This window comes from Nilaparvata lugens, chromosome 4 (genome assembly GCF_014356525.2).
Source record: "Nilaparvata lugens isolate BPH chromosome 4, ASM1435652v1, whole genome shotgun sequence".
Classification (NCBI taxonomy): domain Eukaryota; kingdom Metazoa; phylum Arthropoda; class Insecta; order Hemiptera; family Delphacidae; genus Nilaparvata; species Nilaparvata lugens.
In genome coordinates, this window is record NC_052507.1 from 19,444,069 (window position 1) to 19,576,295 (window position 132,227).

Genomic DNA, 132,227 nt, shown 5'->3' on the forward strand with positions numbered 1-132,227 from the left:
TTCCTTTAGCATCAGCATGAGCAGAGAAGGACATGTACTGTACGGACATCTTTACTTCAACTACTTGCCTGTTTTCAAACTCGATCTTTTTAGCACCATTTAAAACTTTATGACCGACCGTCCCACTAACACAGAATCCAGGCATGATTATCATGTTATTTTCATTCGGCGCTAGTTTTTTGAAAATTTGTAGTGAAAGTCCAGCATGCAACATTCCGGGCGTAGCAAATACGACCATAGCGCCTGGATTGTCAATGTACGCTTTATCGAAAGGCTTGATGTGTTTAAAGTCAAACATGTTACGTTGGACAAACGTTTTACGGATTTTTTGATTTGTCCAAGTAATGAACATTTTGTAATAATTGTTGGCTTTTTCAGTCAGGCCGGCAGCAAAATATATTGGTATTTTTAAATTCATCCGTTCCCAATAAGTTTCAAGGAGAATACACAGTTCTTGAGCACGACCAAGAGCAAACACTGGTATAAGAACTTTCCCCCCTCTATCAATACATTCGTGAACTTTTTTCAGAAAGTCTCTTTCTCTGCATCGTTTTGAATCACGGATTGTTGTAGCATATGTGGATTCGGTAATGAGTAGATCGGGCCGACACTTATCTATCCATGCTGCTCCTAAATGTCGATCAGGAGTCATGTTATAATCTCCAGTATACACAACAGATTGTGAACCTACTCGAATAGAAAACATAGCCGCACCCAACACATGACCCGCATAGTAAGCTTTTATCTCCAAATTATTGTCAACCATAACTGACTGATGTAAGGTGACGGCAATAACTTTCTTCATACAGTCTTTAATCATCTGGGATGTGAAAAAATTACTTTCTCCTTTTTTCTCAACAGCTACTTTCCTCATATCTTCTAAGAGTATTGGTGCAATAGCTTTGGTCGGATGAGTCATATAAATAGGACCAGAATACCCAACCATTTCAGTGAAATAAGGTAAAGCACCACAGTGATCCAAATGAAAATGAGATATAATAACACAATCAATAATATAGTAGCCTAAGTAGTCAGTAAATAAACACAAACAGTAAACACCGAGAACCGAACACCGAACACCGCTTTCGTGTTTCATTTGAGGTTAGGTTAAGTCGTGACCGGCCACCGCCTTCACAACATTCTCTCTCAAGGATTGGTTTTACTGCCTACTATTTTTTTATACTTCTTATTATTAGTTGAAATATATATTACACTTCAAATAATTAGAGTAGCTTTGGTACAAAAAATCTTTTTGATATTAATATATTAGGTGATTCCTTGTATCTTTATATAAAGTTTTGTGGGCTAAGCATGATAATGGAGACTTCCCGTTCGAAAAAACTGACGGCCCATTCAACTAACCGAAGTAGGTTTGTAAACGAATTTAAGTAAATTTATCAACGACATGATTTTTATATAAATAATTTAAAAATTCAATGTACTACTAACTCTTTTATATTACGATTGAATATCAACAATTAGCCTAATCTAATGAAGTGAATAGCCTAATCACACTACGGCGTCGAATATGTGCATCGAGCCTACAACTTATCGTGAACCTGATGATTTTCACTCAATAGTCAAGCAATTCTGTTTTTATCAGCATGTAGTCCTTCTCAGAGGAGCTGTTTCTTATCATCGATGGGAATGAGTGATCATGACTAAATACGGTCATGTCTCTTCTTAATGACTACAGGTCTATGATGATTTTTTATATGACATCTATCTCTGTCTCTGTCTAGAAATCGAATCCAAATAGACTGGTTTTAGGTTAAAAAGAGTGTAAAGTAAAGTTGTTCAATTTTGATATAAATAAGTTGCGTGTTATGAAAATTGTTATGACAAGTCAAAAAGTGCTGTTCTTTTAGTAAACTTTGAAAAATTAATAGATATTTGACCAGTTTTTTCAAACTTCAAAACGACTTGTCTTGTAATAATTAGTGACACACACATGCTTGATTTTTATCATTAAATTTGTTTTATATTTTTGAGATAACTTATTCATCACTCTAATCATCACTATGGAGGAGAAAAAGATTCATTTGGACTTTCAAACCTATCAAGAAATTGAAAACCTCACTTCTGTCAAAGAACAATCCGAGAAGGATCTCAAAACACTGCAGTCTTCAATGGAGTATTTGGATATTGCTCAGAAGAAACTCACTGGTTCCCAACATGTCCTGGAAAAGATAACACCAGAAATGAATGGTAAAGAAGTTTTGGTTCCATTGACTGGATCTATGTATGTTTATGGTAACATAGCTGATAGTAATAATGTATTGATTGATGTTGGAGCTGCCTATTATGTTCAAAAGGATGTAAGCAGCGCAGTTGATTACTTCAAACGAAAATCAGTCTTTGTTAATGAACAAATGATGAAGGTGGAGAAGTATTTAGTTTTGGCTGAAACGAAACAGAGGGAAACTGAGCTGAAATTACAAGATATATTTGTGAATAAATTGTCTGTTAAAGAATAAGCATGTAACATAATCCATAATTTTGATTAATATCTTTCTAACCATCTAATTACGTGCTTTAATTTCTATTTTGTCAATAAATATTTTATTGAGTAGCACAGACTGTGGTAAATCATTATTAAGCTTCTAAAACCTACCATTTCTATACAAATTCAAGAGTATCTTAATCTAATTCTTCTGATAAATGAAAACATTGGCCAATCAATTTGGCTCAGTTATTTCAATTGAATTACCTAATTAACAAATATTGCAAGCGGAAAAGTGCATTTTGACATAACATGATCAATAAGTTTTTTGGTACATAATATTCTTTAGATTCGAAACAATTCATTTTCCAAGTCAGATAAAAATCTAAAATTTGCTAGCATCGGACTCAGAATAAAGGCACATTATATGGTAATCAATTTAATTGTAGATGGTTTAGATAGTCACTTGAAAAATGCCAACTAAACCTGTCATAACTAAGCTATAATGAGAAGGCCCTGGTTTTTAAATGGCCTTTTTATGCTTCAGGGTATGATCACATTGAATGTTACCACCCAATGCAAGTATGTGCAAGTAGTCATGCATGGTCTGGCGTGCAGATGAGAAACAAAATCTGGAAATAGCCATAGGAACACGCACACCGAATGCGTGCACTAGCTGGTGGTGGCCCAACCTAGTTGGACCAAATTGTCGGATAGTGAATGGTCTGCTTTTGATTGACTACAAAGAGCGTATGTGCAGTACTCCCATCTTTCACAAAGCTGCAACTTCAACCTTTTCCTTGTGGTTGAAATGTCAAAGTTAAACCTTGGATTACATACTTTCAGCAGTGGAGGTGATAGTGCAACTGTAGTAGATGTTGTATTTACTTTTTACTGTTACACAAGTTCATAAACCCAAGAGGATCACGTATACAGGATTCATAAGAAATTATATAACTAATTTCTTAGTATTTTAACCCTAGAGGAGACGCGCAATAATTATGAACAATTTATTTATCTTGCCTTATTCTAAGATCGATTGTCGAAACATTCTATATCTTAGATAATATCCAAGATATTAGACATATTATGAACTACCATCCTCCTAAGGATATGTGACCAGGCCCACAAAGATAAATTGTTCCTAAAAGACAAATAAGTTGATTTGTTATTTGATCACAAAGAACAAATGATTCGATTTCATAGACAGTTGTTTTGACTTCATATTTGGCTGCTGAATTTACTGGACTTGAAAAAATTTCCAAAAACCTAATCCGCCTCAATCACCAGCATGACAGAGGAATAACATGGCCCAAGTTATAGAAACTTAGAGGTAAACTGAGCAGAAAACTCCACATGTCACCAAAGGTGTTAAATAGAGCGTGCACTAGGTCGGTGGAACGGCGCGGAGAATTTCCGACCTGGAATTAAATACATGTGATCAAGTGCACCTCCGTGCACTAGGTCGAGAACGCGGCGCGACGCGTATTTCGAAAAGTCTGGAATCTCGGGGTCGGAACCGTGTCGTGCCGTGCTCCTAGTGCACGGAGGCAGGTCGTAATTTTTCCGCGCTCGGGTAACCGCGTGACCTAGTGCACGCTCACCTTTAGACAGGGAGATTCATTGTCAGCCTTGCTATTCAATATCTCGCACTACGTGAAATGGTTCAGAGTATCTACTCGAAAGGAAATTATGCCTATGCCGACATATTTGCTGGTGGCTCGAAATGAACACGCACTCTTCCACAACACTCAAGCCACTTTCACAACTCTAGAGAGAGCTGGTCATAAAATAGGTCTGAAGTTGAATAAGGATAAAACAATATACCTCAAGATGAAACCCTCAGTGTTGATTGATATACTTTGGAAACGGTTGATTCTTTTAAGAGATAAATATCAACAATGACATTAGCCAAGGAATTAATCAAAGAATAAGCCACGACTTTTGGACATACCACGTGAATGCAAATGTCTTCAGGTCAAAGCTAGTTTCAAGGAAAACTGAAATGAACTTTGTTGTAGATAATGAAACCAAAATAATAATGAATGTAGTTAGTGAAACCATAGATCAAGGATTTCTTGTCTCTGGTGAAACTGAAACTAATGAATACTAAAATGAAACTCCCGAACACTAATTAGGTCAATAGCTTGTACCATTACTGCCCATAATGCTAATGTCCTAAGTAAGTAAATGAGTATAAAATGAACATGAACTTCCAACCTCAAGTCGACAAGCATGGGCTCTTCTAAGGAAATTGGGCAGTGGAGCACCCATGGAAAGACAAAAAGCAGGTGTCTCTGCAAACTCAATAGCATCTCACATAGTGGAAACATCCAGAGCACAAGTGGACAGAGAACACTCGACCAAAATAAAACATGAGCTGAGCCAACTTAAGAGACAGGCAACAGAGAGTGAATTCAGTCTACCTTTCACCCAGAAGAAATCGCATCAGCTCTCAAGCATGTAGCTTCTGGAAAAGCACCAGGATTTGATAGTGTAAACCCAGAATTTCTAGTTAAATGTGGAAAATATGCAAAGGTATGGCTGGCTAAATTCTTCACTGATGTTATGCAAACTGGCAATGTACCCAAAGAGCTGAGGCAGTCAAAGATTATAGCAATTTTGAAACCAGGAAAACCAGCAAACTCAGCAAAAAACTATAGACCAATTGCATTACTGTCGGTGGTGTATAAACTACTGGAGAGGCTAATCTATAATAGAGTATGCCAGAAAATATTTGAAATCATACCTGTTGAGCAGGCTGGGTTCAGACCAAACAGGAGCTGTGTTGATCAAGTTCTATCACTTACAACATGCATTGAAGCTGGTTTCCAGAAGAAACTGAAAACATCTGCTGCCTTTATCGATCTATCAGCAGCTTATGACACTGTTTGGAGAGAAGGTATGATCTATAAGCTCCTAAAAGTGATCAAGTGTAAAATAACAGCTCGTCTTGTGAATAATATGCTGAGTGATAGAACTTTCAAAGTCATCATTGGATCTGATATAAGCTCACAAAGGAAACTTAAGAATGGTCTGCCTCAGGGCTCAGTTCTTGCCCCTCTCTTGTTCAGTCTGTATATTGCTGACATGCCAGAAACCTTGACTAGAAAACATGGCTATGCTGATGACTGGGTATTATCGACACAGTGTAAATCATTTGAAGAGTCAGAGGAAATTCTTACAGATGACTTGAGAGAGATGGGTAGGTACTTTCGAAGATGGCGTCTCCAACCAAATGCCAGTAAAACAGAAGTTGCATGCTTCCACCTGAACAATAGAGAAGCTAACAGAGAGCTAAGAATTCAATTCGAGAATAGAAGCCTTAAACACAATAAGGCTCCAAAATATTTGGGCGTGATACTTGATAGGACACTTTCATTCAAAGAGCACCTAACAAAGACAGCAGAAAAACTAAAAACCCGAAACCATATTATGCAAAAACTTTGCGGAACATCATGGGGAGCTTCAGCATCTACATTACGCTCTACAGCCCTAAGCCTTGTCTTTCAGCTGCTGAGTACTGTGCTCCAGTCTGGATGAATAGCTCTCATATTCATAGGGTTGATGTTCAGCTAAATAACTCAATGAGAATGATAGGTGGTGTTCTAAAATCTACCCCTGTGGAATGGCTCCCGGTGTTGAGTCACATCCCACCCCCAAATCTTCGACGCATGAATGCCCTTACTAGAGAGTACAAGAAGATACAGGAAAATCGAAGCCTGCCAATACATGAGGATATACAAGATGCCAATCAGAGACGTCTGCAATCTCGTAAGCCACCGGTTAGGACGGCAATTACAGCCTTAGATTCAGGTTTCCGTATAACTGAGGCCTGGCAACAAGCGTGGTCAGCAAAGCAGAACATTGACATCCCATTTGTAACCAAAAGGCCACCAGGCTTCGATTTGCCTCGTAAAACATGGTCGGCATTGAATAGGGTACGAACTCATCATGGTAGATGTGCCTATCTGATGCATAAGTGGGGGAAGGCTGACTCCCCTTTCTGTGAGTGTGGAGCAGTCCAGACTGTGAGACACATAGTGGAGGAATGTCCCAGATCAGCATACACAGGTGCACATGAAGATTTCCTGGTGGCTAAACCAGCATCAATAGCCTACTTAAATACCCTGGAAGCATGCCTCTAATTTCCAGGTCAAAAGTGACTAAGATATTTTCATTCGATTTATATATGAATTTTCTATTGTTTTCTTTTTTTTCGAATTTTGTGATCATAAATGTGTTGTGTATACTGCCATACGCTAAATAATAGTATAAAGTATCCTTGAACAAAGAATTAGGCCTACACAAAAAATATAAGAGCCATCCAATATTGATGGGAACTGGAAAATGCGAAGAAATGGCATGACGAACAATTTATCCAATCTTGCGAGGATCAATAATTAGCTGGCTTGGACATGCCTATCGAATGGACGAGCAGAGAATGCAGATGCAAATGCTCACAGGTAATATGATGGGAACAAAAAGAAGAGGCAGACCAAGGGAACGATGGTTGCAAAATGTTGAGATGGGCCTGGCTGTGGTGGCAATGAGAGGATGGAAACGCAAGGCGGTTGTGCGAGAGGAATGGAGGCAAATTTTAGAGAAGGCCAAGGTTCACCCCGAACTGTAGCGCTTACAGAAGAAGAAAATGAATTTGTTAAAAAATATAGAATAGCCCTAGAAGAAAACGTAACTTACATGATCTTCATGAAATATATTATTTGACGTGCAGCCGGCCTTTATGTGTGCATCCTTATATTGGCTGAAGTGAATTGGATCAGTATCAGTAACTTATTAGAAGAAGCGAACATCTTGTATGCTAATTGAATAAAATAAGGCTAATAGGCCAAGGAGCCTGGCCTCTACCATTGAACAGTGTTCAAAGTTACAAAATAATCCTATGTTGAATTATAGAAACTGACATAAAATGCCAATTCATTGCTTCATGGAAAAGTAAAGATGATAAGAACCCAGCTAAACATTATTTGAGTCAGCAATTCAAGAAGATTTTATTAGGTGCTTAATAATAGGTTTCGTCTTCTTTATTCAAATTAATTTGTGTTTTAACCCTTTATAGGGCATAGGCCTAAGCCCTCAATTGTAGTGATGATCTACAAATTTATTTATATACTGTTTCTGACCTTATAATCGATAATAAAAAATGATAATCTATCACCTACTTTCGAGAAAGTAGGACGTAAATGATTATAACAGAGACCGTTTAGACATTTGATCAGTGACAAGTGGGCATAGGTTCCAAGTGGTAGAATAATTTACCATTGATTTATGATTATTCATTTAATTGGAATGATGCTAATATTGGAAACATAATGAAAAAAGTATCTGAAATTTATGAAAAATGGAATAATAAAATTATAAAAGAATATTCTCACATCATAATCGATTTTTTTTTATCAAAAGAAAAATATTTGGCATTATTTGCATACTCAACCTTTCTTAGTTCTATAATAAAATATGTTTTCATATATAAATGAACTAATACAAATAACTATTGTTTGCACAATAAACTAAAATTCAATAGTAATACTAAATACATAATTTACATAAAAATATGCACATATTATAATTTTTTATCAAAAGAAAAATATTTTACAGGAATAAGTAATTTTGTTTAGTTAAATAAGTTTAAAGTTTCATAAAATAAGTTTGTAAAATAAGATAGTCTATGATAGCAAACGCCATGGCCCAAACTTTGAACCCCTCTTTATGGGCTTTATCGGCATGTAGGTAGCCTATTGCCTAATCGTGGATCTACTTTTGAAGGCAATCATACTCTCATCTATCGACAAATATCGAGATGGTGAGAAAATCTCTTATTTAATAGTAGTTACCTGAGATATTGCTATTATATTATTGCAAAAATAAAGAGATTGAATAGAATCTGAGTAGACTTTGGCCCGCACTATCTTCTACTAGAACTCCCAGGGTCGCCCTGGGCGGGCTAAACTCAGTCAGCGTCTGGGGCGGGCTACAATAGGGGGGGGGGTGTGACTCTTGACATGCCTACCAACCACCCTGGCTCGTTCCGGTGGTTGGAATAAAGAAGTGAGTGCTTTTCTGGAGTTGATTGTCCTCCTCGTCATGGTGTATCAGGTGGCTTCCCGATGTCGTCAAAGCCGGGGTGCCAAGGCCCAATTGTAGAATTAGGAAGAGTTCCTCTTTTAGGAGAAGAGGGGCCGTGCTTTCGCACTACCTGATGGGGTGTTGCATGATAAGACAGGTTCTTGGAACAGTGTAACTGCGGCAGCGCTCTGTCGTAATAGAGAGAGATCTGGCAACCGAGCCACACACGTGGTCGAGGATGAGTTGACCGTTGGACTACGAGATTCGAGCTTTAAAAGTCGCTCGAGAGCTTGAAATCCTAATGCCAAGCTTTCTTCATCAATCATAGATTTACTTCGTTACAAGAAATAAAAAATATTTTGAAGATTCCCTATAACTATCTTAAACAAATAAAATTAATTACTTTTATGGATATTTAAAAATAATTTAGGCTCGATTTCACAAAGAACTGAACGCGACGTTGGAAGTAGTGCGTTAGCCCATAACTGACGATATCGGTTTTCACCATAAGCTGCCGTTAGATCTACTTTTCAACGAAGTGCCGTTAGATTTACGTTTCACTGAAGTGCCGTTAGATTTATCATCACTGAAATGTAGCTAAAGAACAAACTCTGAAATGACCTAACGACTGTATATAGGCATCCGAGATTGACGATTTAAGACTGTTCCGTACACGTTTTATTATTTAAATTGGATAATCTTTTTCAATATAATTGTTAAGATCATTATAAGAGTGAGAAAAACTGGCAACTAAATTTTCAAGTGGTCTAATAAGCGAGCTATGGGTTGTTGAAGTGCTAAACACTTTAGCACTTCAACTAAAGAAAACTCCGTTTTCTTTCATTGTGTCAGTGCTTTATTCAAGCACTGGAGAAAACTCCGTTTTCTTTCCACATCATAAACGGTTTCGAATTTTCCATTGGAGTTTTTCTTAATACATTCAGTATTCCATTGGCTTTGTTCTAATATGCGTTTTTTCGCGATAATTGCCAAAATAAACAAGTTATCGAATTCAAAAAAAGTTAATTTTTTATTCATGAACGATCTTCTTCTTCTTCTTCTTCTTCTTCTTCTTCTTCTTCTTCTTCTTCTTCTTCCTTGCCTTTTTCCCATTATTTTGGGTCGGCTCTGGTGGATCTTAGTCGCCAGTGATTGCGATCTTGGGTCGTCTCTACCGTCAGTTGCAATTGTCTCATATCCCTAAGCACTAGTGCCATCCATGTTAGGCGTGGTCTGCCTCTGCCCCTTGGCCCCTGTCACTATCTCCAGCACTTTTCTAGTCATGTTTTCGGGTGGACGTCTCTTTACATGGCCATACCATCGCAGTCTTCCTTCCATTATTTTTTCAGCAATTGGCACAACTTTGAAACTGCCACGTACATGAGTGTTCTTAATGTGGTCCAGTCTACTTACTCCTCCAGCCCATCTCAGTAGTATGAAGTTTCTCTGCGTGTTGCTTTTTCAGAGGCCAGCACTCTGCACCATATATCATTGCTGGACGCACTGCAGCTTTATGCACTTTGCCCTTAATGTGTATGGGCATTCTATTGTCACAAAGCACTCCCGTCAGCTCTCTCCATTTCATCCAACCCGTACTAATCCTGCTCGAAATATCTGCATCAATGCTTCCATCGTTGATGATCGACCCTAAATACTTGCATTGCTGAACAACCTCCAAAGGAGTACCTTGCAGGTGTGGTGCCCGACTGACATTGCCACTAAAACCACAGTGCATGTAAACTGTTTTCTCCCTACTGATTCTGAGGCCAGCTCCTTCCAGTTTGGCTCGCCACATGTCAAGTGCTTGCTGTATCTCATCTGGCGTTTTTCTGATGAGGACAATGTCATTAGCATATAGGATGTCCCATGGAGGTGCGAGCTGCAATTCTGCAATGAGGTAGTTCATCACAAGGTTGAAGAGGAGTGGACTCAGGGCAGAACCCTGGTGCACCCCCACCTCTACACTGAACTCCCCACTAGTCCCAGCCGAGCTCCTAACCTTTGTTAGGATATGGGGAATAAAATGTTTTAGTTTGGAAAGATACGTTTTTTGAATTCTTAAGAGAAGTTCTAATAATATAGTCGAAACCGTTTATGATCTGGAAAGAAAACGAAATCCGGAAAGTTAGCACTTCAACAACCCATAACTCGCTTATTAGACCACTTAAAAATTTCAGTTGCAACTTTTCTCACTCTTATAATGATCTTAACAATTATATTGAAAAAGATTATCCAATTTTAATAGAAAAAGTGTACCGAACTGCCTTAAAGGAGTAGAAAATGGAAAAATATTTTGGCCGGCCGAGAACATCTGGTCTACAAAGCCAGCGACTTAACCACTCGAATAAGACCACTAAATTTAACTTAGTTGAATAATAATGTTTCACAAATCGACGCCGCATGACTGCTCTGTTACTTTCATCAATATTTATTTGAATACAATATTTATCTTATTACAATATTCCACTTTGTTTGATTCAATAAAAATATGTACGATAAAGATTGAAAAAAGAGTCGAAATAATATCATGATTTCGAATATCAACTAACGATTTTCATTAGACGTTTCAATAGAAAATTATCATATACAAAATATTTTTATTACAATATAATACTGCATGGATAAGGCTCAATTCATACGTAATAAGAATAGAATGGTTGGTGATGGATAGCCTACAATGTGGATAAATTATTTTGAATACTAGAGAAAAAACAACGCAAGCCTACTTTCCACAATCTTTTATTGGATTAGCACTAACAGTTTTATATCCGGTTTCTCAGTCGTTCCATAAACTGTTTATCAATTCAATAACTTTATTGAATCGATAAACATGAGAAATGCGTTTCTAGGATGCTCCATAAACTTATTGAATCGATAAATATCTCGATAAACTACAGTGCCAAAATCCAGCCTATAAAGATTTATGGATAAATGTGTCAAATTTTTGGAAAGGATCAATTTTCAGTTGCAATCGAAAAATTAAATTAAAAATAGTGTAGGTCACCAGTATTTTAAAAATAAAACAGATTGCTTATTAGTCATTATCAATATTTTCAGTTCAATATTTGTATTACAGCATTGAAGTTCACTACTTATCCATTAAATCGTATTTGAAGTATTTTATATCAATTAAATTTCCTATATAGTTTTGATTTTTTAATATCGTATGTTGTTTGGTTTGGATACTTGAAAAGACCATAACTAATTTTTCAAAAACCTCGAATTATTTTGTTCGTTTTTTTCACTTTTTAAGGTGATTTCAGTGATCGGACAGAGAAATCATTCCCCTTTCTTCAAGATAATAAAATTTGGAATTAGATCATTCCGTATCTTCAATGAGTAGTAGTAGCCTACTGAGTTATTTTTCAAAAACTAGTCATATTTTCGAAAAAAAAGAAATTTAAGGGACTGGATGTTCTTATTTGACTCCGATTGTCACTATTCAAATTGTATAATTCGAAATCCCCTTGGGCGTAATTTTGTGCTAAACAACCTGAGACCAGGTAAACCGTTCTATCTCGATAGATTTCAGATGTTTCAGGTGCACCTGATAACATCCTATTTTTAGCTTAAACGATCATAACTAACTTCAGTGTCCTCACATTGAGATTTTGCACAATAATTTCCTGAGTTTTATCACGTTCTATCAGAATCACCCTTTAGATGTACTTCATTTCAGTACCTATTTCCGTGTGGAGAGGCGAGCATAAGGACACCTCAAGGATCAATATTTTGAACACTCATATAACTTTTAAAGTAACATACTATACGGTATACATCAAGAAACTAACATAAAGTAGCCTATATAGCCTATAGGAGAGTCCGGTCTCACAAGGTGTCAAACTATCAAAAGATAAACCGAAAAACTTCAATAAACTATTTACTATGGATATAACAAACTATAGGATATCTCAATTATCGAATGAACTGAAAACATTAGAAACTAACCAAGTAAATAACTGATTATAAATCATTTGCTATAACGCTGTGAAACTTCAATTCAATTTTGAGACTGTATCAAATCACTTTTTGTGTAGTTGAGAAGTTGATATTGTGGTAATTATTCATATTGAATTAAAAATACTAAGAAATTGTCAAAAAACCACAGATTTATTGATACTTAGAAAGACCGGTTTCGGTTATTACACCATTGTCAATCTCTGAGAAACTAAAACTAAATACAAGAGCAGCAGAATCTATACTAGTAGGCGAGTACTGCTATTGGTCAAGGGCATGAACGCCTGCCATTGGCCCAGCTAGACAGTCTCCTCTCACTCAACGGTGTGACAAAATGGTGGCTTAAGCAACATAATCGCCATGATAACAAAATTTACTTTTAGTAGGTACAAAATAAGAACCAAGAAAACAAGTGTTAATAAAACAAATATGTAAATGGAAAAACTATTGAGTAATGTATGCTTACAATTTTATGATAAAACAAAATTCGTAGTGTTGTATTGGTTGAAATGAATCTGGTCATTTAAACTATACTTGGAATTTTCCTTAATTACTCTTGTTATTTCTAAAGCCTCTAGAATATTCAAAGATCTGCCTTTGTTATTAACATGCAGAAACTCAACATTCTCCTTAACTGTGAACTTGTGATTATTTGTTATCAAATGTTCTGCAAAGTTAGATTCCCCATTTTGTTTATTCCAATCTCTGATGTGTTCTTTAATTCTACTTTTGAAACTTCTACCAGTTTGGCCCACATAACAAGCATTACAATCACCACATTTAAGTTTGTACACCCCACTTTAATCAATAATATCAATTTTGTCTTTACTCCAGCTAAATAGACTATTTAGTATTTTGCCATGTAGGCATAGGAGGTAATGAGTGTGCAGATGAGCTTGCTAAGCGGGGTTCTAGTATGCCATTCCTTGGCCCAGAGCCGGGCTGTGGTATAAGTAAAACAACTGCCTTCCACACAATAAATAAATGGTCCAGGGACTTACACCACCAGCAATGGCAGGGTCACCCTGGTCAAGCACTTGGCAAAAGACTGCTGACAGTCTTAGTCGAGCAGCGGTGACGAGCGGACGTGTTTGTGGTGACAAGGAGTGAATTGTACTATTGTTTGCAGCTTATCTATTATTGAGTGTACTGACTTGTTTATCGTGACCGTCTACTCATCAAACTCGTATTCTATTTAGCTCGCATATTATAGATACGTTTGAAATATGAATAACTGCAACGTTTGCCTCGGCAATTTCAGTGATGAAGACTCAATAATTTGTGCTTCGTGTAAACAAAAATGTCATTACATCTGCCACTATTTAACCGAAAAGAACTTCAAAAAACGTTCAAAGGATAATCGGAATAAATGGAAGTGCAGTGCTTGTAAACAGGTGTCTGTGTCACCAGGACAAGAAGAGAGTGAAATGGAAAGTGATGTTTTAATGCGAAAAATGACTGTTTTATTTGAACAGTTTTCAAAATCGTTGAAAAAAGATATTGATCAACAATTAAGGGAACTAACTCACTTAGTAAAATTTGTTTCGGATAGTTTTGATAGTTTCAAATCGGATATCGGAGAAATCAAAAAAGCTAATGAACAATTAATCACTGAAAACCAAAAATTGAAAGAAGAAGTGAAATTTCTTTCTAAGAGAAATGACATATTAGAAGAATATACCAGGAGGGAAAATTTATTATTAACCGGTATACCTGCAACAAAGAACGAAAACATGGACGAAATCCTACAAGGCGTAGCCAGTGCTCTCCAAGTGTCTGATTTTTCATCAAACGAAATCAGCGTCGCTCACAGACTGCCATCCATGAACCGAGAGACTACACCGATGATTATCGTCAGGTTCGTGAGAAGGAGTATGAGGGACAAATGGATGACGGCTTTCCAGACCATAAGCAGAGAAGATAGGAGCAGCCCCGGAATCGACGTGAAAAAAATCAACAGAAACCTGCCGAACGGACACTTCAGGCTAATGAATCAGCTGACTGCCAAGAGTGCTAAAGAACTGAAAGCCGCTCGTGAGTTAGCTAGGGAAAATGATTGGAAATTCGTCTGGTTTCGTGGTTCACAAATGTGCGCTAAGAAGTCGGAGGGTTCACCTGTATTCAAAGTCAAGGGACTGGACCATCTGAAAAAAGTTATCAACGGAGAGGAATAAAGTGTTGCTACAGGTTTGATTAAACATTTATTATGAATGATCTCACGCAATTTGTAGATAGTATTAACAGTGTTAGGGAATGTGAAAGTACCGATGAATACTTGAACTATATCCAGCCCCTTAATTATGAATTGAATATTTTTAGTTTAAATATAAGAAGTTTGAAAAGAAATTTTGATCAAATTCTCATTATTTTGAACAGCATGAGAACAAAATTTGAGGTTCTAATTTTTACTGAAACCTGGACTTCTGAAGAAGAAAAATCACTGTTAAACATTAATGGCTATAATTTATATATAAAAAGTAACTCCTTGAATCGTTCAGATGGAATTGTCATGTATGTAGCTAGTAGTATTTCCTCGAAAAAAATTGATAGTCCAAACGAATATTCTTTCTTAGCTGTTGAGCTGCAAACTAAAAATAATAAATATTTAGTAACATCCGTTTATAGATCTCCTAGTACAAGTATACCTTTATTTATAGAACAACTTGATAATTATATGAATGGTTCATGCTTTAATTTTGATTATTCATTAGTGATAGGTGATGTAAATATTGATTTGTTATGTAACTCTAAAAAAACGCATGATTATTTGTCTATTATGAGTTCGCATGGGTTTGAGTCCTTTGTCAATAGAAAAACTCGTCCTGCTTCAAATACTTGTTTAGACCATATTTTTTCTAAATCCAAACATAATGACTCATTAAAAACTGCTGTATTAGAAATGTCAATTACTGATCATTATGCGACTGCTCTTCACGCATCAATTAAAAAAGATGTTTGTTCTCGATCTAGTAAGCCATGTAAGTTTATTGAAGTGAGGAATGTTAATAAAGAAAAGTTGTTAGAGGAGAGTGCTTTAATGAATTGGGAGATTGACGCGAATAGAAGTATTGAAACATTAGTAAATGAATTTGTAAATAATGTAAAAACGTGCATCAGTAGAGCAACAGTTATTAAAAAGGTTAATTTAACTAAAAAACATTTGAAACCTTGGATGTCCAATGGAATTCTAAAGTCCATAACTATAAGAGATAGATTATATAAAAGATTGAAAAATGAACCATTTAATGTAGAGCTGAGAAGGAAATTCCTGTCTTACAGAAATAGAATAGTAGATCTAATTAGAAAAGCAAAAGATTTATATTATCAATCAGAAATAAATAAAGCTCAAGGTGACCCTAAGAAGATATGGTCTGTGATAAATCAAGCAATTATTGGGGTAAATAAGAATTCACAATTACATGTAAATCAAGATCTTAATGCTTTGAATGACTATTTTGTGAATGTAGGTATAAATCAAGCGCAGGAAATTGATATACATGGACAGAATGAAGATCAATATTTGGAACAAACAATAGATATTGAAAATGCATTTAATTTCAATTTTGTTACTGAAACAGAAATCAAGGAAGTAATCAAAAGTTTGAATGATAATAAGGCACCTGGATGGGATAACATATCCAACAGCGTGCTAAAACTATTAACTGACACAATCTCTAAACCTCTTTCAGAAATTTTCAATTGTTGTTTTTCATCTGGATACTTTCCTTGCATTTCAAGCATGCAAAAGTTATTCCTTTACACAAGGGGGGGAGTAAAGAAATACCTCAAAATTATAGACCAATTAGCTTGCTAAGTTCTATTTCTAAAATTTTCGAAAAATTGGTAAAGAAAAGATTAGTTGAATATCTAGATGTTAATAAAATCCTTGATAAGAGGCAGTTTGGTTTCCAACAGGGTAGAAGCACAGAGGATGCATTGGAGTCCTTAACTGAGACAATATACAATGGTTTCAAAACAAATAAAAAAACCTTGGTAATGTTTCTGGACCTGGCCAAGGCTTTTGACACAGTACCACATGATAAAATGATCCAGAAACTATCTAATATTGGTATTCAAGGAATAGAGTTAGATTTATTTGAAAGTTATCTAAGGGGTAGAAGCCAAATCGTTAGCTGTGGTGGTAGTAATAGTGAGATTAGAGATGTGACATGGGGTCTACCTCAAGGGACTGTATTGGGACCAGTTTTATTTTTGATCTATGTTAATAACCTGCCTAGTGTACTGGACTCAGTTGGGTCTAAGACAATTTGTTTTGCTGATGACACAGCACTTATCTTCCAAGAAGGTTCCTGGGAAGATGTTATCAAGCAAACAAAAGTGGGTTACTATAAGGTTTCTCAGTGGCTAAAATGTAATTATTTGAGACTAAATCTTGGTAAAACAAAATGTATGACCTTCAGTCCAACAACAAGAGGAGATCTAGATATGAACAGGCTTTGTTTGAATAATGCTTGTAACAGGTATCCATGTGATTCTTGCAATGAGGTTATTGAGAGTGTAAACAATTACAAGTATCTTGGTATTTTTGTTGATAAGCATCTACGCTGGTCACCTCAGATTAGCTACCTTTGTAGAAAATTAAGGGTGGTCAATTTAAAAATGTACATGCTTAGAAGTATTTTGAGTCTAAAATTACTAAAATCTGTTTATTTTGCTCTATTCCAATCCTTAGTTCAGTATGGTAATTCTATATGGGGAGGAACTTTTGATTCAACTTTAAAACCTCTATTTGTTTTACAAAAGTTAGTTATCAAAACAATAATGAGGTATCCGAGAGATTTCCCAAGTGTCACATTGTTTCAAAATTCCAATCTGTTCACTATAAGACAATTGTTCATTTTAAAGACTATTAAGAAACATGTGCTCAAATTAAAAAATATTCAAAATTTTCAAAGAGTAACTAGACAAGTCGCTCAAAACTTAATCACAATTGAAAGAGTTGATAGCACCCTATCCCGTAGAAGTATTTCATATTTGAGAAATAAACTCTATAATAAAGTTCCAAGAGGATGGTTGATAAAGAAGCCTAAAATAAAAGATTTCCATACCTGGGTGAAAGAAAATTATTTTTATTCAATTAATGATTTGGTTTAATATTGATTGATGTTGTATGAATCTTAAATTCAGCTTTATGTATATCTTTAATTTTTTGTTATTTCTTAGAATGGAATATTTAGTTGGTTGAATGTTAATTACTGTTAGCCTATATTATAATATTGTAGGATCATTTTATATATTAATATTAATGTATAAGTGAATAAGTTATATTAAGACTCCACGTCGGCGTACAAGTTTTCTTTTGCCGACGAGTAGCACAAAGTTGTCAATTTCCTTTCAGTTGTATTCTGTATATATTTTTGTGCAATAAACAATTTGATTTGAACGATTTGATTTGAGACGCAAGCCCTCGCTTCACCAGGTGGCTGGTGAGTCTGGGAAGAGGTCAGGTCAAGCAGGTGATTGCCCTGATAACTGGACATGGCCACTTCAGGAAACATCTCCACACAATTGGACTCAGAAATGAAAACCAGATGTGTAGGCTTTGTAATCAGTCTGTAGAGACTGCCAAGCATATCATACTGGATTTCGTGCTAGTCTTGGAGCTAGAAGAAGGACTCTGTTTGGCTGTAAGCAACCAGGTGAGGAATGGGATGCTAGTATAGGGAAGAAACTCCTGGATCTTGTAAAGGACACGGGAGTTGGTTTGCCTAACTAACATACTTGGGACACACAATAAGCTTCGGTTGACGTGTGAGGTTCTTTGAACCTTTGGATCTTTGAATCCGTCCCTTCAAAACATAAACATAAATCAATTAAATTACGAATTTTAATTTATTTCTTATATTTATAACTAATTTAATCTTATTTATATCTATCCAGTATACTGGTACATTCCAAATTCAATATTCTCTTATTGGTACGATAGGCCAGAAGGTAACATCCAAGGAATCACATTTCATGTCAAAAGATAACTGAACAGCTGTTTCCATTCCTTGAATTTTATTGGCAGCATCGCCATATAATAACTTCATTTGTTCTGACCTCAATTTTGAGGCAGTTCGGCAATCGGGCTCAGGAACAAACTGTTTGACATCTGAAATCAAAACATAGTGAATCGAACAGGCTATTTCTCAAATCAATGAGCTATATTAATTTTTATAAAATATACTAGTAATTAAATATTTATTTTACGAAACGTTGAAATTCAAGTGGGAGAATCTCAAGGCATATTGAGAAGATGTTGAAGATTCAGGCAAGCAGACAATATTATTTGAAAAAGCAGGACTAAGGCCCGGTTGCACAAAAGCCGGTTAAATTTTAACCGTGATTAATTTCACGAGAACAAATCAGAGAAGGCCTTTTTGATAAGACTGCTATATTTCTCAAATCAATGAGCTATATTTATTTTCATAAAATATCCTAGTAATTAAATAATTATTCTATAAAACCACGTTGAAATTCAAGTAGGAGAATCTCAAGGCATATTGAGAAGATGTTGAATATTCATGCAAGCAGACAATATTATTTGAAAAAGAATATAGCCAAAACTACATTGGAGCCGATTCCAAATGTGACCGTATTTATGATATAAAAAGTCGATTGAAAACTCGCTGAAGGACATGAAAAGGAGAAATTCATCCTTGGCTGAAACAGCTGTGGATAGTCTCGAATTATAATGGGCGTCTCTAAAAAATCATTTCCCAAAAAATTATTCAAAATCGGGATACTAGAGCCAAACATACTACCATCTCCATTCGTGTTGCAATCATTAGTTACTAATTAATGATCTAGTGTTTGTCTTCTTTCACTGGCTTCAATTGAAGGAGAAAAACTATCATCCGAAATTGAAGACAATGATAAATCTATTTCTTTTTCTCTGAAAATAGCTGGTTGAACGCACCCCGTTTCCGATTTAACTAATTTTTTTAACTCATTTGTTAACACTTTTTTGCCTATTACATTCATATGCAATCCATGGGTTGTGCGGAATCTTCTTGGAAAATTGAACAGCTCAACCAATTTCAAAGAGTAAGTTTTCGCAATATTTCTAATCCCCTCATTGTATAATCAAACTAGTCGGTGTATGCAAGAATCCCTGGGTAGATCATGTCTGAAAGGAATTGTACAAAGGACAATATTAGTGTGACTATTCGTGATTATAGTTTCACCAATCCTTTCAATCATCTTCCGCACTGTATCGCAGTCATCAGAGGCACTGATACTGTTAGAGCCAGCCAGGAGAACTATGAAATCGTTGTCTGTGAATGCCTTCACCTCCTGACTAGCACCAACAGCATCCAACACAAAATCCAGAGGAGCCCCCGGATACACATTACCCGACACCAGAAATCCCGATCCCACAGAATTATGTAGCATGGAGGGAACAGACCTTCCATGACTTGCTGAGAACAATAACACCCTCCTCTTCACCGTCCGTGACGATATAGGCGTAACACCCATCTTGATACTGCGTGACAACGCAGAAGACTCATCCCTTCCACTCCGCCTCACCCCATCAATACCCAACACTCGATGCCCACCCTTGAAATTAGACCTATCATTCACCAACTCACTCTCACTCATCCTCCTAGTCAGCCCATGATTCACAATCTTTTTTTTTTTGAGGAGGAATCTCTCATTTTCAAATTCTTACATTCACTTATTTCTGAGATTTCACTGCGCAAGGCTGTATTATCCGCCTCTAAAACCTGTATTGTAGTTTTCATCGAATCAACTTGATCCAGGAGAGTTACATTTTCTAATTTTAGCTTGGCAATGGTATTAGTGAGTTCTCCTTTCTGTTTTTCCAACTTTAGCTTTAGTTCATCTACCTCATTAGTTAAAGATTAGAGATTTAAATCGATAAGGTCGTCCCTTTGTTGAAGAAGTTCGACCGACCTTACTTCGAGAATATCGATGTTCGTCTTAGAACCTCTAAGATTAGGAGTATTCACTGCCATATCGCGAACACCCGTATTAAAAGTAATGTGACTCACATCTCCAGAGCAGGAAGATGATAAAGGAGTGGGAGACTTGGCAGAAGGAGGGGCGGTAAACCCGTCACTGTTAACCAAAGGTGAAGCCGGTGCAGAGGACTGTCCTTCATCATCAGTTATTACTGAATCCTCATTAATCGAGTCATTACAAAGCTGATTTAATTTATTTTCAGGTGGAGAATGGTTATGTAAGTTGTTAACATTGATTTCTTCAATCTTCGTAGCATCTTTGTCGGTTTTCAAGGTAGCCTTACAAGACTTAGATAGACAACGCCATTGAGCTAGACCAGATGTATTAAAACCTGTTAGTCTATACGAAAAATCTCTAAAGGTGAGTTTAGGATTACCCTTATTAGTTTTACTTAAGATGATATCATCCATTTCCATTCAAAGATCGAGTTTAGACGATTAGTTAGTACCGTACGATACTGTCGCTCAGCAGAAAGTGAATCAAAAGAATGAGTGAGAATAAATTAGTAAATTCTGTAAAATTGATAAAAGGATAAAAGTCCTACGTTTCGAACTTGCAATAAACAATAATTACTACCGAGTTAGCCCAATAATAAAATAGAGTCCAATCCAAATAGGAAGAGTGAAACAGATTGACATAGGATGTATCAGCTATCAGAGTTAAAAAATGAATTTAATGAGAGCAATTTAAAGCGCTTAGAACGCTGCTGAGTCAGAAGAATGAAGTAAAAGCAACAAGATATTGGTACCAGGGGGTATCAAGGTGACTAGATTGAATCTTACAGATAAAGTGTAAGAATATATTTTGAGTGATAAGGAAGTCTACTACGTTTATAAAGATAAAATTCGGGAAGTAATACTTTGAGCTAGAAAGGAGACAATTCAAAACAAGAGACTACACTACTCTATCGCACTGAAACCAACGAATAGACTGATTAGATAGTTTGCTTTCTTTTGTATGAAATAAACAGTCAATAATTCAGAAAAATATACTTCCGAGTTACCGTTAAATAGTTTAGCCCTCCTCTCACTCCAAACAAGTAAGAATAGTTTGTTTTAAGCTAACGCGGCGCTTGCGAATCCAAATATATACATTGCGCGTATCCCGTCCAGTTCCGGGACAAGCGCGACAGATATCCTGAGCAAGGCCGCACAGTGTTTACAAAATTATTCACCCGTATACGACGCTTACAGGGACAGACTTGGAACACATTGAATTTGTTTGCCACTTACAAAATAGAAATAATTTATAAAATAAATAATGACCACTTTATAAAATTGTTCTTTATGAGAAGCAGAGCAAGTAAAAAACGATAAGTGAAAAGACTATTGTGAACTATACAAGAACAGTACGATACTAGTAATAAAATTAAAAAAACAAAAATTGAAAAAATATCAGAGAAAATTTATTTACTGTTATGAAACTGTTTGCAAAAGCGAAGAAAAAGAAAAGGCTAATTACGTTGTTTAATTTATTTTGTATTAGAAATTTAAACCTACTTTTTATAACACGAAGATATAATGCACTATTTATCACAAATTAATTTGAATTTGATTTTAGAAGATGAGGATTCTATTCAATTACGGGAAAGATTGAGTATGAAATTGAAAATAGATTTTTTTATCATGAATTTACTCAGAAATACTTTTTAAACTGTTATTACGACTGTATTAAAAAAAATAAAAAATAAAATATAAAAAAATAAATCTGTAACTAAAGTAAGATTAATGGATCCAGTTAAAATAAATTTTAAAATGCGTTTATCAACTAGAGAAATTTACGTTAGTACAAGGTTTGTTAATGATTGATAATAATAATTAATTACGGTATTAGACTAACATTTACTAAATGATGTTATTAAGATTGAAAGTTATTTTAATATTTAATGACGCGAAAAAATTAAGTTATAATATTAAGGTTATAAACACAATATTCTACTTCAATTTCTGAAAGCAAGAAACGAAAGGAAACAGGCTATCTTATCTGAGACGGAGCTGCACCAAAAACACAACCGTCCGCTACCACTGACTTCACTCGATTGTTTTACGATCATTTTAGAGAATTGTGTTCTGTTTATCAATAAATAAAAATAACGAGCGAAGCTCGGTGCCCCGATATTGTTGAATTTGTGTGCAGTGGTTTCAGACAAATACGGAGGATAACAAATTTGAAAACCAATTCATAGTCGAATCTTTTTGTGTAGTTGAGAAGTTGATATTGTGGTAATTGTTCATATTAAATAAGAAGACTAAGAAATTGTCAAAGACCACAGATTTATTGATAGAAAGACCGGTTTCGGTTATCAATCTCTGATAAAAACTAAATACAAGAGCAGCAGCTCTTGCTCTTGTATTATTAGTTGTATTTACTTTCTTGTTTTTAGCTCGTGCTCAGAGCTCTACTGCTCTTGTATTTAGTTTAAGTTTATCAGAGATTGACAATGGTGTAACAACCGAAACCGGTCTTTCTAACTATCAATAAATCTGTGGTCTTTGACAATTTCTTAATTTTCTTATTCAATATTTCATAGTCAAATGGTCAGTTGACTAGTACGTCTTTAGAAAAAAAGTTTTCTTAGCCTCCGTCACATCAGTGTACAATGCATTTATCTAACTGCAATTCACTTTCAACAAAACGCTTTGTCAAACGAATCGCAGCCTTATCAGCCTAAAGCGAATTCAGTCGCATATGATTTGTAATGCTCAAAATTATTCAGGTTGATTCGCAATGGTCAGTATTTTTTCAAATGATTGATAGCCATAATGGTCATATTTCAAGTTCATGGTCATATTTTATTTGATTAAGGCTCATATGCATCAACTTAGTTTAAACGGAGATGAATAAGCTTATCGTAAACCCGGAATGTAAAAATTATAGGTAACGCTGGAGTCGCACACAACAGTGATAATACAATTCCCATAAGTTCACATGGCTTACCAAAAGAATTAAAATCCTGTACAGTAATGTTAGAGGCGTAGTGAGAATAGGAGGTGCTGCATCTAGAGAATTCAAAATAGATAAAGGTGTCAAACAAGGAGACAGTCTAAGCCCACTTCTTTTCATAGTACTGATGGATGAAGCAATAAAAATGTGCAAGAGAAGAACGACTCGAAGCAAGATTGGAAACCGTAACCTCCGTCCAGTATACGTTCAAGCACTGATATATACAGACGATATCTTGCTAATAGCCAACACTCAAAGAGATCTACAAAATGCTGTAACAGAATGGTGTAGTGCGATAAGAGATAAGGGAATGGTTGTCAACATTGAGAAGAGTAAAGTGATGATAGTATCAGAGAATCAGGAGAATGTGGAGTTGGATATAACATGGGATGGTAAACTATTGGAAAGGGTGAACAACTATGAATATCTTGGGACATTAATCTCTGCAGATGGGAAAGTTGATGAAGAGATAAACAATAGAGTAAGGAAAGCCAACCAAGTGTATTACCAGCTTAGCAGAACCATCCTGGGTGAACGAGAAATAAGCCAGGGAACTGAAATAAAATATACGAGTCAATATTCAAGCCAGTCCTAATCTATGGAACAGAATGCCTCACAGTGATAGAAAAGCACAAGAGTAGAATTACCTCCTCAGAAATGAGATACTTAAGGAGGGTGGTTGGAAAAACCAAAAGACAGAGTGAGAAATAGTGTGATCAGAGAAACATTAAAACAAATCATGAAACATTAAAACAACTGATTACCACTGTTCAACGAAAAACTTTAGGATGGTATATGGCCATGTAGCTCGGATGAGTAATGAACAAAAGGCAAGGCTGGTTATGGATGCAAGACCGGAAGGAAGACGAGGCAGGGGACGACCACGACTGCAATGGAATCAGTATGTAGAGAGTATAGCCTAGCTGCTGGAAGAGGAAAGACAATGAATGAAGTAAAGAGAATGGCACAGGATCGTATAAAGTTTAGAGAATGGTTGAAGGAACCCGACGCTTAACGGCAAAAGGGTATGAAAAAGAAGAAGAAGTTCACATGGTATTATTCATATTCACTCGGCCGGGCTGAGTGTAAATTATTCAATTATAACTTGTGGGAATAGTCCAATTACAACTGATGGGAATTATAGTTTTACTGTTCACTATTATCACTGTTGTGTGCGAATCCAGCTTTAAAGAATGCGACTAAATCACCAAATAAATGTGGTCTTGCGTTGAACGTAGTTAGTGCATATGGCCATAAGGTCTAATATTACAATAAGTTATTACTTGTACGCATTGATAACAAGGATTATCAGGAATTATTTCAAGGATTTTAATGAATATGAATAATTTATATCAAGATCGACTCTATTTCGATGCTGGTACGATTGCATTTTCAAACCTAAACTTTCCCAAAACATAATTTGAGTTTTCAAATATTCACATAGTATTTATTTTAGGTTCATTCAGATACGTCTCGACACGACTGTAACGTCATTCAACTTTCAGGCGTGTGATACAAGGTCTCACTTTAAAAGTGAATATGTTATTTGAGACAGGTTTGAAATTGAATCGTACAAGTAAATTTGCATCTAAATCAAGTGATAATGACCAATTAATGAATGAATAACTCAAGTCGAGCGTGTTAGAAAGTGTATCCTCACATTTGAAAGGTTAAGGTTTGCATCTCAGTCATGAGAAAACGGTTTTGTAGAATACTTACAATTCAAATGTTATTTTTAATGATAATACTGATATCCTGTTTTGCTAAGTTACAAACTATAGTGAGGTCCACATTATAATGGCAGTGTACGATTGACAATACTGTTGCTGTCCTTTTCTATCATACAACAAAACAGATAGCACTATCTCTCTCTCGCTTTGCAATGTTGTCTATTTGCCAGAATATTTTATATTTACTTTTGACAGTGACTGTACAAAACTGAACAAAAAATTCTCAGCCACCATTTTTTTCTTCATTCTATCAAAATACTTGAGTACACAAGTCGTATAATTGATTTAAAATGTATTTTTGAAACGATGAAATGATTTTTAAACATTACTGTATGAGAAACACAAATTAAAATACCTGAAATGACATTTTAAAAGTTGATAACTAACCATCCTAGACTTCATCCATGCTTCAGTTAGCCTACCCGTATAGGTTAGACCTACTCGTACCGGTATAAATAACATTGAAAAGTTATTTCAGAATTAATTCATTGAAATTACTTATTTTTAAAAAGGATTTATATTTTTATATTATTAAAAAAAGAAATTGGAATAGAATTCCTACCAAATAACTCAATTTCTGTTGTTTTGAAATTCAGAACGGTGTATCACAGCTTTTTAAATTAGCCGCCATTTCAGGTTTGTATAAAAATAAAAATCTGATCTCAGTTATGGAAGCAAATTTTTGAATCAAATTATGAAAAAATATATTTTCTTGTTTAATTTGACATTAAATTGATTATTTTATCAAGGAAATGATAATTTTTATTGGATTAAATTTAATGGGATGAATTGAGTAACAGCTGTGTACAGTCAGTGGCAAAATGGAGAGAATTGGCAACGTTTTTCTCCTATCTTTCTTCACTGCCATTATAACGTGGACCTGACTATACATAAAAATGTGACTGGTTTTATTATTATTATGTTTGTTTCTGTCCATAATGTGAACCACATTGGATGGTCACAGATAAACAAGTCATTAAAAATTAAAGAAAAAGCATGCACTCAAGGCGAGAGCATGCATCAAGTAAAATACCGCTCCAAAGCAGCACTCTCACAACTGAAAAACTCATTCAGCGCATAAAACGGGTGATCCTCAAGGAATAGCCTCAACTTTCTCCTCAGGCTTGCCAGTGGCAGAGTCCCCGCTGTAATGGGTAGCTTGTTGATGATCTTTCCCACTATATAAGCCGAACTAACCTGCGTTCTCCCAAGCCTGCAATACGGGAGGTCGAGCCTATTCCTATTACGGGTATTATGCCCATGGACATCACCCCTTGTAGGCAGGACACCCACCTCCCCAACTGCCCCAATCACAGACATAAAAATGAAGAGGCCAACCACAGTCAAAATACGCTGCTTAACAAAGAGTGGCCTACAAGGGGCTAGGTATCCAGCACCACACACAATTCTCACAGCATTTTTTTGTAGCAGCAAGACAGCCCCCACCTCAGCAGCTCAACCCCAGAGTGGTGGAAGAACGCATGGTTGCTCATACGGAGATATGCCTCGGGAACACAGCTCTTCAGGCTCCTCAGCAGAAACAGGACTCTGTTCAACCTGCAGCAGACACTCTGTATATGCTCCCTCCAAGAAAGTTTCCTATCAAGATGGAAGCCCAAGAGCTTTACAGGAGGGAACTCATACTGCATCCCATTCCTAAGGCTGAAGACAATGGTTTGTGTCTTTTCACTGTTTAAGGCAAACCGGTTAGCAGCAAACCAGTCGGCAGCTGCCCCTCTGGATGCATTCATCAAGTCCTGGACCTCATGCATATTCTTGCCAACATCCATGATAGGATGTATGTCATATCATATTCAAATATAATATTGACAAGAAAAAACTACCAGAATAAAAATTATTGGAAATTGAAATTAACATTTTAACGCACGTGGAAAAAATAAATAATTAAAATTTCAAAAATGAAAAGATAAATAATTGAAATTTCAAAAATGAAAAAATAAATAATTGAAATTTCAAAAATGAGAATAAAATTTGGAAGAGAAAGAGGAATAATAATAATACTAAAGATGATGATTTCTCGATCCATTCCGAGCTGCGATGTATTAACACACTCTTGGATGTATTTTTTACGACATGCAGTCAATTATTTCAAGTAAATAATCAAATTTTTTCATTTTGTTATATTGTTTATATTTGTTAGTAAACAAATTAATAAGTAAACAAATTTGATTCTTTACTTAAAACAATTGACTGCATGCCGTAAAAATATGTAAAAAGTGTGTTAATAATAATAGTGTCTTTTTTCACCGACTCAACTCTAGTTGAAAGTCAGCAGAAATCGACAAAAAACTATACCTGCTTGATTTTTGGCCGAACTGATCAGATCCACTTGCAAGCAAAACCATTTCCCCTGTGATTCGAACCTCACTCTTCCAATTGAGTCAACCATTGATTAAATAACATCTAAACTTTGCCTAGTTAGTATATACCTCAGTGGAATTGACTTACAAATTACAACTGTTATGGAAATAATGAGTAATTTTGGAGAAACCTATTTGAAATAACATAGTGCTTTTGACTGAAAACGGAGTCGGCTCCAATGTAAAAGCAGCCTCTAGTCAAAAAGTGAATAATCATGATTCTGTGATACGAAATACATTCCTAAAAATGCTATCCATAAACTGTTGATTATTATGAACTTGTGGAAAAGCGATTATCAAGTCGTAGAGATTGAAATAGATACTATTTTCTATCGCAATGTCAAGATTGAACGTACCTTTATTACTCGATTTTTTACTTTTTCCACTGCTCTTATTTTTTTTCTCTTGTCCTAGTGTTTTCCCTTCTTTTTCCCGTTGCTCACCTGTGGAAGGAAAATCATAACAAATGTTTTAGTTATGTAACTATCTAACTAACTAACTTTAGTTCTATAACTCGAATCAAGGAATGTGCAGAGAGGAACAAAATATCTTACTTTGTGATCCAACGCAATTGTAGTTGCTGAAGATTGCCTACATAAGGCCTGGCTTGTGCGTGTTTGGTATAATAGTAAGAGATAAGTGAACCCACATCTTTAGGTGGGTTCCGAATCATAGGACGTGATTTTACAGCTCGAAAATGTAAGTTAGTTTTGAACCGTTCCAACGGGGGAACTGACAGTACGTCGCTTATCTCAAGACTGTCTTGCCTGCGAGGACAGGCACTCCCTATTTCCTCATACAAAATACTTATAAATCGTTCAAGAAATCTAAATTCATAAAATACAACATAGAGTTACATTGACAAGCTAATTCAACCGGAAAATTTAATGCAGTGTAATATTATGTTAATATATAAATCAATAGTTGGTATAAATGTTCAAATATCATGGGCGGATAATTTAAAATTAAAAGCATATGGTACTGCAAGACATAATATTACAGCAGGTAGAAGAAAGGTAGGAAGTAGGTAGAAGAAAGTCCCATTAGACCTCATGGAAATTAATATTCTTACTTTACCGGACAAGTTCACTGATAATGATACATGAGAATCCAGCTTTATTGAGCTGATATAATGCTGTAGTATGCAGCCAACTGGAGAAATACATAACAATAATAGACAAGTAAGACATACACAATAAGATTCCAATAACACATACTCTTAAACTAAAAATAACTCGTTTTCAATCTGACAAAGCCAGCAAAATCTAGGTTTGTGCGCTGGCATGGGGACATGGTACTACTACACTGATAGAGTTTGTAAAGAAAAATGTAAAACACTTTTATGTTCACAAAAAGATAAATGTTAGAGAACGAGAGAAGAAAAAGAAGGGAAGAGAAAGAAGGATGGAAGGAGAAAGAGAAAGAGAAAAATTGAAAAGTATAAATAGGTACGGAAGTTTTCAATTACTACAAGATATTATTGAATTCACCCTAAAATTTTATCCAATCCTCTATTACCACCGTACTTGCAAAGTTGACTTTGAGATCCTGTTTATGAGAAAATTTTTCCGTATACAATTGGTACATAATTTATGGCATATATGATCAAATTGCCTCCTACACACAGTTAGGTCCGTTCGTGGTACAGGAAAAATGATAGGCGTACAAAAACTGTACTTTTTTACATGAGCTGTGAACAGATTTCTATTTTAGAGCATTAGAGAATAAAGCATTACATTTTTTTAAATCATACAAAGTGAGATGAAGATGTATATCTTCCATTTTCCATTCAAAATACATGACAAGAGACAATCTTTTTAATATTATGAAACAAATAATAACATTGATACTCACGCAACTCCTGTTTATGTCTCATACTAATTTCCAAAAAATCCATCCACTCTTGATTTACCTCGAACGAGTAATCTTCAGTTTCGTTTTGATTGTCTTCATAATAATAATAATTGTTATAATCTTCAGCAACCTGATTATCTAATCTGTTTTGAGTTTCTGTTGTGACCTATAATCAAAAAGGAATTATTATCAATCACAATAGATATTATTAATTGCTATTCATATTTCAGCACACTGTACTCAGATCACTTAATATTTTTAATATTCCTAAAATAAAACTACTAGGTACCAACTCAACATAACTAAGTTTACTTTAAAAGCTGGAAGACATTTTTCCATTGCCGTCCCATCTTAATTTGATTAATTTTATTTATTACATTTACAGCATTTGGTTCGTCAAAAAACAAATTAAGAAATAAATTTATGTATTTCAGTCTTTGCATTACTTCAAAAAATGTTTGTAGTGATGTTTTGTTTAATATAATACTGGTAATGATTGATTCTAACTAAGAATAGAACAATAATTACGACAACTAAAATCGAATGTCAATAGCAAGTTCTATTAAATGGATAATAACAAGTTATATTATAAGCTTCAACATTACTCAGAAAGATTTTAATGACTAAGATCTTTCCATTTCAAGCCTTAAAGCTGTGAGGCACTGGCCACAGTGTCACATGAGCAAACTTATTTCAATTTTTTCCATAGAAAATTTTATTTATTAATCAACATTCTCATACTAAATCTAAACCTAGAAAAAATAAAATATTTCTCAAAATACTCCATTTCGAGAAATGATGATTGAGAAATATTTTCAAGCTTATTTCATATTTCAACTTGATATAGTTATTTCATCTCCTTGAAGAGATTCCTAATAAAATACATTGAACTTTCAATTCTGAAGATTATAATCCTGAAAAAATAACTGAGTGACATTCATACGTCAACGATAGATACTATATCTAACTCTACCTAATAACGAGTATTTTCATTCAATTTAATTTTTCGTTTCTGATCGTGGAAAGTAAAAATCAAGTTTTGATCATAATTATCTATGTACAGTATTCATGATATATTTTAACTCACCCCGGCACCATATTGTTTTGATTGCCCGTAACTAAAATCTACACTTGAAGTTGGAATAGGATTATTAGAGTAAAGTTCGGGATAATTCAGTCGATTTTCATAGTCGATTTCCTGCAGTGCAGCTTTGTGCAATTCTCGCCATTTTTTACAAATTTCATAGTTTTTCCAGAACCCAGCCATTTTTACTCTCCAGTAGATCAAGTCACCAACTGAAAACAGAAACTTTTGAAATGAGTAACAAAAATATAAAATAAATAGGATACAATAAGAAAGTAGTGTGTAACAGTGACTTCAAATAGGTACTACATCTATCAATTATGGAATAATCATACAAAGGGTGAATTTCAGATAGAATTACAGTCACATCGATTTATAGAATCCAGAAAAAGAAATTTTCTAAGCTCAAGTTTTTCTTTGAACTATAACATAGGCTCTTGAAGATTCACTTTCTTGGTAAGGGCTACTCGTATTTATATGAAAATAAAAAAATGTGAGTGAGCTTACCGGTACCCTATCTTGAAAATGACATCAATAGTCGAAACAAGTTGTGAGAAATAAAAAAGAGTTGAAAACCGGGTCTCTGATTTTTTATTTTTATGTAAGTAGCTTTAAAGTCTATTCTTAATCAAATATAAAAGAATATAATTAACACAGCAGTAACTAATTTATTAATTGCTAATGCTGGGATGTATCAACCAGCATCAACTTTATTTAATCTTGAGAAATACCTTTCTAAATATTGGTTTCACTGCCTAAAAGTTGGATAGCCGGAGCGACTCATACTGCAGTTCCAAGCTGGAAGTGGACTTTGAACAGAGGGAAGAAATACTGGACAGCACTAAATGGCAACATTATGTCACACTTGGCCGTTTTTCATTTAAAAGGGTCGAGGAGGATCCTGAAATAGCTTCACACACAAGTCGAAAACTCAGACCCGAAGAAGAGAGCTTAAATGTCATAGAATTGAATGTACAGTGTCTGAGAAAAAAGTTTGACTTACGGAACCTCTTAAAGCTAAGTCAGATAAAGGCAAGTCTGATATCCTGTGTGTTACTGTGCACCAGCTAAAGGATGAGGAGGCAGTGTACTACACGGAACCATAAATTCATTGAACCTGACCTGCATTTACACCAGGAGTGGTCACAGCAATGGAGGTACATTCTTTTATGAAATGGAGGTACCTTATCTATATGAAAAAGGACATGAATTACAGAGCAATAGAGGTTGCTTAATTTAGAGAGGAACTTCTCATGGAACTTACAGCAATGGAGCTTGTGGATCATTCAATCATCATGGTGTCCATGTATCATCCTCCAAATGGCGACTTGATGATTTTATTCAGCTTCTTGAATATTTTTTAACCTTACTGAGTTAACCACCAGGCAAAGGCAGAGGATTATTATTGGAGGTGATTCCAACATCCACCTGGAGACTCCCTCCAAGGAGGGAGATATTTTTGTGAACCTGCTACGGAGCAATAACATTTTCATTGAAAACCAAAGCCCGACAAGAGGAGATGCATGTTTGGACAGCTTTATCACCAATCTAGACTCCTGGGAGTATACAAGTAGCGAGGTTGATATCATGTGGCAACTTCAATACAACTATCAATATAGGTTCCGTCCAGCATTATATGGAAGCCTTGAATCCAGTTCAACTGAGCAAGTTACTAACATCATTGGGAAACTGAAGAGTTGGAACATGCATACCTGGATTGTCTACTTTTGTGTTGAATGCAATGGTAAAAATAATAGAACCAATGGCTGCTGCCATAAACAGCTGCTTCGAATGTGAAAGGTTCCCTGATATCCTCAAAGTAGCCAGGACTGTGCCCATTCACAAAAGGAAGATACTAATAAACCTATCAATCACTATAGTTCCAATATTCTCAAAGGTTGTAGAAGCGGAGATGAAGCAACAACTGGTAGAGTTATTTGAAGGCAAGAATCTGCTGACCTTATCTCAACATGGATTTAGGCATGGACACTCACCACTGGTGCTATGCTGACATTGACCTCCAAGATTCAAAGTGTTTTTGAGGCTGGGGACTCTCTTGCCTTAGCAATGTGTGACCTTAGTAAGACTTTTTACTGTGAGCCATGAACTCCTCCTGATCATCAAACTTTAAAGGGATGGTCTGGTTGGCACAGTCCTACCTGAGAAACAGAGAGCAGGTGGTTCAGCTTGGTGGTGCTACTTCCAGACTGCGGAGTGTGAATCATGGAGTCCCACAAGGATCTGTTTTTTGCTCACTGCTGTTTATTCTGCTTATAAACTACTTTACAAGCAAACAGGGTGCAGTACTTTCTGCGGACGACACCGCATTGATCTCCAGGGCTTCCTCCGTGAAACAGTGCAGACCAGGTGTGCCAGGGTGATTGAGAAGGCAAAGCTGTGGTTTCATAAAAAAATTGAATCTAAATAAGGAAAATACATAAATCCTTGTTTGTTAATTAAAGAGACACACAGCTTCAGGTGAGCCAGTAAAACTGCTTGTCTTCTGACTTGATGGAAGACTATCCTGGAACCATCACATATACCAGGTGTGCCTCAAGATGTCTAGGGTCATTCACCTTCCAAGACGGCTGAGACACGAGGTCAACCAGAACTGCCTTGTAATCACATACCATGCATTCTTCCTCAGTAATTTGATGTATGAAAAACTCATTTTAAGGCATGTTCCTGCCGTCCAGAATATACTGCTCATGCAGAGAGCACTGACGTTGATGACTTTCGCTGGCTATAGGGATTACTGCCGTCTACTTCTCAAGGGTTCATATTCTCACAGTCTATAGCCAGTACTTACGGTATTCATTGTAGTATGTCAAGAAAGAAGACACAAGAGCAGTTGCCAAAAAGGAGTCATACACAACCACAACACTCATGTTGCTGCTAGATTAAAGATTCCTCGATGCAGACTGGCGGACATCCAGGGCAGCTTCCCAAATCGGGCCATAAGATGCTTCAACACTCTGCCAAGAGAAGTCAGAGATATGTAGTACACAAAATTCAGCTTAGCCCCAAGTAAGAGGATGCTGGATAGGTTTCTGTATTCGCTACAATAGTTGGATGAGAAGCTTCTCTTTGGCGTTCCAGCGCCATCAGAACCCAGATGGTAGATGACACTTGGGTTACCAAATGACACTGCCGACGTGGAAACCCTAGTACATGGCGACTACATCAAGTATAAAGAAAGTAAGTAATCAGCTTTTGTTTAGCTAATCTATAATACTTTAGGAACAAACCGATTTTAAATACATAGTAAAGGATCACGGTATATATATTTAAAATTTCAAAACCATAGAATTTTTTGTCAAGACAGGAGCGGATGACGGATGTCTCATGTAAAACCAATAGATGACATTGTGTCTTCTTTCAATAGATGACATTGAAACAAAGCAAAAAAAAAAAAAAAAAAAAGATTTCACTTTGCTGAAATGTAAAGACAATAAAATATATTATATTGATCACAATCAAGAGCTGTGAATTGAATAATTTTTAATTATTTTTACCTGTAAAACCCTATTTCTCAACAATAACAGCAAACAAGATACGATACAGTATCTTGAAATTTTTATTTTAAAGAAACAAACATTTCATAACCTCTGTGACATAACCTCAAAACTTATACAAAAGCGTTGCGTACTTGATCTACACCCTACTTGATCTTTTATGTGTAGATCACGAAGGCAATGATAAAGTTTTATCTCAGCAGGGTGGAAACAAAATTCTTATTTCTAATCATTTCATCCAAAAAAGTTTTCTATTAAAAATATAGAATTTTATTTCAAATTCGGGAATTTTCAAAGCAGAGTATATTTATTTTTTATATACTAAACAGCCAGAGCTACATAACAGATGATGGGAGTTGATTTGAATTTGATTAATTCTAAAAGGCATTGGTACTAAGAAGCAGCCGAATTCTCAAAGCTTAACCTTTTTCTGTTGAATAATATTATTGAAATGAATTTACTTTCAATTAAATAATAGATCATTGAAATAGTGCATAATCAAGTATGGAGCTTTCCGTACGAAACGTTCTTTTGAGAAATTTTAGAAATTTCATTTCTTACAAGGTAGGTACTGTAGTGTGTTGTTAGGAACCTATACCGTACCGTACGTACCGTAAATATAATTATAGTTTCATTTATGAAAGACTATTTTTACTGTATATCTACAATTTATTTCAGTATTTAAGAATCAAGCAAAACCAGCTTTCTCACTCTGACCGGTTTCATGTTAGGAGGCTTTGAAAATTGATGGTGAATTGAAGATTTCAAATAATAGGGACTTCTTTGACATGTCAATGAATCTGATCAAGAGAGTCATTATGCAAATACTTATACCCCTGACCTATTGCCTAAATGCATCCATTACGGATAGTGTCTTTCCTGCTGTTGTGAAGATAGCTAAGACTAATCCAGTGCGTAAGAAGGGGTAATTTGACTTGCCTAAAAATTTTAGGCCTATCTATATCCTGCCAGTTTTCTCAAAAATAGTTTAATGATTTATTAAGAATCATCAGTTATACTGGTATTATGAGAGCACTGATCTGTTTGTAGATGCTTATTTGGTTTTAGAGTTGGCAGCACAGGCAGTTGGAAGGCTGGTAGCTACTATTCTGAAGGGGTTTGAGAGCCGTTTTCTATGGATTGACATTTTTTAATCTGATCCGTTCTTTTGACCACAAAACTCTTTTGTTCATGTTAGATTATTTTGGAGTCACGGAGGGGACATTGAAACTCATCAAGTCATATCTGTCAGATCGTAGCCAGGCAGTTCAGGTGAATAGAAAGAAATTGGAAGTTGGATTATTATGGAGTCACAGAGAGGACATTGAAGCTCATCAAGTAAATACTGTCAGATCGTAGCCATGCAGTTCAGGTGAATGGAAGGACATTAAACACAAAATAATACAAAGAGAAAATAGTGTAAAATTTCAGTATTTTGAATTATTTAGGAATGATTCATTTCGTCAAGGAAAAACGTTTCCAGTCACATAAATGAAAAAAATAAAGATTTACCTATCAGAAAAGCTGCGACTAGCATTTTGAAATACCAGTTTTCTGACTTGGCTGTTTAAACTCTAGAACTTAGCTAAATCCCGAGCTCGGAAACCGGCCCTTTATTTGCTTATTAATAATTTTTCCTTATTAATAATTTTGGCTATATCAATTTTTCCTTTGTTGGTATATTTATGTTTTGTGTTTTTTTCTGACGAACCAATTGCTACAATGTAAGCTTAAAGGTAGTAAAGATCATTCAACTTATTCATAATATCATTTTTTAATTTAAATAAGAAAGTAAGTATCCACTATTCAATTCAATTTTGCTTCTGTCTGTGACCAGTGTATATACCGGATAGACATTGTAGATTAATAAAAACAAAAAAAGTTCAAATATTTACACTAATCTCAAGATGGCCGATCGAAGACACTGACAAAACATACAATCTCTTCACTCAAAGAATAGAGAGGGAGGCTAATTAGCTTCTCTCGGAGCACTTTCTTGAACAGTCTCTCCTCCAGCTCCCGCACATGCAGTAGAAGTCTATTGTAGATTTTTAATGCGCGCATTGGGTAGCAAGTGTGCAGCTTATCCAATCTAGAGTAGGGAAGGTCAATGTTGTCTCGCTCTCTAGTTGAATAGTTGTGTATCTGGCCTCTTGCTTGGGGTGAGTGAAGTTGGCCTTTCAGAAGCACAAGGGAGTTCAGCACATATTAACTGAAGACAGTGAGTATTCTCAGCCTCCTGAACAGCGGGTGACAATGCCCCAAGAATGGTGATGATGTTATTATACGAACCACTTTCTTCTGTAGGAGGAGAATTCTGTGACATCCACTTGTATGCTCCCAAAGAGCAATTCCATAGTTTGCACTCATGGCTATGAAACAGTCCATGATATACAGTAACCAGGTAATTCTTTGGAACATAGGTTCTTAGTTGCCGTATCAGATATGTTACTTTGGAGAGTCGGTTACATATTATATCAATGTGCTGTTCCCATGTCAGTGATGAGTCAACCATACTTGACTCACTAGTAGAAAGAAAGTAAAGTATCATCCGCATTGGTTCTTGAACTAAGTTAATCATTTTTCATATGAAAGAACATACATTAGTCCTATTTTAATATTTATTCTAACACTTTAGAGCATTGTTAAGGTGCTTCAACAGATAACAGGCAGCGTGACAGATTAATAAGTCCATTTAACATCATAGAGTAAAAATGCCGTTTAATAATATTATATTAATCATTTGTCTCTGATAACTTTTAGAACAAACTGGCTGTAACAGCTCTGGACCATCCAAATGGTTGTTTGTAAAACTTATTCACTTTTAGAAAAATATACTAAAGTGCCCCCAAAGTTAGTGCGCATCATGACATTTCCACCACACTGAAACATTGTCGGCATCTGTTTGAAAGATGCTATACTATACTATAGAATAGTATATACTATAGATGTATACTATAGTATATACTAAAGATGCTATACTTTACTTACACTCTGTATGTGACAAACTCCTTGGCTCTTCTGAGAAGTCAGCTTCATAATTTTCAAGCCAGAGTCCGGGAGGCAAAATTCACGACCACAATACAATTAGGTAATATTATGTTGACATATTATCACATTCACGACTGTCCAAGTTACTCTTTGCTATAGGCTACAGTCAAATAGCACAGGAAGTTTCTTCGAAAGCCTTTTGTATCCTTCTGTATACTTCAGCAAATAGTGTTACAGTCAACTTCCAATGTTAATAATTTAGTCAAATTAAGTCCTATTTCAATTATTTTTGAAAGCTAAAATCATTTTTATTTCTCTTAATGTGTTTCAAATTCATCAATAAAGTATGCAGAAATGCTTAAAAGTTGCTCCTCCATCAATACTCTAAATTCACGTCCTGTATTTTCTCTTATGGTAGCTGGTAATATTTATTTTACAGTCGAATCCCAGCACTGTTTACTCCTCTCTCATACATAGTGGTCCTGTGTGTATCATCTCGCAACTCTTCCCTATGCCTTGTTCCATAATTGTGGAAATGTGCGCCAGTTCTGAATTTATCCTTGATCTTATCTATGAAACATAGTGTTTCCAGGATATAAAAGTTTGGGAAAGGGAGAATTTTCGTCTCTTTAAAGTACTGTCTGCAGCTTGAATTCTCCAACATTCACTTGTATCACCCACTTCTCGATTCGGAATATGTCGATCACTTGACTCGAGTTCCCCCAAAATATAATCCCGTTGGTCAGAAGAAAATTGCGAAACATTGCGAAATACACATATTTCAGAGTTCTTGTGTCCAACAATCCTTCCAAGTCTCTAAGAACTAATATCACAGAACTCAATTCACTTTTTAAAGATTCCAAATGAGGTCTCCAAGAAATTTCTAAATCCAATACCACTCCTAGAACTTTATATTGTTTACAGGGTCTACATTTCTTTCAGCTGTTCTGAAAAGTATTTGTTTGGTTTTTTCGCGATTTAGTATAAGCATATTATCGGTCAACCATTTCTCTAGTCTAACAAAAGCGTTTTGGCACTCAGATTCCAATTTTTGTTTAATGTTGCACTTCAATAAGAAGCTCACATCATCTGCATACAACACACAATGCGCAGATTCCAGGTATGAAGGTGAATCGTTGATGCACAAGAGAAACCGTAAAGCCCAAGAAACAAATGGTGCCTTGAGGTACCCCACTCCTTGTCTTCACCCACTCAGAATTATAAACTAATGGAGATGACTGAATCTCCACCAATTCATATTTGTCACTGAGGTATGAGTCAAACCATCTGAGAACAGCATCCCTGAATCCATATAGCTGCAGCTTAAGAGACAAGATTTCCCCGTTGACAAGATCAAACGTCTTTGAGAGGTCTGCCACCAACCCACATGGCTTAGCTCCACCAGCCACTGATTTGTTTACTGATTTTTATGGTTATATTTTGTGTATGTGTAAATAAATATTCAATCATTTTACGTTCAACTCATAATATCTGAACTCTGTTTGGCCATTTCACCTTCTAATGCAATGTATTGTAATACAGTATAGAACTAATTATTCATTCATCTCCCTATGAACCGTTACAATTAAGTAATCGTCTTTTATATTTTCTTTCTAATAATTTGCACAAGAAAAGTCTTCAGGATCTCCAATATTCATTTTAATGATAATTTTGTCATAGTCGCTAACTCAATATTCTTCTTTCAGATTCTGAAACGCACATTATTGACTTGTAATAAACGTAGAACACAATGTTTTCCGGATACTGCATCAGCTTTGCAAACTGTTCCTGATGGAGCTAGGATTTTGATTGGAGGTTTGTTGAAAATCTACTGATTTACTTGAAATTCTAATATTTAATTAGGCATAATAAATTCCCCAATATCATAAGTTGATTCATAAAAAACTCTTCATAAAGAACTTTATTAGGCCTACTTATTGTAACATCCTAAGATTAATAAAGATTTATTGTAATTATAGAAAGATTAAAAATTGTTCCTTATTCTTCATAGCATTTGAGCAAACACCATAAATATGAAAAACTGTTCCTTATTTTTCATAGCATTCGAACAAACGTCAAAGTTGATGAAATTTTATTGCTTTTAATATTTAAGATGTCTACCTCTCATTAAACTAATCTTTCGATTCCTACTACAAGATTTAATTCCATACATTTACTCCCACATTATCCATAACTGCAATCAATGCTTGACAAATAATAGACTTACAATTTTTCCTCAGGTTTTGGACTATGTGGGATACCTGAAAATCTTATTTCAGCCTTACTGAAAAGTGGGGCAAAAGACCTTACCGTGGTAAGACCATTTTTTACATCGTAGATTAGTAAGGCATTGAAATAAATGATAAATTTTATTGTTCCCATCAATTGACTTCTTCGGCAATGTAAGTTCTTGCAGCCCAATATAATTCCAATTTATAATAAATGATACAACTGATCAATATTCCAAGATGGCACAATATGACTTGTATTCTTCATTCTCGCATGACCTTATTTGGAATTCCTTGTCTTTTTTGTACTAATAATCTTTACTGTAAAATAATTAATCTCTATTTCGATTAAGTACATAATTGTTGTGATATTTATATATGCGATGTTAGTGTAGTTAGATTTAAGATTTAATTATTGTAAATGTAATTAAAAATTATATGACTGATCTATCTTGAAAGAAGTATCGATGATCAGCCTATGTTCGCTCATCTATAAAAAGCATTTCACCCTCATTTTGTGTTACAGATAACGAACAATCCTGGAGTTGGTGATTATGGTGTGGGATTACTCATCAAGGAAAGAAGAGTGAAAAGGCTGATCGCTTCCTACATTGGTGAGAACCCCGAATGCGAACGCCAGTACATGACTGGCCAACTCGAAGTCGAATTGATTCCTCAGGTAACTAGCAAACAATTGTCTAAACGAAAATTAATTGAATTGAAATTGGGGAAAAATCCATATTATAAACCCCCCCGTAAGGCTGGTTGTTATTAGCTCTGCAATATTCTTCTTCAACTCCAGTGGTAGTAGCACCTCCTATCCTAACGTGAATGCTCGCTTAGGGTCTTGCTGACCCCACTCAGTATTACGGTCCACTATTTATTATAACCTAATTTGAACTAGCTCTTTTTTTGAAGAATATTATCTTGTAAGTTTTGTTTGGTTTTTAACAACTTAGGCTCAACTCACTCTTACGCGACTCAGTTCGAGAAGAGACTCGGCTCTCGTCGAGAGCATGTGTTTTTAAATGATGACAGTCGCGGAGACTAGAGTCGACAGGTCTGAGTACCACCATTTGAAAACACAAGCTCTTCACTAGAGTCGAGTCTCTTCTCGATCTGAGTCGCGTGAGTGTGATTTGAGCCTACGTAATAATTCTATACAGATAGTAACTTATTGGCTACTCTCCGCGCCTATGTTGGGCGATAATTTCAATCAAAGTCGTTCAAAAAATGACAAAATGCTAGAATTATTTAATCGCTAATGTAATCATATTAATATGTTGATGTAATTTAATACTAGGCGGGCAAGATTTTAAAATTAAAAAATTGGTCTAAAATTTCAAAATCAATAACCTTAGGCCAGCTACTTACGTAACGTTTCACAGGACATTTTCGACAGACAGGTGAACAATCTTCGGTAACAGGTAGATAAGAATATGATATTTATTTTTCAAATAATCTTATCATCAGTGCAATACACAGCTGAAAGTCGTCAAAAATACATGCCTGACATTGAAAAGCATACAACCACCTGCATGGGAAGTAATTGACACTAACGTTCCGGGTTTCGACCAGAAGTGTTTTTGATACACGTCCGGTGTAATTTAACCAAGGCTGGCTTTATTATTTGTTGCAGATCTTAGAATTTCACCAATAAATAGATGGTAGAAACGAGATTAAAGCATTTTTAAAGGATGGTTTGAAGGTCGCCTATGTATAAAAAAAGTTTTGTTTATGATTTATTCTGGCCAATAAGGTTTCTAAACGTTTGCAGTCGCATGCTTGATGTTGCTTATGGTGTCTGCACATAGAGAGTGGTCAGGCGTTTCGAGTTCCAGCAGTCTTGAGAGGATATAAATAAATGGATATCCATATCTATAGTTAATGCAAACCTCAGTTTGCAGCATGGGCTTCATGGTAAATTTTATTTCTATTAAACAATAAGAGCACACTGCTGCCCTTTTTATGCTAATTCCATCAAAAAAAGCCCACGCTCTTTTCTTAGATTTTTGTCTCACACAATTAGCTCATAGGCTCTCTGGATTCTGTAAAATTTGGCAGCGCTGTATTCCATAAGAGCAATACTGCAAACTAATGTTTGCACCGATATCTATAAGTCTGATCCTCTTAAGCCTTCCGACGGCTCTGTGTGTGCACACTCCCTGTATCTGAATAATATGTATGTTATGAATGACTATAATATGTGTTTATGAGGCTAATGATTCCAGGGTACACTGGCGGAGAAGATCCGCGCGGGCGGAGCGGGAATTCCGGCTTTCTACACGCCGACCGGCGCCGGCACGATCATGCAGCTGGGAGGAGTGCCCATCAAGTACAGGGAGGCCGAGGAGGCGACGCCACAAGACGCCGATTCAGACGCCGGTCTGGACCCTGAAGAGCGGCTCGGCGTCGAGATTGCATGCTCAGGACGCCACTCGCAGATGTTCGGCGACAAAGAGTACATTCTCGAGGAAGCCATCACTGCCGACTTCGCGCTCGTCAAAGCTTTCCGAGCTGATAAGAAGGGCAACCTTGTTTTCAGGTAACAGAACGATATTCCACTCTCATTCCTATAATATTACAATATTCTTTCTGATCTAACCTCGTTCTTCCTTCTCTTATACGTTTTCAGTTTGTCAAGTTTTCAATTCGTCATGCTTCCAATTTGTTATACTTTGCTTGAGTGTGGTAATAGTAATAATAATAATACTGAGGGTGATGCCCACATATGCTCTTAGACTTGTGCGTATCAATGTGATTGTGTTGTGGTCAAAAACTTTTGCCCCGGTCGAGATTCGAACTCGGGTTCTCCTAATTATCAGACCGGCGCGTTTTCACTTACTTCAACGAGCCAACGTAATGGATCAAATAGTGTATTCAACGATGTTATCTCCTATATATTGGAGTGATCCGTGGTCTAGTGGATAGAGTGCTTGCGTAGCAGCATAGAGATCCCGGGTTCGAACCCCTTTCATTACCAAAAGTTTTTTAACCAGATCACTCCCGTGTTATCGGATGGGCACGTTAAACTGTCGGTCCCGGCTGAAGTATGACAGTCGTAAGGCCCATTGACGGCTTAAATTATATATTCAGGCGGTGGAACATTCCCGAAAGGGAACTCCCCACCAACAAAAGCCATACGAATTTATTTATTTTTTTCTCCTATATTCTTATTCTATTGTAAATTATTACATTTTTTAATACTTTCAATATCAAAATGGAACTATAAAACTAAATTCAATCTTTTTGAGTTCAATCTAATTGTGCTTTAAACAGAACCTTGCGGAGCACGGGTTACCTGCTAGTTCAATATAAAAGTTCCTTTATAGTTTTGATACCTGATTCACACTCTCGCCAAGTCGCTTGCCAAGCGGCTTGCTGCATACATCTATACGGGCGGAGTGAAGGCGAGCGGTGGCATAGTAGCCATCCACACTCCGCGCTCATCGTCATTTCTACGCACTTGGCAATACATAGCACTGCTTGGCTATTTAAAAACTGTGCATATTTTATTGACTGAAACTATATACATTTTTTCAAGTAGGCGTACAATTACTTTTTCAAATTTATCAGACTGTATGGTTTTCGTGGTGTAGGATGTCTGCCCGGAACTTCAACCCCACAATGTGTAAAGCGGCCGATGTATCCATAGTTGAGGTGGAAGAACTTGTTGATGAACTGCAACCAGATGAAATTCATGTGCCTAGCATTTACGTTCATAGGTTTGCGGTGGGAGAAAAATACGAAAAAAGGATCGAGGTAGGTATTATTGTTTCGATAGTGCTAAATATATTTGCGAAATACTCCTTTACTATTTTTCAGTTCTCAATTAAAACTTCAATTATTTGCTTTTAGTCCAGGCAATGAATGCTCAAAAAAGGGTATAGAAGGAAAAGTTTGGAAGACAATTTTTGACCCCGCAGCTCTGTTTAGGGTGGTGAAGAGGTAAACATATCAAAATTCCCACCCCTACCCCCTGTGCTAAGGGGGTGGGGGTGGTTAAAAGGTACCATTTTTTGTTTCTCGCATATAAATCGAAAATTATGCATTATACAGACATGACTATTCTATAAGAAATTGAAGCTTACATAATTTCCTACAATATTGATCTCACAACTTTTTCTATATCTCTTCCACTTTTCGAAATATCCGCTCTAAAAGATAGGCTATGACATTTTTGAAAAAAAAAACACACTTTCCTTCGATTTTTTGCTATTTTTGGTCTTATAACTTTTTCAATATCAATAGGAAAAATTGAGCTTATAAAGCATCTTACTGATCATGAGCTTATAAAGCATCGAATTCTCTTCAATTTGATGTATAATTTCACAAGCTTACGCACATCCCCACGACTGTTGCAGCAGCTTCAGTGTTGAGTGTGAGATCTTCAGTTATACAAAAATAGACCAATTGACAAAGGAATTTGGAGAAAATGTTTTGAACACAATTTTTGACTTCGCAGCATTGTTGGGACTAGTTAGGGGGTGAACATATCAAAATTCCCATCCCTACCCCTTGTGCTAAAGGAATGAGGGTGGTTTAAAAGTTGAATTTTTTAATGTTTTGCTTACACGCTCATATCTTGAGGAAAATGCGTTCAACCGACATGACTAACTATTCAAAAATAACGCTTGATAAATTCTCTACAATATTTGTTCCGTGGTGATTTGTGATATCTCTAACAGTTTTCGAGATATACGCTCTTAAATGTGTAAAATTGTTGAAATAACAGCTTTCAATCCTATTTTTGATGTTTCAGAGCCTACAACTCTCCAACAATGCATCGTAAAAATGAATGCTCACCTCAGATTTGTAGAGCTCTGTTTTCTCTTCAATTTGATGTATTCATTCACTACTTAATGTTTTCCATCTATTGTTATAGCAGATTCTAGGTGGGGGGGGGTGAAATTTTAATTTTGTTAATCAATTGATCACTTGACAATGAAATTTAAGTCTGGAACATCTGGTACACAATTTTTGACTTTGTAGCTTAATGGAGACTAGTTTGTAGGTAAACATCTTGATTGAAATATGATTAAATGCCATAATTAGTGTTTATTCTCACAACCGTCACAAAACGTTCACAACCGTCACCTTGCACTCACAACCGTCACGTATCAAAACTTCTCTAAAATTTGGAAATTAAAATGAAATAATAATATTATTAAAACATAAGCCGGTTCTAAGAAACTAAACCAAACATATTATAGCTTTTAAAATCAAATAGCATTGCATTTATGCCTAGTATATCAAATGAAGCAATGTATTTTTCATTTAATAATCATAATACGGTGTTGTTTTGTGTATAAAAACGAAAATTGCAATTAATTTTTTATTTAAATCAGTTGAGTGTGTGTAGTTTATGTGGAGAAAGTTATTTTACTGCAAAAAATCACAGTTATGTTACATAATATGAATTATAAAAAAATAAATCTTACTTGTGACGGTTGTGAGGATATTAACAGTTTTTAAATTAAAACATAGTAATATCTCATAAATAAAAAATACAAGATAGGCCCCACTGTGTTCACTGAAAGAAAAGGACTTAATTATCATGAAAATATCAAGTTTTCCATCATTTATGTCATATTTCATATTTTTACTAATTATTAGTAAAATAACTGTTTTCGGTAGAATGACCCATCTATATAATAAGAGAGAGTAGGGTTGTGTTTGTTTGTGTGTTCGTTTGTTCGCATCAAAACATGTCAACTTGTGGATTGCATACCGGAAAAACGGGAATGATTTAGATCTCCAAATTTTTCACATAGATTCTAAAAATATCAATCTCGTGCACCTGGAAGCCCAAATTTTAATTTTCCTTCTAGATTTTTCAGAATTAATGTTTAAATTTCATTAATGGTACATAAGATTTCATTAAAAAATCACCAAATCATATGGTTGAAATTGAAAAAGGAGCATCTGTTTCTATATTGCTTTCTACCTGAAAAACATAGTTTTGAAACTTCGTTTTCCTGATGTAATGTTTAGGCCTACACGTGACATGGATTATTAATTTTTCAGCTAGAACAATTTTTGAGACAAAGTGCTAAATAAACGTCTACAGTTTCATCAATGCTGTATCGGCAATATGAAAACGCATGCAGTTAATATGTCTTTGAATGAAGGTGTTGTTATTTACATAAAGAAATTATATTCTTCCATTTTTATTTAATTAAAACTTCAAAATTATTCGAGCCCTGATATAATGACTGACTCACTGTACAGTCAGTCGAAAATTTTAATATTGGAATGAGGGGTATTTTGGCAAGCTGAGCAAAAAAATAAGGTCATATGCACCTTTTCGTTATACAGTATCTTCAAATGAAAAATGAGTTTTGTGGGTTGTCAAAACTCCCTCTGAAAGGGAAACTATTCAACTTATTCTATCTTTTAGTAGAATAACAATGATCATCCATCCATGTATCATTTTCTATACTATAATAAAGGAAAGAACTGGTTTATAAACGTAGCCTATACAGGTGTAAAGTATAGGGAAATTATGTTTGACGCATTATCACGTCAGAACTACTGGACTGATTAACTTGAAATTCTGCATATAGAATCTTGCTTAACCGAGGGTGGTTATAGACCAATTTTAAATTCTTCAAGATTTGATAACATCAAGTTTTCAGTTTGTCAAGTTTTCAATTATTTGTCATGCTTCCAGTTTGTATGGAAGCAGCAGAAGATTTCTCTTAAGAGGGAATTTAAAGATAGGTATGATCGGGGATCCTTTTCGAATAATAAAAATAGGTTTTCCGTCACACCCAAAATTTTTCCGCCATTTTGAATCCAACTTCTTTTTTCAATTGAAAGGTGGTCATACACTCATACTGATTTACTTGAAATGCAGCATATAAATTCTTAATCAACCGAGGATTCTTATAGGCCTTTCAATTCTTCTGGATTTCATTACGTCAAGTTTTAAGAAAGAGCCTTGCGAAGCACGGGTTACCTTCTAGTAGAAAATAAACGCATGTCCAGCCCGTTTATTGAAGTTGTGGAACAGCTTCAGCAGCAAGTTGACACTTGTTGCAGAGTTAAAAATTTGATATGTTTACCTCCTCACCACCCTGAACAGAACTGCGTGGTCAAAAATTGTCTTCCAAACTTTTCCCTCTATAACACTTCGTTGACTGGGCTACTTATATTGAAATGATTCACTTAGAACCATAGTTTATTTATTATATTATAAATTATTCGACCTGTTATTTATAAAATTCATATATTATGTTAATTAATATTTTTTATTAACTATTAAATGTTGTAAAATCATTTTCGTCGTAAAAGTTACTCATGTTAGAAGATCAAATTGTTTATTCATGTGTGTTATTATTTGATCTCCCATTGTATAAAAGATTAGGAATTTAGAAACTTACTTGTTATTAGAAAATAAGAAATAAGGTATTGAGAAAATTCACTGGTTATTAAACCGTCTTCTGTCCACTTCAGTAATTCATACTTGCACTCTCATTAATTTAATTAGCATTTTCAGTTAAAAAGAATTGGACAAATGGTGAGTTTCAAAGTATTACGGCATTCTCATTTTTGTCTCCAATTTTTAATTTAAAGTTAGTGCTCTCTTTTAATAATCCCTGTAACATTTATCAGCTTTGTTACTTGTTATCTATATATAAAATGTGTTTTAGCATGAGAAGGTTTAAGCCTTGAAACTGTCTACAATTTAGAACTCTATTCTAATTCTAGTCCTTCAATTGATAATTTTAATAATATGCAAACTCACTTTTCTGTATAAAATTTCGCTTATTAGAATGTTATTATTATCTTTTAAATTTCAGAAATTGACCATCAAGAAAACTTCTAAATCATCAGAATCTGTTATCACCGCAAGCGAGTTCACAAGTCATAGAGAAACAATTGCCAAAAGAGCTGCTTTGGAATTCAAAGATGGAATGTTTGGTATCCTTTATTTGCTGGATCGAATATCGTAATAATCTACAGTGTGGAGAATGGTGTATTCTTCAATAACCATAAAGACTAATAAAGGTTTTATGTAGGCCTACACTGTAAACTCTTTATCATTCTTATGGTACATCTGCATAAGTATACTGGGATCCAATATAAGGAAGTAAATGAAATAATTTATTGTGTTGTAATCAATTTTCAAGTTGCAGTGAACTTGAAGATACTGTGGCTACAAGGACTAGCGACATAAGAATGCTCCTGAAGCTAGGAACATTTTTTACATCCAAGTGGTGATTATGAGAAGCATAAATGTTTATCCACGATTTATGTTGTTTTGATCATTTATTTTTCAGTCAATTTTTATTAAAAAATGTCCCAGCTCCATTGTTTGAAAAACGAGGTTAAGCAGTACCGTGACTGTAGGAAGAAACTTTTAGAGATAATGCCACTTGAAAAATTCTGCATCAAACTTATTCGTATAAAAAGAAGGGAAGAGATTGCTCATAAGGCGGCAGTAATCAATTAAAGTTAAACCATTAATTAACACAAACATTCAATAAATGTGAATTTATGTTGTTCTTGTAGAAAATGTATTTCGATTAGACATGATTTCTTTGAATATAATTGCGAGTCGGATTAGTCTTATTGTTGAAGACAAGGGAAGAAGAAGATTGCTAATCAGTGAATAGTTTTCAGTTTTCAAATGTCGTGATGGTTAGGTATAGCCCAGGTCTCGTCTGACCATAAAAATCAATTCTGTTTCAAAATATTTCTTAGTTTCTTAGATCCAGACCATATAAAATGTTTTTCAGGCGTTTTCAGATGGCGTTTTTAGAGTCGATAGGGTAGAAAGCTCTCCGATTTTGGTAATTGGGTTGGCGCCTGAAAAACTCTTAATATGGTCTAGCCCTGACGCATCCAAGGGACCGACTGAAAATATCTGTGAGGATTTGAAATTCATTAATAAGTATAGCAGTTCCAATTCAAGTTTATTAAATGGAGTTTCAATAGTTTCTCCTTGACTTAGTGAAATTGCAGTAAATCTGGGAATAGGCCTGCCGACATTGGCAAGCAACTACATTCCCGAAGGCGTGAACGTAACAATCCAGACTGAGAACGGCATCCTGGGCATCGGCGGTTACCCGACTCGGTCCAAGGTGGATCCCGATCTAATCAATGCCAGCAAAGAGCTAACAACCATTCTTCCTCACGCTAGTTTCTTCTCCAGCGATGAAAGCTTTGCCATGATCAGAGGGTGAGTCGTTTGCCATGGAAAATTATTGCTATAGTCTGTGTCTTAGTTTGTGGCATTAATCTTATGGAGTACAGTGCTGCCTCATTTCACAGAAATCAGAGAGCTTGTAGTTCTATTGGGTGAGAGAAAGAACGAAAGAGAGTGCAGACCTTTTTGATAGGATCAGCATAAAAACGGCTTCTATTGTTATATTGAATTAATATTGGCCATAAAGCGCCCTGCTGCTAACTTAGTTTTGCACGTACTATAGCATATCATTAACTCAAGCAGAAAAGTATTAATTCAGTTTATATTATTGTGTAAAATTCAAATTACAGGATTTGAAATCTGTTTAGAAGGTGCTGAAACTTGGAGTTATAGTTTAGTAGAGAAATGTAGTGAAATTATAGATCTATTATAACTGTATAATAATCTAGATAACCTTATCATAAGATTAGGATTTGTATGTTTAGATTAGGGTTTTGAATGTAGTTAGCAATGCATAATACTGTAGTAATTATATTCCTCTTCCATGATGTTTGAGGAAATTCCAGAAAATTCTGATTATAGTGACAAAACAACAAAATATAGAGGTTGAAGATAAGCCAGCGCGCGATCTTACTTCCAATTATCGAGAGGATACGTTGTTTTATTACGAATTAGAGAAGTTATTCTAATGGCCCCCACTACGAATTATAGAAGTTTTACTGTACAGTAGAGCCGGTTTTTCGAGAAGATTTCAAAGTTGTATGTAAAGCTTAACAATTTTGCTTGCAGGGGTCATCTGGACTTGACAATCCTTGGAGCTTTGCAAGTCTCTCAGTATGGTGATTTGGCAAGTTGGATGATTCCTGTAAGTAAATACACATCATTGATTCATTTAACTAGTCTGACTTTGATTCCTATAAAAAACACAATAATATTTGTGTACTGTCTTCTTCTTCTTCTTAAAAAAAACTATTGTTGATTCAACGTGTAAAAACAGTTCTTTACCTAGTGATACACCGTTATATTGTATTATTATGTTTAATTATCTTTCAATATTCTTCATTTCTGGCCTAATTGTGATTATAAGTTTGAAAAAATCGTTAGAATAAAACCTGCAGGTGTAGGAACACTAACTTTTGATTTGGTACAAACCGCATCTGAATGACTCAATATTAAGGAATATGAGTAACTACCATTAGTGCTTCATCAACCTTCTAATAGTTCTGTATAAGGATTGTGAAAATATTCTGACATTTTTAAATTTCCACTATACAAGCCTACAATATCTACTTGTGTAACTCAAGTAATTTGAATGAAATGTTTAAAGTGAAAGACTAGGAAATAATCATTTATAAATGATTAATTCATTTTTCTATTGATAGCTTTTATTTTCTATTAACATAGCCACCTCTATTACAGATAACACCTCTAATATTAGAGGTGGCTATGCTCTTAATCAACAATAAATAATAGTACTATGAGTAAATTGAATTTCCAGTTACATGGGTAGGTCCTATTTGACCTTAAAAATTATTCTTGTACCGTATGTTGGATTTTTGTGACTAATGTAGATTTTAAATTTGTTTGTAAAGAACTATTATTTGAGTGTAATGTGTTATGCAGGGCAAAATGGTGAAAGGGATGGGAGGTGCTATGGACCTGGTTTCAGCCCCGAAGACCAAAGTGATAGTTGTAATGGAGCACTTGGCTAGTGATGGAAGTCCCAAGATAGTCGACAGCTGCAATCTACCTCTCACAGGAGTCAAGTGTGTTGATCTCATCATTACAGATAAGGTAATTAATTAGCCAAGTAAAAACACAAACAAACAACTTTAATTTACAAAAGGATATAAATTGTATTAATATACAATGGTAATTTAATGTAGCCTATGTCATTAATCGTGAATGTACTATCCTTGAACGTTTTATTGTCTCGCACACTCCAATTTGTAGCGGAAAAGTTGCCTGTGCTATTATTCAAACCAACAATAATTTTGGGGTTTCTCTTCAATTTTGCCTTGAAATTTATGGGACAGTAAAAATCTTCTAAAAGGTATAACAGTGATTTAGAATTAATTTTACGTACAGATCCATTTTCAGTATTGATACTTGAGATTACATCTCTTACTCTCGGTGTGTTGATAGAAGAGTGAAATGATTAACCAATTAAACTACGAAATGATTAAACCAATCAACTACGAAATAATTGTTGGCCGTTATTTACAATTCTTACCTACGCTCTAATTACCCACTTTTCACATTCAATAACGGTGTCTAACAAAAATATAATGTTTGATAAAGTAGCAAAATATTTTTGTTTCTTGTGTGCAGCAATTTCCACTTTGTGCTCTAGATACACAAAAAATGATTAACCACATTGTTGATCAAGAAGAAAGCTTCATTTTCATGATTTATAAAATAATCGTATTGAATTTTGCAGGGTGTTTTCAAGGTGGATCCCGAAAGTGGACTGACTCTTATTGAGTTGGCCGAAGGCGTCGAAATTCCAGACTTGATGGTCAATACACCATGCACTTTCGAAATATCACCAGAATTGAAAACTATGGAACTAAAAAAGAACACTGAAGCCGCTTCCTAGTTGGATGATATATGCTCGATATAAGGCAAAATGACTGCTTTAAGGGTATTTTATAGTCTTCAAATCTAATCGTTGCATTAAATTACAACTAAACCGCATCTCAATTCAATAATAGGAACTTCACAGCGGATTATTATATCAGTTTGAGGAACTAAGTTTTTCCCAATTTGTCATTTTTATTAGTGCATCAAGACGTTAATGCACGTTAAATTTGTAGCCAACTTGCAACGACTAACAATATCTTCTTAAAATAATTTTACCTATATTTTGGACTTGTTCTTATAATCTTTAAATTTCAAATCATATTATTGAAATTGAAATATCTATGTTTAACCAACATGAGTCCAAGTTTATTTTCACGTTCACATTAAAATTATACTTTTCACGGAAATTAAAATTGTTGTATTCAAAGTAAAATTTACTTTGAATATAATCCTAATATTTTGTGACAGATAGGTCTACTTTTTGTAAGGATTATATTCTGTCTAATAGTTACCTGTATCGATATCACTCGTATACAATTTAAAAGAAAATTTATGACTTCGATTCTACACTAAGTTATAACTTGTAAATTCTACAATAAAAATCTATTAAGAATCAAAATGAAATGTTTCCGTTGGATTACTGTACCTTGGCTCCTATGCAGAGTATATTTTGAGAACCAGACTACTAACGCTGTTCCGCCAATAGTACAAGGCATAAAATAAAAGTTGTCTGGCCACTTACTAAACTCATTCTATGTTTTTGAGGCAGTTCATTTACAAAAAGAACGCAACAATGGATAATTGATCGCTTGGATACACTTAATCTGCCACTTTTGGCAGATATAGCCATTGCACAGGAGCATGTATAGGGGGCGAAAAATAAAAGAAAAACAGGCAAACCTGTAGAAAAATCCCATTAACGATGTTGAAGAAGATAAGCACAATCAAGAAGAAATAAGCTGAATCTCTACATTCAGTTAATGGAGAGTAACTCTATCTATAATATAATAAAAGAAAGAATTGGCTTATAAATGTACGGGATAGGATATTCACGACTGACGCATCATCACATCTGAACTACTCAACTGATTAACTTGAAATTTTGCATACAGGTCCTTCATTTACCGATGATTGATTTCTACAATCGAAATAATTGTTGATTGGTTGTAGGCCTATCTAAAATTCTTCAAGATTTTGTCAAGTTTTTTATTAGACCCTTGTGAAGCACGGATTACCTGCTAGTCGATAATAAAGAATTCCTATCATTGAATTGAAGAAGTTTCACGTATCATTGAGTTTTCACTGTATTAGAATTCAGCATCATATAGTACTAGAAAATCATAAAAAATAAATGGTTGTTGAAAGAATTCATATAATTATTAAAAGAATTTCAGGTAATCTAGAAACAAATGAACTGGAACAAACTACTTCAAGATTTTTCATTATGAATCTTTCAACGAAGAATACCCTCAGTACAGATGATTATCACTAAAAAATATTTGTAGATAACATAAAAGCTCTAGTCGAAATAATTCAATCTCCATCTATCTCGAGAGAATATAAGCTTTTCACAAGTAATAGCTGGTTATTGAAGAAAATGGTGATAATCGTAACAAGAGTGTTTTATATTGAAACGTTTGTATATAGGAAAAGTGATTATTACAATGAGTTGACAAGTTCTAGACTTCAAATTAGGCAGAAGAATACTTAGGTAGTGTGTTCACATCACAAAATTGATTTTAATAAATAATAATTTGTAAACATTGTAGCTTTTTATTTGTTCTTGAATAATTTGAAAAGGTTGAAATGAAAATACTAAAAATTCATAGAAAAATATTTTATTCGTCCGTCCACTGTATAATCTCTAGCAGGAATATATTATAAATAAATATAAAATAAAATGAGATGCATTTGAAATTAAAAATGGGATAAGTTGGACTATGTGCATAATGGATTATGTTATATGAACGTGTATTAAGTACAAGCTTTGGTAGTTGACAGGTAGTATATTATCCTGGAGTATACAAATAAGAGATCTGTTTTCAATGTTTATGAGAGAAAATTTTAGCAAATTTTGACATGATATAATATCATACTTCCTACTAGTTTATAAATTCTAATGAAAATAAATAGCAAAATAAAAATTAAAAAAAAGGAAGATAATTATCAGGATAATTAAAACAGAAAACTTTGAATTTTAAAAATCTACAATTTTTTGAACTTCAATTTTTTTGAGCTTTGTTAAACAGTAAAATTGTAAAGATTCTCAAAATAGATTAATAAAAACTTTATTAATTGATATTTGTTTATAATATTGATGATTTGTATTATAATACTTTATTGGTAATTGTAGAGTATGTACAATGAAGAAAATCTATAACTTACATAAATAATTATATATCCTCACCTTATGACAGAATTAAATGGTTTTACCCATGTACTTCAACTATTCATTAGTTGTGCTTATTCAATAGAAACTATAATTTTAAAGCATTGTAGTTTAAATTTCAGAATGATTAAGTAATTATCACAGTAATAATGGGACTATAGCTCTTCTCTCTTTTGGATAATCTTTGAACTCAGCTTGGTACCACCAATGGCTCAGCAGAGCTGTTTCCATCTGAAAAATACAAATCGAATTGGACATAAATTTTCAGAAAATGCAAGCTTGAGCAACTATAGAATGCAAAAATAAATCTCAATATGTTATTATGCCTAGTCCACATGTTGGCCTAGCCTGGTGAATGTGTAATTCCTTACGAAGGCCAATGCTGGCAAACCACCCATAAACTGGCGCTGTTCGGCATTGGCCTTCTTTGGGCCAAAATGTAGCTGCGGCATCAAGAAGAGTCAAGATTAGATAATGGTTTACTGGAAATTGGATAGCTTCTAATATCAATTCCTCTAGAGTACTCCTCAGAAGCGCCTCTCCGAGGAATTTTAGGGTCATACTTAAGAGCGATTATTGAAATATTCTTGGCGTATTACGCTTTAGTAAACCAATCAAAATAATTGTAGATCCTGATATTGATTTCTAAAAATAAATTCACTTCGAAAATTCACATTCAATAATTATTATCAATTTTAAAATGTATAGAATGAAAAAAATCTGGAGTTTCAAGTGCAAATTTCTTGTGATAAAACTTCAACAAAGTCAATATAAAGCCCATAAACTTGAATATACAAAATGTCCTACGAATGTTGTAACAGTCTTAGACCATAGATTCTACATGGAAATTGCAACAAAAAATGTACAGTGAAATTTTTCTTATATCGACCTTAGTTTTCGAGATATACCAATCTCCTGATATTTTTGAAAATGTCAATAACTAGAAAATGATCAGTCCAAATTATCATTCTAACTTTTTATGAGCATACAAAGTTTTAAAAATTACATTTGTCGAGTTAAAAGAAAACTAACTTTCAAACAGTTTGAAAGCTCATGAAGAGCTGAAGAACGCCAAAAAAGGAACAAATCATATGAATCTTATTGGAAATTTCTTCCTCTCTCCAACCATATCTCTAGAAATGATGTTGACTGATAGTTTTCTATTTTTTTAAATATCGAAAAATCATTATATCTCGGAAATTACAAGTTAGATAATATAAGAAAAATTTGACTGAACATTTTTTGTTGAAATTTCATGTAGAATCTGGTCTTCGGCTGTTACACGTTTCGTGGGACAACTCTATATAGGAAGTGACATTGCACATGGGGGAATATGGCGAGGAAGAACATCCATGAATGAAAAGGTTGAACATCCGAGAGGATTGTTTGAATGGGAGGCATTGATGTCATTTACTAAAAGAAAGTTAAAAGTGAATCTCACTATAGTTATTTGAACAAGAATGTGTGTCAGAAAAAATGTTTTCAAGCTTGACCCATATTTGAATAATGCTTTGTTTTATGATTTATTCACCAGGAATAAGAAACCAGGAATATCAAAGAGCTAGAGAAGATAGAAATCAACTCACCTGATTGGACAATACCCATACTACGACAAAAGGCCACGTGGTGTTTCCTCTAAGTATCACAGCCAATGATAAGTAAATAAGTACTTCACACAGTTGCGATGGTGAAGAGACAACTTCGAATAAATCTCCTTTTGGTAAACCATGCTTGAGAGTCACAACTGATCCTGAAAATAAAGAAACACGCTTTACTTCCAAGTATTTCAGCTTGCTACAACATTGTGAATAATTGAGTGGGCCTATAACGGTGCTTAGATAATGAAAATAATCAATTTTGTGATTATTATGGTATTAACATTTTTATTGGACTTAAGAGTGGTTTTACATTAAACTTTTAATTGGACTTAAGACTGGTTTTACGTTTTCTGTAGAAATGTTATTTAAGAGTTGGGGTTTTTCATTTTTGGGAAATCGGGTTATTCCTGATAGAATATCGGTAGTACAAATATCAAATACAGTAGAGTGCTAAACCTGGAATTTAAACAAATCGCAAACACCAATATTTGTTTTTTACACATAATGTTGTATCTAAACTATCCATTTTATGATGTTTTTAATAATTGTGCATCAAAAACCAATTGAATCGTCAATTTGAAAACTTTTCTATATTGGATAGTGAAAAAACTTACCATTCTTGTTTTTCCTCAAATTAGCAAGAATCTTTGCTGAGACGAACTGGTGATACCATGCCCAACAGAATACCATTATTCCAAAGAACATGAACGTATCAACATCCCATATTGATAAGGCAGCTTTGTATTCTGAAAAAAAAGCGAACAGTAGAATAGGTGAGTAAATTTCTCAGATTAGTTACAACTATTTATATCATTGGAATAATAGTGATCCAGGATCGGAGATCAAGAGATACTAATGGAACCAGTAATGATTTCTTAAGAATTTTCGATAATGATAGATTGGAAAAGGGAATTGTATTGCTTAATCTAAATAAACTTTAGCAAATTATTTTAATCAAAAGCATACTTATAATCAGTGCGTAAGTATCTGTCTACTATTATAATATCAAATCACCTAACCTAGATTGGATTATAACGATGAATCTCCACTCATTTGAAATTGAAAAGAAACAGAATTGTTTAATTTTAATATACTTAATTAAACTAATTTTCTTGAAACTTATGTTGTATGACCGGGTCCGTATCACAGAGACAAGTTCTCACAGAGACAAGTAGTGTTTTTGAACGATATTAGTGTCACAGAGACAAGTTTCATAGGAACAAGTATTCTGTGACTGCCTGAAGTTAATATTATCAATTTGAATTTACAATTCGAGACCGCAGCTCGGAAAAAGAAGACGATGATTAGCTCAATATCGGGGACCGAGCTTCGCTCAGGAGTACAAAAGCATAAACAATTTATTACGAAAGAAGGAATTATAATGAAAAACCATTTTGGCCATGTGGTTTTAAAGAAGCAGTGATGAATAGGTCAGTGGTAGGCTATTTGGCTTTTATATTCCATTTCATATTCATATTGATTATTCTTTCGGGTTGAAGGTCTAATATATACTACTTATTAGATATATTGGAATAGTATCCAATATTATCTTGGAGTATTATCTTGGTACAAGTATATTAGTATCGTATACCAATATATTATCTTGGAGTTTGGTAGAAATATATTAATTTACATAAAACTCAATTTATTTATTCAAGTTATCTTCATAATTTTATTTATCTTCTATTTAATTCTAATAGGTTACCAACCCATCCCTATCTTATATGATAAACTTTTAATCATAATCATATACCTACATTATTAAAAAACAGCAGACATTCAATTTACCAGAACAAATAATGGAATGCCTTCAAGTTCAGATGTAGGCAACACGCCTAACTTCTTCCTACATTCGCTACCTTGTCTCTACGACACTGTACTTGATCTGTGAAACACCTTGTTCGAATGAGAACTTGCTTCTGTGATACTGCCATTTATAGCGCTACTAGTTTGGACGGAGACCTTATCTCTATAAAACTGCTTGTCTCTGTGGGAACTTGTTCCTGTGAGACTGCCATTTATAGAAGTACTTGCTCCTATGAAACTTGCCTCTGTGACACTGATATCGTTCAAAAACACTACTTGTCTCTGTGAAAACTTGTCTCTGTGAATTATTCCCGTATGACCTTTACTGAAGGGGGTGTATTCCTGGCCCATTCTGGAGACGTCAGGAGAAAAGATATCTTTTTGAATAAATCTTGTGATGAAGAAAGAATAATTACCGGTAGCTTATTATGTTTACAGTAGTATGAAGTTAACGCTAAATTTCTTTCAACAAAAAATATATACATTTAATAATACTCTACTAATTAATTTTATGAACTATTTAATTGAGTTTCAATATTACCAAAGGATAAAGGTGTCAAGCTAGGAGCCTCTGACAGAATTGCTAGAATAGATCCGATATAATGAACGAATCCAACCAGGTAATGAAATACATTCATATAGGAATCTGAGAAGACACTGACGAATGTTGTCTCATAGAGCCTCCTGCAGCATTGCAGACACATAAGACTCAATGCAATTAATAGGGCAGTTCCACTCACTGAAATAAAAGGAAACTATTTAATAAAAGAATGTTTAATTTCAATGAAATGGCAATAAAAATAAATAACTACTCCTCCTTTTCCTCAACTACTAGTTTTCCTCGACCTCCGGACTTGGGGAGTTACACAATTTTGAGCACCAATTATTTATTCAATATTTTGAGAAACGATCACCCGACCAAACTCGTAAGTGATGTGCGAAAAAGTTCATGAATTTTACTTTCCTTGACAAACTACAAAAATAAAGATAAATTTCGATTATAATAGCTCTTCTTTATCCAATGCTAGGGAGAAGGCTTTAGCCCTTTTGTAAATAAATTCAAATACACAAAATTAATATTGGCAAGTATTAAACTGGCAAGAAATTAACTTACTCAGATTTACAATATATTTTCAAAGAAACGTCACCTTCAGGTTGTCACTTTTGAAAATGCTTGTATTCAATAGCCCTTTCTTTAAAAAAGTTCAATATCCAGATTTATGAAACCGTTAAACAAAGTTCGGTTTTGGCTTAATGAGAAAAGTATTGATATCACAGTTATTCATTTTATTCCCTAATACAGCAAGCTTACAATCTGATAAATAATTAATAATATCATCACAATCCTTGTGCCAACAATGGCTTATAAACATGCCTCTCTACTTTCTGAAGAGCAAGTACTCTCGTTAAGTTAAGTTGAGGTATGTTTCCTGAACTCTTTGTGATCAAACATCATGATCTAAGACTGATTTGTAGAATAGTGCAATTTTTCATTTGGCCTATACTAATTGAAAACTGCAATAGCTCAGGCACAATCAACCTTTGATGAACTGATGATGCCTGAACAGTCATCAAATTCCACCAAGACATGATTTTTATGCCATCTCACACATTATCCATACTGTTCGACAAGAATCGGTCAAGAATTGGAATTATCAATTGAAGGCTTACCTCCAGCTTTTCTATTTGAAGTTCCAACTAGATCGAGAAACTTTACCAGTGCATAAGGTGCCTCTTCGCCAAATACTATGATCCTCAGCATCAGTATTAGAGACGATATTGATAGAAGACTGGATACAATGTAGAAATGTTGGAACCATCTGCAGTAAAAAAATAGTTTTAATAGCAGGTTATATTAAATTATGGAGCGAAAACGCTAAGGGTATGAGGAAAATATATGTAACATTTTAAATACGGGCTTGATTTGAGAAACACACGAGGAAGGGGATTCTCTATGTTATTGAATTCAGCTACCAGTTTTGGAACGGCAACCAGGGGTCGTCAGGTATTGGAGCGAGTTGGGGGCATTAGTTCTTATTGCGTTCATTACTCGAGGGTCATCCACCTCGAAGGTGGCCCACCGCCGGGCACCGGCTGGTGTCTTAAAGGGACGCTAGCCCGGTAGCTAATCCTGGTTTATCGCTGGTTTCCCAGCATGCTTTACATTAGGACGCCAATAGACTGTATCTGGCGACCCTCTGGTGGCTAAATGTAAAACGAGTTTCAATTATTGAGATTAGACATAAGACATTGAAATTAGACATTATCTCACATTTCAAAAATTCAAAACGTACGAATGAGATATTAATTTACCTACAATGATAACGCAATACAACAAGGATAAAAAACTAAAATTAATATAGGGCTAATTATGAATAATGTTATAATATATAGGTGGCTTACTAATACGGTAATTAGAATACTGGTAAAAATAATAATCATTGATAAGAGACTGTTTAGATTCACAATAGAAATCTGCATTCAAAACACCTATATTGCTATAAGCATGCAATATAAATGTAATCATTTTTGACCATTAAATCAAAATATCTGTCTTACATCAACAATCATAATTCAAATCTTATTAATTAACAAATAATGCTTTGTTTGCTTACCTTTTGGGAACTTCAATAGGTTTCAAGCCAGATTCCTTTCCACAGTAAGAAAATTTTCCATAGCGAAATGATTCAATAATAAAAACAGGTAGGATCTTTTCATAACTATTGATTAATCCTCCAATAATGACAATCACAAATGTCATTAGTGAAAATCCTATTTTCAACAAATTAATTTCCATATTTGAACAGATAGCCAACCGGCAGCTTTCTTCTCTTCTACATTCAGCAGTGGATTTTCAACTAAAGAAATAGAAAGTTTTCGTGTGTAATCATTAATGGTTTATGACTTTCACTTTGCTACCTCAAGATATAATGATCTTTACAAGTGTTATCAATGGATGAATAAGTTTCCATTCTAGAAGCAGAGGAATCCAGGAAATGCGGTATAATGTCAATGTGAATAGAATTGCAAATGTTGACCTTGTTTATTATATTACTTTTATAAGCTCGACCTCCAGTAAATGTGATGCTAACATGATTCAACTGAACATTACACCAAGAAGAACAAATAGGCTAGTACTTTCTTCTTTTTATAGAAGCTATTTAATGGTTAAACTTTTGAGATTCCAACTCCAAACCGTAATAATAATGATATAGCAATACTAATACAATTTATTGAAATCTACTTGAAGCAGCAAAACATTTATCGTACATATTATATTATTTCCACTGCAAGATTTTCTAAATGTCCCACATAATCATGATTTTTAATAATTTTTTGCTGAAAAGTGAAAAGCACCAAGGTGGCAGCAAAAGGAGGTTACCTACCAAAAGGAAGCAAAAGCAAAACACATGTTTCTGTTTACTTTCTTTTTTTATGAATAATTTCTGACAAAAGCCAGCTGACTATCATCATGAGAAATATTAATGCAAAAAATCATTTTAAATCAAAAATATTTGTTAAAATTTTTCAAAAATATTTGAAATTTGAATATTTTTAATTATTCCAGGTAATAGAGTTGAGCGTACTTCTCAATATTTATTATTTGATTGCATTGTTAGGAGCTTTTCTTAATGTGTTTCAACTAGACACAATAAAAGTGAATAAATGACTTCTACGTCGTAAACATTGACCGTCGTACTATAACCTGGACAGCATATCCAAATACTCCGTAATTTATGAAGATTTATTGAGGAGAGTTAAACGGCAGTATGTAAATAGCTATTGAGTCTGATATTCTGCCCCCCTGGTCCATCTAAAATTTTCAATTTTCAGGACACATAAAATTTGCTTCCCACAAAAAATGTTTTAGTGGCTTTTTTGTTCAGCTCGCCAAGATTAGTCTATAGCCCTATGAGAACACAGAATCAACATCAGTATAGTGAGGTCCACGTTATAATGGCAGTGTATGATTTGCAATGGTGTTGCTATCCTTGTCTATCGTTCAACAAAGCAGATGCCGCCGCTATCTCTTTCACGCATTGCGATGTTGCCACATATTTTATCAACAATGTAAAAATTCAACTAATTGACAAGATATTTTATCTCAATCATTAAAATTTATTATTACATCTTTAAAAAATATATTTTCTTGACAAATAAAATATGATTAACTATTTTCAACAATAATGAACAGTTAAATTCATCAGATATACCAGTATCAGCTGTTTGGGTGACAAGGCTGAGATCTGGCTACCCTTTTCTCCTATCTTCCTACACTGCCATTATAACGTGGACTTCACTATAGACCAGTCACTATTGGTGCTTGCATTTTAGATTGTGGTTCTGATTTATCAATATATTGTTTGGATACATTAGAGAAGACCAGAACCATGCAAAGGCCAGAATTTCACGCAAAATTTCCTTTTGCTAGATACAAAATGGCCCAAAAAACTCTTTTTTAGTTAATTTTCCAGTTTTTTCCGCCAAATCCTGTGAGCGATCAGAAAAATTTGCTCCTGCCTTTTATTTAGATTATGAAATTCCTAATAAAAAGAGATCTTTCTATCTTCAATGAGTACTGAGTTACAATTTTTCAAAATTTGTAAAATTTTAAGAAAAAATCAACTTTTATGATTTTAGTTTTTAATCTACAATATCTTCCGATTGTTACCATTCAAATGTCTATTCAAGATTCCTCTGAGCGTAATTTTGTGCTCCACAGGTAGAGCGCTTTATCTCATGAATTTCCTGGTAAACCTGACAACAATGATCCTTGTATTTTGGAAAACTCCCAAATTTTAACTTCAATTATCATCAACAACTATTGTCATCAAATTGATATTTCGCACCATGATATAAGCTCATTAGATCATGTTCTATGAGAATCACTCATTAGATGCTCTTAATTGAGTGCAGAGGCACGCATAAAGACAGCTCAAGAATCAAAATTTCAAACAATCATAGATTTGACACAATGATCAAATCTCAATGTACTGTTCATTCTTCTCGACATGTCAAGGCGGTTCAAAATCTTGCATCATAAGTGAAATTTGATTGGATTCGATTCATCCTTGAGTTTACTTTAACCAGTAGGTATTTCAATTCACAAAAAATGACCAATTTCCATATTCAAAGCTGTGTATCTTGTGAAATACTTTGGATAAAATTTCAAAATGTGGATATGGGAAAGTATATTTTCTCTTTCCACTACAATGAAGAATACTTTCGATTCCAGTATCATTAGAAAGTAAAAGCTGATTTTTAAAATGGCGATTTCAGTTTCTCATTTTTTTTCTCGATTTTTCTGTTAATCAAGAGTCTCTTAAATGAGTCTGATCCACCATAGAAACTTATGATTGATTCCAAATTGTAGAAAATTTAATCCTCTACAAGCTCAATTTCCTCAAATTATTTATGAATCACTGTTTCCTATCATAGAACTTGCTAGACCGTTAATATGAGGAAAGTATCTTTGATTTCTTGAGTTTTTTTAATGATTGAATCTTACATTACAATCATATTCTTCTGTTTACAGCAACTAAAAGAGAATAAAAAATTCAAATTTAATTCTAAAATTCAATATCAAGTCTTTTTTATAATAATGGGTTACCGAAATACATAGCTCTGAATTATGGGTCATTTATTTGTGTATTGAAATACACTGGTTGAAATACACTCAGAGATGAATTTTATATTTTTCGATCAAATTCGACTAATGATGCATGATTTGGAACTGTCTTGATGAGCCGAGAAGAATGAGCTGTTTTCAATTCATCATTGTGTCAAAAGTTATGAATATTTGAAATTTTGATCCTTGAGGTGTCCTTATGCACGCCTCTCCACTAAATAAAGTGCATGTAACAGGTGATTCTCATAGAAAATGATCTAATGAAATTATATCATGGTGCGAAATCTCAATGTGATGACAATGGTGAATTCTTTATTAGAAATTTCATGATCTAAAAAAGGCAAAAACGAATTTTTGTGTCCAATTACAGGATTTGGCAGAAATAACTGAAAACTGGAAAATGAACCGAAAAAAGAGGTTTTGGGGCCATTGTGCATCTAGCACAAGGAAATTTTGCATGAAATAATTGGTTCTGAACTTCTTTTATGCATCCGAACAATATATTAAAGAATCAGAACCCTAAAATGCAAGCACACCCCCTTTTCATGTCTATATTGACTGGACTTGAGTAGCTGTAGATTTTTTAAACTCCTCTCAGAAAGTGGGGGATTCACGCCTGATTGTGAGTGGTATGCAATTAATGATTCACTTTTTCCTGATATGTTTCTGATTCTTCACATTACATACACAGCAGATGCTAACCTTTTGCATAACAGTTCAATATTTTTTCTCCAGGTTAAGTGCCTGTCAATCATTATCCCCAGAAATCTTGTACAGTCTTCTATCATTGTGTCATCATTTGTTGGTCTCTTCTCTGTGTTTTTGTTGGTTGGAGTGAATCTGATGTGGATAACATCAGCAAACCTGCATTTGTTCTATATAATACATGAGAAATATAAAGGCAGAAAGATTGTAAGAATCCACTCTCTCCCATCTCTCCTGAAAAGAGGTTGACAGAGAGCAAATCTTTCAGCCCTACATAGAACCCTCAAAACTTTTTTTAGGATACACAGGACCCAAACCCCATATGCTGCTCCACCCTGAAGTTAAAAATCATAATATTATGAAATCACAATTTATGGTATATACCAAAATAACATACTTTTATATATTTCCTAAGCAGGAAAACCATGGTGGCTCAGCCTGCAACACATGACCTCAATGTGCTGGCTCCAAGTCAGTCTCCTGTCCAGAGCAAACTCTAACTGCTTCACTGTAGTAGAATTATATCCATCCACATTTCTCAAGCTAAATATAATTGATTGTGTTTTCTCTTCAGTAAGAAGAAGAAAGTTATCAGTGAACCCTGAACCAGTCAGAGACAGTGACCCTCTAGTCTCTCACAGACATAGTTACTCTTAGTGCTTTAATGCCACATTGTCATTGAAGAAGGTACCTACTCAGTATAATCTATCACTTCAAGCAGATAAAAGTTCTGCCATTCACACATGACACACCATTGACTGAAAACGAAGGAGCAAAGGCTCTGGCACAAATCCATAGGTGGAGCTCCTCCTCTTCCATCAATGCCTTTTATCCCAGATAGATCAGTCCATTAGCCAGTACAGTCTGTCTACAATCCTCTAGTCATAGGTAGAACTGAGAAACAGTTTGAGAAGATGTTCATATCTACACCATGGTGTTTAAGTTTATCCAGAAGGATAGTGTGATCCAAGAAGATAGAATGTAGGCCTTGTTGAGGTGAAAAAAGTGAGACTCAAACAGGCCACTGCTCTCAGAACTCAAGAAGCTGCTCAGTAATTATTATCATTTTAGTATTTTTTTAATTATTGGTGATATTGTAATATTCGACCTATATTTGGCTGGACCAGACTTATCACCCATCTTGGAAACTGAAAGAGGGAACTCTCTCATATATTCTCAGGTGATTAGCAAGATCAGATTGCAAGATATATTGATTAAAACATTGATCAGGAGGGTCATAGGTCTATAAGTGTCTTGTAGTGTGTGACATCAGCATCACATGTACCGTACAGGTATCACATTACAGCATTATACCAGCATCACATTACAGGTCATACTCTAACTCTACCAGGCCAGAAGTTTGAAGGTAAACTGGAGTCGATTGACTACCTCTATATTACACCCTCCACAAAGTAAAATGAATGATTTCTTTTTCTGTGCATCCTCTCACAGACTCAAACCTGTTCATTAGGGCCAATGTCAAGTTGAGTTGTAGCAGCAACTGTTCAACTTATATTAAAATCCTATATTTATAGTTCAATATGTAAATCTTATATGATAAAAAAAACAATCTAAAAAAAGTTATTATTCACATCTGAAATTCTCATTTCAATTAAATAATTTCTCATCAATTCCTTATTTAAGCAATTCAAATTTTCAATTCTTGTTGTTTTGAGATAGTACTCGCTGAGAAAATCTCTTCTGAAATTTATGTTATATCAAAATTCAGAAGTTTCTGAATTATTTAAGAAAGGATTTAGATTTTCCTCTGCTGGATTAAATGCTAATTTTAAACAATAATTTCTCTTTTTCATTTTCAAATAAAAAATTATTGTATCGGTAGTTGGCGTCACTGTTTGGATAGAAGCTGAACAGCTGCGATGACACCAGCGAATGAGCGAAAGAAGGATAGAAGCGTGCCGTGATCTCGTGATTGTTGTTTTCAAAGCATTATGTTAATTTGGGTAGTATTTCTGAGTTTTTATTGTTAAATTTTGTTGAAACTATTAATTCAGTAGAAAAAATGAGTCTCGATAATGAGCAGAATGTTATTTCAGCGGAGGATGCAAAAAAAGCAGAAGAGTTGAAGGCAGAGGCAAATGAGCATTTCAAAAGTGAGTTTGGATTTTGGTTATCTTGTAGAGGGGGAATACCGACTAACTTCTCATAATTATAATATTTCAAGTCGTGAGTCATTCTCTTGGAATAAAACTCATATTTTTAATTACAATTCAAAAGATTCTTCAAGAACAATGAATAGTATTATTCTATCGTATAATACTTATTTAATTTGAATGCTTTACAACCACGCCGAAAAACTTTACTTACCTCTTAGAACAATTTAATTTCATATTGCAGGATTATGCTTTTAGCGATTAAAATTTATAAAACTTAGTCTTATAAAGTTGAAAATTAAGGTAGGGATGCAAATAAAATTTATTCCAGCCGTATTTATTTTGTAAGGAAGTATAATAGCCTACTTTCTAAATAATCATTTTAAGATTAATTTTCTTTAAATTCTCAAAACGTTAACAACATTTAATGATACTGTGCAATATTTTTTCCATTTAGGTTTTAAAAACCATTTCAATTTGTTGTGTGGTAAATAACATTTAATAGGCTACTTAAACTTCATTTTATAGCCCCAATATTGTGCTCTTTGTTTATAATTTAAATTAAAAATTCTCTTATTCATTAAAAATAGTTTTTATTATAAATTTTAGTAAAAATGCGGTATTTGGGTGCTCAACTCTGAATTTACTTATTTGCAATATTACTTTTAAACAAAATATAACTTTAATATTATTGTAAATTGATTTCATATCAATAATTTCACTCTTCTAAACTTTCTCCACATTTTTTTCTTTTAGAACAAGACTTCTTAGAATCAATACGGTTGTATACAGAAGCAATCAATACCAATCCAACAGTGGCTGTCTACTATGGGAACCGTAGTATAGCTCATTTAAAAGTAGAGTGCTTTGGTTATGCTCTAGCTGATGCATCCAAAGCGATTGAGCTCGATAAATCCTACGTAAAAGGATATTACAGAAAAGCTATGGCATATATGTCATTGGGAAAGTTCAAACAAGCGCTCAAAACGTTTGAAGCAGTAAGTAGAGACTTTTCAATATGCTCTTATGATAATCTAGTCATGCTCACTCATTTATATTTTTTATAGACATCTTATTTGTAGAATAATATAGTGAGGATATAAAATATAAATTATTATTCAATATAGGCTAATGTAACTATTAAGACCAGACATCTACGTAAAGGTTCAACAAACAGGTTCAACTGAATGTAATAGGTTTATTTATTAACATATAACTTATGATCAACATATACAAATTTATTAAAATAACATATAGGCCTACATGGATCTTGTCAAGTAGGTGGCCAATTCCAGAACGATTGTTCTTGATCGGGTGATCAATTTTATGGTCGAGTGGCTGAGCGAATTGGTTCAGTGTTCGAGGATGGTGAGCCCCTTGCACTGGCCTTATGTGATTTGAATTACCTGAATTACCTTCCTCTTCACCAATACCAGCAATGCCGGATGGGTTGCGTCAAGAGTTTAAAATATATAACTTTTCACAATTATCACATTTTCAACTATCGAGATGGCAGTACACGTCAGACAAGGCCTACCAAGTCGTTAAGAAAAAAATCCTGAATGGAATGAAACGGATTTCTCCTAAGCCAACACTTGAGTCTCAGGTTGAATGCTGGTGTGTTCAACATCTTCAAATCCCCCGGCAGCCTATTGAAGATCCGCAAGGCCAATGCAGGAAATGCATCACGGGTCTTTGACAAGCGACGGTATGGCACATCTATGAGACCTTGACTTCTAGTGTCGTGACCATGGAAGTCACTCTTCGTGTTAAACTTCAAGATTTGCTCGCACATACACAGCACACAAGTAAATGTAATGACTGTAGATGGTCATTACACTTGTGGATTGGAAGAGAGGTCGACAATGATCCAGAAAACCACTAAAGGTAATAATGCGGATGGCCCTCTTTTGCTGCTTGAAGACATCTTCACATGCAGAAGCATGACCCCACAGCAATAGTCCATAGCTCTGGATGCTATGAAAAAGCGCATGGTACACTACCAGCAAGTAGGGCCTGCTCACCAACTGCGTCAACTTCCTAAGCAAGTAGGTGACTCGTGACAGCCTCTTACAGATGCCCTCAATATGGCACTCCCAGGTGAGCCGTGGATCGATGGTGAATCCAAGGAGAGACACACTGTGAGCACTGATGGCCTGACTGTGACTCAGTGTACAGACCAATCTTTGTGTCTTTTCCACATTCAGTAGCAACTTATTTGCTTATTTGAGCAGAACTTTTGACTGTGTTGACCACCATATACTTATCAAAAAGCTTCGTTATTATGGTGTTGTTGACTCTGCTCTAAATATCTTGGAGTCATATCTGACTGGGAGAACACAGGTGGTGTCATTGGGAGGAGCTGCTTCCTGTCCTTTTCCTGTGCATTTTGGGGTACCTCAGGGTTCAATACTGGGGACAATCCTGTTTATCATAATGATCAATGACCTGGACAACAATGGCTCAACTCTTCTCTTCGCTGATGATACATCATTGCTGTCATCTGGCATTGACCTTCAGCAGGTGTTGGAGATGTCAACGGAGCATCTGCGGTCTTCAACTTCATGGTTCCAGGTCAATCGTTTCCAACTGAACGAGAGCAAGAAGCAAAACATCATCTGCAGCTTGTAGCGAAGTCTGCCTCAAGATCAGGAACCGGTGAAGCTGTTGGGCTTTGTATTGGATTAGAAACTGAGGGGTGTAGGGTTTCTGGGCTAGCCCCTTGCACTGGCCTTATGTGATTTGAATTACCTGAATTACCTTCCTCTTCACCAATACCAGCAATGCCGGATGGGTTGCGTCAAGAGTTTAAAATATATAACTTTTCACAATTTTCACATTTTCAACTATCGAGATGGCAGTACACGTCAGACAAGGCCTACCAAGTCGTTAAGAAAAAAATCCTGAATGGAATAGAACGGATTTCTTCTAAGCCAATACTTGAGTCTCAGGTTGAATGCTGGTGTGTTCAACATCTTCAAATCCCCCTGCAGCCTATTGAAGATCCGCAAGGCAAATGCAGGAAATGCATCACGGGTCTTTGACAAGCGACGGTATGGCACATCTATGAGACCTTGACTTCTAGTGTCGTGACCATGGAAGTCACTCTTCGTGTTAAACTTCAAGATTTGCTCGCACACAAGTAAATGTAATGACTGTAGATGGTCATTACACCTGTGGATTGGAAGAGAGGTCGACAATGATCCAGAAAACCACTAAAGGTAATAATGCGGATGGCCCTCTTTTGCAGCTTGAAGACATCTTCACATGCAGAAGCATGACCCCACAGCAGCAGTCCATAGCTCAGGATGCTATGAAAAAGCGCATGGTACACTACCAGCAAGTAGGGCCTGCTCACCAACTGCGTCAATTTCCTAAGCAAATAGGTGACTCGTGACAACCTCTTACAGATGCCCTCAATATGGCACTCCCAGGTGAGCCGTGGATCGATGGTGAATCCAAGGAGAGACACACTGTGAGCACTGATGGCCTGACTGTGACTCAGTGTACAGACCAATCTTTGTGTCTTTTCCACATTCAGTAGCAACTTATTTGCTTATTTGAGCAGAACTTTTGACTGTGTTGACCACCATATACTTATCAAAAAGCTTCGTTATTATGGTGTTGTTGACTCTGCTCTAAATATCTTGGGAGTCATATCTGACTGGGAGAACACAGGTGGTGTCATTGGGAGGAGCTGCTTCCTGTCCTTTTCCTGTGCATTTTGGGGTACCTCAGGGTTCAATACTGGGGACAATCCTGTTTATCATAATGATCAATGACCTGGACAACAATGGCTCAACTCTTCTCTTCGCTGATGATACATCATTGCTGTCATCTGGCATTGACCTTCAGCAGGTGTTGGAGATGTCAGCGGAGCATCTGCGGTCTTCAATTTCATGGTTCCAGGTCAATCGTTTCCAACTGAACGAGAGCAAGACGCAAAACATCATCTGCAGCTTGTAGCGAAGTCTGCCTCAAGATCAGGAACCGGTGAAGCTGTTGGGCTTTGTATTGGATTAGAAACTGAGGGGTGTAGGGTTTCTGGGCTAGCCACATCCAACAGGTGACTAGGAGACTGTCCCGAATCTGTTTCCTGTTTCTCAAGCTGAGGGGACAGGTGACAGAGGCATATCTGGTCTTGGTGTATTATGCACTTTTCCACTGCCATATTTATTTCCTATGGTTTACTCATGTGGGGTCATTCAGCCAAGGTTGTGGACTTACTGAAGCTGCAGGATTATAACTGCAAGCGAACATCATGCACATTGCAAACCCATTTTTGTTAGGCTAGGTATCCTAACAGTACCTAGTCAGCCACTTCCTTCTTCTCTGCCTCATATTATATACCAACAAGAATCAACAAAATTTGTTGACTCGGACTGATGTACATCACCATAACACCAGGCATCGTGTGCTGTTGGACATACCCAGGGTGCGCCTCTAGAGATCGCGTGTATGCTACAGGAGTGCAGCTCTTCGCTACTTCAACAGACTACCTGTAGGAGTGAAGCAGTTGGATACCAGCAAGTTCGAGAGGGTTGTGACCGGGTTTTTGAGAGCCAGGGCTTATTATGATGTACAGGAAGTATTGTGTCGTCAGCGTAAAGTACTGAATGACATGATATGTTACAGCGACATTCATCCACAAATGCCACAAATAGAAATAAAATTAGGCATGCCACAAATGCCTAAAACTGAGCTTTTGAGGACTCCAGTCTTTACAGCTCTTGGGGTAGTTATTATTCACTTTCACAACCTGTGCTCTGTTGCTTAGAAAGCTTTCATTCAAATTCAACCCTTTGTCCTCCATACTATAGTACCTCAAATTTCTACAGAGCAGTGAGTCTGACATGCAGTCAAATGCTCGGCTCAGGGTCCAATAGGATGCCAGCAACCATACATTGTTTTTCAAAGCTTCCAAGTTTGAAGTAAACAACCTTTACCACTACCATAGTTTATTTATTCATACATTGATACATAGGTTACAATATCATTCTCAACTATGAATAATTGGGAAAGGAACATTAGGCTTAAAGCCCAAAACTGTTCCTTTCCCAAATTTAGATAGAAATTGTCCAAAAATAGGTTATGTTTACACTTCACGATTTTTGTCCAATTTTGAGTCCAAAATATTTATAAACTAGGAATTTAGAATTAAGGAAAGTGGAAAAAACCAAATTAAATAAGAATACTTCACTCGATCATCACTAATAACGGAAAAATACTGTATTAATAATATAGTTGTGGAATGCTTAGGTCTAAATCCGAACTGAACAAGTTATTCGAGTACACCGGGTCTGTCAGGAACACAGGCTACTTTGAACTGGATTATTAAGGCATTGATTGCATGCTAAGTATTCTTAATATCTTACTAACTGTAATTTAATAAAATACATTATTATTCACTCATGACAGGTAATCAAAGCTAGACCAAATGATAAAGACGCAAAAGCCAAGTATACTGAGTGTAATAAGATATGCAATAAATTAGCGTTTGAAAAGGCGATTGCTGTCGATGATTTGAAGAAATCAGTTGCGGAAACAATCAATTTTGAAGGAATGGGTAAGCATACTTTTGATATTATCACTCTGCAATTATTTCTATTTATCTTATCTGTTTTATGAAGGATAATTTGCTTGAAGGAAATTCTTGCTATCACATTTCAAGCAATTTGTAATATTTTGAAGTTGAAACTTTCCTTTTTAAAAACACAATATTGGTTTGAATCTTTCTTTTTCATCATAATTGAAAGAAAACACTTTTAAATGCTACGTTCTATTGGTAGATTTCACAAACTGAATATTGGGCACAAATATGCTGTCTTAGAATCTCTCTGCTAAAATTAAAAAACTTCGAAATCACTTACTCCTCTCCTTAGTCATGACCAGAGATCTGGATTGACTGAGTCTGTAAGTGGAGCCTTGTCGTAGAGGTTAATATATTATGGATTGTGTTGAAAAAACACTTGAAAACACTTTCACGTTTGATAACTTGGAGATATGTAAAACATGTTAGTCTCCAGTATCCCAAGATCAAAATCCCCTTAATTCATATATTATCAAGCGTAATTTTACATTCATAATTATGATTTACAATAAGCTTTAGATTTGCTGTTAGGCATCCTAGAACCTACTAAATCATTGTTCAATTTACATTTTGAAAATAATTATATAAGTGTGTTATACTATACGACAGGATTTCTGCATTTGTCGCGATATGTTCAATATGACCTTTTGTTGGAACGTTTATATACTTTTTTCTCATCACACTCTTATCTCCAATGTACATAACGAAAATATTTATGTGTAGACTAAACTGACTAAATGAAAACTTATGAAAATGGCTATTTTATTTTTCATTTGATTTGTGTCTACAGTGATTGAAGATGATTATAAAGGCCCTGCGTTAGAAAATGGAAAAGTGACTGAAAAGTTCATGAAAGATCTGATAAGTACATTCAAAGAACAAGGAAAACTTCATAGAAGGTTTGCTTATCAGGTGGGTTACATTTTCAGGTCTGGTTTTCTAATAACGTACCGGTAATGTAATTCAAATAACTATCTTTATTCATAGATTTAGTTACTTAGTCACTTCATTTAATTAATCTTATTAACTTATTGGTTATAAATATTGTGCTTTATTAATTCTACTAATATTTTCATTATAACTCAAACTAAATTCGTATTCGTCTATTTCCAATCACCTATTGGCTGTTACGATGCTACAATAATAAAAATAATGGCACTCATTAACCAATACTATCCCATCTTAAATGGTAAAAACTAGCTGTATAATAGAGTCTTCAACTGGAAATAGTTATTTGTGCAACTAGTGCGCAAAGTGACAGTTTGCTGCACCGAAAGAAACAGGCGAGGGCGGAATGGTTTCTTGAGTGCAGCAGAGGAACTTTGCGCACGTATTTCACATTAAAGTTTTCCTACAGTTACCATTGAATATGAAAAGTGGGTAAAAAAAAAAGTGGGTAATTATGGGTAAAATGATGGCTGAAATCCATCAAATGCTTGTGTGTGTGATGCTGATATTAATAACAACCTTATATTATTTAAAAAGTAATAATCCAATTGTAGTTGAAAATTCTCAGCCAAAGTTCTCATTTTTATTCATTCAAGAATCAGAAAAAATACAGATAGAACAAAAAAATCGCATTCAAAATACACGCCAACAGCTCATTGGGATGGCTGAACCGACAAGCGCGCGACCTAGCGGGAAGAATCGTACCTATATAACTTCGTTTCATTCAGCTAAAAACAGTATTCAGATATTTAGACTTATGGTTAACTAGAATTACCGAAAATACAATAAGTAAACTAAAAAAATTATAAATATTTTATAAAATATTTTATAAAATAACATAGACAACAGAAATATTTTATTGTAGTATATTCGAATGTTATTTTATTAATTTTATTGACATGGATTTTGAACGGTAATTATTTAACCTGAAAATTCGAATTTCATAATGTGTGTTTGCTACATTCTCATTGCTTGGAGTTGAAATAATTATTACTGTCAATAGAAAAGAAACATTATTTATTATTAAATGATGAGAAGTTATTATTTAATTATGATTTAGATAAACATTATTATTGTTTTGGATTTCTAGATTGGGATTTTATCATAAATATGTAGCCATATAGCCATTGATGATTCTTATCTAACCACAGACATCGTTACCAACTTAATTTTTATTTTCCTACACTGTTGCTCCATATAACCTACTAACTATTTTGCGTTGTCATGCTGAAAATCTGGAGTACGCAAAGTAATACTTTGCGCACTAGAGCGGAAAAGTGATTCTTTGCAGCCTGCAATCAGTGCAGAAATGGTCACTTTCAAGGTATCTGTAGGAAAATCTATTTTCTTGGTATTGATCATTTACAAAGCTCATTGTTTGTTGACGTCAATTTTTCTTCTGTATAATTAATTTATATTTTTATAAATTTGTTGTATAGTTGAGTTATTCAAACAGTAATATGTGCTTGCTCATTTATTTTGCAGATGCTGTTGGACGTGAAGCAATATTTGATGTCTCAACCATCACTAGTAGATATTAAGGTACCAGATGATGAAAAATTCACAATTTGTGGAGACATTCATGGTCAGTTTTATGACCTCCTAAATATATTTGAACTCAACGGGTTGCCTTCAGAAACAAATCCATATGTATCCTTTTCAACGATCTGATATTATTAGATGTATGATATACTTTCCAATTCGATAGCTATATAACTTTTTACTTTCCTTGCCCTATTACCATAGGTCCCCTGAGTCCCCTGAGTCCAAAAAACTGGTTTTTTGGTATTGGTCTGTGTGTGTGTGTGTGTGGTGTGTGTGTGTGTGTGTGTGTGTGTGTGTGTGTGTGTGTGTGGTGTGTGTGTGTGTGTGTGTGTGTGTGTGTGTGTGCGCGCGCGCGCGCGCGCGTCTGTGTACACGATATCTCATCTCCCAATTAACGGAATGACTTGAAATTTGGAACTTAAGGTCCTTTCACTATAAGGATCCGACACGAACAATTTCGATCAAATGCAATTCGAGATGGCGGCTAAAATGGCGAGAATGTTGTCAAAAACAGGGTTTTTCGTGATTTTCTCGGAAACGGCTCCAACGATTTTGATCAAATTCATACCTAAAATAGTCATCGATAAGCTCTATCAACTGACCCAAGTCCCATATCTGTAAAAATTTCAGGAGCTTCGCCCCATCAATGCAGATAGATTCCCAATTATCAGGCTTCCGATACAATTGAAACGAAAAAAATCAAGTGGAGTAGATTGAGCATGAAAATCTCTACAATTGATGTTCAGTAACATTTTTACCTAAAATTGAAAATAAGCTTCAAATTCGAGAAAATATAATTATTCAATTGCAAATTATTGTTGATTCTATTAAATCATTCACTATGAAGAGATAGCAGACCTCATGTGTGTCTCCAGCGTTATTGCCCTGTCACCAGCTGGCTCAAATTTTTGAATAGTAGACTTGAGATGCGCGGGAACAGTAGGTGATCAATTTTCATAATGGCAAGGAAAGTTGTGTGAGTGCGCCACACCAGATTTTTCTTATTTAAATATCTTCTTCTTTCCACTGTTCAACCAGTAGTGTAGAGAATAGAAACAATTGAACATTATTAGAATATATATATATATATTAAACATATACATATTACATAACATATATATACATATTATACATATATATACATACATAAACATATACATATTTATATATATATATATATATTTATTTATTTATTTGAAATACAGAAATATTAATAAGATGATGAGCTATTAAGAATTATATTGTATCTATAAAAATGTATAAATTAATGATACAGATTTCATTCATTTATTTCAGGCTAGATTTCTATAATTAAATCTACCTATACATTTTGAATAATTTATTTACAAGATGTTATTCTACATTTCTTACGTAACTCTCTTGAACACTTCATTTACTTTATTTCTAGAGTATCGTATTTCGAATTATAATACAATTTCTTATATTGTGATAGTTATCAATTGTCATAATTTCATGTTCCATTTTTATTGCACTATTTTATAGTAAAAAATTGCTAAAATTTTCCTCAACTATCATAGCTTTTCAATGGTGATTTTGTGGATAGAGGATCTTTTTCAGTAGAATGTATTTTTACATTATTTGGGTTCAAGTTGCTGTATCCAAACCACTTTTTCATGTCTAGAGGTGAGTTTCAAATTCATTGATCAATTATTTATTATTTATCGATTCAAGTTTTACTAGGTAATCATGAGAGTCAAACAATGAATCAGATGTACGGCTTTGAAGGAGAAGTGAAAGAGAAGTTCTCCAGTCAAATGTCGAATCTATTCACTGAAGTGTTCAACTGGCTTCCATTAGCGCACTGCATCAATCAGCGAGTTCTGGTATGTCGTTGACATTTTGAGTAAAGCACACACTTTCAATACTCATCATCCATTTACTCAAACGCTAATTCATTTTTAATATAATTTACACTATGAACAAAGATATTGTGCGATTTCTCCACATAAAGGTGAAATAAAAACGATATTGTCAGTTCCACATAATTTATTTGAGCCAAACCTGAGTTTCATCGCTTTTACTTCACTTTCAATTCAAGAATTTAAATAAAATTATGATAACCAACTTGGAACAGATCTAAACACAGCCCGTTCAATCAAATTGAATATTCTATGACTTAATTGGAATAGATCATCTTCGTCGCATCAACCGGGGTCAACCTTAAGTTTGAGTTCACCAACTTAATGTATACACTAGGCATTGGAAGTATGATGATTTGAATAAATGTTGGTACAACCCAAAATTAGTAGTTTTTCTACATATTATAAACCCACAATAAAGGGTACAGGCTCACTTCTTTATAATCTTCAATGTTCTCCACACCAGACTTCCAAGTCGACAGGTTTCTAAATTCAGCTTTAAATTGAGAAAAACTGTTTCTAGAAATAAATTTATTTTTATTCCACTTGAAACTTGGAAAATTGTACTACTTATGGAACTGGTTTTACGTGGAACATAATTCAAGTTGATATCTTTCTCTTGAATTTTTAAATGATAATTTTTCAACATTGTTGGTAGGTGATGCATGGCGGCCTCTTTTCCAAAGACGATGTAACCTTAGATGCCTTGAGAGAAATTGACAGAAACAGACAGCCTCCCGAAGACGGTAATTATTTCCAAAAATACTTGTGTTGAGTTGCACTCTGTTAAATTAGCCCTCTTTTCATTGACTCAGTGGAATAGTTGTTCTGTTTCCGATTCACAGCTATATAGTTTGTAGGTTAATAAAATCAATCATCGAAAACTATTGATCCTTACTAAAGACATATTGGTACTCTTTTTCATATATTTTCTATCTATATAATGCCAATAGATATCAGACAATGAAAGATTGTTATTGAATCTGATAGTGCTGCTATAGATCTCTAGGCAGCCCATCCTGATTCTGTATTATTATCTTATACGTTAAGTATATAGTACAGTATATCGATAACGTTACTTTTGATTTTTGTGCATTCATTTTCCCATCATGCAGTATCTGTGTTTCAAAATCTACAAACTGTAGAATTTTGTTTCTAAAAACGAATCAAGTCATGCAACAGATATTGTTTGTGAATTATACATAATAATAATTATTATAGTAGGATGTAGGCTTTGAAAAATTATGAATTTCTAATGTTGACATTTTGACTTCTGTACAAGTAGCTATGGAGTAGGTCCATCTTAGTTGCTAATGCGTGATGTGAAAGTGGCAATATAGTCCAGTCACTATATTATAATAATATATTGGTGCTTGTAATATATATTGTAGTTCTGATTTCCCTATATATTGTTTGAATACGTTACATAAGAGATGTCCAAAACCAATTTTTCCATGAAAACTTTGTGCTGAATTCAGAATGACTCAAAAACCTCGTATTTTTGTTCATTTTCCGATTCTCAGCTATTTCCGCCAAATCCAGTCATCGGACAAAAATTCACACTCGCCTTTTTTGAGATTATAGAATTTCGAATGAAATGAAATCATTCGGAGCTATCTATCTTCAATGAGCAATCAGAAATTAGTATATATATATTTCAAGCACACCCCTTTTTCATTATTGACTGGATTAATGAATTTCCAGTGAATCTATAGAGAAAATAGTTATAAAAGCTTGTGATTTTATGAAAATTGGGACGAACGTTTGAGCATGTTGAATGTGATTGTTAAGGCCTAATGTGCGAGCTGCTGTGGTCGGACCCGATGCCAGACAAGGACAGAGCACAGAGCAAGCGAGGCGTGGGAGTGCAGTTTGGCCCTGACGTCACCGAAAAGTTCTGCCAACTCAACAAACTCGACTACATTGTCAGGAGTCACGAAGTCAAAGATGACGGCTACGAGGTGGCTCACAACGGCAAGTGCATCACTGTCTTCTCGGCGCCCAACTATTGGTCAGTACACTTCAAACAAATATTAGCATTTTTATATATTCTTTTTATCTACACTTTCCTTATTTACCAAAATGACTATTGGTCATTTAAAGCAAATATTATCATTATTATTATTATCATTATTATTATTATCATTATTATTATTATCATTATTATTATTATAATTATAATTATCATTATATCTCCACTTACGAGGATAAGGTGTCATTGGCTTATTTAGTAAAATTACCCCTTGCTCTATTTTGGTATATTGAGGAAACTTCTTACCAGCGATGTTGTGCAGGGTATTACTTCTTTCTGCATTAAATTTTGCACCCATACAGACAGCCTCAAACTGTGCAACCTTTCTAGCAGTTCCCTTGGTATAACACCACCTGTAGCTGACATTATCCAAGGCACTATAGTCACTCTCTCTTGCTTTCACATGTCCTTTATCTCTTCTGCCAAAAGCAAATATTTAAGCAGTTTCTCATTAGTGTATTATTATTATATTTATTAACAGACTGATCTTTGAACTTGTATTGGCCGGCCGGTTCAAAATGGATATTTTTCAGAGTATACAATAGTGTTATTAGACTGGACTATTTTTTGTTTATGAAGATTAAAATGTATGATGGCTTATGCTCTAAATTACAATAAAATGATACAGTTGAATATTCAGTTAATCTACCAAAATATGAACTGAATAGTATTGATAATTCTAACATGATAAGCAATGTAAAAATATGTAATCACCGGTACAGGACTCGCCATAGTCAAGTGGATGGGATGCTGGCTTTATAATTCAGAGGCCCGTGTTCGAATCCTGACCCGGGCAAGATATTTTTCTCGGGCTATTCTCGTGTTTCGGATGGACACGTTAAGGCGTCGGTCCGGGCTGCCTAAAAACATAGTTAGGTCATGTCAGAGGCTCTGAAATTTGATCAGGTGTGACCTGAAAACTCTGACACCAGACCTGAGCCAGTCGATATCATTATTACCGATACGATTATAATAATATTGTCTTGAATTTATAAAAATGAGTGGAGTTTGAACAGATGATCATCAATTCTTGCAAAAGGAGCAAACTTCAGTTCAAAACTTCAATTATTGGCGTGAAAGGTCAATTCACTTTTATTTTTTGCTTTTCTTTCAGTGATCAAATGGGTAACAAAGGAGCTTTCATAACATTGAATGGCAAAGATATGAAACCGAAGTTCACTATGTACAGTGCTGTGGTAAGTAACTATTTACATTTATTCATTCTTACCTACTTATATTCCTACTGAAGTGATTATTATTATTGATATTCCATCTTTAGTAAAGTGGCACAATAATATTGAGTTCATGCAGTGTTTCAAATCAAATAATTGTTATTGACCAAAAAACAAAGCATCCAAAACAGCTTACAATATCCATCCAAAAATGTCAGATAACAATTATTAAATGTTTAAAAAAAATTCAAATGTCTAAAAATAATAGACAGCGATGACAGTGTTTAGTCAGCGTTGTCCAACAATTTCCTTGAGTTGCTCCAAGTGTGTGCAACCAGAGACCCAGCAACAATTAGTTAGGATTATTTTCTTGGTGTTCAGACGCTAATTGGTTATTTGTATGGTAGTACCTACTAGAGGCTTAACATACAGAAACTCAGTGTGACCCCAATCAGCGATTTCAGGAGAGACCAAACCGATTCATGATGGTTATTGAATGAGTACCATGGTTATTGAATGAGTTCAGGTGGTACTTAGTACCACCTGAAGAACTGTGTTTTTAATTGGCTGGCCAATCTCAATTGACGCTACTCGGTGGCTTTATTATTAATAGAGACCCATAACACAAGATAGGGGTCTTATAGACCTAAAATCCATACTTAATAAGGGTCTTAGTCGTGTGCTTGCTTGGTCCACTTCCTTATTCATCTCTTCATAGATTTAAAATATGTTTTATTTTCGTTACTCGCTCTATCAATGTTATTTGTCTGGTTTCAGCCACACCCTGATGTAAAACCGATGACCTACGCTAGTCAGTTTTTCAGCTCATTAATGTAAGAACAGTTAGCCATGAGTTAGCACACATTTATTTGTAAGTATCCTTCGATGCGAGAATTGTGATCAGTGAAATGCACGTTCAAGTGTTACCAATAATAGTTTGTTGATTCTAGAGCTATTTCATTCGGATTTGGTATCGTGCTACGTCTATTGAAATAACAGTCACAAATATATTTTATCTGGTGCTTTTCTGTTGAAACCAGTTTAGATAAAACTCTGATTCAATTGGCTGAGAAGGGTATTGTTGAAAGTGTTGAACTTCTACAAGGTTAATATCATACCTCATAAAATTGCAAAATTGTTTTAAAATCTATATTTTATATATTATTGTTGAAGAATTGACCATTTTGTAATTCTATGAATACTGTAATCAAAATTCAGTTAATTTGTATCTTGCTATTTTTATAGTTTTATCTTGAATAATCAATTGGCAATGATTGACTCACTTGAACGCTTGTGAGCAAAACGCATATCTATTTTGTGTTTATAATACTAGCACCGTTCAACATTTTTGGATAATGTCAATTTTTATTCGTTCTAATACTTTAATTCGACAAATTTTTCTTCTTTAGACAACATACTCGTTGTGTTTTATTTAATTATTATTTTTTAATAGTATAGTTCAATATAATTGTACCCACATATTAAAAATTGCATTTCAATTTGAAGGTGTTTACAAAGTATAGGACATCGTAGAACCATGAATTTTTCTAAATGTCTCACAACTCACAAACTAAAAGTATGTTCACCATAGATGACTCATTCATACATAAACATAGATACATGATTCAAAGTGCTTTTTTACTGTATTTTTTGGCTGAGTAATATTTTAAATCAGAACTTTAATATTGGATAACATCAATGTTTAAATGGGGTGTATTTTGATTTTCAATCTCCTAAACTAGTACATGAAGATGTTGATCGCTAACGTCTTTTTTCTCTTTCAATTTTGAAATGTTTCGCTGTCATACGATTCGCATCGGTTTGTGGAAATCGTATAGCTTTGAAAAACGTTTATGAACTACATTGATGAATTCATCAATTTGATAGAATTATATTTTTGCAATTAGATTATCAATAAGATAAACAAATTTTAATTTGTTGATTTATGTAACTTTTTGCTAAAAATCGTATTAATTAATCTAGCTAAGTTTCTAAGTTATATAATTATTCATCTGAAGTATTTATTGTCTAACTTGTGAAAATACGATGAGCTCTAAGATCAATATTGTGGCTCTTGACTATGAGCATTTTTACTCTGTTAATAGCCAAATTTTAACTATGTTCAACATTTTAAATACCAATCTATTTATTGAAAAGATGATGAAATATTAAAATTTCAAGGCAGAACCTACCATTTTGTTATGGAAATCACCGATCAGATTTTTTTCCAAGTCGTAATACAGTTACTTGAAACTAACTAAAAAGCTCAATTTTCAATTAACTTGTATCAATGAATAGTATCACCGCTCACCTAATGTAGGCCTGAGTCTCAGTTCCTTTCAGCTTTACAAATTTATTTTTAGCAGAGAATCTTTACTATTTGATGGAAATTATTTAAAATATTTGTATTTATCTTAATTCTTGAGATGCTCTTGAGAGATTATTATGCACTGAAGCTTTTCAATGTCTAATAATTAATTTTTTCAATGTTGCGCAGAAGGCTACTATAAAAAGAAGAAATTTTGAGCCATATTGAACCGGCATAATTTTATTATTAAAAGGTATTAACATACTTTTATTCATTTTCCCTAATAATTTATATCATGATTCATTTTTGGTTAGAGATATAGTTTTCATTAAATTTTTCTTGTAATTGTTATATTGTTTTTCTGACATAATCGCATTATCGAGCATAATAGGCTGCACTACTGACATGTTCATTGACAATAATCCAATGATGGGATATTCTAAGGTTTATTGTAGGCTATTGTCGATGCAAGTGATCCTCCAATACTGGCAAACTTATTTGAAGAAAAGACATGCCTTGACTGATGTAATTGAGAGTGGCCTATTGATATTAATACGTAAGTGATTCCAATAAGAATTTTCAGCTGTCCATTAATTTAATTATCAGAATATTTTGTGCGGATTTGCTACCTTTGCACAGAAGAAAGTAAATTGAGTTGTACTGTCATAAAATTTGCATTTATTTCTCCTTGCTTCTCAATAATTTCAATCACCCACGGTATATAGAATGTAGCATCAAGAAGCTGATGAATGCTAACACCAATGAGAATGTTGCTCAAACATTATATAATAAAATATGTAGTATACATTTCCTTCTATGCAAGTTCCTGTATTCTTGGGAAATTTGCATTAACACGTTTAAAAAGATCTCAATCAACTGTTGCTACTTGAGTTCTGATTGAATTATTTAGTTCTTTATTGCATTCTTTTTTGTTGTTGTAGAATAGTGATTAGAGATACCCCAGTTGAAAAAAGTCAAAAGATGCATACTAAAGGTTTATAAAATGTTATAGAAACCGGTATTTCTGGATTATATAAAAAATGATGCAAACCTCCAATCAAAAAATTGAGTGAATGGAAACCATCCATTTCATTCTATGTTATTTGAGTAACTTTCTCATACAATGGCTTGAAGAAATTCAACTCAATTAACAATTTTCATTAAAATCTTAGTTTTAGTGTAACTTGGTCATTGCCTAGACATAAATATTTTATAATGCTTACTTTGATTATTCCTATCATTTTGGTAAGCCAAAGCTCTTTAAATTTTGTAACACCTTTTACTTTTGTTAATGTTGAGCGTTGAAATTATAAGTGATTTTTGCCTTTTTAACTGTAAAATAGTTTCCAAATCATTACAACCTATTAAATAGATACATTTTATCTAAAAAATGTATTGTGTATGGTTTCTCTTTTATAAGTGTTCTTTTAAACACAAATAAGACTTTTTTGTTCCATCTTGAAGAAAGCAACTTCTAAGGCATTATTTTATAAATTTCTTCTAAAATAGTTTTTCCATTTTTAAATTATAATTTTCTTATAAATTTTTTTAAATTTATATAGAATAAAATACATTTTTTAGCACATCGTTTATTAGCTGTACCAATATTGCTCTTGATCAAGTAGATTTTGTGATCTGATTGAGAACTTTATTCCATCGCCATAACTCGTTTGTATTGGAACAAACCATAACAGTATATTGTTTCCAAAAACTTCTTCAAAATTTTCGCACTTTCCCAAATCATATCCTTCGATATCTTCACTCACAAAAACGGGTGGACGCAATGCTTCTATAGTTGTCATATTGTTCAGAGTCAAACTGTAGTGATAAACCATAAAAATTATGGTTACCACAGCTACGGATGAATTTATAACGTAAATTATCAGGAAAATTAAGTTCCCTAGACCTACTCTTTGGATTACATGCAGTGAATCATTTTTGCTTTGCAGTTCCAGCGTCATTAATTTTGATATGTGGTAAAGGAAAGTAAATGATGTTGATAGGAAGAGTATAAAGAACAAATTTAAGTAAGAAAGGAAAAGAATGAAAAACTTGTAATTAGTAAATGAAATACAGTTGTTGGTCCAAGGACAATGGTGATCCATTTTTGGGACACAAACTCCGCACCTGGCACAATGGTGCGCGCGATCCGGTTTTATCACATAGCACTCGGCACAATATCGTATTAGGCCTGAGCCGTCGTACTGTATAGTAGCCAAAGACAGCTTTCTATTGCGAGCTATATTTTCGAGCAACATACTTCTACTTTGTTGAGATTGAGACCTTGTAACACGTTGCAGATCGTATGAGTTTAGCCAGAATTCACTTGGAATTTCTCCGGGAGCAGTGAACACTGTTTGCAGAAAGGACCACATCATCATTATGAAGCACACATTGAAAATTAAGAGGTTGATTATACATTCCCCTATTGTCGTTGAAGAAGATGGACAGTATATAAAAACGTACGCAATGTACGAAATAAGCAAATAGCTCAAAATTAGTAATACTGGTAGCCATGAAAGTATTGACATCAAAAAATACCAGATTGGTACCAGTTTGTTGCTTTTCGTTCATTGAATAGTATAATTTAAATCACATTTTTTACACTCTTTAAATTAAAAAATATGGTTATCTTTTCTCACTTTGTTACATACCGTACTGTTTATATTTGTAAATTATAGGTTGGATTTTACATGATTGCAGTTATTCTAAAACATTAAATTCATGAGGTATTATAATCAGCTGTTCTTTGTAAACTCACACAATTTTATTTGCCGTTTTGAAAATTATCACCTGACGCTAGTGTTCGCGCGCATCTCTAGTCTACTAGTCAAAGATCTGAGCCAGCTGGTGACAGGAAAATAACGCTGGAGACACACGAGGTCTGCTATCTCTTCAAAGTAAATGATTTAATAAAATCAACAGTTTGCAATTGAATAATCACATTTTCTCGAATTTCGAGTTTATTTTTAATTTTAGATGAAAATGTTACTGAACATTTTGTAGAGATATTCATGCCCAATCTTTTCCACTTGAAATTTTTTGTTTGAATTGTATCTGAAGCCTGATAATTGGGAATCTAAAATCAAACTTTGCATAGGAGCTCCTGAAATTTTTACAGATATGGGACTTGTGGCAGTTGTTAGAGCTTTTCAATGACAATCTAAGGTATAAATTTGATCAAAATTGTTGAAGCCGTTTTCGAGAAAATAGCAAAAAAACTTTTTTTGACAACATTTTCGTTATTTTAGCCGCCATATTGAATTGCATTTGATCGAAATTGTTCGTGTCGGATCCTTATATTGTAAGGTCTTTAAGTTCCAAATTTCAAGTCATTCCGTAATTGGGAGATGAGATATCGTGTACACAGACACTCATACACATACACACTCATACACACACACACATACAGACCAATAACCAATTTTTTGGACTCAGGGGACCTTGAAGCGTATAGAGATTTAGAATTTGGGGTACGTTAATTTTTTTCGGAAAGCAATAATTTCCTTACCTATGGTAATAGGGCAAGAAAGTAAAAAGACTGACACGATGTTATTCAATTTCATTGATTCAAACTGATCCACTCTAATCGCGCATTTAATTTGAAGATTAACAATTTGATCGTGATGAGAAAAGATGTATGCAGTTACAGTAGATGGAGGAAAAATCCCTCCCCATCAGGTGTCAGAATGTTGCAACACAAACGTCCGTCTCTCTGCTTATTTTTTCTCCCTTTGTGTGTTGTTGTGTGCGTTCGTTTTATTATTATAACACACATCTTTTCCTAATCAATATTTTGCAATTAGTGCATTACCTACGTGTTGTTGTTAGACCCAGACAAAGAAGACATGCTGACTATTATCAATATCAAAGACGGCGAAGGGTTCAAAGAGTGAATTGAGCTCATCCTCATTTGCGCAAGAATGTAAATGCTAGTTCATTTTTAGCCGCTAGAGAGCTTTTACAGCCAGATAGGAAATTTAAATCTACAGAATCACAAGACTCCTTTTTGGAACTTACAAGACCGATTGGTTCTTCCTTGAAGATGAACATACCTATGAGGGAATATGTTCAAGGAATAATGTGAATGCTAGACTATTTGTAGCAACTACAGAGCTGTCACAGTCGGATAGAAAATTCAAACTTTTCACATAATGACTAGACACCTTTTTGGAACTTACAAGGCCAGTTGGTCCTCCCTTGAAGATGGAACGCACCTATGAGGAGGAATATGTTTACAGGAGTGTGTGTGTGTGCACAGGAAGCAATAATGATGACTGAGGTAACAACTCATCTGTATTGTCTAGAAATTCTAGTAACAAGGTAATATAATGATCAATAGATAGAAACCAAATGAAATCAAGAAAAACATATTTACATATTAGAATTAATGCCTCATAAACATATGCACTGTTCATTTGATTAAGTACACTGGAAATGTGAGTCGCCTGATTCGGAGATAGTTGGGGATGCGAGTACCGTAAGAGCTGATGAAGACCATGGCTGCTGATGGTGGTCCAAGGCCGAAATGTCATCAATCACCCTCAAAACCTGTCGTTTGAACAGCTTGATTTGCGAATCACTCAATTCCTCCAATTCAGGTATTAAGCTGAGCAGAAACATTTTAATACCTTGCTGTCTATCAATCTTCTGATTGCTAGTATCTGTTGCCTCGGCATTTGATATCATCTTAGCCTTTTTGGTTTTAGAGTACCAGTAGTCAGCAACTGATTGATCAGCTACAGATGCTGAGCTTCTGTTCGTTTTCTTCTGGATTTGAGAAGTACCGGCACTCTTCGATGACAAACTTTCAGGAGGGTTTTCAGTTTGTTGCTGAGGTGGATAATCTAAAATTGAGGGAGCTATTGATGGATAATTCTGTGAGGCATTTGCAGATTCATCGTCCAACTCAGAACCTTCATTATCATCAGTTGACGGCTGCGTTGTGCAGGATGGTGAAGGCAAATTTTCCTTTGCGGGAGGAATCACTGACTTTATGAATGGCACACAAAACTGCATTGCATTTTCCAAATAATAAGCCTTTTTCTTCCCTCCTAAATAACCTCTAGGCGAAGGTTTCATTCTTCTTATAAATACTGTCCTTAAATTTCTCCATTTTTCCTTGCATTCTTGCACTGAAACACAAAGAATAAAACTCAACCAAAGGAAGAAAAGAATACCATTAGCAAGAACTTATTGATAAATCAATAATTCTGTTATTTTTTCAGTCTTTGTCGAAGTGCTTGCAGGTCTTTGGTTACTGGTGAAACATTTAAGGAAATTCACTGATATTCTGCCAGAGGTGAGAGCTCACTTCAGAAACTATCTGGAACATCCTCAAGGACATTACATGCCTAATCCTACACCATTTAAATTGAAGCATTTATTGCAGATTGTTTTGAGCTGCTGTGGAACCTTCCAAATTGCATTAGGTCTCTATGGTTATCACATAAGAATTGAAAAGTTTCCGCAAACAGGATCTGAAACTTAATTTTAAGAACTTTCACTCCACTGTCTTGTAATGCTGATGCGTTCTTTAAAATAATGAGCAAAGTTAAGCTGAGCTTAACATACCGTACTGTGATCGAGGGATTTTCAGATCAAGCTCAATTAACTTCAAGTTGATAATATTCCTCCACCTCCACCATTATGGTATGATGATGATAAGAACAATCCCATTCCCATACTACAAAGTCAAAAATCTTGTTCCAAATATTCCCTCTAAATTCCTTTGTCAATATTGATCTATTAAATTGTTGCAAAACTGAATATATCGCACTTAAAATGACTGAAACTGCTGCAACAGTTTCAGCGAAATGCGTAAATTATACATCGAATTGGAAAAAAATCAAATGCTCTATGTTATAAGGTCAAGAAGAGCAAAAAAATGGAGGCAGACGTTATTTTTTCAAAAATGTCACACCTTGAAGAGCGGATTTCTCGAAAACTTTTAAGAGATATAGGAAAAGTTGGTAAATGAAATTTCATAATCTTTAATTTTGTTGAAAAGTAATGTCCATAGTTTTTGAGATATAAGTACCGTCGACCGGGGCAATACCTACTATTACTTCAGGCCCCACAACTGATCTCTAATAAACTATGACGTCATCACATGTAGATCATCGATGATCTACTGGCGGTAAGCAAGCGAAATAAGGGCGCTGTTGCTTGTTATTACATCTGATATGGTAATCAACAAAATTGGAATTACAAATTCAATTTTCACGGTGTTCCATTTCAATGAATATGGTTTGTTTATCATTCTTCTAATATTTGTTTGTGAAAAGTAATAATGAATTTGGGGTTTTAAATCATTGGGATACTGCTGTGTACCTAATTGTTGCGGGAATTATAACAAGATTCCAAAAGTTTCCGTACGGTTTTAAAGTTTAAAACGGTTTTTTTACTTTTTCGAAAGATGATACTTTGAAACGAAAATGGATACGAGCGATAAGAAGAAAGAGCTTCAATTCTACAAAACAACGGTTTACATGAAGTGTAGAAGAACAGTGTAAATAAAGTGTGAGTGGAAAATTTAATTGAAGTGTGAAATAACAGTGTAATTAGAGTGTGAAAGAACAGTGTGAATAAAGTGTGTGAAAGAACTTTTGAATTAATAAATTAAAAAGTAAATGCAAAGTGTTGAAACTGCCCATAACATCATAATATTAAAGGTTTTACCTAACTGAAAAACATCTCCTGATGGGTTTCTTTGTACTACAGATCAATTGTGATCAAGTTTGTGGGAGCCTCTTTCCTAAAAAAGAGTTAGGAAATTTGGTTTATCTTTGATTTACCTCTCCTTCGACTCTGATACAGGCTATTATTAAGTATTTTTGGTTGAGATGAATTTATCAATAGCTCTATCACTGAATCGAGTAGGCCTATGTCTATCAATCTGAAAATATGGATAAATTATTGCATTTGTGGAATAAAGTGTTTTTATTTCAATAAAATTTCTATTTATTAAAATACAAGTGTCTTTAATTTGAAATTTAGATAGTATTCCATCCAATAAAAATCGATACAGTAACAAAAGTTACATTGATAAGCTAGTAGAAACTACTACGATCTAGGAAGAATCAATCTACATGTTATGACGTCATTAATTAGTTGTGGGGCCTGAAGTAATAGTAGGTATTGACCGGGGTGACTTTGTCTACCCCGGGGTGACTGTCCCACCTTGCGGAAAAAGATTCAAATCAGTTTATCTTCGAACTCTGTTATCCGAAATCGATGTTTAACATTGATATCCGTAGCCCGGATCATTATCGAGGTTCTACAATCGATATCTCGTCGAATCTCGATATATTACTTGAATTATCGACATAAAACCTAACTACTTGCTTCATCTTGTGATTTTGTTGTCTGAAAACTTCGTATTAGAAAACTTATTTCTGAAAGACTTTATTTTTGTCTTTTTATTATATTTCAATTGGTATATCCATAGTAGAACTGGATAGGGTTCTGTTACTAGTTAAATACAACAAGGTAATTTTTTGGTTAAAACTTGGGGTGAATTTGTCCCAGTATACCGTATAAAAATATTGTTATGCAGGATATGATGCAAATAAAATTCAGAATATGATTAATACGGTATCATTTGTATTCTACCTAATAAAACATATATTATTCACCTTGCTTAAAATTAATAAGTTTTCAATATTAATTTTTTGCTGATTCTGTAGCTGCCTCGACGCTACAAACGATTTTTAGGCAGCAGAAACTGAAATATTTTTCAATAAATAATTTGTGATTTTTGATGTGGATTTTATTTGTTTTTAATGTAGTTATTCATTTTCAAATGTTAACATTTGGTTTCACTTTGAATAACTCTTGAAAACTAACTTTTTTCCATATATTTTTCAAAGTGAGACAAAGTCTAAAGTAAAAGTAAGGTAGCCTATATAATAAATTAAATAAAATATAAAGGCTAATATTGTTCACCTGGCAAACCCAATTTAGCAGATACCTCTTTCCATGCTTTTTCCGTCACAAATTTCGTTGAATATCCCGGAAGTTTGTAGTTGTACAGAACTTCATGCCTCTTTACTTCTCCAACGAATTTAATGTTAAATTCTTGATCATTCATTTTGAAAACTATACATCCAGTAGTCTTATACAACTGAAGTTTGTAACGCAACTGATTTCAGACTGTTTTGAGTTTTGAGATCGTAAAAAACCAGTTGCGTCGTTTGCGCCTCCCCCCACTTCAGCACATTGCCAGGGTCAAAACAGTTGCGCACGCAACCGGTTTGCAACGGTAGTAGTAAAACAGTCACACCGTGTGTAGTGTGTACTGGTTGTGATCATGGTCAACTATAGAATATTATTCAATAATGAATTTAATATTCACAGAAATAGGTATTCACCAAAATATTTCTTATTTAAATATGGTTTGACACTTGATCAATATTTTTCTTCAACCAGGGACTTGAGTATACATACTAAACAATACATACTGTTACAATAATGAATACAGCACCCCAAATAACAAAATTAATATCGTTAGAACATCACAGTACCAGTAGCCCTCTTAGAGAACCAATAAAATATGATCAATAAAGTTATTTTTTAATTGGTAATTTTTTTGTACATTTTACCTTCCTAGCGTTATATGTCTTTGTTTGTAATTATTCAATCATGCGGTAATAATAATACTCTATAAAATAAAATTATTCAAATATTTTAATAGAGCTTTTTATGCTAGGCGTAACAGAATTTCTTTTGGTAGTTTTTTCAAGATAATTGTGATTGATAAGTACGACAATACTAAAAACATTTTAATAGCTTGAGAAGTGCAGGGATAAACAAAAGAAATAATAGTAAAATGGTATCACAACCAAACAATTATTGTCACAAAATAATGGTGTAAACTCCGATAAATGTTATGTTCAGTTAAAAATGTTTATTTCCAAAGTTAAAATACAACAGTAAAAGACAACGAATCTAGTTAAAAGAAACATATTATTTAGGAGATAATGCCTATTATTTACCAACTGGTATATTAATATACTCCAATGACAAAATTTAAAGTTCATGGATTAGGCTACTAGACATTTAGATGGAAAATGAGAAAAAAATGGTACAATTCTGGCGTAGAATTATTAGATATAGAAGCGATGCTAATAATGTTCTAGAAAAGTATTTTTCGATTGTTCGATACTTATTCATCCTTAACTACACAGGATTAGATTCAGGCTATTTGAAAATATTTGTTCTACACTTTGTTCAGCAGATAATACTATCAACATAAAAATATTCTGTCTTTTAATAATTAACTTTTCCCAACACATTTTAAAATTGGAAAGATTCATCATTGTCACCATAAACGAATAAACCAAGGTACTGGTTGGCAAATTCTTTGAATCATTCTGTCTGAATGAGAACAACAATAATAATAAACAGCGGCCTTACAGGTTTAATCAAAACTGCATAATACAAACTGTACAATAATCAATATTCTCAGAAGTTAAACTGGAAGTAGGATTATATTTTAGGGCCATAAGTAAGTGAACAAGCTGAACACTGATGAATATTCATAACAAAACTAATGAGTAACAATTATAGTTAAAATTATTTTATTAATACTGAAGGTAAACATTTATAGTATTTTCTTATTATATTTCTTGGTTTTATTCAAACTAAAAAAAAAAAAACTAAAAATGTGTGAGTGCTTCCAAACTTCTTTACAGATAAAGTAGATGAGCGCACCTAAGTAGGTTGAGCACAAGGATAGTATATAGCTATATATAATATTATCTTGGGTCTATATATACTATCTAATTATATACTATTCTTGGGTTGATCTGAGCACACCTGCACAAAGCCTTACTCAGTTGTCAGTCTTAATTATTGCTCTACCTTAGAGACTAGATTACAATATTTTAAAATGATGAACTATCAACAAAAATATCATTACATTTATGATGACTCAATTGTTAGAAAAATCCTCTACAAAAATGAACAACATTAGACTTCATTGAGCAAATGATCTAGATAAACGACTGAATTAACCAAAGATATTTCTCACAACTCTCAACTATCTCCTTATTTCTATCTTTCTCGGTGAGGAGCAAGGAGTCCCTCTACTTGACTGAATCACAATTATTATTTTCATCAAGAACATCACTACCCTGGCTACTATTCACAAAAAAGTCAACTTCCATAAGTTTTTCGGTTGAACTAATTTTTGAAACACCTTCTGAATCAGAATCATGTGATACATCCATTGCGTCTACGTCGCCATCCTCACTGCTTGGGAGGCTTTCAAGATCCAAACTGTCATCGGACTGAGAGTCGCTAATTTCATCATCATCATCTGATGATGATGAAGAGCAACTGCTTTCCTCGGACATATCAGGTACGATTAACGGCAGTCTTGGCATCTTTGGTTTACACGAGTAAATATCTGCAACAAATCTCGGATGTAAGTAGTGGAAAATAATCTTGACGGTAAAAGCAATCTATGATATGAAAAGCACAAACCGTCATTCCCTGATAGATGAAGCTACAACTTAACTATTTTCCTATTTTAAATACATAATACATTCAAAACAATACTGTCGACTGGTATCTAATAAAATTATTTTTTCAATTTATATTTTAACAAGTTAGTACTCTTCAGTTCTAGAATGATTGGGAACATATTATATGAACCAAAATATTTTATAGTATAAAATAATAATATTTAAAATAAATATAATTTTTTCATAAAAATTAATAGCAAATTTATAGAATGAATTAAAATAAAAATGTATAGCAATAAGGCATTTTCCTCACATACGGCAGTAGGGCAGGGATAGCTAGGTTTTCAATAGTTATTTATACAACTAGGGACAAATGTGCAACTTTTTCTTCCAAAAGGGACGTTAGGGTTTTAGCATCGTAAATGTATTTTAATATTATTCACTGTTTTGTGTATTTGAACATTTGTTTTCAATGTTTAGATATTAGAATTGAAATGAGTAAAAGACAAATATAATTTTATTATGTACTTACCGTCTTCGTACTCATAAAAATTGAGAATATGGTTGTCTATTTTCGGCACACAGTTTGGACATTCCTTGAACTTTCTGTAAGCATTGCCGTGATGAGCTGGTCTTCGTCTACTCCAAATATCTGCCTTTTGGAACCTTCCAATCACCTACAAGAAAATTTGTGATATATTATTCATACTTATTTATAATATAAAGAAAATTTCATTTATGAAAATTCAACTAACGATAGTTAGTCTATACCATAGAGTACATATGTCGTTTAATACCTTGATTATTCGTCTCTGCCTATACTTACACAGTACCTGTAAATTACTCATAATCCATGATCATAAATCCTCAAAATCCAATCCTCATAATCCATGGCTATTTACAGTGAAAACTCTATGTAGAACGTATATATCGTGGGCTCAAAAGAATATTTTTTTAGTATAAGGAAGCATTCCTAATAATGAGATTATTGATATATTCATATAAGCTACAGGGGTTGTTCAAATCCACTACGAATTGCAAGTGGTTTTATAATTTAAATTATTAAAATAAAAAAATAATCATGACTTGTAAAAACAGAGAAGTTTAGTATTCTATAGTAAGACACACATTATTTATTGTATGTATTCTAGGCAACACTTTATCAAAGCTCATGTTGATATTCATTTGGAAAACTGCAATCCTCGAAAAATTTTAGTTACAAAAAAATATAAAATATATACAACATTACGAAATTTGGTTTCAATGGGTTCAAAAATCTGTGGTTGATGAGTGAAGTGTTTCAATTACAAGCTAATGTAGCCTACAATTTCACCGAAACAAGTTTTGTTTAAGGAAAAGTTTTAGTTTATAGAAACGTTGGAAAAAATATAGCCTACAAAATGGAAACATCTATTTTGTGTCGTCTAACCTGTTGGCAACTGTATCTACTGACAACTGTTCGTAAGTCCATTGCCATCCACATCCTGCGGACAGATCTCAAGAGTGGTCGACGCTTCAGTTTAGGAGAAGGCGCACTCGCCCAAGGAAATATACTATCTCGCAGATCATGATCATCCTCCTCCATTTGATGAGCTATGTATCTGTAATATTGTATAAATTATGTGAAAAAACATTGAATAATGTATTAGTAACAAGTTACAGCAATACGTCAGCATCGGTTTAACAGCTGGTGGAACATAGAAACAACACTTGGACCAATTTTATAAACGATTCATCCAACGATGGAGTCACAATTATTAATTTCGAGCATTCTTATCCAAGCATGATATCGCCGCCTAACAACCAATAAGTGGGTTCGATCAGAAACATTAGCTAGGCCAAGAATGTTCTTAAGATTCGTTTATCAATACAAACTTTTTCATTCTGATCGGCGGTTTGATCATCAATTCAAAGCAAATGAAGCGACTAAAATCAGAAACCACGGAAGAAGACATAACAAATGGAAGTTTTATAAACGAATTAATTCATTCCCAATGTTTAGCTTGATAATTAGGCTACTACAAGAAACATCAATAAGATTTTGAAATTGAAGAGTAAAAATTATTTAAATATTTATTATTTGATGAGGGGTACTTGAAAAAGCGAGTATACTATTAATGGACAGTAAAAATATTAGGCCTATATTTTTTATAATTTCTTATTCTTTAAGAATTATTCATTTCTTATTTTTATAGTTCAATTTATAATATTTTTAACTATTGTTATTTTTCATTAGTGAAATAGTCTTATTTATTTTTTTATTTATTTACAATGCAAATAACACTAATGTAATAACATTGAAAGATAAAATAATAAGGTAATCATTGTGCTATTTTTCTTCCAAATTTATAAATGACAAAGTCCAAGATAAGGTTAGAATTTAACGTGAAATAATAAGTAATATACCACCAATAAGAATGTAATCCTGTCGAATAGACAAGGAAATTCATTTCGAAATATATAGAGGCTCCTCAGAAGAAAGTTGTATGCTCAGTACCAGAATGAGTAGCCTTTTGTAACATAATGACAGAGCTTTGAATAAATTGAAATCTAGTGAAGCTTTTGAGTAAAGCACACCAAAATTAACTAATATAATACTTACAGAGCAGTGAAGAAGTTCATCCGCCCATATTCAGTTGGCTGGAGCCCGGCCCGGACGAAGTAGATAAAGCACGTCGCCAATAGATATTTGTCAGCCAAAACACAACATCTATCAAAACTGAGAAAATCACTTAGCACCATGTCCTCATCTGAAATAGAAAAGTAAATTTATGTTCAATTATGTTACTTCATACTTCCAAGAGATTGTAGGTATGCTTATAGACATACTCAGCTATGGTATAATAGAGACACAGATGGCACTTGAGTGCTTTGATAATGGATGTGTTGTCCTCAATGTTTCCGACAGAAGGTTGAAAAATTCATTAATTCCTTCTTCTACATTCATGACCAGTTAACTGGATAGATTGCGTTGAAGAAGCAAGATGACGGGTCAAACTATAAACAACCCACATGCTGGAGCTTACTTCTTCAACCTACTGCCTCAAGTAATGAAGACTATTGAGGATAACACACTCTTTGCGAAAACACTCAGGTGCTATTCAATCACTTGGGCGGGACGGATAATGCACCAAGAATACTGACATGAACCCCACCGAAGTCAATAACGTATTTTGACTATACCCTGGACACTGGTCTTCTGGACTGCGAAGAAGACGACACGAATAACAAGTACAGTCCAACCTCCACTTAACGAAATCCTCTACACACCGAATTTTTACCTGGTCCCATGACATTTTAGAGTTTTTGCTGCTTATTTACCTCTATTTAACGAATTTCGGACCTCTCAACAACAAAGTTTTCTCTTGACTTCAACCACGGAATAAGCATACCAAGAAATTTAGTAGTGCTGCTTCTTTCCTCTGTGCTTCAACATACAAAGTGTAGGAAGCAGACGGTCATTTTCAAGGAATTCTTTAGTTTCAGGAGAAAGGTTAATAGACTAAAAATAATGGCAATTCAGGTAGGAAGAAGGAAGAAGATAGAGTGGTAGACAGTCAATAGAGCAATAGAGGGTGAAACACATGTCGGAAATTGAATGCAAGCTACTGGAAATTGGATTCCAAGAGCTTTCAAGTTGAAATAAAATTAATATTTTATCCAATTCCCTTTAATATTCTTATTAGTTCATGGATTGTTTCATCATCATATTCCCATGTCATTTGGGGTGGGCTCTCCGTATCAATTTGCGCCATTCTTCTCTGTTTTTTGTCTTTTTTCGATGGGTTCATTATTGTAGACAAGGCAGGTGAACGACTGGACTTTTTTCCCATTCTTGCTTTTGTCACACATTTCAATTCTTTCAACTGACTATGATGATGATGAAGATGATGATGACTGTGACGAACCTGAGGAGAAGAATCCGTCAGATCAAGAAGTTCTAGAGGCTTTCAAAATTATCAGGCAAGGATTAAAACTGAAAAATAGTGTACCAGACATGTCTGACTGTTTGAATAAATGTGAGTCGTTTATCAAACATGATGTTTTATTCAAATGCAAAATTCAACCAATATTACTCACTTTTAAAATATAAAACAAAAAATAGGAAATTTGAGTTATTATAGTGAAGATATTGACAAAATAACCGTATTTTGTGTTCCATCTAATAGTAGTGTAAAAAGTTGAAAAATATTACTACAGAATATGTACTTTGATTAAACTCTACTAATAGTACAAATCAAGCTTTCTGGAAATAAATTGGTGAGTTTACTTACTTATTACGTTCTACAAATATTCAAAAAACATGTTTTTTATTGACAGCATGAATTTTCAAATTTCCATATTAATATTGGCCTGATAGGTACCTTACCTACGTTCGCGATGATATGTTTCATGTACCATATTCATTTATTTACCGCCGTAATAAGATATTATAAGATCTATCGGATCGTGGCAGTTTTCTTGACAGAACCTCTCAATAACGAATACCTCTCGGCAGCGAATTTTTTCTCGGGATAATCGACTTCGTTATATAGAGGTTCGACTGTAATTGGACTGATAGTCTATAACATACAGGTAGTAGGCTATTGTGTATTATTATTATTGCACTAAATATATTTTGTTGATAAGAAAAGGTGCATAGAATTGTAATAAATGCTTTAATGAAAAAAATATAATGCTCCGGTGTTGGTCAGTGATGCATGGAGACCTCAATCTAAGAATGTTTGTCTCCAAATGTGACAGTATATGTAGCCTACAGAGGGGGCAGCCTCAAATAAAATGTAATCACAATAATTTACACAGAATAGTGGCCTATGGTATGGACCTTTTTCACGTCACTCTTATATAAACATAATTATACAGTAGTACATAACAAACATTCAGTCTTTTCTGTTTGATTTAAACCATACTTTAATATAAAAGTGAAAAAAGTCTTTGCCACATCCGTCTGGTTTTCAAACAATGGTCATTGTTCTGATGATTCCCCACATGTAGGCTATTCTTAACAAGACCATTGACAATTTATTTCTGAAACCGATCACTCTTTTCTATCCCTCTTCATAGTAATATCAGGCGATGACTTATCTTCTAACTGTATAATTCGTTATTAGTCGTCACTATATACATTGGTGCATGCAATTTATATTGTAGATCTGATTTTTTGATATATCATTTGGGCATTATTATTATTAATACCTCTTATTGATTCTTTATTGATGCATTCAACAAGTACATCATCATAGACAAAAAAATAATTCTGTGTGAATTGGGCCGAAGATTTCTATATATTATATTTATTAAACTTGTTGGAATACTGTATGTTGTATGTGTAACTTTTTCTAAAAAAATATATTCAATTAAAACCTATGCTATCATATCTAGTCAAGAAAAGGTTATAGAGGGTAGCCTATGTTTGGAACACAATTTTCTTCAGTTTTGTTGAGACTATAGTGATGAAGTCCACGTATCCTATACTGGCTTGTAATCGGCAAAGGAAACAAATTCCTTTTTGTTGAAGTAAGTTTCCGATATCTCTAATATTTTTTGATACACCTGCTTTTAGAATTAAAAACCTATAATCACTTAGTATTAATTTCAAGTGAATGATAATCTATTATAATAAAACATTTTTTGCAACGCATACGGTAATTCTTAAATTTAACAACAGATACCCTAATTAATAATTATAACATTTTTATGTAAGATATTGCAGGTGTAATGTTTATCTGATAAGTAAATTATTCCGATAAGACAGAAAAATTATATTTTATATTTCATATAAACAAGACCCTCCAAAAATATTCTCCCGCATTAATTTAATAATGTTCTTGAGCAAATAACTTATTAGTGTGTGATTTAAATTTTTTCAACTAAAGTTTCTTCCTAAGCTAGATCAACCTTAAATGAAATATATATTTTAATACTTTAGAATATAGTAGCCTATAATTATATAAAAATACTATCTATCAGATAATAATGTGGACATTTATTTACCTACTCTAGAATAAAATTAAAATACCCTAACTTATGCTATCATAATAATCTTATAAACTTACCAAACATTTTAATAAAAATATTGAGTTGTTCGCGAGTAAATTTGAGTTCTGTAACTTCAATTTCTGAGTTATGTTTATCTTCTTCAAAAAGTTTATTCTCTTTAAGAAATTCATTTGTTTCAAAATTAATCAGAGACGTATTGTTACCCATTTTGAATACTATAATGCAATGTTTATATTGTTTCTATGATTCTAAGATGTATTTAAAAATAAATAAATATTATTATTCATAAACTTTATCTATTTCATAAACTAATCCCCTATAACTTTACTACCGTACACATTTTGATTCCCGCAAAAGCAAAAATGTTTTTATTTTAGCAACACCTGACAATGACATGAACTGGATGATACTAGCAACCTATTGCCGGTCATTATCAACTAATGATTATCCATGGCCTAGCGAATCAGCTAATTACCTTCTTGATACGTAAATTTTTTGTTGTTGGCTGGGAAGACCAGACAGACTGTGCCATGGAAAAATTGCGGTAGGCCTACCTTCCTTCAGATTCTGGTGAGGCATTGAATCTCATTGGGAAATAAAGAATCATACTCCATTTCTGTCAGCAAATAGGTAGACCGTTTCATTACCTGCTTCCTTATCATGCGTTTGAACACTTTTTAAACAGCCTTTACATACTTGAATAGCTGATTGAAGAACTTTGCTTCAAATCCAAAATGAATAAATTCCGTCTTTGTTGTTTATTTGTCTGTATCTAGGTGACGACTCTGCTAATCCCTTCTGCATTAATCATATACTGTTGTAAGGTTGATGGTTTCATAACAAGACACATAAACATCACCATAATATAATATTATAATCTTGATACAATGTATGGACTCCAACTTTAACGTTCGTATTACATTATGACACCAGGCTGGACTGCCAATTGTAGTACATAAGCACACTGCCACCAAGTCGCGGGGCATTAGTTACTATTGCATTTATTAATCACACTTTTTTGCTAGCCCAATCACCGCTGGGACAATAGCTTTGGTGTTCTAGCTTGCTTTACTCGGACACCACTATCCCACTGGCAACCCAGCCTGCTATCCCACTACCTCCTTCATCAAAGGATCCGGGCACACAGGGACAGTACCATTATTCTATGCTAGACAGTACCATTTTTATACTAGTACAATTTCATCCAGGGACAGACATCTTTTTCTATTATCATGGAGTGAAGAGTGAAGATACCGTTAATCTAGATTATTTGTCTCTGCTATTATTCAACTTTTCAAGTATTAATACATGAAAATGTTATATTAATAATCATAAAGCAATGATTTCAAGAATACTTTTTCATGTTTTCTATTAGTGAAGAGACTTGATGCTTGAAGTGAAGAACTCTTTTCTATTTTATGTGCTTAAAGGTTGTTCCTCGCCATCCATTCAAATGTGTACCGTTCTAAACTTTTATGAATCATAGGCTGAACAGTTCAAATTTTAAAATATCTATTTAATAAGATATTAGCCTATTTGTGAGTAGGATTATTCATTGAAACGAAAAGGCATGTATGATTGATTTAAAAACTCCAGTGGATTACATTTCTAGCGTAGATAAATGTTTTTTTTTTTTTAGTTTTATAGAAACCATTAATATTTCTGTTGCAGGTAATTTATATTCAAGCCTTTATTTTAGTAATGCTTACTGGAAAATTGATGGGAAAAGTTTTCTTTGGAGAGCTCCGAGCTGCTGAGTTAGAGGTGAGTTGAATCTGTATACTTCATGTATATATATTTTATCGTTTTACTTGTAAATCAGTACTGTGAGATTAGAGTAGTTTGTTATCATCAATTTTGTTACCGAACAAAATTATTTGTTACAATATTTTGGCACCACCAATCGTTTTATGAATACTTGATTAAAACGCATGATTCCTATTCATTAATTGTTTGGTCTTTTTTAAACATAAGAAATGAAACGTTCGATTAAGATATTGTTGGGTTACTTGAGTCGAAATCACAGTAGATCACCGATTATCCGGACTAATTGATGCTTCACTGATAATCCGCATAATAGATTTTATCTCGATTTTACCTAGCTCTTATGTGTAGACCCAATTAAAACATTGTATTCTGGCCTACAGTACTTAGTAGTACGGTACTTGTATGTAATATGACTAGAATACACTTATCTTTCATTCATATTCTAGTTAGAATAGACACTATGTTAAGTAATTCAGAAAGGTACAGTAAATCAATTTTTTATTTATTAAAATATTCTACTGCACTTTGATTGCGGAGGAACAATTGGCCGCTGGAAATACAGAATAGGTTAAGTTTTTAGGAAACTTAAATTTTGTTTTATCTAGAAACCCAGACAGATCTGAATTAGTTAATATTTTGAAGTCTGTAAATTTGTATCTTACTAATTTCGAGGCTACTAGACTTGACTCAGCACTTGACAACATCGCTACAGACTTGAGTCCTGACTTATTCTCTGTGAAAGTAGAACCTGTTGCTTTGGGTGATCATGACGCTTTATGTCTCTATCTAAAATCTGATATCTTTCCCAGTCAGGCTAGAGGTGAAAACCCTATGAATAATAGTCTTCAAAAATTTAAATCAAGACCAATAACTGATGCTGGACTTGATAGTTTCTGTTGTAGACTCAGTTCAGTTGATTGGAGAGAGTTTCTTATATATGGAAATGCTGAATGTAATTTTAATTCATTTTTTAATAAGTTTCAAGAATTGTTTATTGAGTCTTTTCCACTATTTAATTGTAATTCAAGATCTAGTACTAGTAAGAAGAAACCTCACCTCACTTCTCCTGCCTTGGAGAGTTTGAGATGTTTTGTCCTCATTGCGTATGACAGGTTCAAGAATAATAGAACAGACTCAGCCAGATTAACTTATAATAACTTGAAGAAAATGTATAAAGCTGAGCTGAAAATGACACAGCTGAAATCCAACGCAGACTTTATTGAATCAGCCAATAATAAATGTGCAGCTGCTTGGAAAGTTATTAGAAAAAGTTCCAAACCAACACAATCTAGTATAACATCTGTTTCAGCCGAAGATTTCAATAACTATTTTGTGAAATCAGTCTCAAAAATGCGAGATTCTATTGATCCATCCAATGTGTTGGCTGAGGAGCTTCTGGCCTCTGCCCCTAGATCCTTGCATGAATTTGTTCTAAGAGAATTGTCATGTCAGGAAATTGCTAATATAGTCTCTAGAATGAAATCATCTTCAACTAAAGATATTTATCACCACTCCAGCTCTATGATGAAAACTGTCATAAATTTCATACTGGCACCATTAACAACTTGTTTCAATGCATGTATAAGAGATTCCATTTTTCCACTGAAACTCAAGCATTCCAGAACAGTGCCTATTCATAAAAAAGGTTCTAAAGATCTGCCTGAAAATTTTAGACCCATCTCAATTCCACCTATTTTTAGCAAAATTCTAGAATATGCTATTGCCGGTCAATTGTACGAGTTTTTCGAGAGTAATGGTTTGTTCTCAACTTCTCAATTTGGCTTTAGAAAAGGAAAGTCTACAGTTGATGCAGTCACCTCTGTAGTGAGCGATGTTGAAAATAGTTTTGACAATAAAAACTTCACAGGAGTTGTACTATTCGATCTGAGTCGAGCTTTCGATGTTGTCGATCATAATATTTTATCGAAGAAACTCCATCATCTGGGTGTACGCAACAAGGCACTTAAACTTTTGAAATCATATTTAAACAATAGAAGTCAGTCTGTATGTATAAACTCCAATCTCTCAAATCCATTATCTGTTCCTCACGGGGTCCCTCAAGGTTCCATTCTTGGGCCTCTACTTTTCATAGTTATGATGAATGATATTGAGTACAACATTGGATCAAAAGTTGTATGCTATGCTGATGATTCATCCATAATTACAATAGATAAAGACCTGAATACTCTCCAACAAAAAATGAACAAGTGTCAGGATGAGGCTGCAGTTTGGTTCAAGGCAAATGGTTTGCTGCTTAATAAAGATAAAACCCAGATATTATTGCTTGCACTGAGACAGGTTAGTGAAGGTGCAAAAAATGCTAAGCTTCTTGGTATTACACTGGACCAAAAGCTTTCCTGGAGTTCTCACATAGATAATTTATGTTCAAAACTCTCCAGGGTAATTTACTTGTTACGCAGTCTCAGCGACTCTGTTCCCAAAAAATACATGAGAACTTGCTATTTTGCTTTCTTCCAGAGTGTGTTTCTGTATGGCCTGGAACTATGGGGGTGTGCTCCAGATGCACAGAAAGTATTCTTACTACAAAAGAAAGCTCTTAGGATAATTTCTGGTGCAGCATATTTGGATCATTGTAGGCCTCTATTTGTTGGAGAGAAAATCATGACTTTGCATGGCATGGTAGTTTTCAGGCTCTTGATGAGTGTAAAGAGAAAGATAGGCTTGTTCCACTGTAGGGATGAAATACATAGCTACAATACTAGGAACAAATCCAAAATTGATGTACCCTACTCAAGATTAAGCAAGGTATTAAATAGTCCAAGTCTCATATCATTAAAGCTTTTCAATGCACTACCATATTCGGTTAGGGTTTTACACGAATCAAAATTTAAATGTTGTTTAGAGTCTCTCCTTTTGAAAACCCCCTTATATTCTATTTCTGATTTTTATCAAGTAACAGTGGAAGATTTTGCCTAATTATGAAAACCTTATTAATCTTTGAAGAACCTCAATTAGAAGATATTCTGTGATTTTAGAAGATAAGAATATTATGTGATCTTACCGTACTCGATTATATTGATATGTTTGTGTTGAAAATCAATTAGCCTATTCTCAACTTATGTCTAGTTTTAGTAATATTTTACATGTTTTGACTGTGTATTTATTTGACGTTTCCAATTGCAATGTAAACAATGCTTGAAGGAATAAAAACATTCTTATTCTTATTCTTATTCTTAATAATTGTTTCATGAATGTTTTAAAAAAACTATCAAGCATTTATTTATTTGTTGTTAAGTTTGTAGAATTTTTTTTTAATTGATTCGCGATTACTAATAATATAAATTTTTTATATAGAAAATCATTATTGGCATATCTTCTAATATAAAATAAATCATACGTGCTAATTATTAATATTCTTAATAGAATCAATTTGCTTTTAACGAACCAACAAAAAGAATAACAAAATAAATTTTGAAACTATATCACTAATCGATCAGTAATATCTCCAGTAAGCTGTATTAATTCATCTTTATAATTTGTTACGTACATTTGTTAGTAATCAATAAGTTGCTCTTACTTGGTTTAGTTTTATGGGAAATTGACTGACTGTGAGTGACTTATTCGTATTCCATAGTGAATAATTATTGTGCAATGAGCAATATAAATGCGTAGCACACCTGCCAAGTTTTGTTGTGCCCAGGTTCATCAGCACTTGCATAGTTTATTGGCTCATATACATTATAGAGTGCAAGATCAATAGGAGACGTTCATCTACACATTCTATGCAAATGACCTATTAAAACTGCGATAATCGAGTTATTGATTATCTTTTCATATTTCATTCATCTACGCTCAATAACGATTCTCTCATTTATTCAATAACGATATAAACGATTCGTGCACAGTATCTTTCTCTGAAATATTCAACTCATATTTCATTTACTAATTGACGGAACGTATCATTCCTTAACAAATCAAGTCTGTAATAATGATAGCAAAGTAAATAATGCTCTTCACAATTATTGATGAAACCATCTGATAAATCTCAATATTCATCCTAAATATTCAATATTCATCTCAATATTCATATTGAGGCTATTTAAACCTCAATAATTTTTCACCAAAATTACTTCAACTTCAATCTTTAATAAAGTGGCTCATATAATAATTTTGGTACACCTTTTAGTAATGTAACTCCTTGAATTATATATTTTGACATCTATAGTTCAGCATCCTACACTTTAGGTTTTCTTGAAAAATAAATACGAATGTAAATGATGGTATAAACTAACCATGTAGCCATTTCATATTCGTATTGAATAAGTTCAAAACTTATATCCTAGTAAAGTGATTAATTTGTAGTAAGTCAATTGGAATTATTTCTCTCGATATCATTTTATGATGAAAAGCAAACTTACCGTAATTGAATTGATTTTTGACTTTAAGAGCGCGCAGTCTCTCGAAGCTAATAAGTCTTATTGTGTGATTAAAAAACAACCAGTAAAAGAACTTGCTTGAACTCGTGACAATAATGTGTTTTCCAAATGAAATCTCATTAGGTCCTTCTTTTGAATATTTAGCCGCAAAATTTCGGGTAAGCCATTTATTATAATCAATATTGTATATAATAAAGCTATTCAAGTCAATGTCATGTTGAAAATGCATCATATATTTCATCTTTAAAATATGTAATTTTATAGTACTGATTATTATTGTATTAATGTTGCAGCATTTGATGGAGAGAGCGTGGTATGCGATGACTGAAACATGTCTCGCTTTCACGGTGTTCAGAGATGATTTTAGTCCGAAGTTTGTAGCACTCTTCACTGTATTACTCTTCCTGAAATCGTTCCATTGGTTAGCTGAGGACAGAGTTGACTATGTATGTATTTGTCACTTTTTGTATGTTCAACTAATACCTAACCTAGCTCAACTATTTTAGTTCTTTGAATGATTGAAAAACTTAATAACTTCGATATTACAGCCTTACAGTGAATTACTGTATCGTCAAAATCGTAATCAGTGCGCTTATTACAGGCTCTAGTAATAAGTGAAAAATAATAGAGAAGTCAAATAATAATCGAATATTGAAAGTCGCCTGATACTTTTCAAACGGGTTTTATTATTCAAAAGTTGAAATATGTTCATAAGAATACTCAGCAAATCGTATATTGCTGTATTCCTGTCTGTGTGATTAATTTGAGTCATTATTGAATAAAAACTTCTCATAATCACCACCTCAGTCCTACTACAGTGAATCGTACTAAGTTAAATCTACAGTTCAGTCAAGTTAATGAGCATTATAAGTTTTTTCTCTTCACATTACGACTTTTCTATTTCTCCAATTTTATTCTTCTGCTTTTCTACCTATGAAACTAAGATGCTTTGAAATTTTTAATACATTAAAAAAGTTGTCTCTTTATGAAGCTTTTGTTATAGTAACCCAACCACAAGCGAACGAGACATACGAGTGCAACGGTACGAGAGATTACAGAAACCGTGAATTAGGACAATAGCAAATATCAATAATCTTTTTAGGAGTTACCAAGTTGTATTCAATCTTCCAGTCACTGAAAAAACTTGAATATTTAAACTACCAAGTTTCACCTTTCAGATACGTATTGTAAACGAATGTGGAATTTTGTTTCAGATGGAACGAAGTCCGAATATATCGTGGTTATTCCATCTCAGAGTTGTGTGTAAGTATTCTCTTTCAATATTATCAAAAATTATAACACCGCCTTTATTCCTATTTTGTTGGTTGATAAAACATGTTATTGGACTGAATTTAGCATTCTATCCAAGCTATTGAAGCGTGAAGGTTGATTGTGGTTTGCTGATTGTTTTGCGTGAAGATTAAAGGATGATTGCAATTTCACGTTCAACTCCATACAACTGCATGCTGCTTTTCCGTCCCTATCAAGTATCCTATCCTGTGCAAGGATATTGGGTCTACCAAGATTAGTAAGACGATAAATTGTACTTTAAGTAGGTTTGACGGCCCCTTCTTTACACCTATTCTCTGTAATCGCTGAAAGCAGTTTAAGGCTAGTTTCACACTCATTCGGTTCGTTTCGTTTTCGGTCTGTTTTCGGCAAATTCCGATAAGTGTGAAACGGTAATTCGGTTTGAATTCGGTACCGAATAGAAACCGCATAGAACCGAACGCCAATGTGACTCTAATAAATTCCATCAGGTTTCAATTTTTTGCTAGTGAGAGGCTACTTTCACACACTTTCGGTTCGGTTTGGCTCGTTTCGTTTTCGGCAAATTCCGATAAGTGTGAAACGATGATTCGGTTTGAATTCGGTACCGAATAGCAACCTCATAGCACCGAACGCCCCCTCGACACGAATAGGTTTCATCATATTCGAATTCGTTGCTAGGGAAACAGGAAAAACAAAGTCTTTTACATACGCTTGCCTTTTTTGTTTTTATTTAACCTGATATCGTGATTATCTGTTTCGAAATTTTCCAAGTCAAAATCATATGGTCAATTCATTTCTGTTAGTTCACAGGAACATTTTTTTCTCAACGAATAGTTTTCTAAAAAAATATGAAAGATATAAATTAAAGCTCAGGGAGAATTTTTTTCCACGAATATTACATGATTTCATCAATGGAGAGAAGAGATGAAGTTTATATACCATGTGTCAAAACAAGTTGAAAAACAAGTTCAATTTAAAAAAATAATCTCTCTGAACATCCAAAATTAACATAATCAAAAAGAAATAAATCACAATTTTTAATTAACTTTAAAATTTTGTTGTTCAAGAAATACCATCTTACAATTTAAAACCAGCTGTTATATTCAAATATACCAGCATGAACTATGGAAATCCAAACGCAGCTGTGTTTGAGAAGAAAATACCTTATTAGAACCGTACGAATTGAAACCTGACATGATTGTATGAAAGCCTCATTTGTTTTCGGTAACGAACCGAACCGAACCGAAAACGAACCGAACTGAATGCGTGTGAAGCTAGCCTAATTCAGAAACGTTCAGCTCTCGTAGTTCAGTCTTTCTGATCCATTAGAGAAGAAAATACAAGATTCACACTATTTTTTTAATGATTTGGTTTGTATAGGCCTATACAAAACGTATGTATTTCTCAGCTATCTTATGTTGATGGATTTTCAAATGTAGTTCTAAGATAAGGATCGATTTGCCTGAGTATACAAGTGATTAGTATCACCACAGATAATAGAACAATATTGTTTGAACAACTCAATTCTATCAGTGGAATTTCCAATTCGTACAACTAGATCTTTAAAAGAACTACAAGCTTTGTGACATGTCATTGTTTTACAATTTTCTTTCTTAGAGGCACACCATAATTTCGTTAACGTAAATAAAAAATGCAATTATTTTTAACCTCTTTCTATACAAATTTGGGAAAGGAACAGTTCTGGACTAAGCCAGTTGTTTCCATCTCAATGATTCATAAGATTCGTGCATCATTAAAATGAATGAATAAATGATGAAAATGGCGTTGTTTTGCAGCTCTGCTAGCTATGTTGGGATGTCTGGACTTGCACCTAGTTGGCCACGCCTACCTGTCAACTGTCACCAAGGGCGCCTCCGTCCAATTGGTGTTCGGATTCGAGTACGCCATCTTGTTGACCATCATAATAAACATTGCTATCAAATATGTTCTCCACACCATTGATCTCAATAGTGAAACTCCATGGGAAAATAAGGCTGTCTTTCTCCTATATACCGAACTGATTATGGGTGAGTTCCCATCAGATAGTTATTTCATTCACCTCAGTAGAAATCACTATAATGTCAGATAATCATAATTATATAAAACATAATATTTATAAATAGAATTATAGTACCCTTTAAAATCAATAAAATAATAAAACAAGAATACAAATTGTAATGTAACTACTAGTTTCGGTGATCACACCATCGGCAGGTTATAAAAATAAAACATAGTAAATACCTTTATACCTAATAATAAATACCTATTTTTAATAGGTTAAAAATAAATGTTTTCTAACCTGACGATGGTGTGATCACCGAAACTAGTAGTTACATTACAATTTGTATTCTTGTTTTATTATTTTATTGATTTTAAAGGGTACTATAATTCTATTTTATAAATACAACAAAGTAGCCCTGAATTCATAGATTTTTATAAAACATAATATATCAATAAATAATTATAATTTATTATCATTGGGTAACGCTAAATGGACCAGTAGCAAATGATGGCGGTCAGACAAACTTATGTTCTCCTGACCGAAAACCACACAACATCTCAAAGAAATTGAAAATATACAGTGTATATATAGGCATTTGAGACTCTTGAGCTATATATTTGTTGTGTATCTGCCATACGCTAAATACTAATAATAATATAAATTAATATTTTAGAATTATTATTGTGAAAAGTGTATTATTATTGATAACAATAGTTATATCATCAAATCTATCACGCTCTGCGGGCAGTTATTTAGATGGAATTTGCTAAAATGTATGTTTGCTCATGAATATTCTACTTTGGGAATAATGCATAGCCTACCAAAGTCGACTTATTCTATGGCAACTAATAACAATTATGATGCTTTTAATATTCACGGGAGTCAATTTGAATTGATATAGGCAACCGTCAATTAAAACTTAATGGATTAAAGTCACGAAAGACTTCGATTTTAGTCTCCATTGATAGCGACTAAAAATTGTCAAGTATTTTGAGATGTTTCTCAAATATCTTTTGTGATTTTTTATTATATGTTTATTCGCTTAGTTTTTTGTATAATGAATTATTATTAATTTTCGCATTCTTACCTTGATTAACCTTCCGGCAGTCGCGCTGTTGTAAAAAGTACAACAGTGTCAGTTTTTTGCTACACAAAACTATTGAATGGGGTGGTATCAGTGAATGAGTCACCTATGCATTCCAAAACTTTCCCCCCATCACTCCACTGAGTATCAACCGAGCAATGGTTTAGTCTTTAGGTGCCATTTAGTCGCGACTGTGCATAAGTCGCACTGTGCATAAGATAGGGAGGGAAAGACTGTATACGGGGAATGTAAACAAACCAATAACACAGAATTGATGGTTTTGCTTGATGTACCTTATTGGGCTATGAAATGGTGATCATCCAAATGTTCATAGGCGTAAAATAATCCAAGAAGATGGAAAAAGTATTTATAAAATTAATATGTTTTGACAGTAAACAGAGTACATAACACTTGGAAAATTGGATGTTGTAAAAAATACAACACGCGACTGCTCGTGTGATTGAGTAGGGCGCGACTACCGGAAGGTTAAGGAACAATTTTTAAAACGGTATGATGCATCTTGAAATTAATTATCTTTTTGTAGTAATATATGAAAACGGGCCATTTTTTGGCCACCTTGCGTTATTGAAATAGTTATTTATTATGTTATCAATTCTCTTTGTGTATTTCTGTTTCAGGATTTTTCAAGGTTGTTTTATACATAATGTTTTTGGCCATTATGTTTAGAATCTCAATGCTTCCACTGTTTGCTTTCCGGCCAATGTACTACACTATGAGGTGAGTGTATGTGACTTATTTACTTTTGTAAAATTTCAAGTCTGTTAGGTTCAAGTAAGTGAAGTTGTGGCTGCAGCCGAGTGGGTATATCGCTGGTTTAATTATCTAAATTCGTTATTTGAAATGCTGTTTTGAATATTTTGAGACGTCACATTGACATCACATTGGAGATAATTTATACTCTGATGTCATTCCTGAGTAAGCAGGCTACACAAAACTACTGCCAATCATAGTCGTCTCATAATATTGCACAAGACATTCTCAGACTGCAGCATTAAATAAAATTAAAAAAAAACACACACATTTTAAATAATACACTGTGTATACTGCAACCGCCACTTCCCAAAAATTATCAGTCTTCATTGATGAAGATATCCTGAGGTTTACGTTAGTTTATTTATTTAATCATATTTATTTATTTATACATTGATAGATACAATATCATTCTGATCTATGAATGATTGGGAAAGGAATAACAAGCTTAAAGCCCACAATTGTTCCTTTCCCAAATTTGGATAGAAATTGTCATGATAGAAATAGTTATGAATAAGCATCACCAGGATTGACTATCATTGTTGGATGTATTGAATTTAAATAATAGTGCAGTAAAAATGAGGAGCCTGTCCTGGCTCCAGGTGGTAGAGCGAGTAATACCCAATCATATCATAATTTGAATAATGCCGGACCATTATTAAAAATAAATTTGAGCTTAGTGTTTCACGAGCTAAACAAGTCCCGTCAATCATTCCTTTATACTGTAACATAATAGTGTGCTATTGTCTCCTTTATTTATAGTGTGCTATTATCTGAATGACGATTATCAAGGCAATATTTTTATCGTTTAGGGCATGAGTTATGGAGAATTATGAAGAGTTGAAAATATTTAACCCTAAAATCGGATCAATTTTTTCAGAGCATTCAAGAAGGCATTCAACGATGTTATTCTTTCGAGAAGAGCTATACGAAATATGAATACTTTGTATCCTGATGCGACACCCGAAGAACTTGCAGCTGCTGATAACGTGTGCATTATCTGCAGAGAAGAAATGCTAACTGGTAAGCTCATACTAATGAATCATATACACTTGCATACTATTAACATTCCAATGTTGATAAAGTATTATTATAATGCATTACATTCCACGACTTGAGAGAATGTAGGCTAATGAGGATTTCAGGAGTACCAGAATGATAGTGAATGGAGCTATTAGCAATATTGTTACTAAACCAAAAGACTTGAAACAACAGAAGATTGGATTACTGGACTACACGACACCAGATCGACTCATATTTTATAGCAGGACTGTTGTCCTTCTAATTGTTGCCGATTCCTGATGACAAGATATGTTTTACAAAATATCATTTTAGAACTGTGTTCCCAGTTGGAATAGAGAACTACTTGAATGTTGAATCTAAATAAAGACATTTTATTATTTAATAGAGGCAAAACCAACAAGTCTCTCTAAAATGCATCATAAGGATAATATTTTATATTATAGGTTATGACTGATTTTGTAGACTGTCCGTCAACTCAGTGTTTAATCAGTCATAACTGGTCTTTCAAGTAACTGGTAACGCCAGTTTACACGATGCCAGTCAATTACATTCAGTGGCCGACTGACAGCGTATAAATAAGTTATTTATAATTCATTAGCTTATAGTTTATTAGTCGTTCTATATGCTGTTCATCTTCAAAACCTAACTCATACAAAACGTTGAACTGTTTCCTCGATATTATTTCAAAATTCAGAACTCAACCTAAAACTCAATTCATGGATAGAGAACAGAGAAGACGATCAAACACAAGCGGTGTCTATACTTGCATATTTAGCGCTTACTTGAACTATAAAAACAAAGTAAGGCCACAAAGGCGAATCAGCTGATGAAAAATCTTTAAAATACGTGAGCATTTGCTCCAGAGTTCAGGAGCCTGAGGTAAGAGTATAAGGTAAAGCTTATTCATATAGAAATGAGCAAATGCTTAATGCTTTAATGCTTAAATGACCTAATGCTCATGAGCAAAACCTTATGCTCCATGCTCATGCTCATGAGCATATGCTCTGATTTTATTCATATGGCCCATTGTCTCGTATCTCAACCAAATTTCTCAACAATAAGTAAATTTATTCAAATATTCATTTCAAAACAAAATGCCTCAACCTTTAAGACAGTATTGTATATCAAAGTGTGTTTCAAACACATGTCGGCTATTGTTATTGGTTATTTATTTCATGTTAGATGCTGTTTTTTGTTCAAAGACTGATGACACAACATTCATGTGTATACATTTATGATCAACGCGCTTGTCCTCCTGTTATCAGCCCCCCTTAGATGAGGAAATAGCTTTGTAATAGCAGTGTGTAAACACAGGTTCAACACATTTGTCCTGTCGTTAGTGGCCACCCTAAGATCAGGAAATGGTTGATTAAGATGATGGAATAGTAATTAAAAACCGATGGAGTGATGAAGTGGATGATGATCTCCGGAAGATGGGGATAATAGCATGGAGACGAAAGGCATGTGACCGTGATGTGTGGAGGGCTCTTGTGCGAGAGGCTAAAGCTCACATCGAGCTGTAAAGCCAGAAGAAGATAAGTAATTGAGTAGCTGATTTTTGTGAATAACAATATTTTGATTGCTACGGAGCATGTGTAAATAATGAAACGTTGATTTGGTTTGTTTTCAGCGTCGAAAAAACTGCCGTGTAACCACATATTCCACACTTCGTGCCTGCGCTCGTGGTTCCAGCGCCAGCAGACCTGTCCCACATGTCGACTCAACATTCTGCGCTCCCCGACGGGGGCCAACACCGCCACCCCTCCCCGCCCCGCGGCTGCTCCCCAGCCACAGCCACCGCCCCATCCCCACCCTCAGCCGCCTCCGCCACCCTTCAACTTTGCCTGGCCGCCGCCTCCCGTTCCTAATCAACAACCAGGTACACTACTTTTAATATGTCATTTACTTCTAGTAAACCATTATTATACTTTTACTTTGGTGAATAATATTATTTTTGTCATAGTCATTCAATCTCTGCTGTTTTCCATGCATGAAATCAAGCCGGTAAACAGCTGTTTGCAGAACAAATAAATATATAGCATAATCGACTGTAAAGAAAACATATGGTTTTATTACAGTATAGTATATATGTTATACTTATGCTGTAATGAGAATCATATGTTTATTTGTTCTACAATCAGCTGTTTACCGGCTTGACTTCATGGGTGTAAAACAGCTGAAATTGTATGACCATGACAAAAAGATTATATGGCAAAAAATAATGTACGTGCTCGAATGAAATTCTAGTCTCGGCTAACGCCTCGAGTAGAAACATCATTATCGCAGTGCTCGAATGAAATTCGAGTAGAAACATCATTCTGCAGTGCTCGAATGAAATTCTAGTCTCGGCTAACGCCTCGAGTAGAAACATCATTATCGCTTGCAAAAGGCCCCTTCCCGTCCATGTGACGTAAGATAATATAATATTACATTACTAGTGTACTATAATCTGTGCGAACCTTAGATTGCAGCCCGGGGCTTCATGGCCAATGTTATTGTAATATAACAATAGGAGCTCACGGTTGCCGTCTTTATGCTGATTCTATCTACAAGGCATATGCTCTCTTTTTCGCTCATTATCTCACACGATTAGCTCATTGGATTCTGTGAAATCTGGCAGCGCTGTAGCCCATGACAGAAATGTTGTAAACTAAAGTTTGCACAGGCTATGGCATACTTTACTAGTTTTAATACAATTCTTTTGTGCATCTTTGCGAAACAATAATGAATAGAACTCTCCCTCCTCTCCTTAAGCCCAGGCCACACCAAACTCGCCTTTCCATGCTATTAAATTGAGCAGACCACACTGAGCTCGCTCCCGCAGAGGGAGTACCTCGGCGGTATTTTCACTTCGCCGTGCCAGGCGAACTTTTGAATCGTCTGCTGGTGGTACTACCGCCGAGGTAGCGAGCTCGGTCTGGCCTGCACAATTGAATAACATGGAAAGCGAGTTTTAAACGGTGTACACACGTACGTTTGCCTCGGGTGAGCATACGTGTATGGGCTTGCATTTGCACGTGTGGACACTGTTCGCTGAGGCATGTGGGCGAACCGGAACCCTGTCGGTATTTTGGCGTGCTCAAAGGCGCCTCGGGCGAGCATTGAATGTACGTGTGGACGCGATTTTGCCATACGGGTGAGGCAAAACGTAAACATTGAAGGCGTCATAACCTAATTCCAATGAATTAGGTTAATGAATGACAAATCAAATTGTGATCCAATAACTAATTGTAAATTGTAGGATTTTTGTAATTTTGTAGGATATGTGGATTGTCAAATATTTAAATAGAAACATGCATGGAATATATAATTTGTATCATGATTAACAAATTTAGAACTGCATAATTTAAGTGAAAAAAGCTTCTCTAAAGGGTTCCTACAAGAAAGTATAGCTCAAATATTATTTTACTGTGGCTATCAAATCATCTTGTGTTTGTTTCATGTTATCAATCAGAGTTGTTAATTAAAATTGTAATCTTCAATATGATATTATACGTTTTAGATAGCTAGGCTATCTATAGAGAGATTTATTCAAACTTTGAACTAGTATTCCCTTAAAGGTAAATCTTGAAGCTAATCTTTCGGAGGATCTTGTTTTGTCATGTGTATGAGCAGAGTTAGTTTAAAATGGGCAGCAATTTAGTATTTGATTCAATTTATGGCTAATTTCCTTAAAGAAGACTGTCAATTTTGTGAGACAGTGTTAAGTGCTTTGATTAGGTCATCAAAACTTCTGGAATTATTGTAGAAATTTTCTTTTTTTGAGATTCAGAATAGATATTGGAAACCAACAAATGAATCGCCTAATGCCAAGAATCTCAAAGCTAGAGCCAATCGTTCTTGTGGAGTTATTGCTTCCCTCATGATGATATCATTATTGTTTAGATAACTAGTTGAATTAGATTCAGTATATTAACAAGATAATGTTTTGACAACCTAATAAAGTTTGAATTGTCAATCTTTGTCATGTAGCAATTTATTTCCTTACTTCAACCTACAATCGTTCAACCCACCAACATCGTTTGTCAAGTTTTATTTTTGATTTTATTATGTAAGTCATTGAAATAAAATGATACTGCTGCAATTTGTGATAACTATCTTCAATGATGGAATGACGCCATTGTTGTCATGTTGTGGAAAATCTACATCTACCATGTCTTCGTGTCGTCTGCAAATCAGATAGCTTTTTGAATGCCGAGGCATACGTGGATCGCGTCCACAAGGACGTACAGTGAATGTTGAGGCATATTTACATACGATTGTTCGCGCGAATCTGTACGGACGTGTGTACAAGGCTTTAAAAGTTTGCCTTCGGTAGCGCATGCGCATGATACCGAGACTCACACGTCTAGAGAACCACACTCATCAAAACAAAAACAAAACCAATCGCTAGCGGACGTTTTTTGGTGTGGCCTGAACTACCACCGCGGGAGCGAGCTCGCTACCTCTAGCAGACGTTGGTGTGGCCAGTGCTTTAGAATGCTTGTTTTCTAGTCATCCTACAAAAGATCCGTGTCTAATTCTAAGATATCCTGTAAGCATATTTTGTAAGTCATATTAAATAACTGAAAACTAAAAAATAAAACGACATTTATAATTATTTTAAGATGTTCAAAAATGGAATATTATGATTAATTATAATAAATTAGTGATACAAATCCATGGTGATGAATTTTTAAATCTATTGGTGGAGAAAATATGAATGATTTTTATTGAAGTGAAAAATATTGAACCAACAACCAATCGGTTAAAGTCACACATTTGATCATGGAGCTTTATTCAACTACTCATTTAAAGAAAGACTTTGGCCCGGTTTCTTGCAACTCATTTAATCTAATAGACCCTAATCTAATCTAATTGACCCTATTGATCCCCGTTTGTGGACGATATGTTATTAACAAACATGGAAATATAAAATCTACCATCTTGGATTACCATCACGTGGAGATATTTGCATAGGAATGCCTCTTCAAATTATGTTTTCCACCTCTCATTCATGAGTATTTTAATACTCGATAATCACCGACAAACGTTTAGTGAGAGAATTGTTTTTATTTAATTTGGTTTTCAATTTATAAATTCTTTCCTCAATCATTTTAATTAATTCTATAGTGTATTTTGAATCAAAAAATAAATCATTAATCTCTGTAATGTAAATATCTTGATTAATGTTGCAAATTAACTGACAAATTTATTTTAAAACTTCAATTCAGTTCAAAATTATAATAACATGAGCTCTTTTCTATCAAATCGCTCCAGATGCTTGATTTTTCTATGATTATGATTAATTCTCTATTCAAATTTAACACATGTTTCAATTCTGCATTTTTCTAGTGTTTTGCTCTTATTGGTCAACTATAATGATGCAATGTAGGAAAATATTTTGATTGATATTTATTTAATTGATCATATAAGTAAATTAATTCAGTATTCATATGCTACAATTATTAAGTTTATCAATTGGCGTTTTTTGCTATTGTAAGTATAAATTTACAAGTTGTATGATGTTTGTATCAAATTTTATTCAATTTATTTAGAACAAATGTGTTAAGATGATCTTGTTTACTGTGATGTTTAGTCTACTTATTTGTTTCCGTTGACACAGGAGAGAATGGCAATTTGAATGAGGGCGCTGGAAGCAGTGGAAGTACCGCTGGCAGTCAGGCACCCGGAGCAGCTGGAGCAATGCCAGGCCCTGGAATGCCCTTCTTCTGTCCACCATTTCCGCCATTTATGCCGTTCAGTGAGTACATTAATTTTTTTAAGCGGCTAATCAAGTGTTTAACTTATTTCCCAGTCTATTGTCGATGTCTAAATTTTGACAAAAACTATCGAAATTTTAATATTGACCTATGAATTTGGTCTAGCTTCTCCCAAAACAGCTCTTTCTTTTTACCAAAAGCCCACTTGAGAGTCTAGATAGGAACATTACACTTTCATCATTAACCAATAAGTAAAGCCACTTGTACACCAGAGTTGTCAACAAATTTTGGCAATTTGTTGTTAATTTATAAAAAATCAGGCAACATTTAACATTTCCCCTACAGAAAAAATTTACAACTTTTTTGAAAAAAAAATATTTTTCACAACAACATCCTATTGACAAGTCTGGTTTAAAAGTGGCTTTACATTTACACAAATCTGGAACTCATATGGCTATCATCCGATGCTTAAATAAGTTGAAAACGTGTGCGTAGGTATTAAGGTTACAGTTGATTCATATAAATGCTAGACGGACTTGATCAACAAGTACTGTTTTACCCAAGTGTTTTGTATATTTTCCAAATATCCAATGTCGTGATCAAGATCTGGTCTTCCTGGATAGATGGTGTCAAGTAATTAAAAACATAATATATAAACTGTAGCCAGCGTCACAGTCCAGCAAAGTTTCAATTTAAAAATCGTTTTCTTAAAAGAAGGTCTTTCCAATGAGTTCTCGAATACATTGACTGGGCGCGCACTAACTGAGTCTCTGGCAGGCAGTTGAACATTCGCACAGCCAACACCGGAAAACTGTTATTTACTCTTGACATCCAAGTTAACCCTTCCTCGAGTTCCATTTAAAGAATTTGCTCTCTTCTGGAAAAAGTGCAGATGTTTTTCCCAACATGTAGGAGCCATGACAGTATGTTCATGTCATGAACTGTATGGATGCCTAAATTCTGGAATATGGGCTGGCAGTACTCATTATACTCACTCAATATCATTACACAGAGTACCTTTTTTGGAGCAGGAGTTTCCCCACATGTGCCGAATGCCCTCATATCAAGGTGCCATACTGAATGTGGCTGGCAAATACTGCATAGTACACCATCAGCAGGCGTTCAACACTAAGCAGCCCTCTCATCTTCCAGAGCAGATAGACAATTCTAGAAAATCTTTTGCAAACCTTGGTGATGTGTGACTCCCATGATAGTTTGGTATCAATATTAAAACCAAATAACGTCACGTCACATGCTCAGCATCAAGAATATCTGTTCTGCTGAGAGTACGCGCAATCTCCTGAGTCTTGGTATCAATCAAATTCAGTTTATTATTGGCGAACCACTTCTTGGCCTCAGAGAAGAGTGCATAAGCCTTGAATTGGGCATCATTGGGCCGTCCGCCCTGACCAATGATTGTGGTGTTATCAGCAAAAAGCAAGCTAGAACCATCCAGGTGCAAATCATTTATCATTAACAGGAACAGCAGCGGGTCAAGTACTGAACCTTGAGGCACATTGTGTGGGACACTTTCTTTATTTGATGTGGCCCCCATTACTACCTGATTTTGTGCCCTTTATGAAAAGTTCAATTGCTAAATTGATTGCTATTCAAAATCATCAGTAAATTCTGCCCCAACTGATTTATTTTTCATCAACTTATTCACAATAATCTTTTCATATTCAAAATAGTTGAACAACTATTCTGGTTCAATATGATTGATATTTTTATCGACTCATTACAATAATCGTTCTATGAATTTCATTTGATTTGAAAGCTTGTAAATTGTGTTGCAGATATTCCTCCACCGATTCCCCCGAGAGACTTTTCAGGCTTGTCTGATGAGGAAGTGCGCCGAATGGAGAGCAGTGCCAGGGAAGGCGTGGAAGCGCGTCTGCTGTGCTTGAGAAACATTCAGATGATGTTGGATGCGTCTGTTGTTCTGATGCGTCAGTACTCCGAGTCAGCCGCTATTGCTGCAGCACAAAATAGGTTAGTTTAAAAGTATTTCCTTCATATAAGGGTCCCATTAGGCTGGTCACTAATGATAGGAATACTAATGTATGATAAACTCATCATTGAAACATCAACTGGTATTTTAATCTCAAATGTATTTGAAAATAATTTGAAATTAATAAAACTATTTAATTTTCTTTTCAGTCAAGATAAAGAATCTGTGTTATCGAGCTGAGATCTTATCAAAGAACTTCACAAAACCGTTCATATATAATCTTGATATTTCAAAAAAAAATTATCATGTATCGTTTTAAATTTTTGAAATTTTATCCTTTAAATAAAAGTTTTCCTGGTTTTAATTCTTGTTTTTCATCTATTATGTATCTATATAATAAATTTCACTGGTTGTGGCACTTTGTGTATGCTAAACTTTATACTAAAGTAAATGCAAACTATATACTGGAAATTGTATATTTTATAATATAGACTATTGTATAGCATTTTTCATGTTTATGCTATTATTTGGATACAGTTCTCAATATTACGATTTACCTCGACTTCTTTGATCAGCTTAATTTTTTAAAGAATCTATAAAAGGAGGATAATTATGATTTTCCAAATTATATTATTTGTCAAAGACCCTTTTCCATTATATTGTAATAGATCATCTAGAATTGTTAATAACAAAAAGTAATTTCTACATTTACTTCTAAGAACATAGATTCGGATGTAGGTGAACCCCAATATTCTCAAATCTAAGGTTGTCAGCTGTGCCATTAGTGGAATTAGAACACAGAACGTGACATACATAATGAAAAACATGGATATTTAACACTTAGAAGAAAGAGTTTCCACAAATATATTTGTTAGATGGAATTAGTTTAAATGCTCAAAGCGTATTCGGTAGTTCATTCAATATTTTTTGCAATTTTAAAGTGCGTAGAAGATTAGTTATTATAATCATTCATTCATCAGTACCAGTATGCGCAATGTCAATATTATTATCAAATTCATTAATCAGTCTCCAGTATAATTGATGATTTAATCAAGAAATGAAAATAAAAAATCCAAGTGCCCTTTTTTAAATTTTTTACTCACAATATGTTTCAATAGTAATGTTATTTACAAGTGAAATAATTCATTTACTGACTCACTTGAAAATGACATCACTGTTGAAACATGTGAGTGAATTATTAAAAATCTCGTGTGGTACAGTCACACAACTTTCCTTGCTCGTTGAACTGCAAGCCCAATTTCAGTAAGATATTTACAAATATGTTGTTGTTTGAATTGTAGTAGTATGCCAAATCAAAGCACGCCGACCTCTGAACCGACCACTGGTCCTGATAGAGCAGGAACGTCCACATCAGAAAACGCTACAGAGCAACTGCAGACAACTCCACCAGTTAGCTCAAATAACGATACACCGTCAACTTCAGGCTCAGCATCATCTCCACAGCCATCAACTTCCAAGTAAGTTAACTCTGATTGTCTGAAAGTGAAGCAAATGAATAAACTTCGATGAAATCGACATCAGTTGAAAATTAAAATATATATTGAATAGATGGAAAGCCATTGTAGAAATCTGTAAATGAACTGACTATTATGATTATCGACCATACATGCCTGAGAACTTGGAATGTTGAAATAAAGAATAGTGCTAATGCGAGTTTATATACGAGCTAAGTCTCACACATATGTATATATGTATAGTGATAATACAGAGTGCGCCAGAGAAACTTACTTATTTAGGTCAATAAAAACAAAATCATTTTAGTTATTTTTTTAATTTTAGTTTTATTTGAGAATAAAATATTCCTATTTTTTACATTTAGTCTTGAAATGTCATCGGATAAATGGTGACCCCATTGCGCATACACTGATGAAGTCTATTTTTGAAATTTGTATCCACTCTTTGCAGCATATCAATCGATATGTTGGCAATGGCGTCACAAATGTTGTTCTTGAGGGGTGCTATGGTACGTGGTCAATCGACATAAACCAGGGATATCAAGTAACCCCATAAAAAGAAATCGCATGGTGTCAAATCTGGAGAGCGCGCCGGCCATTGGAGATCGCCTCTGAGAGATATCAGGCGGTCGGGAAATGCTGTCGCAACAAATTCATTGAATCTCGAGCAGTGTGTGCTGTGGCACCATCTTGCTGAAACCACACGTTCCTTACGTTCATTTCTTTGAGTCTTGGAAGAAAAAATTCCTCGATCATGTTTCTGTAACGAGCTCCATTAACAGTAACTGCGCGTGCATTTTCTTTAAAAAAGGACCAATTATTCCCATTAACGACATTGCACACCAGACAGTAACTCGCTCACAATTAAGTGTCTTCTGGTGAAGCTCACGTGGGTTTACACCACCCCAATAAGGCATGTTTTGCTTGTTGACGCAGCCGGAAATGTGGAAGTGAGCCACGTCACTGAAACAGACGACCGCGTCTTCAGGCAAGTTGTCAATCAGCATTTCACATGCATTTTGACGGGAAACAAAATCGCATTCAGTTAATTCTTGAACAACAGCCAATTTATAGGGATGAAATTGAAGGTCTTTATGGAGAATTCGTCTGCAACTGCATAGCAACTGCTTGTTTGCGAGCAGAACGCCGGGGAGAACGCACAAGTGACTGCCTCACTCTTTCGATATTTTCCGGAGTTCTGATGGTCCGTTGAAGTACATTTCTGGGCCCGCTGCTCTCGAGACCAGAGAATGATGGCTACTGACTTATAAGAGGAACAAACTTGGGAACTCCCTCCTCCTGATACGCACCCTCCTGCCCCTCAACAAGATAAATTTACCGTGCGGGATTTTTTTCAAATAAGTAAGTTTCTCTGACGCACCTGGTATATACCGTATGTAAGCAATAGTATTGCTATCATATCAAATGAAACGTATTGACTTACAAAAATACACAAGCACATATTGTGGTGTCTATAAATAGTTATTTCGAATAATAAGCAAAACTATTATGTGTATACTAGTACTTCAGTTCTTGAATTGAATGTAAATCTTACTTTGTGTGGTTTCCAGGGTTGGTGTTGTTAGCGAAGAAGCAAGCAGTTCGTCGACGTCCTCAGCAGCCTCACCAACGTCAGTGACGCAACCGCCTCCATTAGTAACTCCCGAGCAAGAGGAAGCCCGCAGAAGAAGACTGCAAAAATTCGCATCCGACTAAACACCACTACTTTAGTCTGTTTGCATTCCATAATTGTGTGAATTCTGTTTGTGATGAGATGCGCTGAATTCTCTCTCTGCAAAGAACTGTTACAAATTTCATCCAAATAATTTTGCCGAACATTTTTATCGACATCACGCACCACATAATTTAACGCATCTTTGTTATATAGTGGTTGATCAACATTAACATGATCTTTCTATTGTTAACCAAAGCTTACGAAAGGTCGAAAAGTTTATACATTACAACGAGGAAAAGCAGCAAAAGAAAGTGCAATACTGCTAGTAAGTTTACAAACAATGAATAAGAAATCATGTTGAGGTCGTTCAAACATTTTATGAATAATGTATTAATAAATGATACTCTATTTTCTTTTTGTTCTACTGTGTGTTCCACTTTTGTAAATAATATCGCCTAAATAATTTCTGTGATGGAAATTATCCTCCCTACTCCATATTTATTAGCCTATTTGAAATTGTAATCAGGCTATTGTTTTTGTATATATTCATTATACAGGTAAATGTTGTAATTAATATCATAAACAAACTTCACAATTTGTGATCGCAATTTTGTTCTTGTATTATAATATGTTTCCACTGTTACTATATCATCAATTTAAATCTTGCTTCTACTGATTAGAAATTAAGTTTGAAATGCTTTATATAAAAGATCAGTGGCATTGATTTTATTAATTATTATTCTCATTTTGAAATGATTGAATCTATTCAGTTCTTCATTTTAATTGTGATTCTTATCAATTTTAAAGACTAGTTGTTGATATCGATGAGTTGATTTGTAAATAAATAAAATATTATGACACTTGTGATTTGGAAGTGCATTTGTAAGCGTATTAAATTTTTGTTGGTTGTTCAATATATCATGTTGGAAACTTCATTCTGGAATAAATTCCCATTTCTTTACAACATCGTATTATGCGATCAAAATCTAATAATTTTGAGATTTTACAACATAGTCTTATAGTCTTCAAGTCTGCCTAGCTGTTTTAGATTAGAAGCACCTTAGTCTATTGGGAAGAACTGTATTCCACGGCCGTGAGTATCTGCTGTAGAAACGACAACAATTAACGAATATGAACTTACAATAGCCACAAATATATTTTAATTGGATGTGAATATATTTGTGGTTATGGTAAGAACGGTACACATTCGTATTCCATTTGAAAAGATACAGTTAACATGACTATAAAGCAATGACCGGATAAATTGATAACATAGCTTAATAAATAACTATAGTCTGTTCATCAAAAGGAGTGACAAAACATAACGTTTGCGCTTGTGTGAGTATAAGACTAATATCAGCTATTTATAGTTGAAATAAGTTTATAATAGGTATTAGTATGAAATAAACAAAAAATAATTTTATATGAGTCATCACTTTTATACTTACTCAAATTCAAACTTTATGTTTTGTCTCCTTTCGATGAACAGACAATGTAGCTGATAAGTTGAAGTAGAACTTGATGTTTCGATTAATATCCTGTCTTTCAACAGAAGCTTCTTTGTGAATCAATCACTGCAAATTCAATTACGTATATCATTAACTACTATCACTTATCTATATGGAAAGCATCAAAGCGTCACAATCGATTGTAATGAAAAGAACGTGTTAATAACGCCTACTAACTCCCACTATAAAGTCTGTATTATTAATTCGATGAATGAGAATCTTGTAATAAAACCTAAATAGTTTTATTTGAGATTAGTGGACCAGCAGTCTCCTATAAACTGAAATAAAAATATATTCGCATTATTTAGCCAAAAGTTAGCAATGCAATTCATGATGCTTGATTCCAATTCATTTTTCAAGCTTCAAGCTAATTGAGAATTGGCAGTCCAAGAACAAAAGCTGCTGAATAGGTTCTGAAACACAATACAAATTAAAATGTAGATAATTTCTAATTCATATCCATATCTTGTGAAATTATAAAAGTTTTGTTTCCATGATAGTGTTTCAAAGCCAAGAATAAGTCGTGTCATTGCCTTGGTTATGGGTGAACGATGATAACCTAGTGATAACAGTTGATACACTAGTGCATTGTTAATGAATTGCATACCAAATTCAGTTGTCATTTCCAGAACACCGTGAAGTGCAGCTGTTATACCCTTGTAGAAATGGTTGGCAGGTTTGCTTCGCTCGCCTCGTGATTACAGCCAGGAGAAGAATAATTAGGAGATTCAATTTGGTAGTTGATTATATAAAAAAAAACTGAAAACAAATTAATAGAAAACCTTGCATAGGTACATGAAACGTATAGTGGCAGATTTATATGAAAAAGTATGTAACTAATACTACGGGATTGAGTTTGAGAAAAAAACTAAAAAGATAACAGAATAATAGAAAACCTTGAATACTGTACATGAAACATATAGTTGCGGAAAAGAGAAATAAGGATTAACTATTAAAATTTTTACCACTTATAAATACTGTATTGTGTGTAGATAATCAAGAGATTATGTTAACAGGACTATGGTACTGTTGTCATAAACCTATTGTGTAAATCAGAAAGATGGAACCAGAAATACCAATAGTGTAGACTTTTGGTTTGTAGAATTTTGGTCCATACATATTATTTCGATTTTAGATAATATAGTGATGGTATATCTGTATCTTACCGTTTCTGTAAAAATACATTTATAATCAGCTGATTAAAAGTGAATTGCTCATGTTCGCGGCGCGTATATCTGTACGCACCTTTAGATATAGTGATAGTGAAGCATATAAAAGTTCATACCATTCACTTGTCATTGATAGAGTTTTAGCTTTGAACATTGGAAGCGAATGCAGCTGTAGGATCAAAATTCGAGTCCACTCTTGTTCACTCTGTTCAAACTTTCGTTTCCCCAGGGCAAAATTTCGCTCAAACAGTTGTGTCTATTTGATTGGTTTCTGCTGAGCACGAGCAATCCCTCTGATGCAGCTGTCACAAAATTGAATCTCATGAAAACCAATCCATGAAAGTTGATAATAATATCCGAATCATACAAGATAGGGGTGGTACATTCCAGTAAATTGAGATTGAGGAGAAACAAATGGTTTTGAAAAGTTACACAAACTATGGCTTTTATATAAAATTTAATCACAAAACAGAGCCAACACAAATGCATTGTAATGAAATGTGCCTACAGTTCGGGTACGTTACAAGATATATTTAGGTTGTGTTATTGGTTGGTGTGTTGGTGATAACTTTTTGTAATCTTAATTATTTTTTCCTTCTGCTATCAGTTTAAATATTCAAATAGCAGATATATTTTCGTATTCATGAAATCCAAAAAAGAAGGGAATTTTACTACGTTAACACTAATACCTAGATAGTATATGCTGGTGTATATAGGCCTAAAAATGTTGGTGTAAATGAGTGAACAGAAGATTTAATGTTGTTAAAAATGTTTCTATTAAAATTATTCTTCTTTTAATGGTAAGAAAAAGTTTTCTTACCATTCTATCCAGTTATACCTAAAAATTCGAAAACTTTGTGGTACTTTCTTGCAATAAAAAATTAGTGTTTGTATAATAAATCAATTACACTTTTTCTCACTCTTATAATGATCTTAATAATTATATTGAAAAAGATTATCCAATTTAAATAAAAAAGTGTTCGGAACAGCCTTAACTAATTTGATGTAATATAGTGAATTCTCATTTGAATATACTTTCCAAAATTGAAAAATGGACATGGAATTCATGTTTGTGAAAATACCGTAGGGTGTAGTGGGCTAGTGTACGCTACTGTACGGCAGCCTACCAACAAAACCGATATGCAGGTTTTTTCATGATACCATGATAAAAGCTTTTATCTCGCCGAATATGGAAAGCTTTGTCTCGAACGTCCAATCAGAATAGAGCCTTACACCAGCCTGCATTTTTGTCTTTTCGGGAGAGTAACAAATCTACATGACAGTTGAGATGATATATTGATGAATACGTCCGGAGATTGTCTTGTTTTTGTCATGTTTGACGTGAATGGACGGAAACGAATGTCACTTCGCAGAACATCTTTTTTTTTTTTTTTTTAAGATTACGTCCTAAAGACTCCAGTCATGGAGTATAAGACAAGTCATGTTATTACATAATAATTCTAACACTAAGTAGTTCAACCTAGTTTAGGTTTGAAAGGAATTCTTGTACACTATAAAAAGCTTTATCAACTAAATATTTTTTCATTTGTTTTTTGAAAATCTTCAAATCATCATTACTTTTCAAGATTTGAGGTAGCTTGTTATAAAATTTCCTACCAATATAATCTGGTTTTTGTTCAAATAACCTACTATTGTGACCCATTATATGATAATCTGCTCTGTTTCGCGTATTATACTCATGAACATCTGAATTCTGGATCACACCACTCTTTTTCACATGCATTACAACTTCATATACATACAAAGATGGCACAGTTAATAGACCAAGCTTTTTAAATAAAGGCCTACAAGAGTCTAACCTATTCACTTTCTCTATACATCTGAGTGCCTTCTTTTGAATCTTAAACACTCTGTCCATATTTTGTTGAGATGAATTACCCCATACTAAAATAGCATACCTAATATGAGATAGTATAAGTCCATGGTAAGCAGTTAACAGTAGTTTTTTATCATTCAGCCTAGCAAGCTGCCGCAGGACAAATACCCCAGATGATATCTTATTACATATCCTCTCAATGTAAGGATGCCATGTTAATTTCCTGTCCAATAAAATTCCCAAGAATGCTACTTTCTCTTCTTGGTCTAATTCATTTTCCTCTACAAACACATTTATTTCTCTATCCTCTACTGAATTATATTTACTTTTGAATTGTAGGAATTGACATTTCTTACTATTTATTGTTAATTGCCTTTGCTTCAAGAATTGGACAATTGACTGTACTCCAGTAAAAGCATTTATTTCTAGACTATCTAATAAATAATTGTTAAAGATAAGCGATGTGTCATCAGCAAACAACAGAGCTCTGTGATCTTTTAACTCTTTTGGTAATTGGTTCACATACAACAGAAACAGTAAGGGACCCAGAATTGAGCCTTGAGGTACTCCAGCCTGGACCTCCAGTTTTTGAGATTTAATTTTTACTATTTCATTCCCATCCACCTTGGTAAGCTCAACACACTGGTTTCTACCTATGAGATATGATTCAAACCATTTTAGTTCTATACCATTCACACCTACAGTTTTTAGTATTTCCAATAATATTCTATGGTTCACACAATCAAAAGCTTTGGATAAATCAAGAAATATTGCGGCTGCCTTCTCACCTGAATCTATTATATCTATTAGTCTTTCAACAAGGGATACTATTGCAGTCTTAGTAGATTTCCCTTTCTGGAACCCATGCTGTTCATCACATATGAAATTAATTTCTTCCAGGTGCATCAATAACCTATTTAAAACTACTCTTTCAAAAATTTTACTTATTACATTTAGAATACTAATGGGTCTATAATTTTCAACTCTTTCAGAATCACCGCTCTTGAAAATTGGCAAAATTTTTCCTTGTTTCAGATCATCAGGGAAAATACCCTGCTCTAGTGAAGTATTAAGGAGATGCAATAAAGGGTCCAGTAATTCATTTTCACATTCTTTTAAAATTTTGCTTGAGACCCCATCCAATCCTACTGTTTTTTTGTTATTCAAATTTTTTATTATTCTTGACAACTCATCTCTTGATAATGGATGAAATTTAAATACCTTTTCAATTGGCTCAGCATTTAATGTAGTTGTATTATAAGTATTAGTGTTCAGTGACTTTTGGAGATTATATGCAACCTGTTGATAATATTTATTGAAAAAGTTACAAATGTCTATACTATCATCCATATAATTTCCATGTTCATCGATTATCCTAGGGACATTAGTAACTGTATCCTTTTGAGCTGCTCTCCTATTTCTATTAATTACCTCCCAAACAGCAGAGTTAAAATTGGTACTAGTTGTTAATATTTCAGCTGTTTTCTTACACTTAGCTTTCCTCACTTCTTTTGCATAGTTTTTCTTTAGACATTTGTATTTGACCTCACTCGGAACATCCCTCACTAATTTAAATTCCTCATAAGCTTCCCTAACAATATTTCTTTGAGTAAGGATATCTTCAGTTATCCATTCATCTACTTTGTTTAATTTACTTTTTACTTTGACTTTTTTTATCGGACAGCATACACTAATGTGAAATCTTAGAGTATCAATGAATTGCTTATATTTGTAATTTAGGTTACAACTGTTATAAACACTACTCCAATTTTCTTGAAGCAGTTTCTGCTTCAAACAATTTATATTTCCTAGCTCATATTGCTGAATTTCTTTCACAAAAGTTTTTTTTCTGCTTGGATTCTGGCCCTGCAACTTAACATCTAAAATTTGATAGTTATGATCTGATAGATCTGAGCTACCTAACCTGACATTACAACCTTCTATATTTGTGAGGATGTTATCAATAATTGTCTGTGAAGTTCGAGTTACTCTTGTATATTCGTGGACCTTAATTTCTAAATTATTCATATTAATAATATCTCTAATATCCTCTGTCATTTTATCGTGCCTGGCAAAATCGGTATTGAAATCTCCTACTACTATAACATTTGTGAAACGAGCGGTTGTAATTTCCAAAAGTGTATGGAGCAGCTCACAAAATTTTTGCCAGTCTCCATTTGGTGACCTATAGATACCTAACACTACTACCTCAAATCGATCATCAATTTTAACCTTAGTCCCGTCACCTCTAAATCCATCTCAACAGAAAATCTCTTAACAAAATCCAGTTCATAAGTTTGGGTATGTTTAGCATTGCTAGTGAATATACATACACCACCACTTCTATGAGCTATTCTACAAAATTCTGATCTCAGTGAATAGCCTGGAATCCTAACTTGATTTATTTCCTTTATTTTTAAGCCATGCTCTGTGAAAATAACAATGTCAGGATCCTCCTGTTTAAGAAATACTTCTAATCTGTCAATTTTGTTGCGAAGATACTGAATATTTTGATGATAAATACTAAAAACCTTACCATCTTGTGCTACTCTATCTCTAGCATTTGTAGCTATTTCCCTTTCCCTGTTTTGAGCCAATTTACTAAAAAATCGTTATTTGTTTTTTTGACTGTTTTTAAACCAGAGTATTGCAAACGGCTTTCAATCAGCTCTGCCAATCTATTACAAAAGATTACTTTGCCAGATCGATTTAGATGCAACCCATGATTAGTGAAGTTATGTCTTTTCAGCCTTTCATTTAGAAAACAAATCCCCAGTTGTTTAGAATTCTTATTTTTTAGGCTGTTGATTGTATTATGGATTGATTTGTTTGTCGAATTGATTGCTTCATTTAATTCTGGCCTATCAAACCTATTAGGAATAGTACTTATTATTAAGTTTGTTTTTTTGCTGAGTGGCACAATTTCCTTGATTTTTTCTGTTACTTGAGGAAGATGATTCAAGTTAGGTTCATTTATATTATTTGAGCCACCCAGTACAATTAGATAGTCATTTTCATCAAAGTCTTTAGTTTGTTCCCTAGCTGACTCTACAACTGCATTAATTGATGCACTTGGCTTGAAAAAACATTGGACATCAAATTTATTTTTTAATCTTTTATCAAGGAGATCACTGCAATCACGTCCATGACTGGACGTCAGTAGCAGAACTCTCCCTTTCCTATCTTTATTTCCCTCAGCTATATTTTTGGTTGCTGTCTTCAAAACCTCACTGTATGTTTTATTTCGACCATTTTCAGAGCATTTCCCATCATTTAGGTTAGATTCTATTTTTTTGCATTGGACGGAGGTTCTATCATACATTTAGTATTATCAAATTTAGATTTTAGTTTCTTTATTTCCTCCGACATTAGACTACATTGATTTTTTAGATTTAGTATTTCTTTTTTATGGTCTTCATCTTGTAATTTTATAATCAGTTCCAAAGATTTAATTTCTTCTACCATCCCTAACCTTTCTTCCTCAGACGTTTTTAAAGTTACTTCTAATTGGTTTTTTAAATTAGTGTGGCTACTTTGTAGTTGAGCAACTTTTTCGGCTAAAGTAGTTTGAAGAACTGGGGTTTTTGGTTTTGGCGTTTTTGAATTTTGGTTTTGGGAACACGTAAGTACTCTCGCTATGTTTACATTTCTATTATTAACCTTCGGTGTTTTACTTGAGCTCATCTTCCTATCTAAGAAATTATATTACTTGCAATAATAATAATTGATTTATAAATGATAGGATTTTAATTTGGTTATAATTTTAGTCAAGTAAACTATCTATGTTTATTTTTAAATCTCGAAAACCTAACCTCAAACTAACCTCTAAACGGTGTTTGGCTTTTTAAAATAGAATTAAGAATTAAAATCTAAAACAAAATGATAAAACGTGATCAAGAAACAATTAATAATGAAATAAACACAAAATTTGAAAATTTGAAAATTTGAAAAATCTGAAAACGATCGTCTTTTTATTATTTGCTTGTTATATTCTAGTGCTCTTGGGGTTTCGGGTTGAGTAATACTGAGGACAGATGAGAGGATAGATACCGAGAAATGCTTCAAAGTATTTGATATATTTATCAATGTCTCATATTATAGAGAGCATCTTCCTTTTTTAAAATTCTCATGTGAGGATTATAAAAGTAAACAGAATATAATCCATGTTCAGAGTTCAGGATTAATTTGTGGTCTATGATATCCTCTCCATACATATTCAAAAGTATCAAGTCACCAGTGTCCTATTAGTAACAGTGTTTATCATGTCTAAAAGCTATTTTTATACTTCCTTAGCGGTTTGGAGTCCAGGATGAATTTTCCATTATTTTATTTAAATTTCTAGTCATGACCTAATTTGAATCATTCACTTCATAACTTATTAATTGGATCCTACCTCCTCCACAATTTGTTCAACCTGCTGTGAACTATAAATAGTATCATGCATGTTACAAAAAAATACTTTGCTGAGTGACGATAGAAGAAAATATTCTGCTGAATCACGCTATATATGCAGTATATACAGTAGATCCAGAGATGATGCAGATAGAATTTTCTGTTGTCTTTGATAGTACAGGCATATAATTGTTCAATATCATTTCATGTGACTGAATTAGAAATGCAGGATTCTTTTAATAGAATTGAATAATATTGGAATTGAATAAGCCAAGTGAAAAACAAATATTAGAGTGAATTGAAATTTTCACGAATCCATTTTTCAGCTACCTATATTTTGATTTCAGCTTGTCACTTTCATGCTGGATAAGTATAGGGTATAGAAGACACTGTATATAAAAAAATCACTTCATAATGGTGTTATACATAAATACTCTAGTGTTTCCAGTTGTACAATTATTTAGTAAGTTATTAATTTTGTATGGCTAATTTTCTACCAGGAGGAATATTTTCGAAAACCGGACAAAATATTCTTGTGTAGGCCTACTTATAATATAGGATGACACTTTATAATAGGATTATGTATACTGTGATAGGAAAAAAGTCAAGAAGAGCTTGTTCACAGAACTAGGAAGTCTGTGAAGGTGATTGGATACTGTTGTAGCTGATAGATAAATATTATTTGAAAGAGGTCATTCACACATCTTGTTTGTCATCACTCAGCAAAGTATTATCTTTTATGGAGTAATGCCATCTTGCGATTAGGCTTAATTATTTTATGAATCATAATAAAATGAAAAAAAAAACAATTATCTAATATCGCAATGATTGAAGTGGAATGAAAGACAAATTGATACTGTGATCTATAGATCACAAAGGTTGAAGATAATTGACCTCTCAGAATTAGCAGTAACAGATAAGTGATTCAATTGTATAAAAGCACTGACTGATGGCAATTGCAAGTATAGTTCTCACATCTCACCATGCAGTACAGTCTGATCTTGTTAGCTCTGGTTGGCTTCGTAGCCGCAGAGACCTTCCAGCAGGAGGTGCCTCACAAGCAGCAGCAAGATGTGAAGGATCTATTCTACAGCCCCAACTATGACAGCAGCTACTATCCTTTCTACTATGCCCGCGATTACAACAGGAACTACTACCCATACAGCTATGGAAGGAACTTCTACCCAGCCAAGGACCAGTACTATGGACCATACAACAGCCAGAGCTACTACCCATACAGCAGCCAGAACTACTACCCATACAGCAGCCAGAGCTACTACCCATACAACAGCCAGAGCTACTACCCATACACCAGCCAGAGCTACTACCCATACAGCAGCCAGAGCTACTACCCATACAACAGCCAGAGCTACTACCCATACAGCAGCCAGAGCTACTACCCATACAACAGCCAGAGCTACTACCCATACAGCAGCCAGAGCTACTACCCATACAACAGCCAGAGCTACTACCCATACAGCAGCCAGAGCTACTACCCATCCCAGTACAAGTACGACAGCTACTACCCATACAGCCAGAACTACGAGAGCTCCTACCCACAGAACTACCCATACAACTACTACAGCCAGAACTACCCATTCAGCTACAACAGGCAGTACTACCCATTCAACTACAACAGCCAGAGCTTCCCATTCAACTACTATGGCCAGAACTACCCATTCAACTACCAGTACCAGGGACAGTACTACCCATTCAACTACAACAGCCAGTACTACCCATACAACTATCAGAGCCAGAACTACCCATTCAATGCTAAAATGAATGTCAAGAACTTCAATGAACAGAACAGTGAGTAGCCTGACTTATTATTTTAATACCTCACAAATTAAATGGATTTCCTTACTTAGGTACTGTTTTTTCAAGATTTGTGTTTTTTTTGGAATATCAGAGCTGCATTGATGGTCCATAGCCACACATTCATTGCTTGCTTATCCAATTAATTAAGATACAATTTGCATAGTTTTTATATTTTATATAAATATTAAAAATAATAAATATTTCCACTTTCATAAAACTTGGATTAATAATTACTTCGAAAACACTCAAAATATTTAAATTTGTGGTGTGAATAATTCTTTCTCTCTATTTTATCTTTATACAGCCTTTATATTTGACAAAATACTTTTAATTCACTAAAAACAATCAATAAAAGAAATATTGACTGATATTTTTAAAATACGGTAATGCTAGTCTACATGCCAAGAGAGCAGCATGCTTAATACCTACCTCGAATGAAAAACACGATATTCCACCCTCTTTTAATTCAATATACAATGAAATATCAAGCTCTTTTATAATCGCACTAAACATTGAACTTTGAATTCAAAACTAAACCATATTAAATAACTTACAAGAATGAGGTTGCACCATTTAAAATAATAATGAAGTCTATCATCTAATTATTAAATGTTTCCTTTCAAAATCCCACTTAATTATTTGTTCACTTAACTTTACAAAATTAATTGATTCAAGTAATTGATAATCAAGTAATTCATTCTTTCCTTGTGTTTCATTTTTTGTGTAATCGATACAATCTGAGAGAACAATAATAATTATTATTATATTGATTCAAAAAGAAACATGTTTTAGTCTAGTCAATATAGACATGAAAAAGGGGGTGTGCTTGCAATATATCATATTGTAGCTCTGATTTTTTAATATATTATTTGAGATATTATTTTAATATATTAATAGATACACGAGAGAAGTCCAAAACCAATTCCTTCATGCAAAATCTCCTTGTGCTAGATGCAGAGTGGCGCAAAGGCCTTGTATTTTCGGTTCATTTTCCAGTTCTCAGCTATTTCCGCTTAGTCCAGTAATCTGATAGAATAAATTTGCTCAAGCCTCTTTTTAGATTATAAAATTCTGAATAAAATGATATCATTCAGAAATGTCTATCTCCATTGAGTACTGAGTTATGATTTTTCAAAAATCAGTGAAATTTAAGAAAAAATCAACTTTGATTAATTTTAGTTTTTGATCAACAATATCTTTCGATTGTTACCATTTAGATGTTTAATTCAAAATCCTCTGGGCGCAGTTTTGTGCTCTACA

At 34.1% G+C, this 132,227-nt stretch overlaps 12 protein-coding genes across 18 annotated transcripts in view; 5 read left to right on the plus strand and 7 right to left on the minus strand.

Annotated features, from left to right (window-relative positions):
• Positions 1-1,014, minus strand: part of LOC111055290 (integrator complex subunit 11) — a 3,792-nt gene extending 2,778 nt beyond the window's left edge. The window contains exon 1 of the mRNA XM_022342458.2: positions 1-1,014. This exon is cut by the window's left edge and continues 343 nt beyond it. Coding sequence (XP_022198150.2) covers positions 1-946 — 946 coding nt within the window. The 5' untranslated portion in view covers positions 947-1,014.
• Positions 1,015-1,651: 637 nt separating this feature from the next.
• LOC111055291 (probable prefoldin subunit 5) lies at positions 1,652-2,577 on the plus strand. The gene has a single exon (XM_022342459.2). It carries the CDS (start codon positions 2,022-2,024, stop codon positions 2,475-2,477), a length of 456 nt encoding a protein of 151 aa, XP_022198151.1. The 5' UTR covers positions 1,652-2,021; the 3' UTR covers positions 2,478-2,577.
• Positions 2,578-9,935: 7,358 nt separating this feature from the next.
• Positions 9,936-10,436, minus strand: LOC120350816. Its single transcript, XM_039425701.1, has one exon. The coding sequence runs from the start codon at positions 10,434-10,436 to the stop codon at positions 9,936-9,938; it is 501 nt and encodes a 166-aa protein (XP_039281635.1).
• Positions 10,437-18,317: 7,881 nt separating this feature from the next.
• On the minus strand, positions 18,318-34,117 carry LOC111055294 (gem-associated protein 8). 3 transcript variants are annotated; one of them, XM_022342465.2, is made up of 5 exons: positions 33,984-34,117; positions 30,472-30,680; positions 29,385-29,550; positions 27,887-27,973; positions 18,318-18,602 (listed from the first exon to the last, which is right to left on the minus strand). In XM_022342465.2, exons 2-5 carry the CDS (start codon positions 30,649-30,651, stop codon positions 18,409-18,411), a joined length of 627 nt encoding a protein of 208 aa, XP_022198157.2. In that variant the 5' UTR covers positions 30,652-30,680; positions 33,984-34,117; the 3' UTR covers positions 18,318-18,408. The 3 variants fall into 3 exon arrangements, with proteins under 3 accessions (XP_022198157.2, XP_022198156.2, XP_022198154.2); XM_022342464.2 differs by having other exon boundaries at positions 30,472-30,693; positions 33,984-34,104; XM_022342462.2 differs by lacking the exon at positions 33,984-34,117 and adding an exon at positions 31,733-32,019.
• Positions 34,118-34,184: 67 nt separating this feature from the next.
• LOC111060051 (succinyl-CoA:3-ketoacid coenzyme A transferase 1, mitochondrial) lies at positions 34,185-51,558 on the plus strand. Its single transcript, XM_039426878.1, has 11 exons — positions 34,185-34,547; positions 38,681-38,789; positions 39,215-39,288; positions 39,729-39,881; positions 41,434-41,747; positions 42,802-42,964; positions 47,008-47,128; positions 48,173-48,389; positions 49,146-49,221; positions 49,980-50,150; positions 50,797-51,558. Exons 1-11 carry the CDS (start codon positions 34,488-34,490, stop codon positions 50,953-50,955), a joined length of 1,617 nt encoding a protein of 538 aa, XP_039282812.1. The 5' UTR covers positions 34,185-34,487; the 3' UTR covers positions 50,956-51,558.
• A 1,227-nt stretch (positions 51,559-52,785) lies between these two features.
• On the minus strand, positions 52,786-60,133 carry LOC111060052 (polyprenol reductase). The gene is made up of 6 exons (XM_022347691.2): positions 59,348-60,133; positions 58,404-58,552; positions 57,274-57,471; positions 55,541-55,672; positions 54,915-55,078; positions 52,786-53,559 (listed from the first exon to the last, which is right to left on the minus strand). Exons 1-6 carry the CDS (start codon positions 59,527-59,529, stop codon positions 53,467-53,469), a joined length of 918 nt encoding a protein of 305 aa, XP_022203383.1. The 5' UTR covers positions 59,530-60,133; the 3' UTR covers positions 52,786-53,466.
• Positions 60,134-64,922: 4,789 nt separating this feature from the next.
• On the plus strand, positions 64,923-81,326 carry LOC111060050 (serine/threonine-protein phosphatase 5). Its single transcript, XM_022347689.2, has 11 exons — positions 64,923-65,180; positions 65,937-66,178; positions 70,599-70,746; positions 71,561-71,682; positions 73,204-73,368; positions 74,802-74,907; positions 74,965-75,107; positions 75,802-75,889; positions 76,935-77,154; positions 78,290-78,371; positions 79,125-81,326. Exons 1-11 carry the CDS (start codon positions 65,090-65,092, stop codon positions 79,182-79,184), a joined length of 1,467 nt encoding a protein of 488 aa, XP_022203381.2. The 5' UTR covers positions 64,923-65,089; the 3' UTR covers positions 79,185-81,326.
• On the minus strand, positions 80,124-83,186 carry LOC120350818 (palmitoyltransferase ZDHHC15B-like). The gene has a single exon (XM_039425702.1). The coding sequence runs from the start codon at positions 83,184-83,186 to the stop codon at positions 82,248-82,250; it is 939 nt and encodes a 312-aa protein (XP_039281636.1). The 3' UTR covers positions 80,124-82,247.
• Positions 83,187-84,937: 1,751 nt separating this feature from the next.
• On the minus strand, positions 84,938-88,811 carry LOC111060055. Of its 2 annotated transcripts, none has more exons than XM_022347693.2 (2): positions 88,603-88,811; positions 84,938-85,790 (listed from the first exon to the last, which is right to left on the minus strand). In XM_022347693.2, the coding sequence occupies exons 1-2, from the start codon at positions 88,745-88,747 to the stop codon at positions 85,078-85,080; spliced, it is 858 nt and encodes a 285-aa protein (XP_022203385.2). In that variant the 5' UTR covers positions 88,748-88,811; the 3' UTR covers positions 84,938-85,077. The 2 variants fall into 2 exon arrangements, with proteins under 2 accessions (XP_022203385.2, XP_022203386.2); XM_022347694.2 differs by having other exon boundaries at positions 88,628-88,806.
• Positions 88,812-89,655: 844 nt separating this feature from the next.
• On the minus strand, positions 89,656-97,535 carry LOC111060054 (speedy protein A). Its single transcript, XM_039426880.1, has 5 exons — positions 97,181-97,535; positions 93,727-93,874; positions 92,554-92,725; positions 91,657-91,801; positions 89,656-91,066 (listed from the first exon to the last, which is right to left on the minus strand). Exons 1-5 carry the CDS (start codon positions 97,329-97,331, stop codon positions 90,744-90,746), a joined length of 939 nt encoding a protein of 312 aa, XP_039282814.1. The 5' UTR covers positions 97,332-97,535; the 3' UTR covers positions 89,656-90,743.
• A 1,199-nt stretch (positions 97,536-98,734) lies between these two features.
• LOC111050500 (E3 ubiquitin-protein ligase synoviolin) lies at positions 98,735-121,178 on the plus strand. Its single transcript, XM_039426881.1, has 11 exons — positions 98,735-98,888; positions 103,582-103,734; positions 104,503-104,551; positions 106,357-106,587; positions 108,285-108,384; positions 109,298-109,440; positions 111,071-111,319; positions 115,046-115,183; positions 116,939-117,134; positions 118,395-118,571; positions 120,140-121,178. Exons 1-11 carry the CDS (start codon positions 98,826-98,828, stop codon positions 120,282-120,284), a joined length of 1,644 nt encoding a protein of 547 aa, XP_039282815.1. The 5' UTR covers positions 98,735-98,825; the 3' UTR covers positions 120,285-121,178.
• Positions 121,179-130,042: 8,864 nt separating this feature from the next.
• Positions 130,043-130,971, plus strand: LOC111050497 (adhesive plaque matrix protein-like). Of its 4 annotated transcripts, none has more exons than XM_039426882.1 (2): positions 130,043-130,429; positions 130,622-130,971. In XM_039426882.1, exons 1-2 carry the CDS (start codon positions 130,133-130,135, stop codon positions 130,964-130,966), a joined length of 642 nt encoding a protein of 213 aa, XP_039282816.1. In that variant the 5' UTR covers positions 130,043-130,132; the 3' UTR covers positions 130,967-130,971. The 4 variants fall into 4 exon arrangements, with proteins under 4 accessions (XP_039282816.1, XP_039282818.1, XP_039282817.1 ...); XM_039426884.1 differs by having other exon boundaries at positions 130,051-130,381; XM_039426883.1 differs by having other exon boundaries at positions 130,091-130,365; positions 130,582-130,971.
• Positions 130,972-132,227: the final 1,256 nt, after the last annotated feature.

Coding starts and splice junctions, on each gene's coding strand:
- LOC111055291 (XM_022342459.2), top strand. CDS start 2,022: ATGGAGGAGAAAAAGATTCATTTGGACTTTCAAACCTATCAAGAAATT.
- LOC120350816 (XM_039425701.1), bottom strand. CDS start 10,436: ATGAACTACCTCATTGCAGAATTGCAGCTCGCACCTCCATGGGACATC.
- LOC111055294 (XM_022342462.2), bottom strand. CDS start 31,754: ATGATCCACAAGCTCCATTGCT. Junction 27,974..29,384: donor GAGACATAAACAGGAGTTGC/GTGAGTATCAAT, acceptor TTCCTTCCACAG/GTGAGCAACGGGAAAAAGAA. Junction 18,603..27,886: donor TAAAAAATCGAGTAATAAAG/GTACGTTCAATC, acceptor TTTTGATTTCAG/ATGTCAAACAGTTTGTTCCT.
- LOC111060051 (XM_039426878.1), top strand. CDS start 34,488: ATGGAGCTTTCCGTACGAAACGTTCTTTTGAGAAATTTTAGAAATTTC. Junction 38,790..39,214: donor AGCTAGGATTTTGATTGGAG/GTTTGTTGAAAA, acceptor ATTTTTCCTCAG/GTTTTGGACTATGTGGGATA. Junction 41,748..42,801: donor AAGGGCAACCTTGTTTTCAG/GTAACAGAACGA, acceptor TTCGTGGTGTAG/GATGTCTGCCCGGAACTTCA.
- LOC111060052 (XM_022347691.2), bottom strand. CDS start 59,529: ATGGAAATTAATTTGTTGAAAATAGGATTTTCACTAATGACATTTGTG. Junction 55,079..55,540: donor TTTGAGGAAAAACAAGAATG/GTAAGTTTTTTC, acceptor CTTTATTTTCAG/GATCAGTTGTGACTCTCAAG. Junction 53,560..54,914: donor TATGGGTATTGTCCAATCAG/GTGAGTTGATTT, acceptor TGTATTTTTCAG/ATGGAAACAGCTCTGCTGAG.
- LOC111060050 (XM_022347689.2), top strand. CDS start 65,090: ATGAGTCTCGATAATGAGCAGAATGTTATTTCAGCGGAGGATGCAAAA. Junction 66,179..70,598: donor CGCTCAAAACGTTTGAAGCA/GTAAGTAGAGAC, acceptor CACTCATGACAG/GTAATCAAAGCTAGACCAAA. Junction 74,908..74,964: donor CCACTTTTTCATGTCTAGAG/GTGAGTTTCAAA, acceptor AAGTTTTACTAG/GTAATCATGAGAGTCAAACA.
- LOC120350818 (XM_039425702.1), bottom strand. CDS start 83,186: ATGTCAATACTTTCATGGCTACCAGTATTACTAATTTTGAGCTATTTG.
- LOC111060055 (XM_022347693.2), bottom strand. CDS start 88,747: ATGAATGATCAAGAATTTAACATTAAATTCGTTGGAGAAGTAAAGAGG. Junction 85,791..88,602: donor TGCTAAATTGGGTTTGCCAG/GTGAACAATATT, acceptor TTTGTGTTTCAG/TGCAAGAATGCAAGGAAAAA.
- LOC111060054 (XM_039426880.1), bottom strand. CDS start 97,331: ATGGGTAACAATACGTCTCTGATTAATTTTGAAACAAATGAATTTCTT. Junction 92,726..93,726: donor ATGAACTTCTTCACTGCTCT/GTAAGTATTATA, acceptor ACAATATTACAG/ATACATAGCTCATCAAATGG. Junction 91,067..91,656: donor TTTTTATGAGTACGAAGACG/GTAAGTACATAA, acceptor GATTTGTTGCAG/ATATTTACTCGTGTAAACCA.
- LOC111050500 (XM_039426881.1), top strand. CDS start 98,826: ATGCTTACTGGAAAATTGATGGGAAAAGTTTTCTTTGGAGAGCTCCGA. Junction 108,385..109,297: donor CCAATGTACTACACTATGAG/GTGAGTGTATGT, acceptor CAATTTTTTCAG/AGCATTCAAGAAGGCATTCA. Junction 111,320..115,045: donor CGTTCCTAATCAACAACCAG/GTACACTACTTT, acceptor CCGTTGACACAG/GAGAGAATGGCAATTTGAAT.
- LOC111050497 (XM_039426882.1), top strand. CDS start 130,133: ATGCAGTACAGTCTGATCTTGTTAGCTCTGGTTGGCTTCGTAGCCGCA. Junction 130,430..130,621: donor ACAGCAGCCAGAGCTACTAC/CCATACAACAGC, acceptor CAGAGCTACTAC/CCATACAGCAGCCAGAGCTA.